Source organism: Procambarus clarkii, chromosome 29, assembly GCF_040958095.1.
Source record: "Procambarus clarkii isolate CNS0578487 chromosome 29, FALCON_Pclarkii_2.0, whole genome shotgun sequence".
Taxonomy (NCBI): Eukaryota; Metazoa; Arthropoda; class Malacostraca; order Decapoda; family Cambaridae; genus Procambarus; species Procambarus clarkii.
In genome coordinates this window covers 7,213,381-7,346,108 of record NC_091178.1, presented here as the reverse complement: position 1 = coordinate 7,346,108, position 132,728 = coordinate 7,213,381, and the positions used below count along the sequence as shown (strand labels likewise).

Here is a 132,728-nt window from a genome sequence, read left to right as displayed (position 1 = left end):
GACAAAGTATGGTTTTAGACGGGGAAGTCAGGAAGTTTTTGTTCTATGAAGAACATGTATTCTATGTTCTTCATAGAACATAGAACTCACTCTGGCAAGCCTGAGTGAGTTCTATGACAAGATACGGCAGTAAGGTTGCATTTTCCTAGATCAGTTCCTATAGACCATCGACGCCGTCTCTCTCAAAAGGCTGGAACACAACTTTGTAAAGCAGTGGAGGAAACTGTGCTCACCTATTTGTGCTAGCGGGGGTTGAGCTCTGGTTCTTTGGTCCCGCCTCTCAACTGTCTGGGATGGGTACCAGGAGTACTTCAGAGAGAGAGGAAGTGTCGGGCTGGAGGGATCTACGACATGAGGCATGGATGAGGAACTAAGACATGAGGCATGGATGAGGAACTACGACATGAGGCATGGATGAGGAACTACGACATGAGGCATGGATGAGGAACTAAGACATGAGGCATGGATGAGGAACTAAGACATGAGGCATGGATGAGGATCTACGACATGAGGCATGGATGAGGAACTACGACATGAGGCATGGATGAGGAACTAAGACATGAGGCATGGATGAGGAACTAAGACATGAGGCATGGATGAGGATCTACGACATGAGGCATGGATGAGGAACTACGACATGAGGTTCAAGCACTTGAGCTTGAACCATTGTTGCTTAATAATATATACTGTACTAGGAGGTGTACCCGGTAGTGCCCGGGACAGTCTCACACCATTCCCCATTTCACCCTTCTTTCCCCCTCCCCTCTCCCCCATATACCCCGCTCTTCATTCCCCTTCCCCACTTTCACTCCTCTTCCATCCCATCTTCCCTCCACCTTAAATCCCTATCTCCCACGAACATGGGCGGGTAAACGGCGGGAGAACCACCGCCGTTTCATTTCCGACTTCGTGAAAGTCGCACCGGAGGCTTCCGTTACAACAATATATCTTAAAACATTACATTTAAACCTACCCCGGCGAACCTATGTCCACCCTGTACCACTTGATTGACAGTTGGGAGGCGGGACCGAAGAGCCAAAGCTCAATCCCCGCAAGCACAACTAGGTGAGTACATACACCAACAACCACAGCACCGCGCATACACGCGCACACACACGCACACACGCACACACGCATGCACACACACACGCGCACACACACACGCGCACACGCACACACACACACACGAACACACACACACACACACACACACACGCACATTAACTTCCGTTAACGTCACACAACCACATGCCGTCACACCCTCTATCTTGTTGCTGTGTCTCAGCCTCGTCTGAGAGACAGCACCAGCAGAGAGAGGCTGTGTGAGGCAGCACCAGCAGAGAGAGGCTGTGAGAGGCAGCACCAGCAGAGAGAGGCTGTGAGAGGCAGCACCAGCAGAGAGAGGCTGTGAGAGGCAGCACCAGCAGAGAGAGGCTGTGAGAGGCAGCACCAGCAGAGAGAGGCTGTGAGAGGCAGCACCAGCAGAGAGAGGCTGTGAGAGGCAGCACCAGCAGAGAGAGGCTGTGAGAGGCAGCACCAGCAGAGAGAGGCTGTGAGAGGCAGCAACAGCAGAGAGAGGCTGTGAGAGGCAGCACCAGCAGAGAGAGGCTGTGAGAGGCAGCACCAGCAGAGAGAGGCTGTGAGAGGCAGCACCAGCAGAGAGAGGCTGTGAGAGGCAGCACCAGCAGAGAGAGGCTGTGAGAGGCAGCAACAGCAGAGAGAGGCTGTGAGAGGCAGCACCAGCAGAGAGAGGCTGTGAGAGGCAGCACCAGCAGAGAGAGGCTGTGAGAGGCAGCAACAGCAGAGAGGCTGTGAGAGGCAGCAACAGCAGAGAGGCTGTGAGAGGCAGCACCCTGGTCAATAGCTCTTAACACAGGTTTTAAAGTCGGGAGCTGAGGTTTGAGGCCTTGTGTGTGTGTGTGTGTGTGTGTGTGTGTGTGTGTGTGTGTGTGTGTGTGTGTGTGTGTGTGTGTGTGTGTGTGTGTGTGTGTGTACTCACCTAGTTGTGCTTGCGGGGGTTGGGCTCTGGCTCTTTGGTCCCGCCTCTCAACCGTCAATCAACAACAGGCTGTGAGAGGCAGCCTGCCTGTGTGTGTGTGTGTGTGTGCGCGCGCGCGCGCGCCCAGGTACGACATGGGTTGCAAAGGAGGAAGGGGGGGGGGGACCTTAAATTGTAAACATACACAACTCAAAATATAACTTTTGTACACGACGCTGTCAAGGTGTCCCACCACACACACAGTGTCAAGGTGTCCCACCACACACACAGTGTCAAAGTGTCCCACCACACACACAGTGTCAAGGTGTCCCACCACACACACAGTGTCAAGGTGTCCCACCACACACACAGTGTCAAGGTGTCCCACCACACACACAGTGTCAAAGTGTCCCACCACACACACAGTGTCAAGGTGTCCCACCACACACACAGTGTCAAGGTGTCCCACCACACACACAGTGTCAAGGTGTCCCACCACACACACAGTGTCAAGGTGTCCCACCACACACACAGTGTCAAGGTGTCCCACCACACACACAGTGTCAAGGTGTCCCACCACACACACAGTGTCAAGGTGTCCCACCACACACACACAGTGTCAAGGTGTCCCACCACACACACACAGTGTCAAGGTGTCCCACCACACACACACAGTGTCAAGGTGTCCCACCACACACACACAGTGTCAAGGTGTCCCACCACACACACACACACACAGTGTCAAGGTGTCCCACCACACACACACAGTGTCAAGGTGTCCCACCACACACACACACACAGTGTCAAGGTGTCCCACCACACACACACAGTGTCAAGGTGTCCCACCACACACACACAAGTGTCAAGGTGTCCCACCACACACACACAAGTGTCAAGGTGTCCCACCACACACACACAAGTGTCAAGGTGTCCCACCACACACACACAAGTGTCAAGGTGTCCCACCACACACACACAAGTGTCAAGGTGTCCCACCACACACACACAAGTGTCAAGGTGTCCCACCACACACACACAAGTGTCAAGGTGTCCCACCACACACACACAAGTGTCAAGGTGTCCCACCACACACACACAAGTGTCAAGGTGTCCCACCACACACACACAAGTGTCAAGGTGTCCCACCACACACACACAAGTGTCAAGGTGTCCCACCACACACACACAAGTGTCAAGGTGTCCCACCACACACACACAAGTGTCAAGGTGTCCCACCACACACACACAAGTGTCAAGGTGTCCCACCACACACACACAAGTGTCAAGGTGTCCCACCACACACACACAAGTGTCGAGGTGTCCCACCACACACACACAAGTGTCGAGGTGTCCCACCACACACACACAAGTGTCGAGGTGTCCCACCACACACAAGTGTCGAGGTGTCCCACCACACACACACAAGTGTCGAGGTGTCCCACCACACACACACAAGTGTCGAGGTGTCCCACCACACACACACAGTGTCGAGGTGTCCCACCACACACACACAGTGTCAAGGTGTCCCACCACACACACACACAGTGTCAAGGTGTCCCACCACACACACACAGTGTCAAGGTGTCCCACCACACACACACAAGTGCCAAGGTGTCCCACCACACACACACAAGTGTCGAGGTGTCCCACCACACACACACAAGTGTCGAGGTGTCCCACCACACACACACAAGTGTCGAGGTGTCCCACCACACACACACAAGTGTCGAGGTGTCCCACCACACACACAAGTGTCGAGGTGTCCCACCACACACACACAAGTGTCAAGGTGTCCCACCACACACACACAGTGTCAAGGTGTCCCACCACACACACACAAGTGTCAAGGTGTCCCACCACACACACACAAGTGTCAAGGTGTCCCACCACACACACACAAGTGTCAAGCAGTCCCACCACACACACACAAGTGTCAAGCAGTCCCACCACACACACACAAGTGTCAAGCAGTCCCACCACACACACACAAGTGTCAAGCAGTCCCACCACACACACACAAGTGTCAAGGTGTCCCACCACACACACACAAGTGTCAAGCAGTCCCACCACACACACACAAGTGTCAAGCAGTCCCACCACACACACACAAGTGTCAAGGTGTCCCACCACACACACACACAAGTGTCAAGGTGTCCCACCACACACACACAAGTGTCAAGGTGTCCCACCACACACACACAAGTGTCGAGGTGTCCCACCACACACACACACAAGTGTCAAGGTGTCCCACCACACACACACAAGTGTCAAGGTGTCCCACCACACACACACAGTGTCAAGGTGTCCCACCACACACACACACAAGTGTCAAGGTGTCCCACCACACACACACAGTGCCAAGGTGTCCCACCACACACAAGTGTCGAGGTGTCCCACCACACACACAGTGTCAAGGTGTCCCACCACACACAAGTGTCAAGGTGTCCCACCACACACAAGTGTCGAGGTGTCCCACCACACACACAGTGTCAAGGTGTCCCACCACACACACACACAAGTGTCAAGGTGTCACAAGGCACCAACTGGAGGTCACACAACAAAACATAACCCCTCACCCCTACAAGTAACTTGGTAGAACTTAAAGTTACTTATAAGAGTTACTAAGAACAATCAAAGCATCACTGGGTAACTAAGATAAGAAGGTCACTTACCACAAGTGTGGTCGAGGCTCAGGACATGTCTTAAGTAACCTCTCACGGATCTCAAGTCACTTAACACACTGATAAGTTCACTTAGGTTCCACACGATGACACTAATCAAGCTACCACTTATATGGACATTTCAAAAGGATTTATTTTAATTCATTACTTTTATTAATTGTCCTTATGTATAATTTCAATTATTTTATATTTTATATTATATATATATATATATATATTATATATATATATATATATATATATATATATATATATATATATATATATATATAAAATGGGAGAGAGAAAATGCGTTTTTGAGTGAGAGATAGAGTGCATGTGTGAGTGAGAGATAGAGACCGTGATAGAATGAGAGATAGAGAGCGTATGAGAGTGCGTGAGGGAGTGATAGTGTGCGTGAGTGAGAGAAAGATACAGACATATAGAAGGAGAGGGAGAGAGAGGGAGAAGGGGAGAGAGAGGGAGAAGGAGAGAGAGGAGGGACGTACACTCAACACAGCTGGTGGAAGCACACTGACGGCCACACCAACTCGTGTCCAAACACCCCCCCCCCCCAAAGAGGAGGGGCCAACCCCCACCCCAGGGGAGGGGCCAACCCCCCACCCCAGGGGAGGGGCCAACCCCCCACCCCAGGGGAGGGGCAAACCCCCCCCCCCCTCAACACCCCCAAAAACTCTCCCCACAACAATCCTTCCTCTCCTGATCTCACTTTCTCTTCTATATATTTATGTCAGCTTTCCTCCTCCACTCTACCTGTCCCTGATTCACAGTGGCGGCGGCTCCTCCCACAGTGGTGGTGGCGGCTCCTCACACAGTGGTGGTGGTAGCGGCTCCTCACACAGTGGTGGTGGTGGCGGCTCCTCACACAGTGGTGGTGGTAGCGGCTCCTCCCACAGTGGTGGTGGTGGCGGCTCCTCCCACAGTGGTGGTGGTGGCGGCTCCTCCCACAGTGGTGGTGGTGGTGGCGGCTCCTCACACAGTGGTGGTGGCTCCTCACACAGTGGTGGTGGTGGCTCCTCACACAGTGGTGGTGGTGGCGGCTCCTCACACAGTGGTGGTGGTGGCGGCTCCTCACACAGTGGTGGTGGTGGCGGCTCCTCACACAGTGGTGGTGGTGGCGGCTCCTCACACAGTGGTGGTGGTGGCGGCTCCTCACACAGTGGTGGTGGTGGCGGCTCCTCACACAGTGGTGGTGGTGGCGGCTCCTCACACAGTGGTGGTGGTGGCGGCTCCTCACACAGTGGTGGTGGTGGTGGTGGTGGCTCCTCACACAGTGGTGGTGGTGGTGGCTCCTCACACAGTGGTGGTGGTGGCGGCTCCTCACACAGTGGTGGTGGTGGCGGCTCCTCACACAGTGTTGGTGGTGGTGGTGGTGGCTCCTCACACAGTGTTGGTGGTGGTGGGGGCTCCTCACACAGTGTTGGTGGTGGTGGTGGCTCCTCACACAGTGTTGGTGGTGGTGGTGGCTCCTCACACAGTGTTGGTGGTGGTGGTGGCTCCTCACACAGTGTTGGTGATGGTGGTGGCTCCTCACACAGTGTTGGTGGTGGCTCCTCACACAGTGTTGGTGGTGGTGGTGGTGGCTCCTCACACAGTGTTGGTGGTGGTGGCTCCTCACACAGTGTTGGTGGTGGTGGTGGTGGCTCCTCACACAGTGTTGGTGGTGGCTCCTCACACAGTGTTGGTGGTGGCTCCTCACACAGTGTTGGTGGTGGCTCCTCACACAGTGTTGGTGGTGGCTCCTCACACAGTGTTGGTGGTGGCTCCTCACACAGTGTTAGCGGCGTCTCCCTCTCCGTCGTTTATCGAGTGACCTCATAACGTCACACATTTCCTGCCTCTCATTTATTCCCATTTGTATTGTGTCCTCTTCCATCCTTCCTTCCCCTCCTCTCTCTCTCTCTCTCTCTCTCTCTCTCTCGCGCGCGCGCTCTAAGTCATCAGTGTTGATGTCATTACTCATCAGTAATCACCGTCTTGTGGAGAGGGACATGAATATGGTGTTATGACTCCCTGACCATTGTTAATTATCAGCGAGGGCCAGGCTGGTCCAGCCCAGCCGAGAGTGACCTCTGGCCTAGAGAGTGTAGTGCCACTAACACTGCTTCAGGCTCCTCCAGGCATCAGCTGGTCTGTTCTTCATTCTAAAAATGACTAGAAAATATATTAACCACAGTGTCTGGTCTAGAGCACTGCAAGAGAGCAATAACTTGCAGGGCTGGGTGCTGGTGCCTCTTGTGTGTCGTCCCCTCAGTGTTGGTACCGTCGACCAGTGTGGCTGGGAGTGTGTACTCCACATGGAGGTCGTCGCTGCCCTCCCGTCACTTGGTCGTGCACGACTCGTGTATCAGGCGAGTGCTCGCGGCACAGCACAGTACCAAGGCCCAGCGCTCTCACTCCATGACGTCACAAGAGGCAAGCCAGATACCACTTACACTCCTCCACTTATCCAGCCTCTGCCTCAAACTTTCTCTCAAGTTTACATCTATGATATTACTTTGTAACTTCTTCTATGGAAGCGCACCCCTACTTGCGCAACTATGGCCGCCTGTTTTGTTTCTATATCAAAACTTTTGCCTCGGTCATCAAGTTCCTCGACTGCCACACCACTGCCTCGCCCTCGCATAGATCCTAATCTCTATGGCACAATTATTTTTTGTCTTACCCGGCCAAGTATGCGGTTAAGCTGTAAGATAAGGGGAAGGTGGGCGGGTGACCAGTGCACCTTGGCCCACCACCAAGGCCGGGCACACTACCATGCACTACATAAACACTACAGTGTTATGAGGACCCAACTTCCCCTCACAGAGTGAGGACTGGTACTAGGGACGGCTCTACAAAGACTCACAGTAACGCACACACTCTCACAGGTAATTGTGGACCACTGCTAACGTCGCCCCAATATTACAGGGAATGGGAACAGACAAGCTCCACTAAATTACAGACCGGCACTAAATTACAGGCCACTGAGAAGTACTCGGTGCACAAGGTTGCAGACATGATGACCGAGAACACTGGAGCACCTGTAAAGAGGCAAACTTTGTAACCAGAGAGCAACTTGGATTTAAAAAGGGAAAGTCGTGCCTGAAAAACTTGATCGATTTCTGTGACAAGGTTACTGAAAGGCGAAAGGAAAATGCAGGCCGGATAGACAGTATTTCCCGGATTATATAAAGGCTTGAGACTGTTCTTCATGATAAGGTGGTGTTGAAGATGGAGCAGCAGGCTGGGATAACGGCAAGGACAATGACCTGGATATTGGAGGATGTAAGTGAACACAACAGCCACTAGGAGGCCATGACCTGGAGGAATGTAACAAGTGAAGGCCACCCAGGCGTGCTACCAGTGTTCTTACTAGATATGACCCTGCCCGAGGTAGTGAGCTCGTACATGTCTATGTCTGCACACACCACAATGTTAACAAGCATATAAGAACAGAAGATTGCAGAAAGTTACAAAAAAACTTAACATACCCCAGGAGTGGGCAAACAAATGGCTGCTAAAACTTAATCGCCAAAAAGTGCAAGGTAATGCAGATGAGAATTGGAGACATCCTCACCATAAGAGGAAGTAAACTACAGAAATCTGAAGGAGAAGCATATTTGGGAGTGGATATAATTCCATTACTAACACCAGAGGCACAGACGGGGTAAGATCGGCAGCTATAGAACGCTGCCAAACATTACATCATATTTTAGAAACCCGAATCAGAACTTGAAAGGCAATCTACGCAACATTTGTAGGTTAATGCTGCAATATGCAACACCAGCGTGGACTCCTTCAATTTTGGTGCTTCACAAAGTGCGGAGTCCAGAGGTTTGCAACAAGATCAGTGCCAGAGCTAAGTGAGCCGAAGGAATCTAAGGAAATTCACGTACCCTGTACGGATGGTCAACACGTGCAATGTACAGAAAGAGGAAGTTGTGGAAGCCACCTCCATCCTCAACTTTAAGGATAAATTCGTAAACAAATTCGAGCGTCAAATAAATTACAAAGCAAACGTGTACAACAAGGCTAGAAGGCGGGGCATAACACCTAGAGACACTCCCCCGTAGTCACTGAAAGCAGTGCTAGACACACGCACACACACACTTATAAAATACTTTGATATAAACCAGATATGAAGTTTGACAAGAGAGCGCAGGTGTAGACACCTGCAACGCAGGTACGACACAAACCAAATCCTTATGCAATATAAACACCTTTTAATGGAAGACTAGCTCCTGGGACGGGACCGCGGAGCTGAGGTTCAACCCCAGCAACACACACAGGCGAGCCCACACACACACACACACACACGCCAATGTTGACATGAAGGCCAAGAGCACACACACTTCTCGGTGCTGGTCGATTATGTTCACATACATTCCTGCCACAAGGACGCATTCCCGCCGTAAACCCCGACACCTTCCAGGGCTCCGGCCTCGACCCTCCGTGGTTCACCACAGTGTAAACTTGGGTACAACACTGAGCACCAGTGTTACTATGCTTGTCGTCGCAGGTATACTGAGCGGCCACAGATACATTCACGCCGTGTCGTCGTCCACACGTTGTGCCACCTGTAGCTGGCCGTGGACGGTGCCACCTGTAGCTGGCCGTGGACGGGGCCACCTGTAGCTGGCCGTGGACGGTGCCACCTGTAGCTGGCCGTGGACGGTGCCACCTGTAGCTGGCCGTGGACGGTGCCACCTGTAGCTGGCCGTGGACGGTGCCACCTGTAGCTGGCCGTGGACGGTGCCACCTGTAGCTGGCCGTGGACGGTGCCACCTGTAGCTGGCCGTGGACGGTGCCACCTGTAGCTGGCCGTGGACGGTGCCACCTGTAGCTGGCCGTGGACGGTGCCACCTGTAGCTGGCCGTGGACGGTGCCACCTGTAGCTGGCCGTGGACGGTGCCACCTGTAGCTGGCCGTGGACGGTGCCACCTGTAGCTGGCCGTGGACGGTGCCACCTGTAGCTGGCCGTGGACGGTGCCACCTGTAGCTGGCCGTGGACGGTGCCACCTGTAGCTGGCCGTGGACGGTGCCACCTGTAGCTGGCCGTGGACGGTGCCACCTGTAGCTGGCCGTGGACGGTGCCACCTGTAGCTGGCCGTGGACGGTGCCACCTGTAGCTGGCCGTGGACGGTGCCACCTGTAGCTGGCCGTGGACGGGGCCACCTGTAGCTGGCCGTGGACGGGGCCACCTGTAGCTGGCCGTGGACGGGGCCACCTGTAGCTGGCCGTGGACGGGGCCACCTGTAGCTGGCCGTGGACGGGGCCACCTGTAGCTGGCCGTGGACGGTGCCACCTGTAGCTGGCCGTGGACGGTGCCACCTGTAGCTGGCCGTGGACGGTATTGACCCAAATGAGGTAGAGACAGTAGAAGGAACGTGCGTCAGGGTAGTTAACAAGGTGGAATGCATTAGGAAGTGATGTGGTGGAGGCTGACTCCATACACAGTTTCAAATAAAGATATGATAGAGCCCAGTAGGCTCAGGAATCTGTACACCAGTTGAGAGGCGGGGCCAAACAACCGAAACTCAGCCCCCCCCCCCAAGCACAGTTAGGCGAGTACACACATGTTACGGTCACTATGGACCAGTAACCTAGTTCTTGATGGATGAACCTTGTCTGTAGTATCCGACCCCAAGTCTGTAGTACACTTTCAAGATTTGGCTATATAATGCAATGAATAAATAAAGGGGAGGATGAACAAAACACTATTCCCTTCACCACTGTATTTACCCTCACCGTTAAAATATATTTAAATAGAATATTTATACACTTTTTTACAGTAGTAAGGTCCCTTTCACACAGGACACCAAAAGTGCACACATTCAGTGTTCGTCAACTCCAGTGGTTTCTCCACTCAGTACCTTGTCCACTCGTATTGGGAAACACTGGCGAGTTCACCTTATACGTGGGCCAGGCCACTGACACAGTGTCACGTGGTGCCTATACCCCACTATCGCTCTCCAACCACTTGCTGGCAGAGAACTTCAGCCATACATTGATCAGGGTCACAAACCAACGCATACAGGGGTAGCTAACCCCTGGCAGAAGCCTCTAGCGACCGGCTAGCAGCACTTCACAACTGGCACCTCACTGTCGTTCGTTACTCTCCTAAGCAATTCCCGGGTACGCCGATCGTTACCAACACTACGTTATATAGCAGCTAACACTGCGTAGATTGACGGCAGCTTACTCGGTCTTCTTCCAAGACCAGGCGGAGAGAGTACGTTGACTGTCCTCTTCAGTACAACTGCCTCCACACATCACCTCTATGGACATGAAATGTCATCAGTTAACAGGATGGTACACTGGGGAAACCAGGAGGTAACACTTACTGGGGAGTTGACATTATGCTCCATAGTACAATCTAGGTGGCGCTGATCTTGATATACCCACCACCAGAGGTCATCTACGTCGACCTCTCTTGTTAACTGAGGCAGGAATTGATCGCTGCCACGCCACCACCAATAGATGGCGTTGTCCACGTAGCGTCCAATACCAGGGGGAGTTTGAGTGCAGACTCATAGATGGCGCTGGAATTGCCATGCCCCACACAGACGACGGTGCCGATACCGTAACACACACACACACACACACATTTTGTACTAGTAAAGAAGGCAACAAACAAATAAAAGTTCTCCTAAGCCTACTAGAGTACATATATGTACTAATTTAGGCCGAGGCTGTTGTGCCCCGGACGGAAGACTGACAGAAGCTTGTTAATAATCAAGCCACTGTCCACGATCGTCCCAGTGGTGGACAGATGCCAACAGTTATGCTGGTACTGATATCTTCAACACCTGTACTAACGACACATCTAAATGACCTGATTACATCATTTTGCCCTTGTTAATTAAGTCTCGTAGCTCATGTGACTCAGCTTGGTTCACCGCGCTGTACAGTGACCACCACGGCCACTGTACAAGTCACCGCCTCACGTCTGCTTCACTGACAGTACGTTCGTCATCGTGTAGTTATGACACATCACGTGACTATGACGTCATGCCTCGACAGTTTAAAAAAACAACGAATTTCTGGAAACCCAAGTTACAGCGCCGCTCCTGTGCCAGGTAAGTCCACCACGGGCTCACCATAGCCTGTGCTACTTGCCCCGCTCCTGTGCCAGGTACCACGGGCTCACCATAGCCCGTGCTACTTGCCCCGCTCCTGTGCCAGGTACCACGGGCTCACCATAGCCCGTGCTACTTGCCCCGCTCCTGTGCCAGGTAAGTCCACCACGGGCTCACCATAGCCCGTGCTACTTGCCCCGTTCCTGTGCCAGGTACCACGGGCTCACCATAGCCCGTGCTACTTGCAACATATAGTTCCCCAGTAGCGGAATGTTAACCAACAAACAAGAGGCAACTGAACGAGGTGATAATGAACGAGGTGATTACCCTCAACAAAGCCGCCATGACACGATGCGACCGGAAGGTAAAAACGAGGGAGGAGTGATTAAGAGCAGGGTAAAAAACGGGTCGCGGGTCAATGGCGGGATTCGAGCGGGTATTGTCAAAGGTGCGGCAGTTGGCGGCCTATTGTGCAAATGTGAAAGGTAATTGTTATTACAGAGGTCAAAGGTTTATGTAATAGCAAAAATATGTGTATGTACACCAGCACGCACGCGCGCGCTCGTATGTACACCATACGAGGACACCCGCCACAGGGTGACGGGGCGAGGACACCACCACACACACTGACGGGACGAGGACACCACCACACACTGACGGGACGAGGACACCACCACACACACTGACGGGACGAGGACACCACCACACACTGACGGGGACGAGGACACCACCACACACTGACGGGACGAGGACACCACCACACACACTGACGGGACGAGGACACCACCACACACTGACGGGACGAGGACACCACCACACACTGACGGGACGAGGACACCACCACACACTGACGGGACGAGGACACCACCACACACACTGACGGGACGAGGACACCACCACACACACTGACGGGGCGAGGACACCACCACACACACTGACGGGACGAGGACACCACCACACACTGACGGGACGAGGACACCACCACACACACTGACGGGACGAGGACACCACCACACACTGACGGGGACGAGGACACCACCACACACACTGACGGGACGAGGACACCACCACACACACTGACGGGACGAGGACACCACCACACACACTGACGGGACGAGGACACCACCACACACACTGACGGGACGAGGACACCACCACCACACACTGACGGGGCGAGGACATCCTCCCCATTTAAGATATAAACTCTAAAGCAAGTGTCGAGAAGAAGGGGAAGAGGAGAAGATTTTAAGAAAGACTAAACATGACCAATAAAATGGAAATTAAGAAATATTTACATAAAAAAAAAAAGCATAACAGCGAAACGATTCAACCTTTCAACAGTGACCCTAAATACAAAGCCTTTGTCAACAACAAAGGCATATCACTTAATATATAAACAACACGAATAAACAACATGTGACAAGTAATTAAGTGAGAAACAAGTGAGTAACGCTGGACATACTGATGAACAACAGTAAAAGTACCATAGGTGTTGCTTACCTGAGAGAGTCAGTAATTATCAAGAGAACACCTGAGACACAGTCAAGAAGGGAACCCACAACTGGCCTGCCAGGTGTGTGGTGACTGGCTAGGGGGGGGGGGAGGGGTCTGTTTCTACCTCCCCCTGGTGGGAGACACAGGCAGTACCTAGGTAGGTGTCCTGCCTCACCTCACCTAGGTAGGTGTCCTGTCTTACCTCACCTAGGTAGGTGTCCTGCCTCACCTCACCTAGGTAGGTGTCCTGTCTTACCTCACCTAGGTAGGTGTCCTGCCTCACCTCACCTAGATAGGTGTCCTGCCTCACCTCACCTAGGTAGGTGTCCGGTCTCACCTCACCTAGGTAGGTGTCCTGCCTCACCTCACCTAGGTAGGTGTCCAGCCTCACCTCACCTAGGTAGGAGCCCTTTACATGTGACCTCGCTGCTCCTTCACGTCTCACATTCTTAACATAATTCTGACTCTAGTTTACATCTGGAATACCATCATAGTCCGCAGTTTACATTCGTAGAGTACACCACTACCTAGAGCCTAAAATGCGGCAGCAGGGACAACCGGTTCGCTCAACCAGTGGGTCTTATTTTGCACGATAATGCGCTTACAGGTCATTCACGATATCTATGGAACGGCTAGATGGGTTAGGTGGGAGGATTGGGTGTGTGGGTTGCTGGTTAGGTTAAGACTGTGTATTTTGTAGGTTATGGCGCAACAACAGAACGGGTTATCTTGAGATGATTTCGGGGCTTTTAGTACCCCCGGGGCCCGGTCCTCGACCAGGCCTCCACCCCCAGGAAGCAGCCCGTGACAGCTGACTAACACCCAGGTACACCGGGTTGGCGGAGATGCTATGTATACCACAACTAGTCTACACTGAGGCCGCAGGGACGACACAGCAAGGAAACAAAACACAAACAATTAGATTCTTTAGAGACGTGAGTTAAATGAGAATTAAGACGGTGGCGTCGACCAGCCCAGCAGGCGACCGTCCGCAAGGTGGAATTACCAGGAGTTTGGCACCCTGGCCTGCCTCGCCTGCCACACCTACCACACCTGCCTCACCTGCCCTATGAGTGTGAAGGTGTGCCAGCCGGGGACCACCAGCCAGAGTGTGGCCTCCTGCAGGCACGACGTCCCCGGCGCCGCCGTCTTGGTGTTGTACGGTATGTGCTACACCGGGCACTGTGGACCATTGGTACTCCCCGGGTACTGGTACCTGTGAGTACCACCCCAGGGTGCTGCTACCCCTCAGTTCTGGTGCCCTGGGGGGGGGGGGGTTGCGTCTTCCACACACACCTGGACTTTCCCACACACCTGTCACACACCTGAACACTGCCACACACCTGAACACTGCCACACACCTGACCACTGCCACACACCTGACCACTGCCACACACCTGGACTCTCCCACACATCTGACCATACACACACCTAAACACCCCCACATTTCCCTACAATGAACGATGTTGTAACGTTCAACATTTTATGATCCACTCGTAATATTTTCCTCAATAGAGCAAAACCCCCTCCACCCCCCCCCCCAACACCCTCCCCTCCCCCCACCCCAACCACACACCGTCCCCCCATCCCCCCCCCCCACAAAGGCCCCCCCCAGCCCCAAAACCCTGGCCCCCCCCCCCACCACCAGCCCCGGCCCTCACCCCACCTCTAAACCAAAAGCCCCCCCCTCACTTCCGCTCCCCCCCCCCCACACACACCTGCCCCCTAGGCACTCATAACTGACTTGGAAATCAATTGAATAATTCACACACTCTATTCACCCTTTGTGGAGAGGAGGAAGAGGCGCTCTCTCTCTCATGGTGTGTGTGTGTGTGTGTGTGTGTGTGTGTGTGTGTGTGTGTGTGTGTGTGTGTGTGTGTGTGTGTGTGTGTGTGTGTGTGTGTGTGTGTGTGTGTGTGTGTGTGTGTGTGTGTGTGTGTGTGTGTGTGTGTGTGTGTGTGTGTGTGTGTGTGTGTGTGCGTGCTGGAGGGCCCACCTTATATAATCTTCCCTGTCAACTCCCCTTAGTATTTTCTACAAGGTCATCATGTCTCCCATAACTATTTTCTTTCCAGTGACGTAAGGTTTAATTTTAATAGTCTTTCCTTGTAGCTCATACCCTTCAGCTCGAGTACCAGTCTAGTGCCATACCTTTGAACTTACTGCAACTTAGTCTTGTGTTTGACTAGATGCGGACTCCATGCCAGAGCTGCATACTCCAGGATTCGTCTGACATATGTAGTATACAAGGTTCTGAATAATTTCTTACACAAGTTTCTAAAGATATTTCTTATGTTGGCCAACCTGGCATATGCCGCTGATGATATCCTCTTGATGTGGGGCTTCATGGGGACAGTTCTGGCGTGATATGAACTCCTAGATCCTTCTCACTCCCTGATTCTTGAAAGATTTAATCTCCCAAATGGTACCTTGTGTCTGGCCTCCTGCTCCCTACACCTACTTTCATTACTTTACACTTGCTTGAATTTAACTCAAGTAGCCATTTGTTGAATCATTCCTTCAGTTTGTCCAGGTCATCTTGTAGCCTCATACTGTCCTCCTCTGTCTTACTCTTTCTCATAACTTTAGAAAGCATTGAGGGGAATGACTCTATACCCTCTGGAAAATCATTTACGGATGTCCGAAACAGAATAGGTCCGAGTACAGAACCCTGTGGGACTCCGCTGATGACTTCACGCCTTCCTGAGACCTCACCCCTCACAGTAACTCTGTTTCTTATTGCTTAGGTACTCCCTTATCCACTGGAGCATCCTACCAGTTACTCCTGCCTGTTTCTCCAGCTTATGCACCAGCCTCTTATTGGGGGTTTAGTGGGTGCAGGTGGGGTGAGTAGAGGTGCAGGTGGGGTGAGGGAAGGGTGCTAGTGGGATGAGGGGTATTTTTTTCCATGGACAGGGTTAGAGATGTGTTAAACATATAGTTCAAGGGTTTATTGAACAATCAACCACAGAAGGTGATTCGGTGCTTTTAAAATGCTAAGCTAACCTACATACGTAAATACATAGATACACAGATTTACGTATGCTCTTCGTAAATGGTGTTCCCCCTCCCATACGTAGGAAGGGGTGTATGTGGGACGAGGAAGGATGCAGGAGGGATGAGGAGGACTATAATAAGGGAGTATGAGGGATGTAGGGGGGGGGGAATGAGGGAGAGGGGAGGAGGGGAGCAACATGGGGTGGAGGAGGGGGAGCAACATGGGGTGGAGGTGGGGAGCAACATGGGGTGGAGGTGGGGAGCAACATGGGGTGGAGGTGGGGAGCAACATGGGGTGGAGGTGGGGAGCAACATGGGGTGGAGGTGGGGAGCAACATGGGGGATGGAAGAGGGGCCCCCAGTATAAGCCAGCAAGAAGGCTGCCAGTAATCGATCCTGTATCGACGAGGGGACCTGAGGTGACCTTGAACCTGCCCCCCCCCCCTCCCCCCTACCAGCAGGAGCACCACCAGATAAGAATGTGTAGAAACAGGAGCAACAGCAGAAAGAGGAGAGTGAGAGATGCAAGAGAGATAACAAAGGCAGGCAAGAGCAACAGGTGTATTGTGCAAAGCAGGAGGTGGAGGGGCAGATGGAGGTGGAGGAACAGGAGGACCACGTGAAGGAAGACCTGGAGGTGGAGGTTTAAGAAGAACAGGAGGTGAAGGTGGAAGAACAATAGATAGGAGGAAGTGTATTCGATAAAGGAGAGGAGTACAACGGAGGCTGAAGGAGTTTAACAGGAAGACTGGAAGGAGAAGAGTACACAGGAGGAACCATGTATCTGAAGCCAGGGAGCCCGGTGCGTGTGAGATTGGATCTTTCCATTGGCAACAAATTCTAACGTGTCTGCGGGTACCCTAGATAGTTTTAGAGTCAAAACTGACCACTCAGAGAGAGCGGGCTCAATTTGAATGCGCCAATCAGAGCACTTCAGATTTAAGCTCATCCAATGAGAGGTCGCCTCGGGGAGTAAGGAAGGTCGGTCGACACGGCGAGATGTACTACTGACGGGCGGGAGGACCAGGATGGACGCGGCGAAACATCTCCGACTGCTGAAGGAGTTCTTCAGTTACCAATTTAGAGATCACTGCATGAGTGGAAGTGTCGCAAGAGCGGCCAGGGGAGTGCCGGCGTGAGGTTAGTGCTTCCAACACTGGTTGTGGAGACCTTGAGGTCATCACAGTGAACACGCCGCAACATGGAGCATCATGGGGCGGGTCAGTAGGTCCCCGTGCACCGTAGTGGTAAAGCCCTCGTCTGGCGCGTCGCGACCACTTTGGCCTGGGTTCGTATCCTGGCCGGGGAGGATTGACCGGGCGACAATCCTTAACTGTAGCCTCTGTTCACTCAGCAGTGAATGGGTACCTGGTTGTTAAACGAATTGTTCGGGGTCGTATTCCGGGGAAAATTAGGATTAGGGAGCTGTCTAAAACTTTATGTGTGCATGTGGCTGTACAAGACTGTAACAACTCTTGTGTATATAAATAAATAAAAAGTAGTTCAACCTAGGGGGACCGCGATATCAGCCTAACGTGTGTATATATATATATATATATATATATATATATATATATATATATATATATATATATATATATATATATATATATATATATATATATATATAGATATATATACATAAAATATATATAAACATAGGCGAATTATTATTATTAGAAGGTGGTATGGGCTCTGTAAGTGTAGATGTTTGATGATTAAATGATACATTGTTGCAAATGTTAGTGAGCAGCAGTACCAGCACCACCAGGGCCCTCATGTAGGGCGCCTGGCACCCTGGTCACGGTCACCATCAGTGCCAGCTGCTGCCAGTGATGGAGCGGGGAGGGAGGTGGTCTCCCTCACACTGCTGCCAGTGATGGAGCGGGGAGGGAGGTGGTCTCCCTCACACTGCTGCCAGTGATGGAGCGGGGAGGGAGGTGGTCTCCCTCACACTGCTGCCAGTGATGGAGCGGGGAGGGAGGCGGTCTCCCTCACGCTTCCATCACGTCACCACGTCATTCAGCCCCCTCCCTCCCGCTCCCGGGGTCCACCACCTTGATAAACACAATTTTAACCATTAACATGACCTAAACTGGACCAAAAGTGCCTATTATTGGTCAATACAGGCTGCCTCGTATGGACCAATAGGAGCTGCCACTTACAGACCAATAGGTATATCTGTTTCTTATGAAGTTATAATAATTTCCCACAGTCAGGGTTACAATACTTGTTACAATTATCGAGGTTGTCATGGGGCCATCTAGTGATTTTCCACTGGATGCAATCAGGTGAGCAGAGGCATCAGGTGAAATAAAAAGTTGCCAAAGGGTTCTATCTTACCACGGGATTTGAACCCGGGTCCTTTGGTGTGTGACCGACCTCTCCTGAGCCCTGAGCCGCAAGACTGTTGTGGTGTCACTAACATAAGTTTACTTCCGTGTTGGGATTAAGGCCTCGTGTCCTCTGGGGCAGCCATTAAGGTGGTGGCGCGACCTGACTCACACACACGTAAGTGTATTCACGACTTTAGCGCCGCGGGGTTCATTGTTGTTGTTGACCAGACCACACACTAGAAGGTGAAGGGACGACGACGTTTCGGTCTGTCCTGGACCATTCTCAAGTCGATTGATTGTTGCTTCATTGTTGTTGTTGTTTAAGATTCGCTACTTGCAGCAAAAAGTTCCAAGTAGCACGAGCTATGGTGAGCCCGTAAACTGTCTCTTAGACGGGGTTCAGTTCCTGGACCCGTTATGTGCCTCGCTAACCCTTTCCACCACCGCTATTCTTAGCTATTTGTATCTGAATTTACCTGAGAGCCTGTATCTCCAGTGTCCTCGAACGGTACAATAAGGTCACGACCTCTCAAAGGTCTCCTTATTATTCCTGGAGATATTTTTTTATGTGAATATTAAGCTGGAGTACTGTCCTGACATTTACGGCTTCGGCAGGTAGGCGGTTCCGTAGATTTATTAACCAATGGGTGAAAAAGCATCCGTTTTACATTGTGGCTGATTGAGCTTGAAACTGTTCCTCCCCGTGTGGGTGACACGTCTCTTTAAAAGAAATGGTCTTCGGACACACCTCTCGGTAAATATAACCCTGATTGTGTGTGTAACTTGCCATGCCTAGGCTTCTACCGCCCATTTCTTATCCTAACTGGGTTCACACTGCTAAAATATTTATGTACACTATTACAGTGTTGCCAGCCAGAGGCTTAGGGCCCGCGTAGGAATATCCCTGAAATAAACAGTACCGCAGTCATGCATAACATTTCTGACCTTCACCGAGACATACTCACCCACGTGATGACCGACAGTGAATGTCTTACTGATGACACCGGGTACAATCTTACCTAACAAGGTTTATATTAGCTTATAACTATATTTGACTGTATTATTTTAGTCAAACAATAATAGCCCCTGGCAGAGCTCTGATGTTATATCCGTCGACGACGCTACGTCACAGAATGACGGCACTCGACCTCAATACTCTGAAGTCAAATCAGAGTCTTTGCTTGTCTGAAGTCCCAGAGGCCGGGTCGACCCAATTCTTGACCAGCGGCAGTGTCTTTGTAAAGCAGGAGTACTGTGACACTCCTGTTTCACAAAGACGGGGAGAGAGACTGACCCGGGCAGCGCCGGGTACCCCGTCTGGTGAGTGACTGACAAGAAGGTCAGAGGTCTCTGCTCCCCAACACCAAGTTACTGCTCTGTTGCAGTATTCTGTGTGAGATACTGTCGAATAAAATCGGCTCAAATCTGGAGGAGTAATGTCGATTATTTGTGGCGTTCTTCATGTGCCACCGATTTTGTCAAGCAGCATTCCTACTACGACATTCATATTCGTCTTGACAAGAGGAGGCAGACACATATGCCTGTACACACAGAGATCACACTAACGTGATGCATCAAATGAACAAATCCACAAGGGCCGTGACGAGGATTCGAACCTGAGTCCGGGAGCATCCCAGACACTGCCTTAATCGACTGAGCTACGACAGGGTTAACTCTTTTTCAACTCTTTTTAACCCTGTCGTAGCTCAGTCGATTAAGGCAGTGTCTGGGATGCTCCCGGACGCAGGTTCGAATCCTCGCCACGGCCCTTGTGGATTTGTCCATATGCCCGTAAATCAGACCATGTCAAATGTTTGTCACACATACGCCGAATTTCGGGGAGAAGCAACCTATATACGCATATTCTGGGTACCTACCCAGGTCGACGGGTTAACTCCATAAACCGGTCGACCAGGGTTTCGGTCGACGGTCGACCTCCACCCTCGCCACCCAGGAGGAGGCGAGGGTGGAGGTCCAGCTGCACCCTCCCACCATGATCAAAGGGTCGATGAAATACCTGTGCTATATCTCTCACAGGTGGCGCGGGGTATTGGGTGCTGGCAGGCTGCTTGCTATCTTATTTCAATACTCACATCCCATACACACGCCTCTGACACATTTTCTAGTGTTACCATGGCTTCGTATATTTATATCTACAAATCAGAATTGTCTGTCTGTCTGACAGAGGTTGGAGGCAAGACCCTTCAGGATAGCCTCACACAATTGTTAACATTAGTCGCTGTTAGGTTCGTGCCTAACATGATCAGGTCAGTGTTAGCATAAATGGAACGAGTGCTTCTGGGCATAGTCTCAGGCTCCCTCCTGAAGCATCCCATCAAATTTGTCAATATTTTTGTAATTAATCTAAAAATTAATCTTTTAATTTTAATATAAACTATATATAAATACATTATGTATATAATATATATATATTATTTATATAAATAATATATATAATATTATGTATATAAATGGATACCACTTATGATGCAAGTATAAGGACCCATAGCCTCGGAGAAGGGAATAAAGAGCATTCAGAGAAACTGACAGGGGTCAACGAACGCATTTCTTAACGCTAGTCCATAATAAAACTGTAAAATGACTTCGGAGATCTAATTATTTCAAATATTAGTATAACCATCATTTCCCGGACATCTCGTGCGCGACGTCTTGCCGGCCAACAGAGTATTTGTTTACAAGAAACGACAAAAAAGATAACAAATAAACAGAGTTCCCGATGCCTCGGCAGGAAATTAACCTGAATTTGTGTGTTGGCAACAGTTTCTGCCCGAAACGCTGCGCGTACTAGTGGCTTTACAAGAATTTTATTACTATGCTATGTATCTTCACAATCCCAATGTACCTTCTTGTATATAAGGCTCTATATATCTTGTATATATATAGGCTCTGTATAAATAAATAAATAAATAAACAGTGCGTGGCGGCAGGGGAGGGAGATGGGGGACGAGGTGGCGTGTGTGTCTGCCTCAGTTTTCACGGAGCCTCATCCACGCATGGAAAAATTTATATATATATATATATATATATATATATATATATATATATATATATATATATATAAAAGAAGGTACATTGGGTTTATGAGAGTACATAGCAATGATGTTTTTTTACATTCTTGTAAAGTCACTAAGACGCATAGCGTTTCGGGTCCTTAATCTAAACAGATAATTTTAAGTGGGTAATTCGCAGTAAAATTTGAAGAAATGTTAACAGGTACATTGTAAGAAATTTTGAAGAAAATTAATTGGTACTTTATAGTAAAATTTGGGGATTATAAACAGGTATATTGTAGCATAATTTGAGGATTATTTTTAGGTACATTGTAGTTAAATTTGCGTTCAATATAACAAATTTTCAAATTCAAATTCAAATTCAAATGTTTATTTAGGTAAAGTACATACATACAAGGGGTGATACAAATATTGATGAAATATCATGAAACAATCATGATATTTTTATCATGAAACAATCATGATATAAGATGAAAGAAGTGATTACAATGGTATAGTGTGTCTTAGGCACATATATTGGGGCAGTTGGTAGCCAAAGATACAGTATATCTCCACACTCCCTCTATACACACACACACAAGAAGCCTGGAGATATTATATAGAGATATATGACAAACTGGCTCTATATAATAACCTGAAGTCATTATATAGAGCTAGCAGGTCATGTGCATGACCTCACTCTATATAATGATCTTGTATAATCTGGCTCAATACATTTCTTCTACCTCCTGGCTCAATATAATCTATTGTACATGACCAGGCTCAATATATTCTATGCGACCAGGCTCAATATAATCTATTACAGTATATATATATATATATATATATATATATATATATATATATATATATATATATATATATATATATATATATATGTGTGTGTATATCACGAAAATAAACACGTGATTAAGAATGTGACAATGTCAGACCACGGAGGAAAAATGAAACAGGAAATTTCCTTAAGTACTTTCGTATATTAAATACATCTTCAGAAGGTGACACTGTCCTCTACACTGACTTTGTCATATATATATATATATATATATATATATATATATATATATATATATATATATATATATATATATATATATATATATATATATATATATATATATATATATATATATATATATATGACTTGTTACAATATAATATATTTGATAAAGAAATTTAGTTCTCATTGATCGTAAGTTTTTGTGAGAGCCGAGACAACAATCCCGGCTGATCACGTCACACTGAAGAAATTACTGGATATTTGCTTTGGTGTTGGGCTAATTAAAGTCTATATTAACCTCTGAAGGATTATTAAAAAAAGTTCTTGAGGCGCAGTGGTAGCATTTGTTTGTTGTTTTTACATTCAGCTACCCGGAACAAAAAGTTGCAAGTAGCACGGGCTATGGTGAGCCCGTAGTAGACTTACCTGCCGCAGGAGCGGGGCTGTAAGGGAGTAGTAGCACATTCTACCCCCATGTCTTCGAAGCGATTTCGTCAGAGTTCGAACCCTATCCGGAGTATATATTGACTAGAGGCTAATCCTTGACTTTCACCCAGTAGTAATTGAAAACCTGGTTGTAAACCAATTGGCGGATAGTGCTCTAGGGGAAAACTAGTAGAGTAAGGCTTAGAGTAAGCTGTGGGAAAATAAAAACTCTAAGCCTTCTAACAAAAGTCAGAAGTCCTCTACACTAGTGCCCACCTGAGGGGGGGAAGGCGCCCTCAGTAACTGTCTGGTCACAAGCATACTTTAGTCCTGAACAAAACTATGGGTAAACTATGGGGTTCAGTGCCTGAAACTATTATGTATCTCTGTAACCCTTTCTACGGCCGCCAACGGGATGGGTATTGGGTGCATAATAAATGACTAAACTAAAATATACACCGAGAAGCGTCCATCTCCGCTCATGTGGGATGTATCCCCATTGATAAGGGGTGTTGGGGGAGAGGGAAGAAGAGGAAGGGGAAAAATGGGGGAAGAGGGGAGGAGAAGGGGTAGACGGGGAGGACGAGGAATAATGAGGGGGCAAGGGAAAAAAGAGTGAAAAGGGGAGAGTGAAAGATTGGAGTAAAGGAAAGGGAAGGGGAGGAGACCACCACCGGTTTCACAAATCAGATCTTTGAATATGTTAGATATTAAGTCACTGAACATCCTCTCGTGTGTACGCTATATATTTAAAACTCTGAATTGTAACGTCATTCCTGACCTTAAAACCTTCCTAGAAGGTTGTAACAGAACCCATGAGCACCACACCAGAAACAAATACCTATTTGATATTCCAAGAGTGCTACTTAACCAAACTAGAAATACTCTACAATTCAAGGGACCCAGAATGTGGAATGACCTTCCCAATCATGTCAAAGACTGTACCTCTCTCAACCAGTTTAAGATGAAAACTAAGTACTACCTTATTAACTCCATGTAACCTACCTTACCCCTAAATGTCAACCCATGTCTTACTATTTGTAAACAATGCTGTTTGTTAACCAACTTGTATATTGGCTATTTTCTACCATGTTTCCCCCCCCCCCTTTTTTATCTTTTATTTTTTTGTTTTTTTTAACGCAATTTATACTCTAAGCTCAATTACTATTAAGTTTTAGTCTAAGTGTTTTTTCCCCACCTCACCTTGCCCGAAACGCTATGCGTACTAGTGGCTCTAGGTATTGTATGTACCACCTCTATCTATAAATCCAACATTATGTTTGTAAATCAACTATGTATGTACTTTCCTGAATAAAATTTACTTTACTTACTTACTTTACTTGTTTCAATTAGCCTAGAACCCAGTTCCTTCCAAATATATATATATATATATATATATATATATATATATATATATATATATATATATATATATATATATATATATATATATATATATATATATATATATATATATATATATATATATATATATATATATATATACAAAAAAAGATACAATAGGTTGTGTAAGTACAGTTTTCTGATTTACTGGTACATTCCCGAAACGCTTTGCGTAATAGTGGCTTTAGGCATTGTATGTACTAGCTATACCTATAAGTTAAACAATCCTTGTAAATATTTATTGTATGTATGTACCTTACCTAAATAAAATTGTATTGTATTGTATTGTATTGTATTGTATTCTTGCAGACACAATACGACTTCAAGAAATAGTGTTGTTACTCCTCCCGAAGAACACGTTTTCTCTAATATACAACTTTTAGTAGCTGAGACTGTATTATTTTATAATATTCCTGACTTTACCTGAATGGCCACCCATATCTTTAGTGACCTTGATGGGACAGGAAGCCGGCTACTTGTCAAAGGTCCCCCACTGTTCCTGAGGATTTTTTCCAATTGCATTTTGAGTTGAAGTAATGTACGTCTTGGCATTTGTCACCTGCAAGGGAACAGTAGGCATTTGTGTTAATTGCAAGGGAACAATTAGGTATTTATTTATGTCAGTTGCAAGGGAACGGTAGCCATTTATGTAAATTGCAAGGTAATAATTGCTATTTATGTAATTTGCCAGGGAACGGTAATCATATCATACGTATCGAGGTATTTATATTTCTCATCCATGCGGGCATTCAACCTGCAGTTACTAGCCAACAGATCCAACGGTGTTTAACCCATTTGCAAAGTGACGGAGAATTATAATGGTAATTATGCTAATTAATATAATTATGAATCCGGTAAGTGAACAAGTGAAAAAAAAAAGGTGATGACCAGACCACACACTAGAAGGTGAAGGGACGACGACGTTTCGGTCCGTCCTGGACCATTCTCAAGTCGATTGTGAGAATCGACTTGAGAATGGTCCAGGACGGACCGAAATGTCGTCGTCCCTTCACCTCTAGTGTGTGGTCTGGTCAACATACTGTAGCCAGGTTATCGTGACTCTTCGCCTGCAGAAGATGAAGAAAAAACGTTTCTATAGTCCAACCACTTGAGCTGGAGGGTAGAGCGACAGTCTCGCTTCAAGCAAGTCGGTGTTCAATCCCCGACCGTCCAAGTAGTTGGGCACCATTCCTTCCCCTCGTCCCATCCCAAATCCTTATCCTGATCCCTTCATATAAGTGCTATACAGTCGTAATGACTTGGCACTTTCTACTGATAGTTTTACTGATAGTAGTTCTACTGATAGACCCTTCTACTGAGAGTAGACCGTAGAACGGTAGACCGTTCTACTGATAGACCCTTCCCTTCGGTCCGTTCTGGGTCATTATCATGTCTTGTGATAAAAGAGAGGAAGGACAGACAGATTAATTATTAGCCAAGAGAGTGAAATGAAAGTTGAGGAGCAGTGAGGGAGTCAAACGCTTTGCTAGACTTGGGGTTTTATTTATCAAATAATTACAGTACAGTTACATGCTGCAATAATACCAAGCCACAAAATATACAGTTTAAGCACTTTTTATTTACTATAACGATAAGCAAACGGCATATCAAATAAAGATAAACCAATAAGAAAATAAGAGAGTACATTACAAGGACCTGTACACACATGAGTCACAGCTGATCTGCCACTCACTAAAAATCTTACTCTCTGTACCTATTTTTATTTTCAAATTACTACTTTTTACACCGAAAATATGCCAATTACTGAAACGGCGATGGGTCATATTTTGCCCAAACACCCCTGCAGTTTTCAAAATATCTGAAATGTCGGAACTTTGACTCCTGAGTGTGATTTTTGAGCCGAATTCTGACTCTCTGCACCTATTTTCATTTTCAAATTACTACTTTTTACACCGAAAATATGCCAATTACTGAAAACGGCGATGGGTCATATTTTGCCCAAACCCCCCCTGCAGTTTTCAAAATATCTGAAATGTCGGAACTTTGACTCCTGAGTGTGATTTTTGAGCCGAATTCTGACTCTCTGCACCTATTTTCATTTTCAAATTACGACTTTTTATACCGAAAATATGCCAATTACTGAAAACGGCGATGGGTCATATTTTGCCCAAACCCTTCCCCTGCAGTTTTCAAAATATCTGAAATGTTGGAAATTTGACTCCTGAGCAGGATTTTTGAGCCGAATTATGACTCAGGGTTACCAGATTCAAATTGCTAAAAGTAGCGAGCTGAAGGTCTAAAAGTAGCGAATTTGTAATAGGAGTAGCCCAATTTTTTGTTTAGTGACTGATACGGGTTTCAAAGTAATCTATTATGATATATAGAGTACATTAAACGATTTTAATTGTTTTATTAAGATTATCTCTGCATATATATATATATTTAACCAATATGATAATAGGAAAACTTACCAATATTTACTGTTTGAAGCTTAATGGGTGTGAAGTCCTTCCACGTCTTTACAGTTGAAGATTACCAAGATCTTGATCTGCATCCACAACCTCGTTCTTGTATATTGCAGACTCATATTTAAGCATTGACATGAGTGGTTCAAATGACGAGCAACAAGTTACATTTTCTTCAAGATATGTTTTGATCCTCAAGACTGATGTCAAAAGCTCAAGTCCCATTCCCATTCAAGATTTCTCAGTTTAGTTTTCACAGACGTTACTCTCGAAAATATCCGTTCAACCAGGGCATTACTGATCGGCAAGCTGTATATTTTCAACGCAAACTCAGCGAGGTCAATCAGTATGGGATCGCCAGCAGTGTTCTTGACAGTTATTGTCTTAGTCTAAAATGACGATTCAGATGTCGGAATTTGTCCCTTACAAATGTTGGACTAGTCAATGGTTAACAGTAGGCGCCACTGACTTTCAATTTCACTAAGCTTAGATTGGTCAGCTAATACTAACGGAAGTTCCGAAAATGGTGGCCATGTAAGCTAAGGCATATGATAGGTAACAGATTTTTCACCTTTTTTTAAAGTTTCAACATTACTTAGAATACGAGAAAGAAGCTATTTACAAGCTTTCATTAAAAAATTATCGCATCTTTCTTGAACATTTTGAAACTTTTCCTGGGTTGTAAAATTGTTTTGTCTGTTAGTGGCCAGAAGTGTTGAAAATTCGTAACCAAAGTCAACTTTCTCCAGGGGCAGATACATAGAAATGTAGTTCAAATTAACATGAAGCTTTGCATGATGAGGACGAAAGATTCTTCTGAGTATTCCAAGAGTGAAATTTTCTAAGACAGTGTGAAGGCTATACTGATCTGCTTCATCTTTTGATAAAGTCAATTCATCCTTTCAAAGTCATTTAGGATTGGTTTGAGATATGTGAAATATAGCTTATTGAAAATTGAAAATAGTTGCCTTGCAACATATTTATCACAAGAGGAAAAAGCTAATTGGTAATGAGTTGTTAGAGAACCCCACTGATCAAACGGCCGCTTTACACTACCGCTCCTTGCCAACCATCGTCTTCCTGACGAAGGTATTAACTGTAAGGGATCTTTCCCATCATTTATCAATCTGTAAATTTCTAGATAACTTTCTCCCCTTAATGAAGATCTGTGGAACCAGCTGTAGCTTTTGGGATGAAGTATTATTAACAATTAAGGTTGGGAAATCTATGGCCCCTGGGGAGGATTACCTTGCCTTGCGGTTACTTTTTCTTTCAAAGGTTCCTAGGATCAACGTCCCCAGGGGCCGGTCTCTGACCAGGGCTCTCCTGCGGTAAGTGATCTAGTCAATCAGGCTGTTAGACTCGGCTGTGATTTGTACAGATTATATTATTAAAGCATAAATAATCATCATTGAGTTTCTTAATATTAGTAGCCCAAAGTAGCCCAACTTGCGTTTAAACTAGCCAAAAAAATCGCAAGTAGCGAAATTAAAAATTTGGGAGCGTGGGGCTCTCAAAAGTTGCCCAATTCGCTACTTGTAGCCCAATCTGGCAACCCTGCACTAAACAATAACAGTCAAGCGAGCACCCAACAGGTACAACAATAACTCCAGTCAGGTACGATAGATACAACACTTTTTACTACAAGAAGGTACGAATAAGATGATAGTAAGAATACTTTTCATCTTATTATTAGAAAAGGATGAAGGTATAAGAACAAAAGGAAAGTAAGAATACTTTACTCTTATTCTAAGAAGGTAAGAAACGTCGTCGATTCTTTATTTTGTTATGTGTGTTCACCTAGTTGTGCTTGCGGGAGGGGAGGGGGGAATGAGCTTTGGCTCTTTGATCCTGCCTCTCAATTGTCAATCAACTTGTGTGGTTTGGTCATCAAACTGTTTATTATCTATCATTGCAACACTTATGTTATGCGAGGCTGACTCACGTAAAAGTAACGATAAACTCCAGAATGAAACCGAAATTTCCGAGGGCCATATATCATCCGGCGCCTGAAAGACCATGATTATTGAGGTCATCAACTCCTTCTTAGATATCGTTACGGATGGAATTTTCGGTGAACCTGTGACTTATTTTGTATATAAAGTGAGCTAGTTTCGTGCCTGCCCCGAGGAATAACGTGTCATCACGTAACTGTTCGTATTAGTGCCACGAGCAGGTGACGAGGGCGCACCCAGACCCACCGCCCTCTGTCACCTGCCACGGAGGTATAATCTATTTATTCTTCTGAATGTGAGAGAGTGACAGATAAATAATTATATAAAGGGAGAGGGTCCCGGTTGTACAGTCGGGTTCGTTTTCGACTTACAATCAAGAATCCCGGTCGGGACAGTTAAATAGTTGGGCGCATTTCCTATCACCTAATGGTCTGTTCAGCTAGTAATACCTAGGTACCCAGGAGTTAGTTAGCTTGTTGAGGGGTTACATCCTGGGGGGTGTGGGTCAGTAATTTGACCCTGGGGGGGGGGAACCTTGTTATCAGCCTAACATATACACTGGCTGCCTGTCCCTCAACACAATGAAATATTTTATTATAAAGGAAAGAGAGAGAGAGAGAGAGAGAGAGAGAGAGAGAGAGAGAGAGAGAGAGAGAGAGAGAGAGAGAGAGAGAGAGAGAGAGAGAGAGAGAGAGAGAGAGAGAGAGAGAGAGAGAGAGAGAGAGAGAGAGAGAGAGAGGGGAAGAGAGAGAGAGAGAGAGAGGGGGGAAGAGTGTGCGTGACTAGACTCGATCTGAGGGGATAAAAACTGGGCCGAATATAGGTGACTCATGTGACACCAGGCTCTCCCCTCACCCTCATATATCACACACTATCTAGCCTCCTCCCCGTTCCCTACCCTCATCCAGCACACCATATCTACACCCCCCCCCACCCCACCCTACACACACTATACATCAGCCCCCACCAGCCCCGCCCCCACACAAGGCGCCCTGTGTTTCAATCTAATGTTATCGGTGATTATCTCGCACCATTAGATGTGTGTCGGAGGAGCAGGACGGGGGGGGGGGTCATTGACCTCATTACTCTCTCACATAAGAGGCAGTCATTCCCTCCAGGAGCACTGCACGCACGCACGCACGCACGCACGCACGCACACACACACACACACACACACACACACACACACACACACACACACACACACACACACACACACACACACACACACACACACACACACACACACACACACACACATCCTGTAACTACACTTAGGTAATTACCGGGGGCCGGCCGGCCGAGCGGACAGCACGCTGGACACGTAATCCTGTGGTCCCGGGTTCGATCCCGGACGCCGGCGAGAACCAATGGGCAGAGTTTTTTCTCACCCTATGCTCCTGTTACCTAGCAGTAAATAGGTACCTGGGAGTTAGTCAACTGTCACGGGCTGCTTCTTGGGGTGTGTGTATGTGGTGTGGGGAAAAAAAAGTAGTTAGTAAAACAGTTGATTGACAGTTGAGAGGCGGGCCGAAAGAGCAGAGCTCAACCCCCACAAGCACTACAGGTGAATACATGCCCAAGCGGTGAGGCGTGTACGAGGGTGGGCAGGGTACGTCAAGAGTGTACCGTACAGGAGGGTGGGCAGGGTACGTCCAGAGTGTACCGTGCAGGAGGGTGGGCAGGGTACGTCAAGAGTGTACCGTACAGGAGGGTGGGCAGGGTACGTCAAGAGTGTACCGTACAGGAGGGTGGGCAGGGTACGTCCAGAGTGTACCGTACAGGAGGGTGGGCAGGGTACGTCAAGAGTGTACCGTACAGGAGGGTGGGCAGGGTACGTCAAGAGTGTACCGTACAGGAGGGTGGGCAGAAATTGAAATTGAAATTAAAATAAGTTTATTGAGGTAAAATACACACAAAGGGATGTGATAGCTCAAGCTATTCTCACCCCGTTCAGTACATCGTGTTAATACATACATATAAACACATCACAAACAATAAACATATTACCAAACATTCTGAGAGATAAACATCTACATTTCCTAAGGGTGGGCAGGGCACGTCAAGAGTGTGGCGTGCACGAAGGCAAGCTACGGGACTGCGAGCAGCTGCCAGATTGGGCTACAAGTAGCGAATTGGGCTACTTTTGAGATCCCCGCGCTCCCAAATTTTTAATTTAGCTACTTGCGACTTTTTGGGCTAGTTTAAAAGCAAATTGGGCTACTTTGGGCTATTAATATTAAGAAACTCAATGATGATTATTTAGGCTTTTATAATATAATGTGTAAAAATCTCAGCCGCGTCCAACAGCCTGATTGACTAGATCACTTATCACAGGAGCCCTGGTCAGAGACCGGCCCCCTGGGGACATTGATCCTAGGAACCTTCGAAAGAAAACGTAACCGCAAGGCAAGGTAATTCTCCTCAGGGGCCAGAGATTTCCCAATCTTAATTGTCATTAATACTTAATCCCAAAAGCTACACCTGGTTCCACAGATCTTCATTAAGGAAAGAAAGTTATCTAAAAAATTTCAGATTGATAAATGATGGAAAAGATCCCCTACAGTTAATACCTTCGTCAGGAAGACGATGGTTGGCAAGGAACAATAGTGTAAAGCAGCTGTTAGATCAGTGGGATTCTCTAACAACTCACTACCAAATAGCTTTTTCCTCTTGTGATAAATATGTTGCAAGGCAACTATTTTCAGTGTACTCTGATCCCCCCAATAAGCTATATTTCACATGTCTCAAACCAATCCTAAATGATTTTGAAAGGATGAATTGACTTATCAAAAAGATGAAGTAGATCAGTGTAGCCTTCACACTGTCTTAAAAAACTACACTCTTGGAATACTCAGAAGAATCGTTCCTCCTCATCATGCAAAGCTTCATGTTAATTTGGACTACAATTCCACATATCTGCCCTTTCTTTCAACTTCAGAAAGTCAACTTTCTGCACGGAGAAAATTGACTTTGGTTATGAATTTTCAACACTTCAGGCCACTAACAGAGAAAACGATTTCATAACCCAGGAAAAGTTTCAAAATATTCAAGAAAAATGCCATAATTTTTTAGTGAAAGCTTGCAAATAGCTTCTTTCTCGTATTCTAAGTAATGCTGAAACTTTAAAAAAAGGTGAAAAATCTGTCGCCCAGCATATGCCTTAGCCACACATGGCCACCATTTTCAGAACTTCCATTAGTACTAGCTGACCAATCTAAGCTTAGTGACATTAAAAGTCAGTGGCGCCTACTGTTAACCATTGATTGGTCCAATATTTTTGAGGGATACATTTCAATATCCGGATCGTTATTTTGGCAATAACTGTCAAAAACGCTGCTGGAGAGCCCATACCGATTGACCTCGATGAGTTTGCATTGAAAATATACAGCTTACCAATCAGTAATGCCCTGGTTGAAAGGGAGAATAACATCTGTGAAAACCAAACTGAGAAATCGAATTTTTGACATCAATCTTGAGAATCAAAACCTATCTTGAAGAAAACGGAACTTGTTGCTCGTCATTTGAGCCACTCATGTCAATGCTTAAATATGAGTCTGCAATATATAAGAACGAGCTTGTGGCTGCAGATCAAGAAGAACTTCTTGATAATCTTCAACTGTGAAGACATGGAAGGACGCCACACCCATTATGCTTCATTCAGTAAATGTTGGTAAGGTATCCTATTATCATATTTTTTTAAAATATATATATACAGACATAATATTAATAAAACAGTTAAAATCGTTTAATGTACTCTATATATCAAAATAGATTACTTTGAAAACCGCATCAGTCACTAAACAAAAAATTGGGCTACTCCTATTACAAATTCGCTACATTTAGACCGTCAGCTCGCTACTTTTAGCAACTTGGCTCTGGCATCCCTGCAGCGGACGACACTGGCTGGAGTGTGTAAACAATGATGGCTGCGGACGGTGGTGCGAGCGGCTCCTGCCAGCCCATCCTCCCGACCCTCTTCCACATGCTGGACGACAACACCTCCCACTTCAAGGACGACGACTCTGAGTACGGCCAGCGGCTGCACAGTGGCTTCGTGCTGCTGAAGGAGAACATGGAGAAGGTGCTGTATCTGAGCGAGGCGGTGAGGAAGGAGGCGCACTTGTACGACTTCGACCAGCACACTCCAGGCAACGGCTTCAGGAGCTTCAACAGCATCGTGCAACAAGCCATCCTCAGCGTCTTCGACCTCTGCAAGCAGATCTGCACAAACAGGGATTCTTTGCTCTTTAGGAAAGGACATTTTGTTAGGTAAATATTAAGGATGGGATTGAACGCTGAGTGCAGTTAGCGATACTGGCCAATGGCATGCAGTGCAGTGTGTTAATGAACCTCATAAACAGTACATTACCTGCAGAACTTTACCTCATAAACATTACATTACCTCAAAACATTACATTACCTGCAGAACATTACCATATAAACATTACAATACCTCATAAACATTACATTACCTGCAGAACATTACCTCATAAACATTACCTGCAGAACATTACCTCATAAACATTATATTACCTGCAGAACATTACCTCATAAACATTACCTGCAGAACATTACCTCATAAACATATTACCTGCAGAACATTACCTCATAAACATTATATTACCTGCAGAACATTACCTCATAAACATATTACCTGCAGAACATTACCTCCTAAGCATTACATTACCTACAGAACATTACCTCATAAACATTACATTACCCGCAGAACATTACCTCAAAGATTACATTACCCGCAGAACATTACCTCATAAAGAATACATTACCTGAAGAACATTACCTGCAGAACATTACCTCATAAACATTATATTACTTGCAGAACATTACCTCATAAACATTACCTGCAGAACATTACCTCATAAACATTACCTGCAGAACATTACCTCATAAACATTATCTGCAGAACATTACCTCATAAACATTACATTACCTGCAGAACATTACCTCAAAGATTACATTACCTGCAGAACATTACCTCATAAAGAATACATTACCTGCAGAACATTACCTCATAAACATTATATTACCTGCAGAACATTACCTCATAAACATTACCTGCAGAACATTACCTCATAAACATTACCTGCAGAACATTACCTCATAAACATTATATTACTTGCAGAACATTACCTCATAAACATTACCTGCAGAACATTACCTCATAAACATTACCTGCAGAACATTACCTCATAAACATTACCTGCAGAACATTACCTCATAAACATTATCTGCAGAACATTACCTCATAAACATTACATTACCTGCAGAACATTACCTCATAAACATTATCTGCAGAACATTACCTCATAAACATTACATTACCTGCAGAACATTACCTCATAAAGAATACATTACCTGCAGAACATTACCTGCAGAACATTACCTCATAAACATTATATTACCTGCAGAACATTACCTCATAAACATTACCTGCAGAACATTACCTCATAAACATTACCTGCAGAACATTACCTCCTAAACATTATATTACCTGCAGAAAATGACCTCTTAAACATTACATTACCTGCAGAACATTACCTCATAAACATTACATTACCTGCAGAACATTACTTCATAAACATTATATTACCTGCAGAACAGTACCTCATAAACATTAGCTGCAGAACATTACCTCATAAACATTATATTACCTGCAGAACATTACCTCATAAACATTACATTACCTGCAGAACATTACCTCATAAACATTATATTACCTGCAGAACATTACTTCATAAACATTATATTACCTGCAGAACAGTACCTCATAAACATTAGCTGCAGAACATTACCTCATAAACATTATATTACCTGCAGAACATTACCTCATAAACATTACATTACCTGCAGAACATTACTTCATAAACATTATATTACCTGCAGAACAGTACCTCATAAACATTAGCTGCAGAACATTACCTCATAAACATTATATTACCTGCAGAACATTACCTCATAAACATTACATTACCTGCAGAACATTACCTCATAAACATTATATTACCTGCAGAACATATCTTCATAAACATTATATTACCTGCAGAACAGTACCTCATAAACATTAGCTGCAGAACATTACCTCATAAACATTATATTACCTGCAGAACATTACCTCATAAACATTACATTACCTGCAGAACATTACTTCATAAACATTATATTACCTGCAGAACAGTACCTCATAAACATTAGCTGCAGAACATTACCTCATAAACATTATATTACCTGCAGAACATTACCTCATAAACATTACCTGCAGAACATTACCTCATAAACATTATATTACCTGCAGAACATTATCTCATAAACATTACCTGCAGAACATTACCTCATAAACATATTACCTGCAGAACATTACCTCATAAACAGTATATTACCTGCAGAACATTACCTCATAAACATTACCTGCAGAACATTACCTCATAAACATTACCTGCAGAACATTACCTCATAAAGATTACCTCATAAACATTACCTGCAGAACATTACCTCATAAACATTATATTACCTGCAGAACATTACATGATAAACATTACCTGCAGAACATTACCTCATAAACATTATATTACCTGCAGAACATTACCTCATAAACATTACATTACCTGCAGAACATTACCTCATAAACATTATATTACCTGCAGAACAATACCTCATAAACATTACCTGCAGAACATTACCTCATAAACATTATTTTACCTGCAGAACATTACCTCATAAACATTACCTGCAGAACATTACCTCATAAACATTATATTACCTGCAGAACATTACCTCATAAACATTACCTGCAGAACATTACCTCATAAACATTATATTACCTGCAGAACATTACCTCATAAACATTACCTGCAGAACATTACCTCATAAACATTATATTACCTACAGAACATTACCTCATAAACATTACATTACCTGCAGAACATTACCTCAAAGATTACATTACCCGCAGAACATTACCTCATAAAGAATACATTACCTGAAGAACATTACCTCATAAACATTATATTACTTGCAGAACATTACCTCATAAACATTACCTGCAGAACATTACCTCATAAACATTACCTGCAGAACATTACCTCATAAACATTACCTGCAGAACATTACCTCATAAACATTACCTGCAGAACATTACCTCAAACATTACCTGCAGAACATTACCTGCAGAACATTACCTCATAAATATTATATTACCTGCAGAACATTACCTCATAAAGATTACATTACCTGCAGAACATTACCTCTTAAAGATTACATTACCTGCAGAACATTACCTGCAGAACATTACCTCATAAAGATTACATTACCTGCAGAACATTACCTCATAAAGATTACATTACCTCATAAACATTATATTACCTGCAGAACATTACCTCATAAAGATTTCATTACCTGCAGAACATTACCTCTTAAAGATTACATTACCTGCAGAACATTACCTCATAAAGATTACATTACCTGCAGAACATTACCTCATAAAGATTACATTACCTGCAGAACATTACCTCATAAAGATTACATTACCTGCAGAACATTACCTCATAAAGATTACATTACCTGCAGAACATTACATTACCTGCAGAACATTACATTACCTGCAGAACATTACCTCATAAAGATTACATTACCTGCAGAACATTACCTCATAAAGATTACATTACCTGCAGAACATTACCTCATAAAAATTAAATTACCTGCAGAACATTACCTCATAAACATTACATTGCCTGCAGAACATTACCTCATAAACTCTGCATTTGCCCCAGGAAAACGGTAACTGCTTCCTAATTTTGACCAAAAGCATCATATCATTTCCACACTATTCAGACACCCATTGTACTGAATATGCAATTTAGTATACAGTACAGTACTGTATTACTGGATATTCTTAACACACTAATTAATTAACCTAATTTATCCTAACATATATGGTATAAAATTAGCTCTGGATGATTACAAGTTAGTGATTCTTGTGTTTGGAACATTGATCACTGGTTACCTTGCGATGATTTTGGGGCTTAACGTTCCCGCGGCCCGGTAATCGACCAGGCCTCCTAGTCGACACCTGGTGGATGTATGCATTTTATAATACAGAAATGTTGATCTTTCTATTTATGTCTGTGATGCATTATTGGATACATGGACGTAATTAAAACACTGTGTTAGTTGCTGAAGAGGCAGGACTGTTTGGAGGCTGCCTCTTTGAGTATTTCCTGGGGTACTGTACTTGCTAGGATTGTTGCTGGATAGGTTATAGGAGTTCTCTGATGCTTTTTTTTCTTTCTATTTGGAAATTAGCAAAAGATATCCGGACAGCCCTTTTTTTTCTGATAAGCTCCATTTTTTTAAATTTATTTCTCTCTTGGTAAAACACTCAGACTGCCCATGTCTTGCTATGTAATTACTGTAATGTTGAACTCTTAACGATGCTCTTTGATTAAGCCCTCAGATAATGAGTCCTTATGCTTAACATCAAGAAGCTGACAGGTATGTTTCCAACTACATGGTCTTCAATCCAAGCTTCAAACAGTGAATGTCTGACTTTCATAACTTTTGCAGCACTTAATGGTGTCACACACCATTAAAACCCTGGTTTGTGTCTCGGAGAGGCTGCAGGATCCAGTAAATTCAGTAGAACTCCGGTTTCAACTATTTTGACCATGTCGTAGTTCAGTCGATAAAGGCAGCGTCTGGGATGATCTCGGACATAGATTCGAATCCTCGTCACGGCCCTTGTGGATTTGTTCATTTAATGGTGTCACACACTAAGCACTTACTCTTATACTGTCAGCAGTCTTAATAATTGTGTTCAGTCATAGGTGCTGAAGCATCAAACATATTTAACATTTTCATTTTCACGTATAAACTGATGGTTTTCCTGGCTTTGGTTTTGGTTTTGAGGCACCACTATTATTTGATGGATGCATTCCGCTCATTTTGGTGTGGGGTTCTTCTACTTTAAACATGGAATTAGTATATATGACAAGTCAGTATATTTGCAATGGAGACATAAAATTAAGGGACAATGCAGAAGGTATGCTGAGCCTTGTGGATCCCATTGTTAAGAGAGCAAACAAAATTAGTTTTATAATTTTTTCAAATTAACACATTTCTGTTGAGGAAACTCTGGACATAAATTGAATTTAAGGGATGTAAATTAAAAAAAATGGTTGCAAAATATCATTGCATGTTAATTGAAATGAGTTAAATTGAAGGATGTATAAGCCTTCATAAAACCATGAAATTGTCATGCTGAAGTAAAATGGTAACCAGTTTAAATTAATAATTAATCTTACAAACTTTGTTGAGGAAAATATGGCATGGTTGAAACCTCATATAACATTTAATTTAAACAGCCTGAAATAATAAAGTGGCTCTTCTGAACACAAAGTTTTACTGTGTCTTTTAACTGCATTAGTCTAAACCTGCAGAAGTTTTATTGATATGCCTAGAAAACCTTCTTGATGTAGGTGTCAAAATAAATTTGTATGATCTCTATGTCTTGGATATCATCATTTGCAAATTAATATTGGTGTTAGAACACAAACTTTAAATTATACTTTTCTGTTTATTACTTTAGGGAAGTTGAAGCATGGGGGCAGACCTTAGCATCATTGGCTGTACTTCTGGAGTACATTGATAGCATGTTGTTGCCACGGTGTGAAGATGGTAACCTTCTTTCTGGCACAAATAGCTCTCCCAATGAGTTGATGAGTATGCTGAACTCTGTACCTCAGTATTCTTTCTATGGCCGCTGTCTGGGCTTCCACGTGAGTATTAGTTAGGTCTCTAATGATACACTTTAGATGCAGCTATGTTTTTTTTGGCAACAAAATTAACACTGTGCAAAACAAATATTTAAGCATTTTCTTTTGAAGTGAATGAATTTTACCTCAACAATTGTGTTTTCTGATGTGCCAATGCTTCATCTTCTATCTTAATTGTTCAGATGTCATAATACTTCATAAAAAAATATCATCAAATAATCTCACTAATCATTATTTATGTAAATTATGCTCTTCACACAAACATTAGTAATCTCTTGTTTATCAGATATACTGTATTTTATTCATATACTGTACTCAAGAACATTCATTGGCATTTTTGATGTTCTTGAACATTCAAGAATATTTATTCATATACTCAAGAACTAAATCAATGTTTTAAGTCTAAAAATAGTTTTACAAGTAAAAAAAAAATACCCATTACTGTAACAGTATAATTTTGTTAACATATTGAACCACCTATTGTACTGTCAATGGCTTCACATGCAAATTATAATTCACTCAGAATTCATTAAGTACGTGTATATATTATTCAAGTTTTTTTTATTCATATAATATCAGTCATTTGCACACATTTACATTTAAAAACTTATGGCTGTAAATAATTGCACTATGAGAATATTTATAAACTTGTGAACTCAAAAGGGCCTCACCCTGCACTGTTTAACCAATTTGTGTATCTGTACTGAAGAACATTCATTGCTAAATATTTTGATGCTGAAATCAATGTTTTAATTCTAATAAAAGGTTTACAAATCAATTGAGGTCTGTATATATATTTTTTAACATTGCCAAGTGAGCAGTCATAGACGTGGTTTTCTTTGGACAAGAAAATGATCCCACCCCTGGAATGCAAAAGTATTAAAAGTAAAACATTCTCCTTGTTTGTCCTCTTGTTGATCTGGCATAATCACATAGGAAAGCAGAACCAGGGCTGACCAGTGAGAGCAAGCAAACAAACCCTGTTAAATGGGCAAAGCCAGACTGGTGAAACTAATCAGCTGAAGCTGATTAGTTTCACCAGGGAAAGACAGGGAAAGGCAAGCAGCATCAACCAAGATGGAATCAGGAAGGATGGAATGAATGAGCAAACACTTAATAGAACCAAATCAGAACCATAGGAGAGCCCGATAAGGGAGCAGACAGGACCCAAACACCTTTTATTCCAAAAGCAATCCTATCCATGGCATGATGAACTGACAGTTATGCAGACAACAGGAGTCACAGTAGTAGCCCCAGGGTGGGCACAAGAACCCCAACACTGAGGGAAGCAGTTCACAGCTGATCAGAGACTTAACACCTTAAATGGAAATAATACCAAGCACCTTTCTTCTCTGACAGTACAACCACAAAAACGAGGTAATATTTTCAGAGCCCAGCCCTGAAACTGAAACCTGGCTTCAAGACTCTTGTTCTTGGCATTCTGCTCCAACACCCTGTTAACCACAGATTAGAATGGGTGAAGGCATGCCTGTTACCAAATAACAAATGATCTCTCACAAAAAATGTTATTTAGTGATAAAAGGTGAGATACACATATTAACAAAGCCACAAATGAATACAATGGTAATGTGGTGACAAAACTACAGTAACTCCAAAATGCATGTGCAGCACTAAGCACCTTGACCTAAAACAAAACCCAAGGTACTGCTATATTCTGGATTAAATGAATGCAAGAAAAACCAAGCTGCAACACTGCTGAACGATCACAACAAAAAATGCCCGTTGACAAATGCTCGATGAACACACAATAGGTTGTGTATACTGTAGATGCACATGTGGCATCCACTGAAAAGCACAGGGCAACTAAGCATGAGACTGTCTCAGGATGGATACTAATTAAACAAATGGGTACCTTACTGACCAGGAAACTTGGTTTACGAAGGTCTAGAAAGAAAAGAAGTGGGTGTTTCTGTCGACAGTGCTAATACTGTAGTTGCATCTGATGGCTGGTTGAGACAGCAGTCAGGTATCCAACTAGCAGTTTAGTAGAACAATACTTGACACTCTTTGAAGCCAAATAGTTTGGAGAAGGTATTTTGAGTAGATAATTGAATCTTCTGACGGTTATTCCTGGTCAGATGGAGAATTCTCCGGTGTTTCCCTTTCCCAATTAAAATTCTGGCAGGGGAGGTTTGAAAGAACCCTGCACTGCATCAGAGATGAGGTCACTCTGGTCTGGTTGGAATCTGGGTATGTCCTAGTTAATATCAGACATTGCTTAAGGGACTGAATGAGTAGTTTATGTCCAGAAATATATTCTAAGTTAATTTGGTAAAGTGTAAACTGTGGGTCTCATTGTTTGGTGTGAAAATTAAAAATCACGATGTTTACTGGAGTTTTGTAGTCAACTTCACATAATATTAGTTGATGATTATACTGTATGTTAAAGGCCCACACATACATATTTTTTAACCATATATTATCTGAAATTAAAATAAGTTTTAATATTACAGTACTATCCATCCCTGCGGAAGACTCTGAAGTATCTGAATATATGTCTTAGTGCATTCAGTGAAGTTTACTATGCAGACGGCAACAGTTTTATGCAGCGGACTAAAAACACGGTTATGTCAAGTAAGTGAGAGAGGCTCAAAAGGACTATATAAAAGGCTTTTATACTATGGTTAGTACAAGTCTTTGTATAGACAGAGGGCTGTTCAAAATCTGGATCATATTGTTCTAAAATCAATCAGAATTTGCTAATAATCTTAATATTCTAATGCTGTACAGTTGAATCCCTTTTTTTTTTTGCTATTTATCATTAAATGTTAAAAGATTTTTCTTATAGCAAGTATACATGTTTTGCATGTCCCAGGCAGGACAGAAATGGTTGGGCATGTTTCCTTTCACCTAATGCCTTTCTTTACCTAGCAGTAAATAGGTACATGGGAGTTAGTCAATTGTTGTTGGGTTATAAGTAAGCCAATTTTAAGAGCTGTTCTTTTACAAATAAAATTTTCCTCTTTAGGCAGCAAGTATGTTGTTGATGCTGAGCTTCGATCTCGTAGAATTGTTGATGTGGTTCAATACTCTTCAGTAGAGTTCATTAAAGCATTTTGGTCTGTGGCAGAGACAGGTAAAGTATAAGCAAGAGGTGCACTCTTGAATTGTTTGTCATAAGTAGCTTTTAACAATAACATTTGCTTTTATCTTTTTCATAACACTTGTTTTGCCTGTAAAGCTGTTCATTAGAAACAATGCAGTAGAGTGAATGGGTTTTGTAGTATTCCATATTTGTATTTTTAATATCATTTTTCTGATTCATGTAATATCCTTTAATTGCTCGGCAGTCCTCTTATACGATACACGCCTCCTAAGTGTCAGAAACTTGCTAGAATTTGAGGAATTAATCCATATTTGTATATAATTTTTTTTTCCAGATTTTATGACACAGTTGCCAGGTATTGTGGGTCCAAGTCTGGCCGTGCAGCAAGTAGTGATAGTGCCATGTGAAGAGCAACAGGTTATGAAAATGGATGGCACTGCTACTGTTGTTGTCCCGCCTCCACATTCCCACATTGAGGGGCAACCCATCACATGCCACTTACTCTCGGCCCAACTGCGTGAAGGAATGGTAGGCAGGAAGGTAGGGTAGAAAAAAACTTAGGTAGGCATGGGAGCATCACAACTGTTTGGCTTCAGAAACACCTGCAAAACCCATGGTAACAAAATTTTAAATCTGATATCTGCTCTCAAAGATTTAATACATTTTATTTGCTGAAATTCTTGGAATGTATATTTGCTAAAGATTTATCTGGCTTATTTTACAGTAGCAAGTTTTTTTCAAATACAGTACTGTAGTTACATTTATATCAATCTTGAGTAATGAACATGAAAAAAGGAATGTCACAATACCAGACGGGAAAGAAAAAGTAATAGGAAATCTTAGTTGTGGGATAGCAAAGAAAGCTTGTTTTAGATGTGATGAATTGTTTGAAGATATTGGTAGTTAATGCTAGCAGTTTTTATAGTACCAAATTTGGTTTCCCTTATTATTTTTCATATCTTTCTGTATGCATCATTACAAATTCTATCCTAGGGATGAAAATGGTTTGTTTGCAACTCCTGTGGGAAGGGGGTCAACATAAATACTTGTATAATAATCTGGTCATATGGAATATATGATGGCATACCCTGAGCTATAATAGAACTTTGTCATTTTCCACCCCATCACAGGGTTGCTCCCATGGAAAATAAGTATGAGATACACTGGCCGGAACAGTAATCTCGAAGTGTGCAGTGTTGATGTTTTATTGTTCTTTGTATAATTAAGCAACCAATATTAAAATGTAAAAACCGGTAAGAATATTTTACATTCTAACCAAAGTTAGAATGTAAAACTGGCTAATCTCATATATTTGGAGAAGAACAAAATGACCATGGGAGGTTATTAGCCTGAAAAGGCTGTTCAGTGAAAGTTGAGTAGAGTATATACCACTAAAATAATTATTATGAATTAAAAGTACTGTACATATTAGTGAAAAAGGGAACTATTCTGGTAGCTTGTGCTGCATACATTCTAGCTTTTCCTAATGTTCCACTGCAGCCCATCCTCTAAACAAAGACCCAAAGTCCATTCCATGCACCTGCCAAACCCCCTGGTTATGAATGAAAAACGGTTTACACACGACTCACAACTGATGATGTTCGAACACTTCCAGAACAAGTGCTTCGCTGACGACTTTTGTTAGAACAATGCTGTAAATGCTTCACCCACATACTATAAATAATCGCCAACAGAACCTTAACACCTAACCGAACCTAACCAGAGACTAAATATGCACAATATGCTAATATATAATAATATTAATTTATATTTGAGAAAAGTTCTATTTTGAATGAACAGCATGTTAAAAATTGATGAATGCGTCTTTGGGGTCGACCGGTGGATGGAATGGACTTGGTCTGAGGACGGGTTGTCTACTGTAACTATAATAGTCTAATATAACATTGGCTCAATAATCATTTCCGTCTTTGTAACGTGTTTCTACAGATTCCCCTGAAATAATTTATTCTTACCACCTTCTTTCCACCGAGGTAATTACATTTATTATTCCATATTTTTTTGTTTAATTTTTTCACCCTTAGCTTCATGTTTTCAAAAGCTGTTGTAATAAATTGTTTTGGTCTTACCGTTTGGTACTTTATAACTAAACTAATCTGTGGCCAGGCTTTCTCTACAGCTTGTTGTGATAATTGTTGACACTAATACCTTACCAATAATTTCTTGAAGGCCAGCATTCACTACTAATCTAACTCACTGCACTTGAATAAGCCTTACTAATGCTTGTACAGTATATATAATTTATGAATAATTGACTAATAAATATGTTATCTTGACAAAATATGATGCTTTTTATGATAACGAAATAAGAAATTTGATTGAAGTAAATTTTTTATTGAGAATTTTTTTAGTTTTGGTTTCATATATATTTTTACATTGATAGTTGCAAAATATTAGCAAAAATTGATTTCCATTCCTGATATGACATGCAAATTAAACATGAAAGGTATTAATTGACCAGTCCTGTACAGTATTGCTTGTGTGAAATATCAGAATGATAAGTTTTAATTTATTGGCCAAATTTGTTTACACTTGTTTTTTAAAGGATTTCATTTTGTTTAGCCTGGAGAGCGAGAAAGCAAGAATTCGTCAATACTGGCTCCTTCAGATGGCTTGCTCATCCACTGTCACGGTGGAGGCTTTGTTACCCAGTCCACCAAGGCACAAGAAGTGAGTAGATCTCTTCTTATTATACACTATCCACGCTTCAGCTCATCAACACCTATAAGAAAAAAAAACTTTGGAGGTTATAAAATGATTTGACACTAAAAATGATTAAAGAGATTGTTTTTAGACAGGAAAATTTGTTAGAAGATTCATCAATAAAAATGTCTATTTTTGCTCCAAATTACTCCATTCCATTCACCTGGGCTGGGTTTTTAAAACACAAATTACTGTTTGTTTTCTGGGGAGGGGGTCCCTTCGGCTCCCCGGAACTATCCGGCCTGATATGAATGTATTAGACCCTGGCATCGGTCAATGCGCATGGAGTTCTAGGCCTACTGGAGACCACGAGCCAGAACCTGGCCCTCTGAAAGAGGCACGAGGAGCAATGGCCTATAGAAATCCCCGTGTGGTTGAAAGCATTCTGTCTGCCATCGAGACATAGATAGCTTCCACGGAGACCCGGGGAGCCTCTGGGTCTCGCCCAGCAAATGGCATTTCATTACTTTCAATGCAGTTTTTTTTAAAACACTGACATAACAATCAACTCTCCAACTGTGTCACTGACACAATAGTCCACCCACCAACTGTGTCACTGACACAACAGTCCACCCACTAACTGTGTCGCTGACATAACAGTCCACCCACCAACTGTGTCACTGACATAACAGTCCACCCACCAACTGTGTCACTGACATAACAGTCCACCCACCAACTGTGTCACTGACATAACAGTCCACCCATCAACTGTGTCACTGACATAACAGTCCATCCACCAACTGTGTTGCTGACATAACAATCCATCCACCAACTGTGCCACTGACACAACAGTCCACCCGCCAACTGTGTCACTGACATAACAGTCCACCCACCAACTGTGTCACTTAAGCATTGATCTTGTTTCCATGTATTAGTTGTAGGTAAGACTCCTAACCATTACACACTACGTTTTTACTGACTTGATCAGTTTGGTTAGCGATCGTTAACTGGCCTCTTTCACAGGCTGTAGATATAATAAAAAATTTAAAATCAAAGTGTTATTCTGTAAATGAAAATGCATTTACTTGTATTTAATAATTGAGTTTTTTTTAAAGTTCTGGGTCATTTTCTTATAATTTAATTTTATTTGTTGCAGAAATGGTAATCTCTACACACCCACTCGTGTAAACAAAAGGTGTTCCTAAAGTCTGACCTCTCTTTGTTCTGGACAGGTATTTCTCCGGGAGTGGGCATCCAATATTGGTGTTCCAATTCTGTCAATTGACTACTCCTTGGCACCGGAAGCCCCTTATCCACGTCCTTTGGAAGAAGTCTTGACTGTTTACTGCTGGGTGTTAAACAACCTGAAGGTGTTGGGAACTACTGGAACCAAAATTGTTATGACAGGTAGTGTAACCAAATTCAATTTTTTTTAATTCAGAGCTCATGTTTTTCCACCAATATCCGATGAAAAATACGAGGTGAAGTTAGGTAGTTAATGTAGATTCTTTAAAATATTACTCTGTTCACTAAATTATTTGATTAGCTTTAATAAAAAAAAAATGCAATATTATTTAGATATTGTACCAGGTGAATGGTACCTGGTATATTTTGTTTTTGCTGCCACTTAAATGTCAGCTGTGACTCATTGTACAGCTAACATGTACAAGACCCTGATACACTGTCCAGTTATCTGACTCACCCAAGTGTGCCAGAAATGTCATTTTATCATATTCTTTCATCGTCTTATTAATTCTTGATGGTTTCTATACAGTATGTACAATGTCATCATCATTACCTAGCAAGTTCATATATCATAATTTCTCACCACATTGTTACTATCTTCTTGAGGTTATCTTGAGATGATTTCGGGGCTTTTTAGTGTCCCCGCGGCCCGGTCCTCGACCAGGCCTCCACCCCCAGGAAGCAGCCCGTGACAGCTGACTAACACCCAGGTACCTATTTTACTGCTAGGTAACAGGGGCATAGGGTGAAAGAAACTCTGCCCATTGTTTCTCGCCGGCGCCTGGGATCGAACCCAGGACCACAGGATCACAAGTCCAGCGTGCTATCCGCTCGGCCGACCAGCTCCCTATAAGTACTATACTCTACTTTTTGTTTTGCTCTACCATTTCATCTATTTATTTCATCCTATAGTTGGAGAAATAATTGTGCTTCATCAGATATAAAATTCTATGCATCTGTCAAGTGTAATAAGAAAAAAGGCACATACATGATAAATACTAAATAATAATAATAATAATTATAATGTATTTCTTTTATTTGAGCCTGCAACTTTTCTAACTTTGTTTTGTTGTGTGTTCGATTCTGCTCAATACCATATTATTGTATTGCCCAGATGTGCATCTCTTTAATAAAAGTTAACTGAGGCTAGATTTTGTCTGTTATTGATAGGTAACATTGCTATGATATTTGTATATAGTTGTTCTCATACATATTAAGAAGGTATTCTGGTGGTGCAGAGGTAATTATATTTTAAACTGAACACTGACACTGATCTGTCAGTGTTGAGTTTAAATCAACACTGACAGATCATTGTTAGTTTCAAACATGGGATGACTACATTTTGTAACCAGCTTGTCATAAATCGTTTAAAGAATTACCAGCTATATATCTTGCCAAATGGGCAAGTGGCACAGTAGGGTGACCTGTGGTGAGGTTGCCAGTGCAGTCAGCTCATATCTGATCGGTCCCAGGTTTAAGTTTCCGTCAGGACGAGATGTTGCTGTGTCTGTTCATTTAAAAGTAAAATAGGAACCTGGGAGTTAGGCACTTATTATGGGTTGCATCCTAGAGAAGGTCTGTTATTGGACTAGGGCAGTGGTTCCCAACTGGGGGTCCATGAAACTAATTGTATATATTGGATTGTACTTTAACATACTAAGAACCACGTATGAATGTGTTGAACTGAATGTCTCCTGTTATCATTTACATGCTGTTTTAACAGAGGAAAACACTGCAGGGTTTGTAAACAAATGAATGTGGATTTGTTGCAGCAGTGTGTACTGTAAATTTTGTTAGCTTGATCTGTTTTGTTGTAGGAAGATCCACAGGTGAGAATGGGGTTGTAGGGGTCCACAGGTGGGATCTTTGTTTTATGGGTCCACAGGTGAGAACGTGGTTGTAGGGGTCCACACGTGGGATCTTTGTTGTATGGGGTCCACAGGTGAGAATGTGGTTGTAGGGGTCCACAGGTGGGATCTTTCTTGTATGGGGTCCACAGGTGAGAATGTGGTTGTAGGGGGTCCTCAGGTGGGATCTTTGTTATATGGGTCCAAAAGTGAGAACGTGGCTGTAGGGGTCCACAGGTGGGATCTTTGTTTTATGGGTCTGCAGGTGAGAACGTGGTTGTAGGGGTCCACAGGTGAGAATGTGTTTGTAAGGATCTACAGATGAAAGCATGATTGGACAAGGAGGAATGAGACATAAAATATTGGGAACCACTGGCTCTAGGGTAAGCTTGATAAGCCTAACAGGTTTCCTGTCACCCAACAATGGAAAACATGTACTTGTCCTTTCCTTAAGTCTGTGGCTGTGCAATAAAAGTCATAAGTGAGTGAATAAAAATAGAAGGGAAGAAATAGATGATACTGTATATAGGCACAAGTAAAGGGGGAAGAGTCATATATAAAAGGAATTCCGTACCTGGTATAGAATTTAAAGCAAAGACAGTGTAGAAGATAGAAAACAATCAATGTTTTCATGATTATGTACCCAAGGGTATCACTCACCACTGGTAAACGGAACACCTGCATGGTTATCCTGAGTTGAACTGTGTTTCTACCTTCAAATTAATGTACTCGCCTTCAGTTACGTAAACACTTGTTGGTAATTAAGTTTTTAGAAGCCATTCCACAAGAATATCCTTAAAAGTATTTTGTAAAATAAATTAGTGCAAACAGTTATATTTATTCAGCTCAAAACACTATGTACTCACTTGTTAGAATTGTGTGTGACCTCCTTTATGATCTCTCATAACTGTATTACTGTCTACAGGTGACAGTGCCGGAGGTAATTTGATTGCAGGACTTACAGTCAAGTGCCTGGAGCTTGGAATACGTCCTGCAGATGGTTTGTTCTTTGCCTACACACCTTTTGTCTTTGAGCTTGTTCCGTCACCTGCAAGACTCTTGGCTGTCATGGACCCTATGCTGCCTCTTGGCTTTGCTTTAAGGTGTCTGAAAGGTACGAATTTCATAGGAAGTGGCAGTTTTATGCATATGTTCAACTTTGGTATAATTAATATCTATAGATAAAATGCCTACAGTAATGCCTTCATGTAAATATGTGAATTTCACTAAACTTGTTATGCTTTTCTTAATGATGGACACTTCTGGCAACAGCATATGCAGGTATTTCAAGTGGAATAACGTCTCGAGTGACATCACCAGGAGATGTAACGCTGCCAACCTTCACCTCTCAAGCATCAAAGACTTCCACAAATTCAGAACTCATAGAAGGCCCAGCAAATGATGCTTCAGCAAATGATGCTCCCGCTTCACTTAATGTTCCACAGACAAAGTCAGGAGTGTCAGATACTCAGAGTGATACAGAATCATTTGTTGAAGTCTCAGAAAGTGATGTCAAAGAAGCAGAGACATTAGTCAAAAGTCCCTCTTTTCTCTCAGACCCAGGATCTGACACCCTTACTACAGTCTCACTTACATCTGAGGCTTCCAAACTAGAAGATACATCCACAAAAAATAGTAATGGAAATGGGAGCAACAAACCAGAAGAGAAAGAGGAACGCTCTAGAAGATATGTAACAGAATTTTTAGAAAAATATGTTCTTGATTCTCGAACAGATAAACAGGTGAGTTACATATTGTGGTGCAGTGATATAAAATAGCATTTTTGGAACAGTGGTCCACAGTACTAGTTCACAGTTACTGTTATTAGAATTTTGACTTAAAGTTTCTGGTCGGTGCTTAATTTGTGGTATGTTGTATATTGGCAAGTGCTGGAAGACTATTTTCAAAGTCTATTTTTATGCAGATCTTTAAGCATATTATGGGATATTTTTCTTTATATAATGTGTTAACAGTTTAAATGCATACTGCATAGGCTACTCCACCTTGCTTGAGAATCTTAGAGAGTATTCATTTAAAACTGCTCATACATAACTTCATGTCATTTACTGCCTGCATTCTTGTGATGTTTATTGCTCCAGTTAACATATTTGTGTGTTATACAAGGGTCGAAGGGTTCCAATACTTCGAACTGGAAGCGACGAGAGTGAACAGGAAGATGAAAATGTTCTATTTGAGGCTCCTAGTATGGGTGCTGGTATCACTGCTAAACTTGGCCGAGCCAAAGATGCAGTAGTTAGTGGCATTTCAGCAGGACTGACATCATTTGGACTGAGAAGAAAGGAAAGTGTCTCATCACCAACATCCCCTGTGAAGCCACTGCCTACAGCAGTCAAAAGGTCAGTGAGTGAAGTGTAGATGCATGTTGTCTTTGGGTGGAGGATGGACATGAGACACGGGTCAGGATTTGGATATTGGAACAGTTCAATTAATGTGAAATAAAATTTTGTACAAGAATTAAGTGAGATATACATAACATTAATTAGTGAGTGTATGATAAGAAATATTAAGAGGTAATAAGCCATAGTGACTATGAAAACTGTTGTGACAGTTGGAGGCGCTACTATCTGTAACAGGTGATGCCGAATGGTTTGAGAACAGTGACTGATTGTTACAGTTAGTAAACTTGGTAAACAATAACAGTAGTGCTAATTTACATGGGGTTATATTTGTGCACAAAAATAGGGAAACACAGGAGTGATGGGGAAGGTGCTCCAGTGGATAAAGGAGCATTCTGCAACAGACGACAAACACACTGTGAAAGGCGAGACCTCATTGTGGCGAGATGTTACCAGTGGTGTCCACAAGGGTCAGTACTGGGGCTGAGCCTATGTCTAATCTAGGTAAATGACCTACCAGAAGGGATAAATTCCTTTCTCTCAATTTCTGCTGATGCAAAAATTATGAGAAAGACAAATATGAGGGAAGACTGCAAAAGACAACAGGAAAACCTGGACAAAATGAAAGTATGGTCCCTCAAGTTGCTTCTAGAGTTCAACTCAAGCCAGTAAAAAGTAATGAAGCTGGGCACAGGGAAAGACCAGACACAAGATATCAAACGAGAGAAGAAATCCTCCTGGAATCTGACAGAAAAAGAGACTTGAGTTGATATGACACCAAACCTGTCACCAGAAGCCCATATCAAAGGAATATATTCAGCCACATATGGAAAGTTGGTAATATACAAGCTGCTTTCTGGAATCTTAAAAAAAAAAAAATCAGGATTTTGTATATCATGTCGGACTAGTTACGAAATTTGTGGCACTAGGATTGAGTCCTTATCTCATTCAATACCAAACAAAGCTGAAGAAAGTTCTGAGGTATTCCTCCAGACTTAGTCATCAGAGCTGAGAGGTCTGAGTTAAACAGGAAAGACTAAAGGAGTTCAACCTCATGTCACTGGAGGATAGAAGAAATAGGGTAGACATCATTAACATACAAAATACTCAGGAGAACAGACAGGACAGACAAGACAAACTATTTAGCATGGGTAGTACACAAAGGGAAGATAGATGGAAAATCTATCACATTCTCTCTTGAACATCGTGAGAGGCCAGCCAGGTATGCCCTTACGTATAGTGGGAGTGTTAAAAAGCCTTGTGCCTTTGGTGTTAATAGATTTCTCTCTCTGCATGCCTATTGCACCTCTGCTTTTCAGTGGGGCTATTTTGCATATCCTGCAATGCCTCCTGGTCTTGTGTGATGTTATTTCCATGTGAAGAGTTGGAACCTGTCAATCTGATATTTTCCAAGAATAAATTATTGTGTATCTCTCCCACCTGCTCTCTAGAGAATACAAATATACAAATTTTAATCGGTTCCAATAATTTTGAGTGGAGGTAAACACCATACTCAGCTTTAAATATAGATATAACCAAGGCCAATATGTTCTTGAACCTATTAGACCCAAGAACTGGGGCTCTCATCCCTTGCGATGCAAATACAACTAGGCGAGTTGGTGTAGATTTACTGGCAACCTTTTGTTACACCATCTTGTGAGATCTTTAAGGAATAAATGGCATGCATGTAAATATGGAAAAATGGGGACTTTGGTGTTATGAGTGACATAGTAAGGAATTTGTGAATGCTTAAAAAATTAAAATTTGTATTAAAGTACAGTATGCTAAAATGTTTATTTCACCATACTCAGCTTTGCTTCACTTGAGTAACTAGGATCACGCAATACTGTTGTTTTTTCAGAGATTAGGCAGTAAAATCAATGTAAAGGAAAGAGTAATTTTAACTACTGTATTTTGTTACTGATAATCAAATGGTTTTTAAATTCCAGATCATCTCTAGGTCAAATTCTAATGGGCAGGTCTCCGTCACGGAGGAACAGTCGATGTAGTCTGATGGAGGAATTCAGCGGAGTGGAAATAATAAATGATCATTATCTGAATCCTCTTAGTGCTCCTAAAGACATTCTCGCCAAATTTCCTGCTTCTGCCATTCTCGTGAGTCTGTCAATGTCTTATTAATTCCTTAGCTGTATTACATTTTAATAATTTAAAGAATGAATGCTTGATATTTCTCATGTGTTATTTGGGGCTGTGCAATGTTAGGATAGAAATGTATGATAGTGCTTCAGTGTATGCATTATTAATCCTTAATTATAGGAGGAATTAAATTATCAGTAGTAAATATTTCGTTCTTTTCTTGCAAGCCTACGCAGCACCTGTCTTCCACTGTTGCTCTTCTTTTTTATTATGCTGTACTGTACTACTCTTCATAATATTGAGCAGATTAATATTTACTATTATCCATCCCATGGCAAGGCTGTGGAGTTTTTGGCCTTCATATTCAATCTTAAACCTTGGCGGACATTTGAGGCCTCATGACGCTTCATTTTTAATTAATTGTGATTTGTTCAACATGTGTGATATGAGGGATTTTTCTGCCATAATTTTAATATAAATTGAGACATAATGAGCATAAACATCTTTACACGTGTATCAACAGTTTCAATACTATTATGTCCATATATACATACATACTGTCTACATACTGTATACATACATACTGTCCATATATACATACTTTATATTTACATTTTGTAGGGACCACATGCACCATCACTATTTTGTGTTTGTTGATGAACTATAATTTAGTAAGCATGATTGCCACTTGCCTTCATGTAGGTTATAAAGGAATGATACATCCTGTAGGTTGTATAATTCCTGAGCTAAATCACTAATTAGGTATTCCCTTATTAATTGTAGCACCTCATTGTAGCTATTCTCTACCCTGTTTCAGACTGTAGAATATGACTTCTGCTTGGATGATGATGTTACCATGGCCAAGACATTAAAGTCCCTGGGTGTACCAGTCACTATTGATATTTTGAGCAGTCTTCCCCATGGATTTCTCAATCTGTCATTAGTGTCACAAGAGGCTCACTCTGGGTGTAAGAAGTCCATTTCACGCATAAAACAACTGCTTGGTATAGAAGAAAGGGAAGAAAATGCAAAGGGGTGATACCAAGAGTTAAGTCATGCTCATTCTCAGAATTTGCAGTTGGTATGTGCTTTTGAAGAGTATGTGACAACGCATAATCAAAGTCAGGTATTTTTAATTTATATAATGCGAGACCCATATGAGTAAAAATTAGCAGCTTGCAATTTTGTGCCAATGCTTTAATGCAACCATTTAATGAGTTTTTATATTTTAGTATTTTTACTTTTTAAGGGATTAAGATTTATATACTTTTGAATAGATACATTTATATGTATGTTTCAAAGCTTTTGAGACAAAATAGAATTTGTATACCAGTAATTACTGAAGCATAAACACTTGTGGAGACTTAATTCTCAGCTCTTTAGCTGTAGTGAGTTTATATTGAGTATAGTATTAATGCTGCTCTAAGAAATAATGTAATCACGAACACATGTTATGAATGCAATATTGTCCGCACTTCTGAATCATTACATTTTGAGTTTGCATTTGAGGCTTTTATAGCAAGTTGATTATACAAGGTCTTAAATGTAAGAATTTTGTAACTGCCTAATTCAGCATCAAACCTCATTGCATTGTTGATGTCAGTTTTTTACAAGTACAGTACTCTCTTTTTATTATATTTATCATAGCATCAATACTAGACTAAAATGTTTGGAAAGAACTGGAATGTTACTTGCTTGACTAAGCTGTAAACTAATGCAACAACTCTCTCTCTCATCAACTGCAAATAATGTACCTCTATTTTCTTTCGAAATAGTTTCCCATGTCATTGGATGTTACAAGAGGTATTAATTATGCACCAATCTCCATGTGCTGGTGCTGAAATGTTCTAACACAAGTACAATTCAGTATGAGCAAAACATTAACGGAGGTGCACCACAGTCATGCTCAGCTCGACCCAAGGAAGTGTGAGGAGCTGATCACAAGATTATTAACTTGCCTTGTTTCTTGTCTGGCTTCATATAGTTAATTCATTCAATGATAAGAGATGAGTATACAGCTCAGTTATTTATATTATCACTTAATGTTGTATCATTGCAATAGGGTGATCCAGAACTGTCCACTTTCATTAGTTAGTATCTAATGATCATACAATAAAAAAGGTTTATTGACAGAACCACATTACATGGCTTAATATGCAAGGCCTGGCTTGTCTAACAAGCAGTGATTTTTGTTATTTTCAAATATTTCTTTCCAAATTGTTTTATTCAGGTGAATATTATTATGCTATGTTAAGAACATGAAAGGCTGATTTGTTATGTTAGGTTTGATCAAATTTCTATGTTCTTTCAAGTCAAATTAAAAACAAATCCAATAATATATAATGTAAAGGAAAATTTTATGATAAATTTTTTGTTTAAAAATATGACATTTCAGGAAAATTCAGCTTGTTAGGCAATGTTAGGTACAACATATATATTTTATTACAAACATAACAGTGCTGTAGACTATTACAGGTGAAGGATGTGATTTGTACTCAGTGATGGAGCCAGTATTGGGGAGCTACTGAGGGGCCCTCTCGGCAATCTGACTTGAGGCCCTCAGTAGCTCTCCATCCCCCACCTGGTGAATAGGAAGCCACTCAGTAGCTCTCCATCCCCCACCTGGTGAATAGGAAGCCACTCAGTAGCTCTCCATCCCTCACCCGGTGAATAGGAAGCCACTCAGTAGCTCTCCATCCCCCACCCGGTGAATAGGAAGCCACTCAGTAGCTCCCCCCAACCCCCACCCAGTGAATGGGGAGCCCCTCAGTAGCTTCCCATCCCCCAACTGGTGAATGGGATGGTTGGCAAACAAGACCCATGGTTGCATGTATCTAGGTGGGGGATTTTATAATGATAAAAGTTTTTTGCGTGGTTTCATCAGAGTTACAAGTTTCTTTAAGCAGTTACTTGTTTTGGAGCATTTGTGGGTTTCTGTTGAGTCCGTTGGTTGATTCTGTGGTGATTTCTGATTGCCAGGCTTCCCTCGACCCGAGTGGGCCAGTTACTGGTCGTGGTACCTGGTAGGCACTCACGGGTCATAAGCTACTAGGTTTGGGTACTTACTAGTACTAGGCTAGTACAGTACTAGGCTTGGGTACTTAAAGGCTGTAAGAGTGATTAGCTATTGAGTGGTCTACTAGAAAACAGGTGTTTCACTAAATTCAGTGTTGGGTTTTTGAATATAATTTTATGGTCTGTTGTGCTTTAGTGAACTGCTAGGGGGAAGCCAATTGGCATTTACATTTCCTAACATTACCATTAATGTTACTTTCATTAATCATTCATTCATTGTGATTGTTACATTTCTGTTTGCTGTTTTCACCTAGATCTGTGACATGATCTAACTAGTCATTAGAATGTAATTTGTCTTGTTATGTATCATCTTTAATAGTGTTTATGATTGTTAATGTTAATTCTAATGTTGAAATGCAGTTATCACAGGCAAGAAAGAATCTCCCATTATAACAGTGAGCAAGTACAGAAGTCAGAAGACGTCTAATTCTTCAAGTCCAGTAAGCATTTATATGTATATATTGCTGTTGCACAAAGAGTCATATTCTCAACAGTGCTGTTAGTCATCTTGGATTTTGTTGACAGATTTAATTATGTTCTCATATAGTTTATGTCTATGTGCTCTTGTTTGACTGTGCAGTCAGACAACAAATATGTACACATTTGCTTTTGCCAATATCAATGACCAGAAATGGTGCATATGTAACATAATGTTATGAATTGATGAGTACATTTTTTTTTTTTATTTGGTCATCAGTTATCACATTTGGTAGCTTTTAGGAAGTGGTAGCTGAGGCATCCAAAATATTGTACGAAACACGTGAGATGTCTGTTGTTAGTAAGACAAAGATACACCAATAGAAGAATGAATCATTTGTAAATGTAAAAAAGAAAATAGTGTGTGATATTGGATGAGTGGACTGAATTAGGTGATATGAAGTATGTGTATCTATTGTATATGGTCTGGCACTGACCATAGACTAGTATGCAATAGCTAGAAGATAGAACAGGAACCTTTTTCTATTTTAAAGTTTCTCTTTGGTTGATAGAGTTTTATTAAATGTTGTTGCTCTGTCTTGAGATGATGTTTTGTTTCATTATGGTTGTAGCAGTCTACATTGTTGGTTGATTATAAAGTTTATATGCAAAATATTTTATTAGTGCCTAATGTTTGGCTCCAGTGCAGTTGGTTAATAATAATTACCTCAGAGGAGAATAATGTGTTTAAGCTCAGGTTTATTAATGTATTGTGTGAAAATTGTTGGTTAAGTAGTCCATTCTACCACTCGAGAACAAGAACAGCATCCCCCTTTTCTTAGGGGAGATGTCATCTATGGTGCCAAGGCCTCTTCTCATGGGCACTTAATGCAACAGAATCTTGCACTTTACTCTTGGATCTGCATTGTCTTGCTAACAGTTATGCACAGTCTTGTAGAATGTCCGGATTTTTAGGATAATGATGAATCTTCTTTCCCCAATATTTCTTTGAGGTACATATTTTTTGACAAAACCATTGGTGAATCTGATACCTTTGACATTACTCCCTATATATATGTATATTTTTGCTCTTACACCAGTATTGGAATCTGAATGATATCTAACTATTTCTGAATATTGTGTGACAGTGCTAAATAGTCTTCCAGGCTTGGCACCTTATTTTGATAATTTATAATTGCATGCATATGTGATGAGGCTATCATGTACTAGTGGCCTGTGGATATCAAATGTAATTTCATCTCTACCGATAATGTTTGAATGACATTCCCAGAGAGATTCACATCAAAGAAATGGGTTACAAAACACTTCCTTGAGCTATGTCAGAAAGAGCTTTACGTACAATATATACAAGCAAAAAAAAAAATACATAAAAGTAGCATCCAGATTGAACACTCGAGTCGTGAACTAGTCAGAACTCGTGTGGCATCAAAAATGACCCCAGCATCTTGATACACTCAAACTACGGAACACATCATTTTTGTTTTTGTTTTTTATTCCTTTTCTGTGTATGTAAATGTATCATTCCCTTAATGCAAATCTTGTTGCATAATTTTTATATATTCTTTCACACAACTTTGATGGTGCAGTTTTGATGATAACCACATGCTGAGGATTTATAATTTAAATCTGAACTATAACTAGGTGTGCTAAACAGGGATAATCTGCAGGTATTTTTTGTTGTAGAGTGTGCAAGGTAAAGCCCATTGTTGATCATTTATATATATATACCAGCACCTAAGTCTTTTGTACAAGGATTTTTTATGTGGCTGTATGGTGTCATGTTTTAAAATTGTTTGGGTTATTAAATATATTTGTTGAAGGCATGTAACTGAATCTCTTTTATATATATGTATATATGTATGTATGTATGTATGTATGTATGTATGTATGTGCTGGACTTATTTACAATAATGGTAGTACAGTATGTATGCAATATCTTGGAGGCATTTTGTTATCATTAATTTATTTTTGTATTGGATAATACATAACATTTTCTGATTAGAGAAGTTCTTTAGTAAATGTTATAATGATACCTTTAATAAATATTACGTCAATAAAAGTTATCGAGGTAAGACATTAATTATATAAATCATTGATGACAACTATTACTTTATTCCTGTGTTACAGTCTTTGTTGTATGTGTAGGAATTGTAGCGTGACTGTTGCTTGAGTGGTTACTGTAGTCCGTTACAAGGTAGGACTTGTATAGCTCTGTGTGTGTGTGTGTGTGTGTGTGTGTGTGTGTGTGTGTGTGTGTGTGTGTGTGTGTGTGTGTGTGTGTGTGTGTGTTAAGCTGTGCCATACTCATTGTCAACATTGTATTGTGAATTCTCGACAAATCGTTTTAGTTAAATCTTCTTTCAAGTAATTGAAGAAAAGTTCCCTTTGCAGAACGTACACTTCCATTTTATACACAGCAGGCTTGCTTGGTAGGAAAAAGAGAATAAATGTACAAATAACGTGCATATACCAGCTAAACATATTTATGAGAAAAGCTTTTTTTGTTATTGCAGTGTTAGAATACACATAATGATCCTAATTTGACTTGGGGCACACTTTGTTCAACACTTCATGGATGAACTGTCGTGTCTGGTTATGTTTTTGGTCTGGAATCCTTCATGAAACAATCCTGTAATTAATTCTGGTAAATTAGATGCATTAGCAACTTATAAATGCTGAACAATATGAGACAGTATCCAGACAGTATATTAGTACAGTATCCACCCACATAAATAATGTGGGTGGATACATTAAAAATAATAATAAATTCCCTTATTGTTTGTTGCCAGTACTTGAGCCTGAACAGTACCTATCCTCATTAAATAAAAACTATTCATACATTACTGTAAATATAATTTAATAATAAATCATTATACTGGGGGACAGGCAGCCAGCAAATGTATATATTAGGCTTGTCAAAGTCTCCCCTCCCTAACGTCAAAATTACTGACACCCCCAAGCATGTAACCCCACAAGAAGTTGACTAACTCCTGGGTACCTATATACTGCTAGGTGTACAGGGGCATTAGACGATAGGAAAAATACCCAACCATGTCTGTCTCACCCGGGATTCAATACTATTGTTACTTTGGTGCAATGCTGTAATAATAAGGAATAAGCAGCCCCATTGTTATATATATACTGTGCTGCATTATAAATGGCTGAAAAACAGTTGAAAAACACTAGTACCTGTATACAAAATCATAATTTCTGACTTCACAAGAGTCACTGGGTGTTGCATTTGGAGATAGAGGGGCAAAGAAGCCATCCCTGAACTGTTTATGACAATAACAAAAAGGGGGCCTGGTCGAGGACCGAACTACAGGGACGCTAAGCCCAGAAATCATCTCAAGCTAACCTCAAGATAGATCACCTACCACCCATGTGTCATCCTGAAGAGATGAGTGACTAGCCCTAAATATCTGGCCTCCAACCACAGACAGTCAGACATTCTCTATTATAGATATGGGTGAACAGTATAGTTAACCCACTATTGCTTACAGAGCAATGAGAGATGAGGTCCATGCTTTATGTTCAACGCAGAAAGTGTTGTTTCATTATTATTGTGGTGATGAATGTTGAATGTTTATTCCATTTGTTTGTTTGTATTCAGTATTATTTCTGTGCATAGTTATTGTCACATAAATCATGAAATTACAGCACTGACATTGTAATACCTTTGATTGTAGTACTGTGCTAACATAGTCCCACCTTAGTTGTACTGTACTGACATCCACTTACCTTTGATTGTAGGTGGATGGCTAAAACACAATTGCTGGAAAAAATACACTTAAATTGCATGCTAGTCACAATGTCAAATATTTATGATTAGTATTGTTATCTTTCAAGTAAGATGCCTGCTTTATTTTATTTACACATAGTTTTTTTTTTTACAATTCAACATAAAATAATAAGTACATGAGATTTCATTATGTGTGTTTAAGTTACGAGCTAAGTAGTTACACCATAATTAAGTATTATATCCTGTTTTCAACTGATACTCAGCATATTATTAAAAATGAAGAGACTGGTTATTTTACACAATGCATGTTGTGCATCAGTTACCTTGGACTCCTGAACTACAATGGTTCAGGAGGCCAATGGGTGTGGCAGTTAACTTGACCTCATGAACCACAAAGCAGGGAGGTGTCGGTTAACTTGGTCTCGTGAGCCCCAAAACAGGGAGGTGTCGGTTAACTTGGCATCATGAACAACAAAGCAGGGAGGTGTCAGTTAATTTGGCCTCATGAACCACAATGCAAGTGGTGCATCAGTTATCTTGGCCTCATTAGCTATTAACCTTGGTCTTTACTTTAGTTCATTATATTTAAACTTACATATTTTATATAATATATTCAATACCCTTGTGCAGGCGATGAGTCACAATAACGTGGTTAAAGTATGTTGACCAGACCACACTAGAAGGTGAAGGGACGACGACGTTTCGGTCCGTCCTGGACCATTCTCAAGTCGATTGAGAATACCATTCAATACCCTTTATCTACATTTACAATTTAAACTATATAATATGGCTTTCTAGTTTCTCAGCCTTTTTTATGGATTTTATTTCATAAAAATGTGTGCGTGTTTATAGGTTCACATTTTGGAACCAAAGCCATGTGTGTGTATGAGCATGTAAACATTCAGACAGCCACCCTGTGTGTGTTTATGGGCACACATTGTGAAATCGGCATCTCTCAAATCATCATCAGTAGTTCCTGTGTAACAATATCCCATAGAAAGCCCAAGTCTAGCTAACACCTTCTGCCAATTGGAAATAGGGTAATGTATATTAATTTTTCAAAAATAACCATTTCAAATGTGTCTTTTATTTTAAGGCCATTCGGTACTTTGTGGACTTGGGTCAATTATGGGATAGAAATTTGCCTCTTATTGCCTAAAATATCTTGCGTCATTCTGCCGAACAGCTCATATTATACCGAGGTTTGCAAAATAACCATGCTTTCTGATTCCCACCAATTCTCGTAGATGAAATATCACTAGGTATACTCCTTTAAGGAAATAAATTTATTCAATGCAACTAAGTTTGTTTCTGCTCTCACATCAGCATTTTAAGTACTGTACCTCGCTTTTACCTGTAACTTCAATAATGCTATACAGTACTGTATAGTCATATTGGCTTAATGCTTTCTTTTGATAATTACTTAGACCTGCCTGTATAGAAAGTAGCCAGGATTGAAATAAATGTTATGACTAACTACATTCCAGATTTTATTTTTAAGTATACAGTATATGTATGTTATATGTATATATGCATGTATACAGTCCTTGCAACAAACATTTATAATGGCAGCACATAGGTCACAAATGGTTTTAACTCACAAATTTGGGTTTTAGCCATGATGTACCCTTCAGTTTTTTTATGAAATTAATAAATTGCAGAATATTTTAAGTTGATTTTTTAGCCTAAGCAACCTTCATGGTACTGTATACTGTTTCGTTTAATATTCAATTGTAATGATTTAAAATTGTGCAAGGGTTGTGAAAGGTTAAAATTTTATGCATTGGAGTAATTTACTGATATTTAATATTTATGTTATCTCAGACTTGGTGTTATCTTCAGGTATCAATTGGTATGATAATACAAAGTGGTACAGTAAATGATTACATGACACTTATTATATTTGCGTGCATAATGTACTGATCTGCTTGCATTTGAACTATACCTAATATGTAGTGTGCCACATTGATTAATAACTAATAAAAATAAATACTAACTTATGCAGCACTGATCAAATACTTATGAACATTTATAACTACATATTCAGTAATATCAATTATCATCGGTGTGATTTCGTCAGCAGGCTTTCTTCCAAGTGTAAACCTTGACTCAGGAGTTCCTCGGCAGGTGTTGCAGGACTTGTGGTGGTTGACCTTGGGAACCAGCGAGGTCAGTGATTCAGCTCTGCTTGTCTGTGGGTTTAAACAAATCAGTTTATGCAGCTAGAATAAGAGACAAAACCTTGCATGTCTTAATAGGGGGGTAAGTGCTTAAGAGTTTGAGGTAGAGAGGTTTTCTCATGTATGGAAGTATATAGAAGGCAAGGATGGACAAAGGTGTGCTCACATCTGACTAAAATGGGAATATGGACAAGTGGGGCCATGAGGGGAGCCTTCCTCGGTCAGCAGTGTGGGGGAGGACTTGTGTACTCTGTTTGGTATGTAAACAAATACTATTTACAATTCATGATGCTCTGTTGATTATTGCATTCAGGGACACCTTGCCTATTCTTTAATCATCAAATCGTCAAGTTTTTTATGTAAAGGAGATACAGTATTTATATTTTACATGAAGATACTGTTGATTTGTGCTTTAGGTTGTGTCCTTAACACTGTGTTGTTCTTGCAGTTAGTGGTCGATCTCCTTTACATTGCCTTTATTTTTAATTGGAATTTTCATTATATTGTTCACGTTTGTATTATTTTGTTATTCTCATTTGTTCTACTGTACTAAATTTTGCCACAGCTTTTGAGTTAACAGAAATGTAAATATTTTCTCTTGTGAGCACCTGTTGCCTTGTACACTCACTGTCCCCTTCTCCTCCTCCCTCTCTTCCTCTTTATATATCTTCTCTCTCACTCTCATAGAACATAATAAATAAATGAAACTGCAGAAATCCTATTGGCCCGTACAAAGCAGCTCCATACAAACCAAAGGATAGTTCCTCTAGACTGGAAATATGCAAATGTCACACATTTTTTAAAAAAGGCAAAAAGAGCTTAGCAGAAAACTACCATGCGATCAGCTTGACAACACGTCTGTAAGCTCACGGAGAGAATTCTAAGGGAAGGAGTAATTCACCATCTCACAGCGAACAATCTTGAAAAATCGATGCAACTTGAGTTAAAAAATCATCCAGCCTTACGAACCTGCTCGCATTTTTGGAAATGGTAACCGGCTCTCAAAGGACCTCCGGTGGATGTAATATACATGGATTTTGCTAAAGCTTTAGGTACGGCATCACATGAAAGACTAGCAAGGAAATTACAGGCACATGGAATGAATGGTAGAATACTAGAATGGAGAAAACAAAGGGGTCATGCTAAATAGAAAAAAATACGACTGGAGAAATGGGGTTTCACAGTGGTTTATTTTGGGACCGAACTTTTGTGTCATATACATCAACAACATGGATGAGAATATTACAAATTACATCATAAAATTTCGTAGATGACACTAAGATTTACGGTAAAGTGGGAAGTGAAAATTATATTGAGGCCTTACAAAAGAGAACTACATACTACATACAACTCCACAAATGGTCAGAAGACTGGCAAATGCTTTTTAATATCTAAAAATGCGAGATCTTGCATGTGGGGCATAACAACCTACGTCATAACTACCAAATTAAGAGCATTACCTTGCAGCAGACTGATGAAGAAAATAACCTTGGAGTCAGACTCCATCACTCTGAAAGTTGCACAACAAGTGGGAGCGGCAGTAAAAAAAAAAAAGCCGATTCAAATCCTAGGAATAAAGCGTACTGTTGACTTTAAGAAAAAGATGGTAGTTATTCAACTGTATAAATCTCTGGTGCAATTAATCCAATAATCACTTGGATTATTGTATCCAAGCATAGAAACCTCATCTTCAGAAAGACATTGCTTCTTAGAAAGTTATTCTCCTAAATTATTTATTTTATTATACACTAGGATTTATCTCTGCCCTGCTGTATGTACTTCATAATCACTTAACCTTTCTTTTTTGTTTTTATCATTTCTTGTTAGTTTGACAAATTGCCGTTGTTCTGGATAGACGTCACCATTTGAACTTGAACTTGAACCATTCTTAATACGTCTGTTTTTTCCAATAAGGATCCTTAGTCCTCTTTTTGTTAGCGTTTTCTTCATATTATTTCCTTTTCATGTTTGCTGTCAGTGTTACTATTTCCACCATCCGCATGTTCTCCCCCTCTCGTCTCTCACTTTCTCCAGGGCTGTCTTTTCTTTCTTTGTTGTCCTCTGTTGCGCCTCCTTCATCCTTGTTATCACATCCTCCCTTGTTCTCCCTCACCAACGATTTTCGTTCTTTCTGCTTCCTGTATTCTATTGTCGCCATAATCTTTCTCTTTTTTACCTTCTGATGCCTCCCTCCATCTTTCTCCATCCCCTTTCCTTCTCTCACCTTACTCCCTTTCTATCCCTCCACTCCTCTCCTCGCTCGAGCGTGACATGTAAGACACCTGACTGGCCTTGAGGTTCACCCCGAAGGAAACAAAAGTCACTTGTGTGTACATAGGCTGTCTCGAGGGATTTTTAATGGAGAGTCCGGGGGGAAGCGGAGGGAAGAGAAGGGGTGCTTCGAAATCTGAGGGACAGGAGGCCGGAGGAAGGTGATAGGGGTTCAGGGGCAGCAATGGAGGTGTCTGCCTTTATTAAAGGGAATTAAGGGAAGATTTACAATGGATGAGGAACAGTATTGAGATGCCTTATCCAGGATGGCAGCCCATTACGTCCGGGTCAGGACATGGAGTCGGTACTGACCCAAGACTATAGGAATGAGGTCTAATCATCAGATCAGCACATCAGCTCAGGAAATCCCATCTGCCAATGACCCGGGGTCGTGAGCGTCACTCCCGACGCCCCAGCACCTCTCAAACCTACAGTCAGACAAGCATAAAGATCAGATAATCTACAAAAAATTGGTCACTAAATCGGATATTGTGGCACTGATGGGAACAAGGTTGTATATAAGAACAGGTAAATGGATAAGAATGTGTAAATGATGCAGATCTCACACATGGGATTAGAGGTCCCTCCCAAGGTCGAATTGCTGATCTTCCTCAGGATCCAACTCAGTAGTTGACTAACTCCCGGGTACTTAGAATTACTGCTAGGTAAACAGAGCCATTAGGTGAAAGGAAACGTGCTCAACCATTTCTGTCCTGTTCGGGAATCGGGCATACAATTTGCTATTAACTCTTGACTGATTAAGGAACTGCAGAGGGATAATTACAACACTAAAACTGAAAACTAAAATTGTAATAATTGGATCATTTAAATTTCTTGGATCTAAATTGGATAGAACTCAAGGCTAGTATATTAAATGTGAATGATTATCAACTTTAGCAGACTACCCTAGAATTTTTAATTTTCGTACAGAAAAATATAAAACATCTTTCTCAATGCATGTCAGGAACGCAGGAGCAAATTTAAATGTTATTGTGGTCCACATGCTCTTAGGAAGTTGAAATAAGTAAAATAAACATAATTAGTTATCGACTACAAATTCCTAACTGGCTACTGAAACCTTTAACCTCAGTTCTTTGGTTCAAGTTCAAGTACTGTACGTTTATTGAGTACTCATACCCAATAATCCCGTGAATGACTGCACCCCTTAGTCATACTAAAAAATCCTATGAATGACTTTGCACCTCGTAATCATACTAAAAAAAATCCCACGAATGACTTTGTACCTCGTAGTCAGACCCAAAAATCACGTGAATGACTGCACATATGCCCAGTCTTATCAACACGACAGAAAGGTAGGTTTATCGAACGATGAACGTGCAATCAAACATAGTGTTCCTCATTAGTCTTCTTTATGCCATTCATCAGAACGCAAGTTGTAAAGTTTCATACCTCGCTTGTGTTTTGGCCTCACTACTGTGACGCGATCACTTGACGGAAAGAGAAGCTGTCACACATTGTCTGCGAGTAGTTCATTTGGGCATCGGTCAATGCCCAAATTTTCAATGATGAATTTTTCATCGATTATCGTTAAATCAACTGTTATTATAAACTCTTAACGAGTCTAAATGTATACTTATATACTCCCGTATCTGTACTTTGCTTTATTTAATTAAAAACTCCAATTCTTTCGATGACGGAATTTTGCCTTGAGTGACCATGCAGACTTTGTTTTGCAAAGTCACTCAAAACCTTGTTTTGAGTGGCCCATCTCTGACGATGACTGCTGTAACTTGCGAGACACGTCAAGCGCCTATGACGATGGCTGCTGTATTCTGAAATGTACATGCGTCGATGAGAATGGTTGCTGTATCTTGAGAAGTACAGTCGCCTCTTACGAGGACTGATGCATCCTGAGAGGTACATTCGCCTCTGACGACTACTGGAACCTGAAAGGTACAGTTGCGTGAAAGGTACTGACAATAGTTGTACAACCAGCCTCATCTACACTCTTGATGATCAATGTGCTCTGCTGCCTTCATGCGTTTCCTCTCTGATGTGTTTCACTCGGTATCCATTTACGTCTCGCAATGAATAAATCATGGCACCAGATTTTCTTCCAGTATACACGACGCATCCGCCATGATGTTATACATCGTCATAATAACAGTGCACGTTATGGATACTTCAACACAACTCAACGGGTACGCGCAGCAGGGATGACAAGTCGGGCGAGGTCCCACTCACTTACACAAACAAGCCATCAGGGCGGGTGTGGTCCAACCGGATTTTGCAGATTTTTTAGGTCCTCTGGTGTGGGGAACACACTGATGTTGGTGTTCTTCAGGTGTGGGAAAACGCCGGTGTTGGTGTTCCTCAGGTGTGGAGGAGACGCCGGTGTTGGTGTTCTTCAGATGGGGGGGAGACGCTGGTGTTGGTGTTCCTCAGGTGTGGGGGAGACGTCGGTGTTCCATACTGGTGTCTTGGTCAGGCTCCGCTGCTGGGCCAATGTTACTCGGGAATGTTATCTCCTGCCAAATTCTGTTTCAATAGGCTCCTTTAAAAAATAATCCCACAATATTTATAAATCTAACCTATAAATATGAGCCAATAGCCCAAGCAGACTAATCAAACCTTGCCGGGAATTCCAAGAGCTTGCAGTGTTGGAAGGTCTAGCGGCACCGGGTGTCCTCACACTCCGTCTCCTCCTTCACTCTCCAGTGGATGCACGCTCCTTGTAAATCATTGGAGCACCAGTATCCTCTCCCCAACAATTATGCAAATCATCATTCACAGACGTCATTAACCTTGACCTGTGGCTTGCCATCATCTCCAGGCTACACACCGAGCCTTCTGCCACTACGAAAGCCCTCTAGTCACGCCTTTCCTCTTCTAAGCAACATAGTACCTGGTTTTTGAGGTGGAATATTTGATATTAATAGAGACGTTTACTAGCACATTCCCATTGTGCAGTAAGCTAATTGCATTCTCAATTATTTGGTCGCTATGTTCTCGAAATTACCTTCTTGCAAGACTAGTAGATTCAGAACGTAACGGGGCACACAGTTATATGCTGTTATTGTAAATTCAAGAGAATAGGATCAAGTAATCAAACGCTCTAATTATCAAAGCATTTTGCACTTCGAAAAGCTGTTGTAAATTAGTGAGGCGTGGTTATGGACGGCCGCCCTGGTTGTTCGAACTTGAGTCCCAAGCCTCAGCCTTCCAAGAAGTGTTGTGCCTTATCATGCAGTCACGAACCTGGCTGCCCCCTCATTCTTTTGTCTTGCACAAATTTATACCAAGCAACCGGTCAACCAGGATGTAAACAAAAGGACCAGCCCTTGAGGATATTAAGGTCCGTGGAGGTAGAGCGGGAACACCAGTTAGTGTGGAGCAGCCTTCCTGTACGCAGTCAGGGCGGGATACCTCTTGCTGCTGTCCACCTGAACCAACCTGCACCCGCCTGAAAATACTTGCGTCTTGTACCGTGAGTTAACTTCAGGTGATTCCGTTGTTAATTAATAAACTGGAAATGCAACAGATACTGCACTGACATTAAATTGAGCTCATTATTGAGTTTTTAATTGCTTGAATTATTTAACTTCAACGAATAAAAACAATATTGATGTAACTTTATATCTAATATATGGAGTACAGACTTTGTGAGCTTATATGTCAAGTATATGGTTCTTATACACGATAATACACGGAGAATACAGTTCTTATTCTTAATAAAACATAAAGTATACGATTCTTATACACGAAAACACATGAAGTACGATCCTGACCCACTGTGTAAGTCTATAGGAATTATGTATAGATTCCGGACCTTTAAAGTACAATAATATTTTAAAGGAATTCCCAATATTAATATATATTATCCATTGCAAAAGAAGTTAGTGTTAAAGGCGGTGTCCCAGGACATGAATGGTTCCAGCACGGCTAGGTCTCTTGATCTGCCACAACATACAAAATACAAAGTGCTAACCTAACCAGAAACGTACGAACCCAAGCAACCCACCTAACCTAACCATAGAAAACGTGAATTTTTGTAGTACTGTAGTTGATAGGAAACACCTGAAGCTCCGGACTCAGGCTACACTATTGTAAACAGCCATGCAATGCTGTATTATAACTACAGCTAATCATGGTAAAATTTTGACTGTTCTTTTACTGTTGTAGTGATTTCGATGCTGTAACGCTAATACCCAACAGTCCCAAGTTCGACTCTCTGGGAGACGGTACAGCCTTAGTTACACCGAATGTATCTATTTATGCACAAGGAAAATGAGCGTACAAAACCTGATGCGTATTGATGAAATATACGTATATTTATCAAGTATATTTACTTGAGATATAATGCCCGCTATCCTCGACCAAACGGCATTATATTTAAATTTTCTTAGGTAAACTCGTACATTATTTGCTAGCCATACGACTGTTCAATTTATTTTTCCTTGCACCACTAGTGCAACTGGTTCACAAATATTCAGTCCCTGTTATACGAGTAGGAAAATTGTCCGTGATGGAAACCTAGGTCACAGGAAAATAGCATTTGTCTTGCAGCGGTTGACCTCAAGTAAGTAATTATCAAGAGAAGGCACCAAGCCGGGGTTGACCTCAAACTGTGATTTACTGCCTTCCTTGACAGAATTGAAGTAGGTTCATGCCTTTTCCTATTGCATTTTTCTCGTCGCCAAAGGCGTCAGAAACTTGACAATGAAACAGTCACGTACGAAATTCATTTGATTGGTTTCTAATGTTTGTTGTTCTTCAGGGCAACCATGCGTGGATATGGCGTGTTGGTGCTGCTGATGGGGACGCTGGTGGGAGCCTTGAAGGACCCTGGTATAGGCGACACACTCTCCCCCGCCATCAGTGGTACAGATCTTGGCCATGAGAGGAGCAAGAGACACTTGGTGGATGTCTTGGAGCACAAGTTACGACATAAGCGAGATCCTGGCAGCCCTCATGGATATGGCTTCTCCTTCAGAACTGGAGGTTGCAGCACGTGTGGAGGAGGCGGCTTCCAAGGAGGAGGAGGAGGAGGGGGAGGAAGCAATGGGGGAGCAGGCTATGGATACGGAGGTAGTGGGGGAGGCGGCCATGGATGGAGAGCTGGTGGTTCAGGAGCAGATTTCATAAACACATTAGGCGGATTTGTAGCAGGTGGTCTTGGTGGAGGTGGTTTTGGTGGAGGTCTTGGTGGAGGTGGTGGTGGTGGATGCGGTGGAGGAGGAGGAGGGTGTTCCGGTGGAGGTGGTGGAGGAATAGGTGGTGGTGGTGGCGGATGTGGTGGAGGAGGGTGTTCCGGCGGAGGAGGACCTGGAAGCAGCGGTTATGGAGGTTCTGGATCAAGAGCGTCCAGCAGCAGCAGTTCATGGAGTAATGCCGGAGCATATGGCAGTGCCGGAGCGAGCAGTAGCAGCAGTGCATCGTCAGCAGCCAGCGGGGGCTCCTACGGCGGCTGTGGGTCAGGCTGCAGAGGTCGACGGTCAGTGGCGGGAAGAACCAGAAGGGAAGTCAAGAAGTTTGGCAGCGGTTCTGCTAGTGGATCGTTTTCCTTCAGCGCGTCTGGAGGATCTGGATCAGCCAGTGGTTCTGAAAGTGCTTCTGGGTCACACTCGGGCTCCGGGTCTGGATCCTTTAGTGGTTCGGGAGCCTTCGGTGGTTCTGGAGGAGGATCAGGAAGTGGTTCTGGATCCTTCAGTGGTTCTGGAGGAGGATCAGGAAGTGGTTCTGGATCTATCAGCGGTTCGTGGGGTGGATCTGGCCACGGAACAGGTGGTGGATCAGGTCACGGAACAGGTGGAGGATCAGGTGGTGGATCTGGGCATGGAACAGGTGGTGGATCAGGTCATGGAATAGGTGGAGGGTCAGGAGGTGGATCTGGGCATGGAACAGGTGGTGGATCGAGTCATGGAATAGGTGGTGGGTCAGGTGGCGGATCTGGCCATGGAACAGGTGGTGGATCTGGGCATGGAACAGGTGGTGGATCAGGTCATGGAACAGGTGGAGGGTCAGGAGGTGGATCTGGGCATGGAACAGGTGGTGGATCAGGTCATGGAATAGGTGGTGGGTCAGGTGGCGGATCTGGCCATGGAACAGGTGGTGGATCTGGCCATGGAACAGGTGGAGGATCTGGCCATGGAACAGGTGGTGGATCTGGCCATGGAACAGGTGGAGGATCTGGCCATGGAACAGGTGGTGGATCTGGCCATGGAACAGGTGGTGGATCAGGTCACGGAACAGGTGGTGGATCTGGCCATGGAACAGGTGGTGGATCTGGCCATGGAACAGGTGGTGGATCTGGCCATGGAACAGGTGGTGGATCTGGCCATGGAACAGGTGGTGGATCTGGCCATGGAACAGGTGGTGGATCTGGGCATGGAATAGGTGGTGGATCTAGCCACGGAACAGGTGGTGGATCGGGTGGCGGATTCGGTGGTGGATCGGGTGGCGGATTCGGTGGTGGATCGGGTGGCGGATTCGGTGGTGGATCGGGTGGCGGATTCGGTGGTGGATCGGGTGGCGGATTCGGTGGTGGATCGGGTGGCGGATTCGGTGGTGGATCGGGTGGCGGATTCGGTGGTGGATCGGGTGGCGGATTCGGCGGTGGATCGGGTGGTGGATCAGGAAGCGGGTTAGGTGGGTCGGTGGGCGGGGGCGGCGGGGGTGGCGGCGGCTGGTCTGGAGGCGGCGGGCAACAGGCCGGAGGCAGCGGGGGCGGCTACGGGGGCGGCGACGGCTCCTGGGCTACAGGCGAGGCCTACACTGGCGGACAGTCAGGGGTGAAGGGTGTGAGGGTGGGTGTCAAAGGTGACGGCCGGAAAAGTGTTAGCGTGGCTGTGAAGAGCAGTGATCAGGTGTAGCCTCAAGCTCGGTTCACACTGATTCAGTATGGTGCTCTTGTGTTTCACACTGCTTCACTGTAATGCTCTTATCTATCTATGTAATGCTCTTGTCTTTCTATGTAAGGATCTTGTCTCTGAGTAATGCTCTTGTCTTTCTATGTAATGCTCTTGTCTTTCTATGTGATTCAGTGTAGTTCTCTAGTAGGGGAAACATCATGACTTGCTTTTAAAATATTGATTTACAAACTAGGAAGTATTGTATAGTTTAATATGTACAAATACCCCGGGGACAGCCAGGTATCAACAGTTACAAATATGTGGTAATAATTAATTATAAGTCTTTCTTATTAATTACATTAATTATAAGTCTAATTAATATTAATAATAAATAAGTAATTATATTAATTATAAGTAAGGTGGAATTATAAGTCTTTCCTTATGACACAATGAGCTACTGAGAGACAGAATACTTGGGAGCTACAAGCATTTTGCCCCAAGAGTGTAACACTTATATGTTGTGTTTACTATATTAACCTACAATGTTAAATGTGATTCTTGTATTGTGATTTGTGGAGTTGTACTCACTGGATTTGTGCGCCCCTTGAGGGACTTGAAGTAGAGGAGGATAGAGATAGCCTAAGCTACTCTAGCCCCTTGAGATGTATTTTGTTGTCTCAATAAATGTACTTGTACTTGAATTGAACGTGAGTTGCTGAATATTGGATCCCGATTGGTGTCTTGTAGCAAGTGAAACACCTTGGTGACCTGAGTGAAACACATTGGTGCCCTGAGTGGAACACGATTGGTGCCCTGAGTGGAACATTGGTGCCCTAAGTGGAACAACATTGGTGCCCTGAGAGAATCACCATGTATACAGCCAGTGGCAGGTACCACAGGGCGTGGGGTGCTCCACAACACTCTGCCCCTCAGCAAGTGAACTAGTGTGCTGTGACTGCACACAGTCCGCCCCACTACACCCAGACAATAAAGCACTCATCCAGTGACTCGTCTACTGGCCCCAGTACCATTCTGTTTCTCTCTTCACCAGTTTTGTATGAAACAAGGGGGTTTCTTATGAAATGGGCTATTCACATTGATTTTAAATATCCTAGATTCCTTTACTTATGTGAATTTATATACTAGATAAGTAAAAGAGTAATTTCAGCAGCAAATTTAACGTCTTGAGTTTACAAATGTAGCAATAATTATGTAAAAGTAAATAAATGAAAATTGATGACTAGGCTTTTAATCTTATTGACTTTTCAAGTGTAAAGTAAATGTTCTAGTTTAATTAGTAGCCATGTTAATTTTCATACTGCATATTAAAAATGCCTGCAACATAATTTGCATATGTAAATTATGTTGTGGGTCTATGTAAATTTACTTAGAATCAAATTAACATAGAGAATTAATGTAATCTAGCTGGTAATATTTTAATTGGCATATAAGTTCCAAGGGCGTTTGGTGTTGGTTTAGTGATATGCACATATAATTAACATAATTTAAGCGTTATATAGTAACTAATTGTGCGTGAAGGCTGTGCCTTTGTTAAACCTATATCTAACTATCACTGAGGTAAAGCCATGTTTCAGTGTTCCAGACACCATTGGTGCCATTTTTTTTTTTTTTTTTTAGGGATATTCCTGCGCGGGCCCTAAGCCTCTGGCTGACCCACTAAGTGTTGCTTGTTTCTGTTTTACTTGGACGGAGTATGAGTATTTATGACTCGTATGGTCGCTTCAGTAAGATTTTGCCATATGTGTTTAACAATTTCTTCTGCTCTGTTGAATCTAAGTTGAAATCTTAATGGGTTTGTAACTGTGCACTGTGTTAGATAATGTTCCAGTGGTCTGTCGGGCATTTCTCCAGTGTTGACATTTCCTCTCATCTTCCGGAACCTGTAAGCCAATGATTGTAGGAGGCTCCATACACTTGAGGCCATGTTTATTTGAGAGCTGTATTCTCGGTATTCAAGTAAATTCGACATTTAACATTCAAAAGTTTGATGGCCCTCCATTGATCCAGAGGAAAGATAGTAGACCCGCTAGACAACTAATAGCTAGTTAGGCAGCAATCACCTCACCCTATTCTTCGGCGCTCTCTACGATTATGGAGGGCTTAAAGGGGAGGTGAACCCACACTTATAAATGTCTATATTTCTGCATGTAAGCTTTGTATACCCGTGTCTTTAATATAAAGACACATTTAGAAGTCCTCGTGGTGTAGTGGTTAAGACTCGCCTAACGTTTGTCCTGGGTTCGTATCCTGGCCGGGGAGGATTTACTGGGCGTCAATCCTTAACTGTAGCCTCTGTTTAACTCAACAGTAAAATGGTCGGTTTATAAACGATTTGGCGGTGTCGTATTCCGGGGCATAGGATTAAGGGCTTGCTCGAAACGCTATGCGTGCTAGTGGCTGTACAAGAATGTAACAACTCTTATATATATATAAATAAATAAATAAAAAGTAAAGTGTGTACAAGTATTTCTGAAGATGTCACATTGCTGCTGAAGCGTCGGACACTAAAATGGAAAGATTAAGTGATTATTAGTTTCTTCGCCCTCTAGATGGTACGTAGAATGAAAAATATACATAAGAAAATTAACAATAGCCACTCTGCTGCTGTGTTTAAATGCATGTATATTAGAGAAATGACACTTATGTTCCCCAAAATTATACTAATACACACACACACACATATAGGCCGAGAAGTGCGTTCTGGCTACTAGGTATATATATATATATATATATATATATATATATATATATATATATATATATATATATATATATATATATATATATATATATATATATATAAAGTTGCAGAAGAAATGAAGTCTTTATACAGTAAGTGTGATCTTGAGTCCATCACAGAAATACAGGCAATGTAATTACAAATACTTACATATGATCATAAAACCCAATATACTCGGTCACGTAATTACGTTTATGGTTTATTATCTTATATAGTTATAAAATTTTAGCAGAAGTGTATATATATATATATTCTTTATGCTTAGGTCTCCCAAGGTTGAATTACTGACTTCCAGGATGCAAGACGGGGTGAGAATAGCTCGAGCTACCTCATCCCTCTGTGTATATTTATAACTCAATAAACGTATTTGAATTTTGAATCCCCAGGATGTAACCATAACAGTTGGTTAACTCCCGGGTACCTATTTACTGCTAGGTGAACAGAAACATTTGATGAAGGCAAACGTGCCCAACCATTTTTGTCCCGCCAACGGACGGAACCCGGGGTTGTGAGTAGAGAACGCAGCCATTGTATTACACATTTATTTTATCTAGTGAGTAATTATCAAAAGAAGGCACCAAGTCGGGAGGATTATGTAGCCCCAATTATTTGGTGTAAAAGATATATAAATGTCTTCACAATGATCATTAGGTGCTTCTTTGTTTAGCCTTTACATTTTTTAGAAGTAACCAACATCTGGGAATCATTCAACAATTTAGGGGCTTTGTATGGCATTGTTAGCAGTAAATAGGTACCCGGGAGTTAGACAACTGTTGTGGGTTACATCTGTTATACTCAAATTCAGTAATTAGCCTAGCGGTACAAGCATGGCAGCCTTCATATTATCAACAGTCGTTAATCAATATAGTTTCACCAGTCTCGTAAATGCAGTAGCTCTCTTTGGCTCCGATTTATAAACGCCCTTCAAAACATATTCTCAATAATTTCGTTATTAAAACATATATTCGACTTTTAAACAAAACAGTATATAAAAATTCCATTTTCTTACTAAACATTTTTTGCTGCATATGGAGGCCGGCTCCCAGGTGATGACGTGCTGTTGGCGAGTGCGCAAGTCAGGCCGCGTCCCTGGCCTCTGCAGTCCTGGGAATCCTCGTTACCATCCTGAAATATATTTGCTGCCTCATCATTGCCTTCCTGAATAAATAGTCAATGCCCCCAGACAGGCGCTAATCAAACAAAGGCGGGGGTCCTGCTGCGATATTAAAAGCGCGGAAGAGCGTGGAGGGAACAGTCGCTGTGGAGCTCAGGCCCAGCGAGGGTAATATTGCCTTCTCCCCGGCGTACACTGTGAGTACTCTGCTACTTACCTCACTAATGTACTGAGGTTTTACGAAGGTTATTTATACGAGTTCCTTCATGGCAAAAGATCTCTATTAGAGTCAATATTGCCGATATGACGAAGGTAAACTCGTAATATTGTAGCATATAAAAGCTGCATGTTTGTAAAAGAGACAAAATACCTACGTTGTTGATGGCCCCGCTACCCTGTCCGTTCTCCATTTGCCACTCCGTAAAAAATGCAGCTGTTTTTGCCTAATCAGAAACGTACAAACCAAAGCAACTCGCCTAACCTAGCAAAAGGTTTTTGCTTATAGAAGTAAAGTTTAATAACGAGCAGTCCAAATTGATCTAATTCCTGGCTTGAAGAGGACTTCATTCCTATAAATAATTTACAACAAGCTTTATGCTTATTTCTGTATATATGTATTTTTGCAAGTAGAAAAAGCTATCTGAAAGGGATTTTGGTCTATACATGGCCCGGCAGTGGGGATGTTACTGTATAGTCTATACTAACCTCTGTGATGTAAATGTATTCTTTATCTTAGCTGTTTGTACAGTGTGACCACATTGTGTGTGCAAGTGTTGGGCTGTACTGTACCCTATCATAACGTAGGTTCACACTCCATGTAAGATATTCTTACCTGGGTTTCCCTCATGACACCCATTTATATAACAATTGAACAACCTGCAGTTAACTGTAGGAGGTTACGAGTGTTCTACTTTTGCCTGTTGATAATGTGTTCGGTTAGGCTATTGCTTGAAGTGACCTGCACTACCACCTACCCATTTCAACCCAGCTGGTCTGGCACATCCTGCAGGAACTTGTCCAGTTGCCTCTAGAAAACCTTCACTTTTGTACCAGTAATATTTCGTATATTTGGCAAGAGGAGATTGAAGAGCAATGCGTTCCGAATCTTTAATTATTTTTGACGAAAGGAGCGTCGAAATCCGTCTGTTTTGTGCAAAAGGAATATTTATCTAATTGTCCCATATTACTCTATTTAGTCATTTTTCTTGAGGTAGGGACTTATAGAGGAACTAAATAAAGGAAAGACATTTTGTGAAGTTTGAAGAATACACACAGACCAGTCACATCTCTGCGTTGTAGAGTATGGATGTGGTATTGAGTTAGATACATCAAGTTTATTTCATAATAGCTACAATGAAGGTCCTGTCTTGAATTTTTTATAACAACTTTAGATAAGGCTGTGCATGGTGGTGCATGGGGTTCAACCACTGCAAACTACCTTAAGTCCATCATCGCCCAGCAAAAATCTGCTATCAGAACAATAACAAACTCTGCTTTCAGACAACATTCAGCCCCCCTGTTTAAATGCCTAAATATGCTAAACATAAACTAACTCCAAACATTCTCTTGTGCCAACTACATTTACAAAACCCTGTTCTTATATGCGAACCCTACTCTGAAAATCGTCCTGGACAGATGTAATAGGACCCATAATCACCAAACCAGAAATAAATATCTCTGATGTCCCCAGAGTCAAACGTAATCTGTGTAAACACTATACAAATAAAGGGACCTAGTATATGGAACTCACTCCCTAACGAATTGAAAAGCTGTCCAACTTTTGCCTTATTCAAAAACAAACCAAAAAGTTCATAATTTCATCTTCATAGTTTCCTACCTAGTGCTTTAAACTCGCACTGTATCTAGTGCTACCCAATCCCCCAATATATGCACCTAAGCCATATAACTTTATCACTGTAATCATTGATATCATCTGATATCATGGTTGTTATATTGAGGGCACATTCTATTGCATTATTCCTTGAAATGATCCTCAAATTGTGCTACAATGACTCAATTGATAACCCTCAAATTTTACCCTAATGTACCTTGTAATCTTTGTCATTATAGTGTAGTCATTATTGTGTCTTAATCTAATCTTTGTTTATTGTGTCAAAATTTCTTACAATGTACCTGTAAACATTATTTGTCAATTTTGCTTTAAATTATCTACTTAAAATTATCTGATAGATTAAGGACCAGCCCGAAACGCTATGGTTGCTAGTGGCTTTACAAGAATGTAAAATCATCATTGCTATGTACTCTCTTAACCCCCCAATATACCTTCTTGTATATAAATAAATAAATAAATAAGTAATTATGACAAAGTGGTAAGCTAACATTGCTATACAGTACTACTATTGACCGACAGCACGACGTTGATATGTCTCACTGTTGTTGATATGAGGTATATATAATAATATACTCTATACTATTAAAGAGGTATACCAATAATCAAAGGAATATATATTATAGCAACCATATGTGACTTAAAGTACAAATTCGATATTAATTATGAAGTAATTACGTGTATTATCAGTTTAAATGTCGCACAAGACTTTAATTTTTTTCGTATTTTAAGCCTTTTTAAATATTTGCTAATGTAGGTAATGTACTTTCTTTCGAAAGACGTTCCTTATTAAATTGTAAAGTAAGAATGTTTCAGGTCTTGTCAGGGGCTTCTGATGAGTTGCCATAAAGAAGTATAACAATATTCGCACACAAATGGCATTTATGACCGTCCATTATTAGCAGACCAATAAGAGTTATCATAATTAATCTGATTCCAGAGGAGAACATGCAGGGGAGCGCGATGTTCCTGTTGGTGGCGTGGACGATGGCCCAGGTCCTCACCGTTCCTGGCATCGTCAACACTGCTCAAGCTCTGGGTGTCGGTGTGAGGGCCAGCGGTGTGGTCAGCGGCGGGACACACACGGCAGACTACTCCAAAGAGTACACCGATGACTCCAGAGAAGACGATGGCACGGTAGCTCACTATGTGAGTTCCGCCAAAAGAGGAGGTATTGGCCACGGAGGTCATGCCTATCGCGCAGGGCGGTCAGCGTCGCCCTTGGACTGGAACAGCGGGAGACTTGCTAGAGAGGCCAATAAGAAGCCGTGCCCGCTGTGCGGACTCGCTCAACAAGTCTCTGGAAGCGGTTCTGCCAGTGGATCCTTCTCTTTCAGCGGATCTGGATCCGGGTCTGGATCAGCCAGTGGATCCTTTAGTGGATCTAAAGGAACCGGTGGATCAGGAAGTGCCTCTGGGTCAATTAGTGGATCTAAAGGAGGCAGTGGATCAGGAAGTGCCTCCGGATCCTTTAGTGGATCAAAAGGAAGTGGTGGATCAGGAAGTGCCTCTGGGTCCTTCAGTGGATCTAAAGGAAACGGTGGATCGGGAAGTGCCTCCGGGTCCATTAGTGGATCTAAAGGAACCGGTGGATCAGGAAGTGCCTCAGGGTCCTTCAGTGGTTCTTGGGGTGGATCAGCATCTGGAGGCGGTGGATCAGGTGGTGGGGCTGGTTCGGGAGGTGGATTTGGTGGAGGAGCAGGTACAGGAGGTGGATCAGGCTCAGGAGGAGGATTTGGAGGAGGAGCAGGTTCAGGAGGCGGATCAGGTTCAGGAGGTGGATCAGGCTCAGGTGGTGGATTTGGTGGAGGAGCAGGTACAGGAGGTGGATTTGGAGGAGGAGCAGGTTCAGGCGGCGGATCAGGTTCAGGAGGTGGATCAGGCTCAGGAGGTGGATTTGGAGGAGGAGCAGGTTCAGGCGGCGGATCAGGTTCAGGAGGTGGATCAGGCTCAGGTGGTGGATTTGGTGGAGGAGCAGGTACAGGAGGTGGATCAGGCTCAGGTGGCGGATTTGGTGGAGGAGCAGGTACAGGAGGTGGATCAGGCTCAGGAGGTGGATCAGGTTCAGGTGGTGGATTTGGTGGAGGAGCAGGTTCAGGTGGTGGATCAGGTTCAGCAGGTGGATCAGGTTCCGCAGGTGGATTTTGGGGTGGATCAAGTTCAGGCGGTGGATCAGGTTCAGGCGGTGGATCAGGTACAGGAGGTGGATCAGGCTCAGGTGGTGGATTTGGTGGGGGAGCAGGTACAGGAGGTGGATCAGGCTCAGGGGGTGGATCAGGCTCAGGTGGTGGATTTGGTGGGGGAGCAGGTACGGGTACAGGTGGTGGATCAGGTTCCGCAGGTGGATTTTGGGGTGGATCAAGTTCAGGCGGTGGATCAGGTACAGGAGGTGGATCAGGCTCAGGTGGTGGATTTGGTGGAGGAGCAGGTACAGGTGGTGGATCAGGTTCAGGTGGAGGAGCAGGAGCAGGAGGTGGATCAGGTTCAGGTGGCGGATTTGGCGGTGGATCAGGATCAGGCGGCGGATCAGGATCAGGCGGTGGATCAGGTTCAGGCGGCGGATTTGGTGGTGGATCAGGATCAGGCGGTGGATCAGGTTCAGGCGGCGGATTTGGCGGTGGATCAGGTTCAGGCGGCGGATTTGGCGGTGGATCAGGTTCAGGCGGTGGATTTGGCGGTGGATCGGGATCAGGCGGCGGACGTGGCGGTGGATCGGGATCAGGCGGCGGATTTGGCGGTGGATCAGGATCAGGCGGCGGATTTGGCGGTGGGTCAGGTTCAGGCGGCGGATTTGGCGGTGGATCAGGTTCAGGCGGCGGATTTGGCGGTGGATCAGGTTCAGGCGTCGGATTTGGCGGTGGATCAGGATCAGGCGGCGGATTTGGCGGTGGATCAGGTTCAGGCGGCGGATTTGGTGGTGGATCAGGATCAGGCGGCGGATTTGGCGGTGGATCAGGATCAGGCGGCGGACTTGGAGGTGGAGCAGGTGGCGGTGGTGGAGCAGGTGGCGGTGGAGGATCAGGTTCCGGAGGTGGATTCGGTGCTGGTGGAGGTGGGAGCAGCGGTGGTGGTGGAGGGAGGCATGGTGGTGGAGGAGGGGGCGGCTGCCTCACCAACAAGCCCGGAGTGAGGTGCACCGGCTCTGGAGGCTTCCAGACGGGAGGCGCCGGGGGCGGCTACGGCGGCGCTGACGGCACCTCCTGGGCTTCTGGTGGGGCCTACACCGGCGACTCCTCCGGGGTCAAGGGGATCAGAGTGGACGTCAAGAGCCCGTGAAGTCAGGAATTCGTAATGTAAGGAGCCCATGACGTCAGGAACTCGTAATGTAAGGAGCCCATGATGTCAGGAACACGTGACGTCAAGAGCCCGTGACGTCAGGAACCCGTGACGTCAGGAACGTCGACACCTTCACACCCAGTGTTTCTCACAATGTGTCTTCATGATTGTATCCATTTTAAACTCTTGGGAATAAAAATGAATCCTCAAAATGACTTCAAATTGAACCTTTATACGGATTATCAGGTCCGGTGTTGGACTTAGGGCTATGAACAGCAAGGGTTGTTATGGCCACACCTGGTTAGGTGACCTACTTGCATATTTTCTGTATTTATAAAAGAAGATTTCTATCTGCTTGTCTGTCCAAGCTTGGAGGCCAGGGACCAGATTCATGAAGCAGTTACTCAAGCACTTACGAACCTGTACATCTTTCCTCAATCTTTGACGGCTTTGGTTACATTTATTAAACAGTTTACAAGCATGAAAACTTTCCAATCAACTGTTGTTATTGTTATAAACAGCCTCATGGTGCTTCGGAGCGCATTAACTGTTTAATAATTGTAAACAAAGCCGCCAAAGATTGAGAATAGATGTACAGGTTCGTAAGTGCTTGAGTAACTGCTTCGTGAATCTGGCCCCTGACGCTTAGAGCTAGCCTCACCTAACTTTGCAGGATGGTTGATTGATGATGGTTGGCGGCCATCTTCCCCTCTAACTGGACACGACTCCCAGTACAACCACAATGAAGTTTGAAATTGTGTTTTTTTATGTTTTTTAGCTGTTCATAAAATTGTGTTCTGATGGCAGATTTCGCTCAAAAATAACACTCAATGATAATATTTTAAATATCCATCGTAGTTTTCAAACTGCGTGTCAATTTGGGCAAAATATTAAAAATCTCCGTTTTCTCTTATGGTAAAATTTCCTTATAAAAATGACTAAGTTTAAAACTCCAGAAACAGTATTGCAATCACCCTCAATTACGCTCAAAAATAGCACTCAAGTATAACATTTCAAATATCCATCGTATTTTTCAAATTGCGTGTCAATTTGGGTAAAATTGGGACCAACACACACCGCTCACCTGCAACGTTCTCTTGCTTGGGGAAGTAAGATGCGTTTGTGGGGGTGAGGGAGGGGGAATTTTGTGGGGAGGAGGGGGGGGGAGATGGGTGTGTGTACTCACCTAATTGTGCTTGCGGGGGTTGAGCTCTGGCTCTTTGGTCCCGCCTCTCAACTGTCAATCAACTGATGTACAGATTCCGTAGCCTACTGGGCTCTATCATATCTACATTTGAAACTGTGTATGGAGTCAGCCTCCACCACATCACTGCCTACTGCATTCCTCTGACACTGAAAAAGTTCTTTCTAACGTTCCTGTGGCTCATTTGGGTGTTCAGTTTCCACCTGTGTCCCCTTGTTTGCGTACCACCCGTGTTAAACAGTTTATCTTTATCTACCCTGTCAATTCCTCTGAGAATTTTGTAGGTATTGATCATGTCTCCTCTTACTCTGCTGTCTTCTAGTGTCGTGAGGTGCATTTCTCGCAGCCTTTCTTCATAACTCATGCCTCTTAGTTCTGGGACTAGCCTAGTGGCATATCTAAACTTTTTCAAGCTTCGCCTTGTGTTTGACAAGGTACGGGCTCCATGCAGGGGCCACATACTCCAGGATTAATCTTACATGTGTGGTATACAAGGTTCTGAATGATTCCTTACACAGGTTCCTGAAGACAGTTCTGATGTTAGCCAGCCTCGCATACGCCGCAGATGTTATTCTTTTGATGTGGGCTTCAGGAGACAGGGTTGGTGTGATATCAACTCCTAGATCCTTCTCTCTGTCCGTTACATGAAGGACTTCATCTCCCATTCTGTATCCTGTGCCTGGCCTCCTGTTTCCACTGCCTAGTTTCATTACCTTACAGTTACTCGGGTTGAACTTTAGTAGTCATTTGTTGGACCATTCATGCAGTCTGTGTAGGTCATCTTGTAGTCTCATACTGTCTTCCTCCGTCTTAATCCTCCTCATAATTTTTGCATCATCAGCAAACAATGAGAGGAATGATTCTATACCATCTTGAAGATCATTTACATATATAAGAAACATTTTAGGTCCAAGGACTGAACCCTGCGGGACTTCACTGGTGACGTCTCGCCAATCTGAGACCTCACCCCGCACAGTGTCTCGCTGTCTTCTGTTACTTAGGTACTCTCTTATCCAATGAAGTACCTTCCCTTGGGGGGGGGGGGCAGAAGGAGGAGCGGGATGTGTGTGTGTGTGTGTGTGTGTGTGAGGAGAGGGGGAGGGGGGTGTGTGAAGTGAGGAGAGGAGGGGTATGTGTGCGTAGAGGAAAGAGGGATGTCTGTATGAGTGAGGAGGGTATATGCTGGAGTGTGAGAGGGGGAGTGTGTGCGTAGGATGGGAAAAGGGGGGGATGTATGTGTGTTGGGGGAGAGGGAGGGGTTTCTGTGGAAGAGGAGGATATATGTGGGAAAAGGAGGGGAATATGTATGGGGCAGGAAGGAAGGAATGTGTGTGTGGGATGTAGGGGGATATGTGTATGGGGGAAGAATGAATTGTGTGGGTGGAGGAGGGAGGGAGATGTGTGTGGGGGGGACGGAGAATCATGAGTGTGTATTTTGGAAGGGAGAAAGATGTGTGTGGGGGGGAGGTCTTTTGGGGAGGGGAGGGCTGGGGTGGGGGGAGAGTTTCTAAGAACACCGAAGGACATGTTGACAGAGTGGTGGTGTGGACACAGTCGGGGATACAGAGAAACATTACTCAGCAATCGAGGCCCTACACCCGGCTCCATCACACGGGTTCCTTAATACCTACTACACCTGCGGGCTGATATACCGCTCTCATAAACTGAGCTGCTCCGCTCTACACCTTAAAGCTGGCTGCAAGTGTAGAGCAGGTGTAGGTGGTGTCGGCGGGTGGTCATGGAGGGCGGGCGTCAGCTGGCTGCTGCGCGGGAGATCCCTCAGCTGTGCCGTGTACCTCAACCGTCATGGACACGCCAGTGGTGTGTGCATGACGTCACAATGTAGGACACGCCAGTGGTGTGTGCATGACGTCACAATGTAGGACACGCCAGTGGTGTGTCCATGACGTCACAATGTAGGCCACGCCAGTGGTGTGCATGACGTCACAATGTAGGACACGCCAGTGGTGTGCATGACGTCACAATGTAGGACACGCCAGTGGTGTGTCAATGACGTCACAATGTAGGACACGCCAGTGGTGTGCTATTCCATAATACTGTAATGTGTAACGTTTCTGTATTATTGCGAAAAGGTCGTGAAACTCTATGGACTCAGTAGCCACCATTTCATATCCACCGACCATTGGGGCCAACTCCCCTTAGACGGGGCAATGGGGCCCACCCCGACCTGCCTATGACAGTCCCCTATCACCCTGAAGGGTTTAAGAAGACTAGCCCCAAGCGTCTGAACTTCAGCTTTGGAATGACAGACATTCTGTTTTATAAGTATAGCCGGTAATTAATTAATTATGATGCCAGACACTAAATTCTCTTTAACTTGATGGGATTCTTTAAAGCCCAGACAATACCACATCTACTGTCATATATAACCTACACTGTGTTTCACAAGAACGAATATCCGAATGGTTTCTATTGAGTTACGTAAAGCGTGAGACACTGTTCACCGTTATAACTCCCTGAAACTACACCTCTGGAGTTAGTATCAGTCTATCACTTTCATTCAATCTCAACTTAGTGCTGGCATTACTGCCACGCATACAAGTCACGTCGTACACAAGATGATTCGTCATAGGATTACGAAGCCTACCTAACGTAACGTAACCTAACCTAACCGGTTCCAACCGAGCTTAACGCAGTCTATCTTCTTCAGGTTATCTTGAGATAACTTCGGGGCTTAGTGTCCCCGCGGCCCGGTCCTCGATCAGGCCTCCTTTTTGTTACACACCCCCAGGAAGCAGCCCGTAGCGGCTGTCTAACTCCCAGGTACCTATTTACTACTAGGTGAGCAAGTACATCAGGGTAAAAGAAACTCTGCCCATTTGTTTCCGCCTCCACTGGGGATCGAACCCGGAACCTCAGGACTGCGAATCTAAAGCGCTGTCCACTCAGCTGTCAGGGCCCCAGGGCTAAATTAAGCCAGTACATCCTAACCTAACGATATGGATTTTGATGAGAAAGCGAGATTTGTGGAGCCATGTTGTGTAGGAGCTGCCCACACCTCAATGTCACTACTGCCTCAGCCACACTGATCAAACACGGCCGCTCCTCATGGCGGCCATGGCTCCGCTCTCTTAACTGTTCCCTTTGTCGGAGATACTTTGTTAGGCCTATCAAAGCTCCCCCAGGCCAAGACTGACTCTCCCCACGATGCAATCCACAAAAACTGATAAATTTATGGGTTTAGGGGCCTGGCGGCTGAGTGGACAGCGCTCAGGGTTCGTAGTCTTAAGGTTCCGGGTTCGATCCCCGGCGGAGGCGGAAACAAACGGGAAGAGTTTCCTTCACCCTGATGCACCTGTTACCTAGCAATAAATAGGTACCCAAGAGTTAGACAGCTGCTACGGGCTGCTTCCTGGGGAAGTGTAACAAAAAGGTGGCCTGGTCGAGAACCGGACCGCGGGGACACTAAGCCCCGAAATCATCTCAAGATAACATCAAGATAACCTATCTATTACTAGATGAGCAGGTGCATCAGGTGTAAGGAAATGTGCCCAAACGTCTCGCCTTACCTAGAAAACGAACTTGTGTCCATTCGGTACATACTGATGACTAACTCTAACACTGTAAATGACATAAACTTACAGTGAACTAACACAAATACTCACGGATACCAAGTAAAAAACAAAAAAACAAATACAAGAAAGATCTTCTGCGTATTAATTGCGAATTACATAAATAAAAAATTAAATTGACACACTTCCATTTAACACAGACCTAAAAAACTTATTAAATTCAATAAATTTCCTCAAAGATACTTTCACTATTAATATCACTGAACCACTATGTAATAGTTAGCGCTGTCGTTTCACAACCAATTGAATCCGAGTTCTTTTCTCAAGCAGGCAAATCGCTTGGGCTTATTTCCTAACCCACATTCTATGAGGTCCAGGAGACTCCAGGAGGTCTTCACAATAGAGCAAGGAGACGCCCCTGTACTAAGAGAGGAGGCGTCAAACCAAGCATCCTTGGAGGAATTTGAGCTCACCAGTGATGAGGTCAAAAGGAAGCATAAACAGGAGAGTACAACTAGGTTAGTACATGATGTATGTGTTCACCTAGCAGTGAACAGGTCCCCCGGGAGTTAGCTGACTTCCTGTTCTAGACAAGGGAACCATAAATTGTCTTGTGCACCTAACATCTACAAGACTAAACTATTTCTAATCCTGGCTTCTGACAATTTCCTGAACACTGCAAGGTACCATCTCAGTTTCATATTATAAAGTGCAAAATTAGATTAAAGCCATGAGAAGGATATTGGTAAGTACCCAATAAAACTAACCTAACGAGACCTAACTAGGCCTATTCTAACCTCACTTCATACTGAGTATTCCATAAACAGCTAAAGAACTCTTAGAAACGTGCTGGAACTCTATATATAGATCTGAATCTTTATTACAACAAACACTTACATTTAGCTCTGTACTACAGTAATCCACTGAAAATTTTTACTAGAGCAGAACCCTTAAACTGTTCAAGAACCTGAGGTTCACATATCACATGGGATCACATATCCATGAAACTTTCGCAAAGAATCTGAATCTATGTTCATTGACACTACCAGAGACTCAAGGACTGCCAGTTTCCAGGTTTCATCGTCTCCAAATGAATATGTTGACTTATTATGAGCAATCACAAGCATGTGGTATGAGTGTCTGGTTACTAACGTGCGTGTGGACGAGAAGACTAGAATGACAATGGATAACGGTAAAAAGAGATTCAGATTTCATACCGCTTGACATCCCGGTTCCAACTGTTGCCTAAGTAACAACACTATTGCCTATAACTGTTGCCTAAGTATGCAACAGTTTTCAACTGTTGCATACTTAGGCAACAGTTGAAAACATGTACCAAAGAGGCATCTTTTTGAGCTTTGATGGCCTCATGTATAAACAAGTAGATGGCGTCGCCAAGGGTTACCCCTCTCTGTTTTACAAGGCTCCTAACAATCGACATACAACAAAGCTTTATCAAATATCATATTGTTTCTATCCTCAACCAGACCATTACAAGCGATATCCTGATCATCAACACTAAAATAATCGACAGACAACGACAATATAAGATTAGATATAGCCGAAGCACTACATATCAAACACTCTCATCCATCTGTTAACAGCCAGCTTACAATTAGGAACACCACACATTCCTCAAGACCAATACTGAACATGCACCTCACACACTACTTACTCCCAAGCCAACATCGACTGTGTAACACAATGCGTGTAATGTAAAACCTACTAATATGTATCCACTTTCTTTTTGCTTCACGTCACGAGGTCTTGATTAACAGTGTTGCTACAGTTGAGTGATATGTCACTAATAGTTATGATAATATCTTTGTCAGGTTGTTTCACGGTCCTACGGTTTTGACTCGAGCTCAGAATCATGTTGTGGAATGCCAATTAATGAGATAATTGCACTCTTATAAAGTATACCGCATGATTAATGAATATTTCTTTTCCTTACATTGAGGAAGTAAGATATACTTGTTCAGGCTCAAGGAATCACAGGTAAGTACACATTTCCAAGAACTTCCTCAATGTAATTTCCTTTCATTGAGGAAGTAAGATATACTTGTTCAGGCTCAAGGAATCACAGGTAAATTTACATTTCCAAGAACCCACGAGTGACCATTGTCACCAGCCTGCCGGTGACTTCTCCATACACAGTGTCCGTGGCTATTGGAGGAGTTAACACTGTCACTTGATTAAATATTGGCAACGTGACGTCAAAAGGTCAACATTGACCAAGTCTACGTGCGCAGTTTTTATGTAAAGTCCCTTTTCCCAATACAGGACATTGGTAAGGGATGAGGTCAAGGATACGATTGGAAATTATAAATAAAGAGGCGAGATAAAAATGGAAATTTTATTGTGTATGCCTACATCTTAACGGAACATATAAGGCTTATACAGGGATATTTAATGAATTAGAATGGATAAGGTAAACACAAGAGAAGAGAGGCTTAACCCTCGTGGGTTCAGCAAGCATAGCAAGCCTCAGGTCATGGATGTAAACAAAGGTGGCGCTGCCTAGTATTTAACGAGGAGACTGGAGACGCACTGACAGTGCTGTGTGAGTCCTCACCAGCATCACATAACCTCTCTTCCAGTCTCCAGTTAACACAGTCGTGTGAGTTACTCATATCGTTAAAGTTGCATAAGTAATACCCACATGCATAACAAACAAGCAGCAACGGTTTCAAGCTCAACAAGCTACAATGTAGGACATAAAACAGATGACTTTTCTCCCATACAGTGATAAAGCAATGGAACCGCCTAGCCGCCGAACCCGTAAATGACAAAACAGTGTTATTTGGATCTTAAGTTACAACAGTAAAACTGAAGCTGTAATAAGTTTATTGTGTGTATTTATACCTCAGAAACTCATTTCAATTTCACTGCTGCAACTTTAGATACAAATAAATAAAACCATTAGGACAAATTGGGGGGGGGGGTACCTTTGACAAGCCGCCGGCTTCGTGTCCTCGTCGAGGCACTAGACAGTGGCCTTCAGTTCAATTTAGGTAATATTGCTAGCTCCTAGCCTTGAAGGTTGGGTCAGGATCATTGGTCTCTTGTGATCGTCACTTCATAATACTGTTATATACCTCCCACCGTGCCTTGCCATCGTCTCATTATAACGCCTTCCTTAAATATACCTCCCAGCGTGCCGGTCTATCCTCTCATCATAACGCTTTCATTATATATCTACTGCCATTCTACCCAAATAACGGATCGCTTAAACTTACAGACTTTGTTTACATTATTACGTCATGAAAATCGCGCACATCTTGCTACCTTCCAATGACTAGGAAGAAAACAAAAATAAAATTAAAAAATGAAATTAATAAATACTTTTAGATGTTCAAGAACTATAAGTAGAATTTACATATAGTACTGTATGTATAAAGTTAAGACTTCAACATTTATCTATACTAGCTACGCGTGGTAGCCGGTCACAGCATCATTTAAATACATCCTCTACAATTTTCAAGCAAGTCAGAGCAAACTTTTTAGGAGAATATTTAGTGGTGCTACAACTAGTGATCTCCAGTGGTGCCATAACTAGTGATCTCCAGTGGTGCCACAATTAGTGATCTCCAGTGGTGCCAACACTAGTGATATCCAGTGGTGCCACAACTAGTGATCTCCAGTGGTGCCATAACTAGTGATCTCCAGTGGTGCCATAACTAGTGATCTCCAGTGGTGCCACGACTAGTGATCTCCAGTGGTGCCACAACTAGTGATCTCCAGTGGTGCCATGACTAGTGATCTCCAGTGGTACCACAACTAGTGATCTCCAGTGGTGCCACGACTAGTGATCTCCAGTGGTGCCACAACTAGTGATCTCCAGTGGTGCCATGACTAGTGATCTCCAGTGGTGCCATAACTAGTGATCTCCAGTGGTGCCATGACTAGTGATCTCCAGTGGTGTCATAACTAGTGATCTCCAGTGGTGCCATAACTAGTGATCTCCAGTGGTGCCACAACTAGTGATCTCCAGTGGTGCCATAACTAGTGATCTCCAGTGGTGCCACGACTAGTGATCTCCAGTGGTGCCACAACTAGTGATCTCCAGTGGTGCCACAACTAGTGATCTCCAGTGGTGTCATAACTAGTGATCTCCAGTGGTCCCATAACTAGTGATCTCCAGTGGTGCCACAACTAGTGATCTCCAGTGGTGCCATAACTAGTGATCTCCAGTGGTGCCACGACTAGTGATCTCCAGTAGTGCCACAACTAGTGATCTCCAGTGGTGCCACAACTAGTGATCTCCAGTGGTGCCATAACTAGTGATCTCCGGTGGTGCCAAGGAAATATTACCCCGATAAAAAGATTTACCAGTACTTCATGCGTCAAGTTGTCATAAAATATATGCCTTTAATCACTGCAAAATGAAATTAATGCAGTAGAGTGATGAAATTTTTAACATTGTGAAATCGTTCGGGAAAATAAAGCAGCTTTATTTTTACTTAAAATGTACGTAAGTTACCATCTCTAGTGGCCTCGACAAGGACTGGAAGCCAGCGGCATGTCGTGCTTCCCTCCTCACTTCTCCCGATTTTATCCAGTTAGATTTTGAACTGCAGCAGTGTTTTTTGTATTTACGGCTTTGACGGGTAGGCAGTTCCATGGGCTCATAACCCTATGGGTGAAAAACATTGTAGCTTGTTGAGCTTGAAACCGTTGCTCCTTGTATGTACTGCATTTGTCCTTTTAAGGAAGTGTTCTGGATAAATATTCTTCAAATTGTTCAGTTTGTATCAATGATGCATTTGCTGCTATACATATATTTTCAGATATTTTCAACAAATTTTGAATTCCTTGCAGGCTCTGGGCGACTATGAGGACTTTGTTGTCGACGCGGCCGCTGCTGCTGCTGCTCATGGTGGCTGGCGCTGCCTCTTCCCTTGCACAGCAATATGGCGATGGTGACCCAGGCATCATCACCTACTCTACCGGAGGCGCGGGTGGTGGCTTCGTAGGACCAAATAATGGAGGAGGCTTTGGAAGCGATGAATTTGATAACGACGAAAGTGAAAGCTTGGAAAGCGGAAATGAAAACGGCGGAGGTATCGATAGCCTAGGCCACGGAGGCGTAAAATCACCCGGTGAATTCCTCACATCTCACCGTGATGCAAGGAGCTTCAAGCCAAATGTTGAACTTGGCGCTGCTTCTATCAACGTACGAACCGTTCGAGACCTCTTTGGTCGAAGGGGTTCATCTTCGAACAAACCAGGAATTGATGGTTCTTTCGGTGGAGGTGGTTCAAGTTCTAACAAACCCGGAATTGATACTTCATTCAGTGGAGGTGGATCGAGTTCCAATAAACCAGGAATTGATACATCATTCAGTGGAGGTGGATCGAGTTCCAATAAACCAGGAATTCATCTTTCATTGGGTAGAGGTCGTCGTTCAAACTCGAACAAGCCAGGAATAGATAGTTCATTCAGAGGTGGTGGCTCATCTTCAAACAAACCAGGAATTGATACTTCATTCAGTGGAGGTGGTTCAAGTTCTAACAAACCAGGAGTTGATACTTCATTCAGTGGAGGTGGCTCGAGCTCCAACAAACCACACTTTGGAGGATCATCATCCTCAAACAAACCAGGGATCCATGGCTCATTTGGAAGAGGCCGTCGTTCGAATTCAAACAAACCAGGAGTCGATGATTCGTTCAGTGGAGGTGGTTCAAGTTCTAACAAACCTGGAGTTGATGGTTCATTCGGTGGAGATAGTTCATTCTCTAACAAACCAGGAATCGATGGTTCATTCGGTGGAGGTGGTTCAAGTTCTAACAAACCAGGAGTTGATGGTTCATTCGGAGGAGATAGTTCATTCTCTAACAAACCAGGAATCGATGGTTCATTCGGTGGAGGTGGTTCAAGTTCTAACAAACCAGGAGTTGATGGTTCATTCGGAGGAGATAGTTCATTCTCTAACAAACCAGGAATCGATGGTTCATTCAGTGGAGGTGATTCATCCTCCAACAAACCTGGGGTTGGTGGTTCATTGGGTTCTCATGGTGTTACTTCTGACAGACGGGTTTCAAGAGCAGCTTCCAAATCTGGTTTGTGTAGTGTATGTGGAGATAGGCATCATACTGGAGGAAGTGGAGAATCTGGAGAACAGATTGGAGGCAGTGGAGGAGGTTTTGGAGGTGGTAGCCAATCCGGAGAACAGACTGGGGGTAGCGGAGGAGGCTTTGGAGGTGGAAGTCCATCTGGAGGACAGACAGGGGGTAGTGGCGGAGGCTTTGGAGGTGGTAGCCAATCTGGAGAACAGACTGGGGGTAGTGAAGGAGGCTTTGGAGGTGGTAGCCAATCTGGAGGACAGACAGGGGGTAGCGGAGGAGGCTTTGGAGGTGGAAGTCAATCTGGAGAACAGACTGGGGGTAGCGGAGCAGGCTTTGGAGGCGGTAGCCAATCTGGAGGACAGACAGGGGGTAGTGGAGGAGGCTTTGGAGGTGGTGGCCAATCTGGAGAACAGACGGGGGGTAGTGGAGGAGGCTTTGGAGGCGGAAGCCAATCTGGAGGACAGACGGGGGGTAGTGGTGGAGGCTTTGGAGGTGGAAGCCAATCTGGAGGACAGACGGGGGGTAGTGGTGGAGGCTTTGGAGGCGGTAGTCAATCTGGAGGACAGACAGGGGGTAGTGGAGGAGGCTTTGGAGGTGGTGGCCAATCTGGAGAACAGACGGGGGGTAGTGGTGGAGGCTTTGGAGGCGGTAGCCAATCTGGAGGACAGATTGGAGGTAGTGGAGGAGGGCATGGAGGTGGAGATTTTTCTGAAGAACAAACTGAACATCTTGACACTTCTTTGTCCGCGTCACGAACCACTCGAGACCTCTTTCGTTTAAGGGGTTCATCTTCGAATAAACCAGGAGTTGATGGTTCATTCAGTGGAGGTGGTTCAAGTTCTAACAAACCAGGAGTTGATACTTCATTCAGTGGAGGTGGCTCGAGCTCCAACAAACCACACTTTGGAGGATCATCATCCTCGAACAAACCAGGGATCCATGGCTCATTTGGAAGAGGCCGTCGTTCGAGTTCAAACAAACCAGGAGTCGATGGTTCGTCCAGTGGAGGTGGTTCAAGTTCTAACAAACCTGGAATCGATGGTTCATTTGGAGGAGATAGTTCATTCTCAAACAAACCAGGAATCGATGGTTCATTCGGAGGAGATAGTTCATTCTCAAACAAACCAGGAATCGATGGTTCATTCAGTGGAGGTGGTTCAAGTTCTAACAAACCAGGAATCGATGGTTCATTCGGTGGAGATAGTTCATTCTCAAACAAACCAGGAATCGATGGTTCATTCAGTGGAGGTGGTTCAAGTTCTAACAAACCAGGAATCGATGGTTCATTCGGTGGAGATAGTTCATTCTCTAACAAACCAGGAATCGATGGTTCATTCAGTGGAGGTGATTCATCCTCCAACAAACCTGGGGTTGGTGGTTCATTGGGTTCTCATGGTGTTACTTCTGACAGACGGGTTTCAAGAGCAGCTTCCAAATTTGGTTTGTGTGATTTATGTGGAGCTGGGCATCATACTGGAGGTGGTGGAGGAGGCTTTGGAGGTGGTGGTGGATTTGGAGGGGGCGGCGGAGGTAATCATAATGGAGGTGGTGGTGGATTTGGAGGGGGCGGTGGAGGTAACCATAATGGAGGTGGTGGCGGCGGAGGTTTTGGAGGTGGTGGTGGTGGTGGAGGAGGCGGCGGAGGAGGAGGAGGAGGAGGTGGTGGTGGTGGTGGTGGTAGGCCGTCCACCACCACCAACTCCCCTCCCCCAACAATACCCTCCGTCACCCCAGTGTACCGCTAGCTCCAACATATCACTCGCCACCACCACCGTTTATACTGACCTTTAGCAGCTTTTACACCTGCATGTGTTATGTAATGTGTTGACTGGTGTCATGTGTTCATTGGTGGTTCAAAAAGATACTTTGGCAGAAGTTACAAATATTGTTTACTACTATTATCTTTCTAAATTATAATTGATTATTACAGGTGTACATGAGCTTATATATTTATATTTCCCTATATATTTTATACATAAACAAGTAACACCGGCATAGATATGCGTTTTGTACAATAAAAATTTGCTCAGTTTTAGTCTTTTATTCCCGTTAGATAATCTCTCACACACCAGTATATATTAGTATATACAACAACCTATGTCAGACTAGAACTGGTGTATGCACCGCCGGCAAGGAACCCAGACTTTGTGAAACGGAAAAAGAAAATGAGAAAGTTGAAAGCCGCCGCCAGATTGATAGCGGTAATACTGGAAGCTGAGGCTACAAGGACAGGCAAGAGAAGGCTGTGACCACTGCAGGAAACACCAGCCACAGTAGACATAACAAATACCTATCATACAAGATAATAAGGTGCAAATAAAAAGTGAGGGATGTAATGTTTTAAGTAAAGATAAGTAGAATGAGAGGTTAATTTTAAAATTGGATGCGCATGTTCGCTGCAGGGATATAATAAAGTGTATATTTCACTGTATTTTTGTTTTTATTAACACGCAAATGGCCCAACCACTTGGACTGGATGGTAGAGCGACGGTCTCGCTTCATGCAGGTCGGCGTTTAATCCCCGACCGTCCAAGTAACTGGGCACCATTCCTCCCCCCCCCGTCCCATCCCAAATCCTTATCCTGATCCCTTCCAAGTGCTATATAGTCATAATGGCTTGACGTTTTCTCCTGATAGTTCCCTTCCCCTAACAAGCTAATGTTCACGGTACTGTACGATACCCTAATCTATATAAGAGGTTACGGAGTTTTAGACAAGAACTATCTTAATTGGTTCAGCTAATATCCCCCATCTCGTAATATACTTTGTTATATACTGGATGTGAGTAGACTGTTAACATGCACTCCAGGTTTATGATAACCACTATGAGTTTATCTCAATAATTATTAATTAATTTTATTTTTGTTGTAATGATGATTATAATAACAATTACAACAATTATTATTACTATTGTGGTGCAAATAAAATTAATTAATAATTATTACTCTTCCTTCTGCTGGGTCTTGAGGGAAGCCGGCCTCGGGTAAAAGGAAGCTGTGACGATCTCTTGTCTGGAACCCGTAGGTGAGGGACTCGGAAGTTCACCTCCTGGGGCTCTTGGGGCCCAAGCTCTCCTTGGGGTCGTTCTTGCCCTTTCTGGGGTGGTTCTTCTCCGGCCCCGACTACGGCGGTCTCCGGGTTTAGGGTCCCCGTGCCTTCTTTTTACCAACTTCGAGGTATCCTACGGAGCTGGAGCCCCTAGGGCAGTTCGTTGTTGCCTTTAACCTCGTTCTGACAGTTCCTGCGACGGCGCTGGAATCAATCGTATTGGCGTTTGCCTTTCCATTGGAGACTTTCAGCGCCATGGAGAGGGGGTACCTACTGCTTGGGTGACAGCTTCTCCCCCCGTATCAACCTACCCTGGCTTTGCGCCATGGAAACGCCACTCCAGACCGACAACCAGCGCAACTCCACAGTCTCCTGAGACTGATGGATGCCTACTACTATGAGTTCATCTCCTAATGTGAAAAAGTAAATGAAATGGTTTCAAAGGTATCACATGCCATTTGGTCTAACATCATTGATAATTAGATATTCTATATAATGATAATGAGTGTGCTTTAGTTCATTTTCATAGTTTACATCTTAAGTTTTCAAGGTTGGGAGATAAATTGTGTGCCATAAGTAATATTCCAATCTAATTTTGGTAATTACTACATCAGTCACACTGTCTGATTACCACAGATATAAACTACTTGGCTTGGCTTAAAGACTGTTGTGGTTCAGTTCTTGAAACACTTGTGCTATATATATATATATATATATATAAATATATATATATATATATATATATATATATATATATATATGTATATATATATATATATATATATATATATATATATATATATATATATATATATATATATATATATATATATATATATATATATATATATATGGAGGGGATCTAAACATTCCCTCTAATGCGTTATGCGTGGTTTCCTCCGAGGCTATGGGGCCCCTTCTTCCAGCTAGAGGTGGTACTCCCTTTCTATATTTTATATATATATATATATATATATATATATATATATATATATATATATATATATATATATATACATATATATATATATATATATATATATATATATATATATATATATATATATATATATATATATATATATGTCGTACCTAATAGCCAGAACGCACTTCTCAGCCTACTATTCAAGGCCCGATTTGCCTAATAAGCCAAGTTTTCATGAATTAATGTTTTTTCGTCTACCTAACCTACCTAACCTAACCTAACCTAGCTTTTTTTGGCTACCTAACCTAACCTTACCTATAAATATAGGTTAGGTTAGGTTAGGTAGGGTTGGTTAGGTTCGGTCATATATCTACGTTAATTTTAACTCCAATAAAAAGAAATTGACCTCATACATAGAGAAAAGGGTTGCTTTATCATTTCATAAGAAAAAAATTATAGTAAATATATTAATTCAGGAAAACTTGGCTTATTAGGCAAATCGGGCCTTGAATAGTAGGCTGAGAAGTGAGTTCTGGCTACTAGGTACGACATATATATATATATATATATATATATATATATATATATATATATATATATGTCGTACCTAGTAGCCAGAACGCACTTCTCAGCCTACTATGCAAGGCCCGATTTGCCTAATAAGCCAAGTTTTCATGAATTAATGTTTTTTCGACTACCTAACCTACCTAACCTAACCTAACCTAACTTTTTCGGCTACCTAACCTAACCGAACCTATAAAGATAGGTTAGGTTAGGTTAGGTAGGGCTGGTTAGGTTCGGTCATATATCTACGTTAATTTTAACTCCAATAAAAAAAACTTGACCTCATACATATTGAAATGGGTAGCTTTATCATTTCATAAGAAAAAAATTAGAGAAAATATATTAATTCAGGAAAACTTGGCTTATTAGGCAAATCGGGCCTTCCATAGTAGGCCGAAAAGTGCGTTCCGGCTATTAGGTACGACATATATATATATATATATATATATATATATATATATATATATGTCGTACCTAGTAGCCAGAACTCACTTCTCAGCCTACTATGCAAGGCTAAATTTGCCTAATAAGCCAAGTTTTCATGAATTAATGTTTTTTCGACTACCTAACCTACCTAACCTAACCTAACCTAACTTTTTTGGCTACCTAACCTAACCTAACCTATAAAGATAGGTTAGGTTAGGTTAGGTAGGGTTGGTTAGGTTCGGTCATATATCTACGTTAATTTTGACTCCAATAAAAAAAAATTGACCTCATACATAATGAAATGGGTAACTTTATCATTTCATAAGAAAAAAATTAGAGAAAATATATTAATTCAGTAAAACTTGGCTTATTAGGCAAATCGGGCCTTGCATAGTAGGCTGAGAAGTGCGTTCTGGCTACTAGGTACGACATATATATATATATATATATATATATATATATATATATATATATATATATATAAAACTGTAACTAGCCTAATGAGAGTAAGCCAGGGTCTCCATGCCCCTTGGCAGTACTATAACCACTCTGCCACAGTTAGTTAGTTTAGTTTAGTTCATTTATTATGCACCCCATACCCATCTTGTGGGCGGTAGTGGAAAGGGTTACAGAGGCACATAATGGGCTCAGGGACTGAACCCCACAATTCATTTAGCTAAGCAAGTTACAATCTTGATGAGCTAGTTACAAAATTCAATATAAGTCGTCACATCAACAATGGGTTCGTCGAGATCGACCTCAAGTACAGGTTCTAAATTAAGCAACTGACATATGTGGAGAGCTAGTGTCAAAATTTATGTTTGTCCTTCACACCGCCCCTGCCACAGACTGTACAAAATATTGGGAAGTCGCCAAACTTTTAACCCCCAATACCCGACAGCACTCGTGACTTTACAAGGCACAGTTCAAATCATATCAACATGCTAGGGCCGCATGAGCATCAATTGTGCGTCAAGCTTGAATGGTCCCCAGGCCAACATACATAAAGAAACTCTTGAACACACAACGTGTAAGGAAGTTGGTTATAGTAATTAAGATAGTGTGTAGAGCGGGAGGGAATTATCAGGGGAAAGCGCCAAGCCATTACGACTCTATCAGTTGGAAGGGGTCAGGATAAGGATTTGGGATGGGACGAGGGGAAGGAATGGTGCCCAACCACTTGGACGGTCGGGGATTGAACGCCGACCTGCATGAAACGAGACCGTTGCTCTACCGTCCAGCCCAAGTGGTGATAGTGCGTAAAGCTGAACATTGTTACAGTAATGAACATAGTAAGTAATGATCGAAGATCGTTACACTGATAAAGCTAACTGTAGGTAGTAACTAAGAGTGATTGTAACCTATCCACCGCTGCCCACTGGATGGGGGGCGGTGTGCAGGACAAACAGATCAATTGTGACACTAGTTCTCCACATATGTCAGTTGCTTAATTTAAAAACTGTACTTGTGGTCAATCTCGAACCCATTGTTGATGTGACGACTTATACTGAATTTTGTAACTAGCTCATCAAGATTGTAACTTGCTTAGCTAAATGAATTGTGGGATTCAGTCCCTGAGCCAAATATGTGCCTCTGTAACCCTTTCCACTACCCCCACAAGATGGGTATGGGGTGCATAATAAATGAAATAAACTAAGTGATGAAGACATATGCAGTGAAGATGTGGCGTCCGTCATCCGATTATTAAAGTTATTTGAATCTAAATATTATTAACAAAAACCGTAATACTGTACCATATAGAAGGGAGTAATTACTGCACGCGAATGACTTCCTGCTGCAGGGCGGCGCCCGGGAGGTGAATCACGCCTCAGGCATTTCATACTCTACGCTAACCTATCACCTCTAAGTTATAACATTCTTTTGCATTATAGCATTATCTACTTTTCATATTATGTAATATGAAAACAAATTAACTGATTGTGGTAATAATAAACACATTAGCAATTAATTTCAATTTCTTCTCGATTCAATTTCAATATGTATCTGAGCTTCTCTGCTTTGATTCCTGTGCAGAACGAAGACGTTTGGGCAACGTTTCCTTTTACCTAATGCTTCTGCAGTAGAAAATAGATACCCGAGAGTTAAGCAAGGGTTGCAGGTTCAAGCGTTTCCTCTGGGAAAGCACACAGGTGTTGGCCCAGGTGGGGGGGGGGGGGGGAAGTCTTGATAAACCAATATCAAGGCCTACCAATATCAATAACACACACAGCTAGGAGAAACCACTTATGTAGGGCGTACCATTTACCTGAGGGCCACCAACACAATAGTGGCCTCGACGCGGACATAAAGCCACAGGTTACCACAGATTTTCCCATTTGTCCTAATTGTATTTTCAAACTGGATCTACCAGGTAAATCTAGGTAAAATTCAACATAATTTGACATTTACGGCTTCAGCGGGTAGGCGGTTTCATAGGTTTATACCCTTGTGGGTGAAAAAGGATTCTCCTATTTTCAGTCCAAATGAACTAAACTAACTGTTTTCAGTCCTACATATTTGCTTATGTCCTTAATGTTTGTATATGTCCTTAATACTACAGTTACTGCATTATATTTCACTTTATTAAGTATTACACTTACATTTATAATTCTTTATAAATTAAAAAATATGCATTTATATTTTTATTAACAAGCTTAGGTATAGACAGCAATGTGCTGTTACCCTATTCTATATGAAAGATTACACAGTGTAGAATAAAAACTAACTATACGTTCATCTAATAATCCCATCTCACAGGATGGTTAGTCATACCTGTACAGTAAATAGTCAGAATAAGCACACTTATGGTTGTCATAAATGTGTAAAGAGTAACTTCGAGCACACTAAGTGCAAAGTTCCCGTAATATAATCTTATCACTATACACTGCAGATATTACACAAAACGAGCTAAACTATAAAATTATTTCTATTAGAAAACTGGAAGCCGCCCACCGCAGCGGCCCACAAGTCCCCGTGTGAGGGAACAAGTGAACAGCAACCCTCCTCCACTCTATTTAACTAATTAATGCACATGCTGGAGGCAAATATTGCGGGAACTTTACAAGATGTTAATATTGTGAGAGTGGAGTGTGAGAGGAGGGAGGCTGTGAGAGGTGGGTGTGTGAAGGAAGAAGTTAGCAGCGGAGTGTGTTATGGAGGTGACGGTACAAGAGGACGACCCGGCCACTACCACTTATCCACCCAACAAGGGCTCTGAGGCCGCCCAGGAAGACCCAGTCTCCCTCAGACATGAGCTACTCCTTCATGAAATAGAGGCTATCGATGAGTACTGGGGCCCCACCTTCAGGTAAGGTTGAGAGGGGGGCGTGACAGCCAGGGAGCCTGATATCAACAGGTGACATGTCAGGTGTACTTCCTTCTCAAGGATATTGTAAACAGATCAGGGATAGCCAGCCTTGTATACCTCTACACACGGCAGTTTCAACACCTGCTTCATAGTGTAGGTAATTGCATTATAGAATAGCTAGGTGGGCAGCTCCTGTTTATTCCTAACCCAAACTTGCCTTAACCTAACCTAATAAAACGTGCCGAATAAAGTGTAACTAGTAATAACTAAGAAGATAAGTTGGATATGGGACCACATGTGTTTAGGACCACATATGTGCCAAGGCACTAAGTGAATACAGTATCAACTTAGCGTAAGTGAAGTAAAAATTCCAGTTCAGGAGTGTACTTTTGAATAACAGGTATTTTGTCAAGGTCTTTGGGAGTGAGAAAAGTGAGAGCGTGCCAGAAGGGTAACATATTTATAGAATGTTAGAGAATGAAATATAATAAAGAATAGAATGAGGAAAAAAGGTATACTCATTATTACTAAGGAAGAAGTTAGCTAACAAATTGATAGCCCAAAGCTAAGCAAATCCTTAAGTCCTCAACATGTATTTTTTAGGGCTATAAAAGACCGTAAGAGAAAGCTTAGCCAACTTTTGTCGAGCATATTCATTATATCACTAGAGTTGGGGAACATTTTCAAAATAAATACAGTACATCGTACCCAAGATGGTTCGGCACTGGATTTTAAAATGACAATACTGTACATCTTAATATAAATTATACAGCTTTTACAATTGGAAAACGAGCTTTTGTCAAATCGCCTGTGTTTTTTTCCTTCCTTTGTTTATTATTTGAATTTGTTTTAACCGTTACATCCTGAAGAATGCATACTCCTCCCTAACTATGTGAAGCCAGAATTAAATTGGTCACAAATCAGTTACAACTCTCAAAACTTGGGGACTGAATTTTTTTGGACTGATTTTTTCACAGATTTCAAACTCTATTTTCCTTGTTCTTTAGGTTGTTTTGATGATTAGGGACCAGATTAGGGCCTTTTTACTTATATAAAGTATACCCTAAATATATTCCCTAAATTATTATAATTATCCCTATATATTTTTTTTTTTTTGGGGGGGGAGGTTATTTTTTCTTGACTTCATTTCTACACACATTGACCTACAACTTTCACATACTTGAGTATGAATGCCAAACAATGTTTATTACAACATACAAGTAAATTCATGAATTGGAACTGCCTTATTTATTGTCGATAACTTGAACTTCAATTATATCTATAACTAGAATTTCAACGTGCATTCTGGTAAGTTGGTATCCAAAAATCTAGTTTCTGATCAATTCTCACCATTTTTACATATAGTGTGCACAGCTGTCTGTTCTACAATCCTTATAGAATTGATTTTTCATAAACTCTAAACGTTTGGGGTTATACATTTTTGTTGTCTAACTGTGCATATTTCAAATACCATATTGACAATTTTTTTTACAGTAAACTATACTGAAAACCTATATTCTAAATATATTAAAATGAAGATCATATGCTATTCTGAGAGCATAATAACACCAAATGAACAGTTGGTGGTATTTTTATATTTTTGCAGCCGATTTCAAAATCTGAAGTTTTCAATATTAAATTTTATAATTATTTTTTATTTTCTTTTTTCCAAGTTACAGTGGTAGCCTTTAGACAAAATTGGAGCATTTGCCTAGTAGATTATGCACAAAACATTTGAAAGTTTCAGAAAATGTTAAAAACTGAGTTCACTGTCACACATCATATGACATTTTGTGCAGTTTAAGGGTTAATGGGCGAGGTAAAGGTAGCATAGTGTGTCACTGTACATTGGTGATGTTTTCAATTGATCTGAAAATGGAAGTCCATATAAATGACCCTTGGGTGGGTGTGGCACTGATCTCCAAAATTATTAATTGTTACCCATAATGCACCTTTATAGGTGTGTGTTACTGTGGTTTTTGTACAGCTTAAGAATCAATATCCTCCAGAAAATGAAAATCAATTTATAATAAAATGTAACCCCTATACCTTTGAAAATAAATGAACGAGATTTTCATGTTCATGGTAAACAAAATACTGTAGATTATTTATTGTATTTTGTACTGTACTAGGTCATGTAGTTCAGTGGTCTATGTTCTCGACTTGGGGAGCTTGAGCTCGATCCCTGGTTGGTACAGAAACGGTTGGGAACAGTTCCTTTTACCTGATTTGTGTGTTCATTTAGCAGTAAATAGGTACCCAGGTGTTGGGCAAATGTTATGGGTTGCATCCCAGGAAGGTCAGTAGTTTGACCTAGGGAGACCTTGATAAAAACCAACATACAGGCTTCTTGTCCCAGATATTGGGAATTATTTTTAAATTATTATATTTTAACATTTTATTTTGGTATATTTAAAGTTCTTGAAATTTTTGTGATTTCATCCAAGCCAGCAGTGCAGGTACAGCAGGTGCTAGTTTTCTGGAAGGCCTTCTCTCATTGGCTTCCCAAGCTACCTAGGTTCGAAGTCTAATAAATCCTACCAGGCTCTCTTTATTTTGTTAAGTCATAAGCACCTATTGGAGACCAGATACAGGATCTGGTCCACTCATTAAATGCAAAGCGAGTGTGGGGATACTAGATAAACCAAGCCAAGATGAAAACAACCAGAAAGGTAGTATGTCCTAAACAAGCAACTGCATTATAATTTGCTTCATGTGCATGTTTTTTCTAGTCTAGCTTGTGTCTGACCTAAGTCTTGTTTGTCTTGACTTTCTGTGGCGAGAGTTGCCTGACCTGCAACCTGTTTTTGATACCTCACCTGCAACTTGTCCTTTAGTGCCTGACCTGCTGTAACAAGTAGAACAGAGAACAGTAATACGATCACTACTGAACGCTTAAACAACTGAATACTGGATGGGAACAGAGGGGCACATGTCCCTATAAAAATAAACACTATGAAGACCAAAGTTTGACTTAAGGTGTGAAGTTGATGAGCAGGGGCAAAATGAGGTGTGGACAAAACTGCTCGTGTAACAGTGACCTTGTGTCACCTTGAATGGGGGAGGAAAAGGAAATCAAGCCAGTCAAGAAGGTGTGAGTGTGTGTGTGTGTGTATAATAATATTAAATAAATAAATAAATAAATAAATAAAGATAGGGAGAGGGAATGAAGAAGGAAGAGCATAGTGAGTGTGTTATCTGTGGTCTCCTGAGTGACCTGGTTAGAGGTGATTACTCGTGCCAACTCACTGTAAGTGCACTTACCCCTTGTTCAGAGATGTTCCCAATTGCCTAAAAGTTTATATTTAGGATCCATGTACATTTTTCTACTTCGATTGCTGATAATTAAATTAGAACCCAAAGTTCAAGTATTAATCTTCACTCTTTCATTCTGTGGCAATTTCTGTCAATAATGATTAATAGATATTAATAAAATCTCTTTGATAAACTAAATTTTAATAAAAGTAAATACTGTACTGTACATTCATTCCCCTCCACAGTAAGCAAGAACAGAACCGGGTGTTACAGTATTGCTCTTTAGTGCCAGACCTGTGACCTGTCCTTTAGTGCCAGACCTGTGACCTGTCCTTTAGTGCCAGACCTGTGACCTGTCCTTTAGTGCCAGACCTGTGACCTGTCCTTTAGTGCCAGACCTGTGACCTGTCCTTTAGTGCCAGACCTGTGACCTGTCCTTTAGTGCCAGACCTGTGACCTGTCCTTTAGTGCCAGACCTGTGACCTGTCCTTTAGTGCCAGACCTGTGACCTGTCCTTTAGTGCCAGACCTGTGACCTGTCCTTTAGTGCCAGACCTGTGACCTGTCCTTTAGTGCCAGACCTGTGACCTGTCCTTTAGTGCCAGACCTGTGACCTGTCCTTTAGTGCCAGACCTGTGACCTGTCCTTTAGTGCCAGACCTGTGACCTGTCCTTTAGTGCCAGACCTGTGACCTGTCCTTTAGTGCCAGACCTGTGACCTGTCCTTTAGTGCCAGACCTGTGACCTGTCCTTTAGTGCCAGACCTGTGACCTGTCGTTTAGTGCCAGACCTGTGACCTGTCCTTTAGTGCTAGACCTGTGACCTGTCCTTTAGTGCCAGACCTGTGACCTGTCCTTTAGTGCCAGACCTGCGGCCTGCCCTTCAGTGCCTGTGTATAACCAAAATGTAAAAGGCCATCTTGACAGTGACTACCTATTGAATAAAAGCTATACAGTAATGTGGTTAAATGGCACAAATGTATATGACCTGGAATGTACTGAGCTTGACCTGCACCTTAATCATTAAACTGTATTTACAAACCAAAATTTTGCAAAACTAGCTATCTTCTTTAGTGCATGTATAGGTAAAAAATATGAAATATACTATACAGTATAGCAAATGTATAATTTAACACTGACATATACATTACCCCTACACTGTAGTAGACTAATTTCTACATTTTTAATATTTCCATAGCACATTGATATAGATGAATTTTTTGGCAACTTATAATTGTATGGTGGTTCTGCGTACTGATTTAAAATGTGAACTGAAATTTCACTACAAATTAGGTTGGAGTAACATTGTCACAGAATTTGGTTACTATTCATCTAGGATTCTGGACCTAGCATGGGATTTTTTTTTGTATGGGTGTATCTACACTGGGATGCTTGCGGTTTGTAACTCATTCTTTTGAATGAATTTACTTGCAAAAGCTTGTGCATGCCATGCTATAGGCACAATGACCGATGCATCTACCATCTTGTAGATGTGCTTTCTGACCTTGAAATCTCAACATGGTCAGAATGAATTTTCCCATAGTATTGGGAAAGTCTCAACTCTCATCAGTTAACTAGTTCAACATTCTTTGGCAGGCATTTATAACGAGATACATGTTTAACCTGACCTCGCCTTCACTTTCACTTCAAGATAAGCAGCAACTGCATCGCTTCTGGAAGACTTGGGACCACTGCCCCATGACTGCAACCAGGATAGTATCCTCCAGCACTGAAGAATCAACTAGATAGATTATGTTCATCTTGATTTTGAAGAGACAAATTGTTCATCTCAAGACTTCACTAGTTTTTCCATCTCATTTTAGTGGGTTTATTGGCATTTGGATGGCTTTTTCCTGATGATGATGATTCCTCCTCCCCAACAGACATTGGTATATCAACTCTGACACAAGTTTCTCCCCAGGACACCAGCTACTTCCCCCTGATCAGTATTTCTTGACACCAGTTTTTCTCCCATCTAGCAGGTTGGTCCCCAGTACAACTTCGTAACCACCAGCATTTCTCTATCGGGCACCAGTTTCTCTTTGGGCACCAGATTCTCTCTGGGCACCAGATTCTCTCTGGGCACCAGTTTCTCTTAGGGCATCAGTTCACATTCCCTTCACTCTTTATTCCTAGCAATGATTAATTTAAAGTTTCAATGTGGGCCTTATGGCCTCTTGGTGCTCTCTCTAATGTGTGTGTGTGTGTTCCAAAGTTGTTTTTAATCAGTCAAGCAACTTTGAAACATGTACAGACTAGACACACCTTGGAGCACACACATTAAAGTCCCCACAGACCCTGGGGACATGGCCCCATATTGAGAACCATTGCTTTAAATGGCACTACAGTTGCTTATCTTCCTTGAATTAATTTCTCTACTATTTTCTTCTCTTCTGGTGCATTCATTTTTTATTGATTCCTACCTATGATACTCATTTCTTTCCCTCTGATGTTTATTATCTCCTGGTTCTGCTATATTACTTCCTGGCACTGCTATATTACTTCCTAGCACTGCTATATTATCTCCTGGCACTGCTATATTACTTCCTGGCACTGCTATATTATCTCCTAGCACTGCTATATTACATCCCAACCTACAAAATTTATAGGACTTATAGTTTCAGTGGACGGAATGTACAAAATATGGATTACGTTAATCCTAAAAAGTTAGTTTTGGAATACTAAAGAGCAAACCAAACTGTGGAACAGAATAAACCTAAACAACCTGCAAAGATCTAAATAAGCAATGCTGAGCCTGACTTGCAATCTTAGGCCCAATTTAGTACAGTACATCATGTACTATACTAGGCCTAGGTAAAGTTAAATGTGATTGGTCCCATCTCTTGGGCCTTCTACAAAATGAATACTGTAAAATGGTACAAAATGTGACTCTTTGGGTGCAACAGTTCATATTTTGTACTGTACTTCCACCCTTAGTAACTATAGGTACTTTTTGTACAACAGGTTGCAATATTATCTCCTGGTCAGTACAGTCAGTTCACAGTTGAAAGGTCCCCTGTTTAATTTTCAATAGAGACTTTTCCTTATACCTGATGTCTCTGTTCAACTAGCAGTATATAGGAACCCAGGAGTTAGGCAACTGTTGTGGATTGCATTCTGGGAAAGGTCAGTAGATGGCCTGGGGGGAGGGGGGGTGCTTTCATAAGTATGCTGGCTTCTTGCCCCAATGAGATCATCTTTAGCACTTTAATTATCTAATCTTGGCACTCCTTAATTATCTCACTCTGGCACTTGTTTATTATACTGCATTGTTTAATTATCTTGGCACTGATTATCTCATCCTGACACTGTTTTTTACTTCATCTTGACATTATCTCATTTTGGCACTGCTTAATTATGCCATCTTGGCACTGCTTATCTAATTTTTACACTGCTTATCTCATCATTACATAGCTTGATTATTGGCACTGCTTGATTACCCCATCATGGCACTGCTTGACTGTCTAAACCTGACACTGCTTATTATATATTGCAATATTATAATATATAATATTATATAATATATAATTATATATTAGCATTACATGATTATCCCCTCTTGGCACTGATTATTATATCTTGGCATTACATGATTATCTCATCCTAGCACTGTCTCATATTGGCACTTTTTTTATTGTTTCCTCTTCACACTTTTTTAACATTGGCGCTGTTTGATTTGTTACAGTTAATCAAGGTGTACCAAGGTCAAATTGGTACACCTTGATTATCTTGCATTGGCACTGCTTTTTCCCATTGGCCCTGCTAGGTTCTCTCTCATTGACACTACTGTACTTGGTTATCATATGGCACTGCTTGAGTCTCTCGTCGTGGCACTGGAAAATTCCTCCCTTGGCCCCTCTGTTTGTGATCCCTCCCCACCCCCCATCCCTGCTTGAGGGGAGTGAGCGTTAAGGAATGCTTGTGAAGTGCATGAAGATGCCCGCACTCCAGTCTGCTGTGTAGGCCTAGCCACGCTCCATTCTGCTGTGTAGGCCTAGCCACGCTCCAGTCTGCTGTGTAGGCCTAGCCACGCTCCAGTCTGCTGTGTAGGCCTAGCCACGCTCCATTCTGCTGTGTAGGCCTAGCCACGCTCCATTCTGCTGTGTAGGCCTAGCCACGCTCCAGTCTGCTGTGTAGGCCTATCAACATGTCAATCATCTTGGTTAATGCAGCTTCACTTGGCAGTAATAGCGCGTCGACATTATTTTCTTATCAAACATACTAATAAACATATTCATGGACACCATAATAGTTTAGTGGGAATACTTGCTTAGTATATAAGTTTGTTGAGGTAGACCACATCGCGCACACTGTTGTAATTTTAAGTACAGCATTAAAAAAAATCGCACGCGCAAAGATTAAGATGAATGTAATAACCTAGTTTGACATATACGCCTGTAGTCAAACGAGGCCTATGTAGCAAATTGGTAGCCTACTGTTAAATGTGGTACAGTAGGTCCTCACCTTGAAGGTGTGAGGACATGGTTGAGATAAGTGTTGTAGGGCGGCTGTGTGAGGCTGCAGGAGTGACATACTGTGGTTAGTGGAGGATATATCGACCCCAGCCGCGTCTCCACCGCCCCGTGACACCACACTTATCACACACACACAGCCAACCTTCTCCTCCACTTGGCACTTTAAAGTGATGCGGTGTCAGTGTTATAACGGGTGTTGAGGTGGGCGTGTTAGGGGCGTGTGAGGGATCAGAGGGTGCACATGCCGCCACTCTCCATGGTGTCGTCTGCAGCTTCCCGCCCTCATGCAGACCACACTCACTATTTGAAAATACTTCATAGTTTTTCCCTCAATACGTGCTAATTGCTATGCCATTCATGGTAGGAGGAGCTCTTATGAACACTGCAGACTTCCGCCGCAGACCTTAAGACCACGACAGCCTAGCGTCTGTGAGGACATCTAATAAAATCTTTGATATTGGGACGTAGTGTGGGTGGGTGAGGTGATGAGGGTGAGGTGGTAGTGCGAGGAAGGTGGTCGCTGATAGCGTGAGGGAGGAGGACCTAGCATGATGGAGGAGGACCCCCACACGGTCACCCACCTGCTTAACGAGCTGGAGGGACCAGACACCAGCCGCGTCGCGCTCGTCATCAGGTGCTAACTCCCCACCAGTATACTCTCCTTCCACTTGCCACTCCCACTAGCCTAGTCGAGAAAGTCGGACACCATTACTATACAATTCTAGCGTTTGAGGTTAATTTTTGGATATGATTGGGAGATTTGGAGTGGACAAGTTTGTACAGGTCAACCCCAAAGGGTTCAAACCTGACCAGCTGATGAACCTTAATGTGGCAAGGGGGGGGGGGTTACTCTAGACATTACTAGACTAGTATATTGAAAACTATTTAAAATTCAAAATGCTAGCTTGTATGGAGTCCAGTAATGTTTCTAGAGCACTTCATGGTAAATGACCACCACAAAGCATGCTGTACTTTTGAGGTCTTTTAGAGAAAAAACTTAAAACACTTCATATAGGGTGTTGTAGGCTAACATGCAGGGCAGAGAGAGGGGCCAAGTCAACCTCCCTGTGCTCTCATATTTATTACTGTAATTTATGCAACTCATTCAGTCAAAGCAAGACTTAATTTTGATGGAGAAATGAAGGATTGAAGAATTTTTTTATAGTAATAATATTTATTATAAAATATATGTTGTATAATGTTAGCCTGTCTTGTTATTTTGGTTTTGTTTACATGGCCACTAAGTAAACATAGGAGTTTGATGCAAGGAAGTGGGTAATGTAATGTACTTCGTACAATGTGTAGTTATCACCCCATATGTAATAAACATTAATATGGAAATGCCATATACTGTATTTTACTTATATATGTGCAAAAAGGTACAATAGGTTGTGAGAATACACTTGGTAATTAAGTACTAAATTCTAGCAAAGCCATTAATACGCAGTTCAGTTTGAGTAAGTTTTAAAAGCTCGTGCAGGATTTCAGTGAATTTTAAATTACAGTTTGGAAGTCAATCTCGAAAAACAAAAATAGATGTACTAGTGACAGGTATATACAGTAATGACAGAATTTGGATTCAAATAATTATTACCCATGTACAAATATATAAAACAATGTATGTTCAATGTTGGAGGCCTGATGCTTACAGTTAGCCTCCTGCAACTTTGTATGGTGAATTGTGATTATATGGTGTCATAAGGGGGGGGAGGGGATTGAGGTTTACCCCCTATGCCTCTCTTAAGTAGGATTAACACCTATTGCAGTTACTAGCGATGCCTATAAATTCTGAAATGGGGCTTTGGTTTTCCAAAGACTTTCACAATTTTCTGTCATTCACTACACACAATGTAATCTCAATATCATTACAACATTGTGTTTGTAACAATAGTAAGAATAACAGGGATGGGAGGTTATAGAGGGAGGAGGGAGAAGAGACCTAGTTATTGTGAGGTACCCCATCTATTATTATTAATATAAAGTAGTGGTGATCAGAAATTTATTATTAATGTAATTGTATTTTTAGATTGTAAAGTACTAGGTGAGTTAGTAGCACAAGGTGGGATTACAGTGGTAATGAAATTAGGTACAGTACTTCATCTAATCCTTACAGTACTATAATAATACAGTACTTCATTATTAATTTTTTAATAAAGTGCAGTACAGTTAAACAGTTTTTACTACAATAATTAGAAAGGGAGTTCCATATATTGGGGTCTCTATTTGCATGGCAGGTTTGCATAGAGTCTGGCTATGGTAATATCAGAGAGATATTTATTTCTGAGGTTCATGGGTTCTATTACATCCATCTGGGAAGACTTTCAAAATGGGATTAAAATTGAGGAATATGGCATTGTAAGTAAATTGCACAAGAGAATGTATGGATTAATTCAAAATCATTTTTTGGGAGACTGGAAGTTTGTTTAGGGATTTAAGCAAGAAGCTGTCTTGTCTGAAGGCAGAATTTGTTATAGTTCTGATAGCTGATTTTTTGCTAGGTGATGATGAGCTTGAAGTAGTTTGCAGTGGTTGAATTCCATGCATAAACGTAGTTTTCTGATTTGTTGTGCAAATGCCATACTGTACAATAAAGGCAAAATCAATTGATGAATGAATGAATGAAAACAATATATGTATTGTACTGTACATAGTGAAAGCCTGACACTGCAGCAATAGGTTGAAGTACAGTATACAGTAGTATATATTTTCAGAGTGACCACAAAAACATGACAATTCTAACATTCTTGGTACCTGTACACTCAAAATTGAAAGTGTCATGTAATTTGAGACCCCTAACACATAGAAGTCAGAAAATGAAAACAGTGATCCTCAAACTGAATAAAAAAATAAAAGGTTGTTGACAGAGTGAGAGGCCTAACTGTAATAATACTAGTAGTTGTACATGCACCTCACCACACACAGGGGGGGCCTCGTAGCCTGGTGGATAGCGCGCAGGACTCGTAATTCTGTGGCGCGGGTTCGATTCCCGCACGAGGCAGAAACAAATAGGCAAAGTTTCTTTCACCCTAAGTGCCCCTGTTACCTAGCAGTAAATAGGTACCTGGGAGTTAGTCAGCTGTCACGGGCTGCTTCCTGGGGGGGGGGTGTGTGTGTGTGTGGTGTGGGGAAAAAAAAAAAAAAAAAAGTTAAACAGTTGATTGACAATTGAGAGGCGGGCCGAAAGAGCAAAGCTCAACCCCCGCAAAAACACAACTAGTAAACACACACAATCCCAGGGCCAGGATTCATCAAGCATTTACACAACCAAGCATTTAGTTTTATGCATATACAGCAGTATAGTGTAAGTTGATTATATAGCTACCAAGGTAGTGTAGTAATTCCTAGCTGAATGTTTTAGCCACTATTATTAGACACAAAAGTTAATTATATTAGTATGGAGAAAAATGCCTGTGGTGATTCAATCCCTGTAATTCTCTATATCCAACCTAACCACAGTACATATTGGATTCCCATAGTTGAAACAGGAAACTGCCTGTTATTTATTGGTGGTGGGGTTTAACCCTTACTCTGCTCCAATTGCTATCTAAAAAAATTTCCATTTTATTTATTTACTTTTTTAATTATGCACACTTCGATGCCAACAAAATAGAACATGAAACAAGGAATATAAATTGGATAAGATTAGATTCAGGAAAACCTGGGCAAATATTGGTTTGTAAATAGTTGTAAATTTATGGAACAAATTACTGGATAACATAATGGACATAGGATCACTGGATTGTTTAAAATGGGGTGAAATGGATGCTGTACTGTATATGAATGAGTTTTGGTTGATATAGATAGCTGTCTTAAATAGGCCAAAAGGTCTTCTGCAATTTCATTTATTCTAATGTTATTGTGTGTACAATTTTTAAGATGCAGTGGACTCAATTTGAAAAAGAGGGAGTGAATGAGGGGATGTATGAAACAATTGACAACTGATAGGAAGCACTCTCTACCTTGTCCTGTGAAGCAATGGGACATTGCTGTACAGTAGATGATTTACCAGCAGTATGCTGATGCAGATCTTTTTCCTTTGAGCAAATGCCACCTCACCCGATGTACGTGGTACACAGGAATAAAGATGGTGTATAATTCTCAAAATATGAACCACTGTTTTCCTCAGGAATTTTGTTTCAGCACTGGCACTTCTTGCAGCTCTGATACCTCACCGCAAGGGTTTGTGGCTCCTCCCTTACTGTGAACATCCTGTTGAGATAGTGTACTGTATTTGATACACAGGGTAACCACACATTTATTGTTATTAATGAAAGCTCTATATCTACTTTTTGAATTATGAATGAAGTACTGTACTGTACTTCTGTTGTTTTTGAGCCTTGTATATATATTTTTTTTTATGTTCAGTACATGCTGTACTTTTATTTTGATTTACTTACTTTACTTTTTCTTTTCTATCATAAATGTTATTATCTTGATTTAATTTGGAATGACTTGATTTAATTTGGCTTGTAAATAACATGCCAATTTTGCCATTTGGCTTTATTTATTTAGTTTGGAATCTTTAGGTGTAAGTCTTAATTTGAAATACCATGGCATGTTTCCTTTAAATTTAGATTTTTCTTAACCATTTGAAAATAAGAATATTGGGCTGCATATATACTTTATATACATACAAGTTTCATGTGAAATGTTCAATATTATTTAGTTGAGTATAAAAGGTGATGGTACATCATTAAGAAACTGAAGCCTCTGTAAGTCAGTAGAGGATGTTGGTATCATAGTTATACATCCTGAGGGAGCAGGTTTGCTCAATGTGTGCGAGAGAGAGAGAGAGAGAGAGAGAGAGAGAGAGAGAGAGAGAGAGAGAGAGAATCTAGCAACAACCACCATCATACCATTTATAATTAATTCTCTGAATAAGACGGTTGTGGTGTTTTGAATGAACAGTAATTAAATTGAACATGCACTGCACAGTATAACATACAAAGTTTCCAGTAAGGCAAAATCTAGTGGTTGAAAGGTGAATAGCAACTCCCATTGATAAGGAGATTGAAAATGATGTTCCCAGGTGTTGTAGACCCAACTGCATATTACTTCACATGGTAAGGGTTTATTTTTCCATCATTCAGCTTTTAATTGAATTTAAAGATTGGGATTACAGTACTGTAGTTTTAAAAACTATGTCTCTTCAATCATGGATTATGCTAAGGCACAGTGAATGATGTTATTCTTAAAACAATTCTATTGAGCCACATCTGTGCAGCAACAAACTTTACTACATAATTTCAACTGATGCGATCTAGTGATGAACTTTCTGAATAGAATTTGCTAGCTACTAAGTTGTCAAAGTATAATTGAAAATTCAAACTGACACCAAATCTGTTTTCTTTCATGAAGGTTTAAAGCATTTTTAAAGGATTGAAAGTGCTTGTATAGTTTTTGTTATGGTATATACTGTAGTACAGTATATTGTAGATATGAAGTGCTCTTGTTATAAAAGTTTCTCATTATATAGGGTAACAGTGCTATTGTAACCCATTCCTGTGATTTGGCAACTGTATAGCCACATTGACTTCGTTCTTTTTCCTAATAATTAACATTCTTTACCTGGCAAAGCAGCACACTTAACAGAAGTATGGCCAAAACCCCCATTGAACTGATTCTAGTCATTATTTTTGTCTGAGTGTTTCATATGAAATATGTTCCTGAACTTTAATTTGGGTCCATATCTGCCTATAACACAGTAATCCCGATTCAGCAGGTGACCTGACTTGAGACACTGGATCACCGGATTTACTTCTGAACCCGAATTAAAATTCAGGTTATTGAGACCTTTGTTGAACAAAACCAGAATAAATTCAAATGTGTTAATTTTGTTAACTTTGTCAGTAAAACAATTAGCTAACTCAAATGGGGTTGACCCTATATAGTTCAGATTACCAATCGTTCGCAGTGGAGAGTTGATATGGTGATACTGTTACATTATCTGGAGGAATTCATTATATGTCTGTTAAGATTTAAGAAATTACTCTGTATTGGAGTAAAGATATGAAGTGCTCTTTTTGTGAGAACCTGCTCAGTATACTGAGTACAGAAGAGAAGCACTACTATTGTGTGAGCTGCTCAGTATACTGGAGTACAGAGGAGAAGCACTACCATTGTGAGAGCTGCTTGGTATACTGAGTATAGGAGAGAAGCACTACCATTGTGAGAGCTGCTCAGTATACTGAGTATAAGAGAGAAGCACTACCATTGTGTGAGCTGCATAGTATACTGAGTACAGAGGAGAAGCACTACCATTGTGAGAGCTGCTTGGTATACTGAGTACAGGAGAGAAGCACTACCATTGTGTGAGCTGCTTGGTATACTGAGTATAGGAGAGAAGCACTACCATTGTGAGAGCTGCTTGGTATACTGAGTACAGAAGAGAAGCACTACTATTGTGAAAGTTGCTCAGTATACTGAGTATAGGAGAGAAGCACTACCATTGTGAGAGCTGCTCAGTATACTGGAATGCACTTTATTCTAGTTTCAAGTTAAAATTATGTACAATTATTGCCTCCACACATTCTTTACCTACATACCGTATTCATTCATTGTGACAAGACATTGCAAATGCTCACTTCTGACATATACAAGTATGTACATGGTATGCAATTATGGTAAATATCTACATATGTAGAACATGTATTAATAGGACCTTGAATTATTTTTGTGTAATATTGGTGTGCAGTGTAGTCACAAGTGCACCCAGGAATGGTACTAAAGCACCAGTTATCAAGTCCTGCACTTCTCAGCTAGTCCAGTACTAACTGTTGCCACCTAAGGTTTCATGACAATTATGGCGAGCTAGATTATATAAATGTAAGTACAGTACTGTATTGCTTTGAGGAGGTTTCCAATTACCTGTGCAGTATTTTGTCCATATATAACAGTAATAGTTTAGTTATAAAATTTGACAGGAAGGTTTTGAAGGTACAGTATTAATGTAAGGGCATTGTTTACATTGTATAATGTGTGGCAACATTTACCAGTACACACACACACACACACACACACCCACTATAGGTTCCCTATGATACACTCGGTCATATAACACCCAACACTGCTGCTTTGGTGTTAGTTTTCAGGGGCTGAGGGGGTGTGCCGGGCACAGGCTTGTGGAAAATTTAAATAAATGTAGTGTTGTGCTTTTGCTTAGTTTCATAGTTTTGGGGTTTGGAAAAATTCTATAGTGACTAAATATAACAGGATTGACATCACTTTAGTGTGTAGCATTGTTGACATTGACTTGTGACACACAATCATGGAAACTGAAGTGGAGGGGCAGTGTGAACTGGACCATTTTGAGAGGATCTTCACCACCTCGACACTCTATCAGGAAATAATGTGTGTCCTAACTTTCTTTTCATTGCTCAGTGATTATTTAATTTTAAATTGTTAAATACGATAAGAATTGTGATAGAAATGAACTGTGACTTGTCATAAGGCTGTTATTTTTAGGCCTAGATGTTATTTAAAAATTTCTTAACTATAGCACAAAACACTGTATATATGATTAATATAATCTAAAGAAGATTACAGTATTATTGTATTTGGATAAGGTTCATATTTTGTGTCCTAGATTTTCTTGTATTCTGCTATTTCAGCAAGACAAATGCAGCCACACATGAAAGTGGAATAGGGGGTGGATGGTGATAATGTTGTTCATGATTAATCATAACATTTATTAATCATTCATCATTATTATTGACCAACTTTAACTATTGGTGTAAGAGGAACATGTACAGTACTCCACACATATACATAGTCTAACACCAGTAATAGTTTTCAAGGTTGTTAATTAATACGTATGTAATTGTTTGAGATGTTGAAAAATAATGTATTTAATCTTATTAATTTTGAGGAAAACACAAAACAACTACTGTAGTCTTTTAATTCATGAACAAAAATTATAACTATGAATGGTAAAGGCTACTAAGTGTAAAGTCTGCAGTCCTTCAAAATTAAATGCTGTATGAGGCGGCCTGACAGCTGAGTGGACAGCGCTTCAGGTTCGTAGTCCTGAGGTTCCAGGTTCGATTCCCGGTGGAGGCAGAAACAAATGGGCAGAGTTTCTTTTACCCTGGTGCGCCTGTTACCTAGCAGTAAATAAGTACCTGGGAGTTAGCCAGTTGGTACGGGCTGCCTCCTAGGGGTGTAACAAAAAGGAGGCCTGGTCGAGGACTGGGCCGCGGGGACGTCAAGCCCCAAAATCACCTCAAGATAACCTCAAGATGAGGCTTGGGAAAATCAAAATCTGCTTCAGAAAATTCTACTCTTATAAGTTTCCATTCAATTAAGCAGTGTACTCCCATGGTAACTTATTTTTGTCTGCTATTACTTGAGAAAGCTTATATTGTGTTAGCTTGAAACTAGCACTACTTACAGCACATATTAGCATGAAACTAAGGTTTCTTGTTATTAAAGCGTTTAATATAATGTCAGATATTTTTGTAATAATTGGTTTTGATTGGATAATACCTTATTGTGCCTTACCTTAACTTATTGACTTGAAACCTTAAACACTTAGGTTTATCATAACCATAATGAGTTATGGGTACATGAATAAGGGGACACAGGTGGAAACTGAGTACCCAAATGAGCCACAGGGATGTTAGAAAGAACTTTTTCAGTGTCAGAGTAGTTAACAGATGGAATGCATTAGGCAGTGATGTTGTGGAGGCAGACTTGATACACAGTTTTAAATGTAAATATGATAGTGCCCAGTAGGCTCAGGAATCTATGCACCAGTTGATTGACAGTTGAGAGGCGGGACCAAAGAGCCAGAGCTCAACCCCCGCTAGCACAACTAGGTAAGTACGTATGTATACTGTATTCATAACACTGAGCATCCTTGCACATGTATGATTGAACCCTTCCTTGTGCTCCAATGAATGAACAGTAATTTCATGTTATGTTGAACTTGACTATATGATGAGGTGGAGAGGTTTGAGTCACTTGTTGTGCTACTGTCTTCCTGGCTAGGTGTAAGCTGATTGGGTAATGTTAATGGGCATGTAAAGGTTTAGAAAACATTCGTCTTTCTCAAGGCGTTTTATTTGGTGTCACGAGTTCTTCATGAACAAGTTGGATTGTCATACTCTTGTAGTACAACATGTGATGGACTGTATCTTCTGTTTAGTGTTAGTAAGGGTCACATTTCTTATGTCTTTCAGGTCTGTTTTCTCTGTCTTATGATTCGTTGAAAAGAAGTTCCTGTAGTAGTTTTATAAATGGGACAGGTCCTGATTTCTTGTCTTCATTAGTGGTAGTATGGCAGTTCAGCTTCCATTAGAGTACTGGTATCAATTGTTAACAATAATCTGCTTCACTCTGTTGAAATCCTCAGCTACTTGTGTAAGGCTTGCATACATGAGGATGGCAAACCTGACCAAGGAATCCATTATAAATATACACGGTATATGTAAGGTAAATCATGGAGTATGCAGCTCCAGCTTGGAATCAACATCTTGTAAAGCACAAGAATTGAAAAGATCCAAGATTTACGATGAGAGATACTAGAGATAAAGAAATGAGTTATGAGGACAGGCTATGTGAACAAAAACTAATAACATTTGAAGAGAGGAGGACAAGAGGTGATAGGTCAGTCACATGTATTGCTTGCCCCTTATGACAGATCTGGATGTATGGGCAAGTGTGCTTACCTAATTGTGCTTATGGGGAGTAAATCCAGCTCTGGCACTACCTCATAGCTGCAGTATCTGGTACAATAATACCTCCTTAGGTTCTAGCAATTGGTCATACTTGCTCAAACTATGAATTATGCTTAATGGGTGCATATGGAGCATATTCTTTTAAAAATGATTGCTGTTGGCACAACTATGCTGTGTGTTCTGGGTTCAGTGCGTCCCCTATCCTCTATGGTCTGATGCTGGTGGTATTTAGCATTTGCTTCAAACAGGTCATTGGTTGCTTTTTGTGACCAGTAATATACCACCTGCCACATGCCCGTGTCAACCACCGTACAACTGCAACATTTACTGAAGATCATTCCTCAATTTGCACAATAAAATAACAATTTATGTTTGCAAATTATGTGGTAAGAAGGGTAGAATAACTTAATAAAAAGTAGGCATATATGCAGAATCATAAAAACAATTTTTTTATATCAAATAAAAGAAACTGCCAGAACATAGGTTTAAATTTTTAATGGCGAATTAGGCTCAAGTCGAACATGCCAGATCAACTGGCTTGTGTATATATGATCCCGCAAGCCACTGCCATGAAAACCCTTACTGAAACTAGCCATAGGTGAACTACAAATAGAGGAGTGTGGGATTATTTAAAAGTTGGGATACATGAAGGAGATTTCATTTATCATTGGTTTGTGGTGGTACTGTAACCACCTTAGCTTATTTAAATGTTATTTTAATTAGTTCTTTTTTTTCACAGGACCATATACGATGGAGATGAACATGGCAAATTCATGGAAAGGTTGGATACAAGAATCCGAAACCATGACAGGGATATTGAACGCATGTGTAACCACCACTATCAGGGCTTTATTGACTCAATTCGGGAGCTTCTGCAAGTCAGATCTCAGGCACACAAACTCAAGGTAATTCTTGTTCATAAGTGTGATTGCTGTTTTGCTAATTAATGATTTATGTTATGCTAGGTATGTTTCATAAATGTTACTTGAAGAATCACACTGTATGTAAGCAAAGAAGAAGGAAAAAAATAAGATTCTAGACGCCTAACTCGCCCATGAAAAGAAAGGAAAGTGTGGTGATATTTTGGTTCGTCACTTTCCTTTCTTTCATATACAATATGTGGGGTCGAGTGTCTAGTTTTCAGCCATGTTATTGTGAGTTACATTATGTAAATAATTGTTCAAACTTTATTAGCTCTTTTTTGTGAATATTTTTGTTCCTTCATTTTCAATTATCAAAATCAACAAGGATAGTCCATCTAATGTGTACTTGTACTTAATCTTAAACTTTACACTCGATTTCATTAAATGTAACTTTCTGGTCAGCGATGTCAGTTACCAGTGGAAGCTGTTGGTGGCTTCCTTGGTGTCAACAATGTGTACTTACTGCTAAGGCAGCATATATAGTTTGCAGCAAATGTTTTATGTGATATCGTTGAATAATATAACAACTTTAAGTGTTGAATATTATTGACAGAAATGCATGTGATTACAGTGATTTGTCTTGTAAGGAACAAAGCAAAGTATCATCATTGATAATACTAAATTTGCCAGCGATGTCTAATACTTCAACACTTCACTAATATTCGCGTATTCTTTCCTTAAATTTTACTTCAGACGGAAGTTGTAAGAATAGATGACGAAGCCCAAGAATCTGCAAAAAAACTCCTTGCTAAAAGTGAAGAGTTGATAAAAACAAGAAAGGTTCAATCCAACATTTGTGCAGCTATTGATGCTCTCACATTATGTTTGCCAGTGTTGACCACTTACTCCAAACTACAAAAACAGATGCAGGAAAAAAGGTATGCTCATGACTCTTATTTACATTTCTGCTTCCAATTTGGGGAGGGTCCCCTCGGTAGCTTTCTGTAGCCAAGCACCGGCTGAGTCATGCACAAGGCCTCAGAGACCACCCGTGTTTACTGGGAGCCACGACTAGAATCTGGCTCTCTGAGGCGAGGGAAGCTTGGAGGGTCAGAGATCAACTCAAAACTGAGAAAACCTCAAATCAGAAAACATAAGCACAAGAAAACAAGCAATTGCTTGAAGAAAATTAGGTATTTATTGACAGCCCAGTGTTCCAGCCATCTTACCCCCTCACTCATGAGCTGCTCAAATCCCTACACCCAACAGGCAAGTAGGGAACAGGGTTATGAAGGGAAACAGCTGAGGGCCCTCCAAAAAAAAAAAGAAAGAAAGAGCCTTTCATTACATTCACCACTTGATTTCTGGAATCATTAGCTTCATAAACTAGTTTACAATAGTAAGGCTGTCATGGCTCTTCCATGGAAGATGATGGGAGAAGATAATAGCTTGGAGCTCATGGACACCTCAGACATCGCATGAGGTTAACACTCGGGTTGACCTCCTAAAACAATTACGGGCTATTCATGTCCGTGCCACCTCTTGGGTGGCTTAATCTTCATCAATCAATCAATCTTGAAACAAGTCCCGAGGCCAAACATGCGCTTAGCTTGGGAAGCCACCGAGGGCCCACCAGAAAAGGGCATTTCATTAGTCATCGCTTGATTTTATTATCTGGTGTGTGTTTTTACTTTCCTGCCTTATAAGGTCTTTGAAGAATCTGCTCTTGAAGTTAATATGGCTAGAAGTAGCTTCTACAACTTGTTTCAACATTTTGAATTCAATTTGTTGACCACCTATACAGGGTACATCTGTTATCTTTCATTTCTTGGAATAATTTTGCCTTTTCATCTTCTATCTGTGTCGTGTTCTTTTTTTCTCTCAATTTAAAGACGCTGTACTTTTCCATATTGTCTATTCCCCCCCTAATATTTTGTATGCCATGATCATACAGTTTGACCCTTCAGTTTGCCATGTCTCCCTGTAGTAGTAATAGATTTTCCTTAGTGTGTTCTTATAATTTAGTCATCTTTATTCAAGCATTTACTTCTCTTACTGCACATATCTGCACTTTTTCCAGGTCAGTTTTGCACTTCATGTAGTGCAGATTTCATGCCAGTGCTGCACTCTTGACATGGAATCTGCACAGCCAGTGGTCTTGCACTGGCTGTGTGTAAGGTGCTGGAATTACAAGAACTATTACATTTAACAAGTTTTGGTACTGTTATTAATAATAAATATTTTGTCTTAAGGCTTTAATATTGTAGTTGATATTGGTGATTTGTCACTTATTTTTGACCAAATGTTGTAATAAATCTAAGCCAAATAACGATAGGTACAGTATCATTGTATAAAGAACTGACAAGCATCTAGAACTGATGACAACCCTATTGATGTGCATCCACATGTTCTATCTAGAACACCTGTTTGATGTGCATCCATCCATTGGAACTACTGTATTTAAAATGAATACAAGGCTCTGATGCTTATCCATAAAGCTTGTGTAGAAAACTGTTTAGCATTGATATATATTCACAGGTACTATCCGGCTCTGAAGACCCTGGAACAGCTTGAGCATACATATTTGCCTCGGGTAGCTAGTTACAGATTTGCTCAGCAGATGCGTGATAACATCCCGAGGGTGCGAGAAGATATCAAGCACGCATCCATGTCCGATATCAAAGATTTCCTGGAAGCCATTAGAAGGCGAGTTTTTATGTCATGGGACAAATTGATCTTAATGACTTTACAATAATTAATACTTAACTGAGGATACATGAAAACTGTGAATGTAGAGAGACAAACTATTATTTTGTTAGGAAGATGGCTGGAAAAAAGATTGCAGTATGTGGAATGTTATAAGTGCAGTGGGGGAGTGTCAGGGTGTTGGGTGAAACCAAAATGTAATATATGAAGTCTTGGCAATGAAAAGATTATATTACTTGTAAATCTTTTATTTCAGTTGTTTAATATGCGTCTCTGTTAACTTGTCAACAGGGTGTCAACAAGAATTGGTCAGGTGGCCATGAAACACGCAGCGCTACAATACAACATGGATCCTAAACTTGCGGTGACTAGGAATGAGAGGCATGCACCCTTGCCTCCCAATCCATTTACAGGTTTGCTTCTTTGAAGGTTTTATGTGGAAGACAATTTTTAGTTTTCCTACTATGGCAACCCCACACAAGCTGGGCTTCTCTAATGATTGCTTGATAAGCCAGGTTATTTCTGCTTATAACTAGAGTATCATAAGCCAACTGAATGACATCCTATGCATGAACCCATTGAGTTTTAGCTATTAGATTGACTAGTGTGGCCTTTGATTTTGACACTCTATAGTATATTACGTATACTGTACTACAGCATATTCGTAATGGTTTTCTTTGACACCAGCTATTTCTTCTAATGTTGTATTTGTCTACAAGAAATAAAAAATGCATTTCGAGGGGTGTTTTGTTTTTGATAGGTATTTAATAAAGTGAATTTGTGTGAGATTTAATTCTTAATTTTTTTGTCTTTTTAATATATTGGACCTGAGTGTTTAATTTCATTTATTGATCTGAGGGAGATTGGCTATGTAAGGTAAAATATTACTGAGTGTGCATTGTGGCAAATAATTACTTGTTGTGGATAAAAATATGCTGAGGGTCCTTCAGTCTTACATTATACAAAGTTTTATTAGTGTATTCCCATAATAGTTCTTGCTATTTCCACTACTGGAAGATTTAAAATAAGCAGAATTTTGGGGGTATCTGAAATACAGTATTTAAGTATTTTTCCATGTGAAGCAAAGATCCCTGTGTGCATATTTTCTCAGAAGTGTATCTTGCATGCATATTTAGGGTTGCCTGTGTTTTGAGTTAATCACTCACTCATCATCATTTTTATATCTAAACATCACATTTATATCTGTTGCCTACAAGGCTTTGTTGAAAGTTCAGCTCCTCCCCCAAAACTGTTTTCATATCCAATATTATAATATACTTGCTTTGTAAATTATTTGTAGCATTTGGTAACATTGATACAGTATCATCTTATAAATGTCTTGGGTACACTAGCCAAGATATTTATAAGATGATAACTGGTATGCTAGATAATTTGCACATTGATATGTGCAAGTATTCCATTTGAAATGTCAATGAAGTTCTGTATCCTGATTATATCAAGGTTGAAATTGTATTGATGTAAACTGCTGTATTGTAAGGATAATATGCTGATTCAGAGTCATGAATGTGGTAGATAAATATATTATTCATATACATTGTTTCTAATTTTAAGTTGTGAATTGGGTTTTGCAAGACTCATTGGTAAACATTGTAAGCAAAACGACACATTAATCTGCTAATACAGTGGCACCTCGACTTACGATTGCCCCAACTTAGATAATTTCGAGTTACGATATAAATTTGATCGGAAAATGCGACTCGACTTATGATAATGTCGTTAACTAACGATATTCGTTGATACACATTCGGGTCGACCGAGCGCATGGTTCACGGTCGCGCTGGCCGACCTGCCTCAGTTTACTAGAGGCGCCGGCTTAGTGACGATCCCGCTTATAAGAAATTCAATTTTTTTTCTTGATTTTTTGCTTTTTGAACATAAAACTGATTATTATATATCATGCCATGGGTCCCAAGAAAGTCAGTGGTAAGGTTCAACATATGAAAATATGTGAGGATGACCATAGAGGCAGCCGAGCAAATTTCTTCACGAAAGGAGGAGGCAGAACAGAATGTCCCTTCCTCAACAATTAGGAAGTGGTGTAGACTGTGGGAAGAAATGCAAATTTTTGTTGAAATGACTCGCCCAGAGTAAGCTGTAGTAGGCCGTTTCCTTAACCTTTTCAATGACACTGTGATGCATCACTACAGACAAATGTTAAAACGAAGGGAAAAACAAGTGTCGCTAGACAAATTTTTAGTGAGACAGACAAGCAGTGAACCACAACCGGGTCCTAATGGTATGCAGGCAAAATGTAGGAGAGAGTGTACCCCAAAGAAATCATCACTGCCTGATGTGATAATGGAAGGGGACTTCCCTTCCGAACAGTAATACACTCCTCCTTCCCCCTCCTCACCATCTTCCATACTCCATCAAAAGTCCTCCATAAAGGTAAGATAAACACATATACTGTATTGTAGCTAGAGAAAAAAATTGTATTTAGTATAAAATGTATTTTTAAATTAATATTTTTGGGGGTGTGGAAAGGATTAATTCAATTCCTTTTATTTCTTATGTTAAAAATCGCTTCGACTTACGATACGTCTCTGGGAACGGATTACCATCGTAAATCGAGGCCTCACTGTAATAGAAATGAGTGCATAATTGTTTATGATTACCTTGGCATAATTACTGTATTTCATAAACTGCAAAGTTGATATTAAATTGTATGTTTTAGGTGAAACATATGAAGCAGAGTCTGAAGCCCAGAGCGATGAAGAGGAGGAACTGTGTGCTCAGGACCTGATCAACTTTGCTCCAGTATACAGATGTCTTCATATATACACTGTGTTGGGTGCTAGAGAACAGTTTGAAACTTACTATCGTCAGCAGCGCAGAGAGCAAGCCAGACTGGCTTTGCAGCCTCCAACAAATATGGTGAGAAATAAATGTAATATCTTGATAGCAAAACAGAAGTATAGTAATGTAATTTATATCATATATCATGTAATTTATATCAAAATATCATAGCACTCATGTTTTCTGCTCATGTCCTAACGAGCAGAAAACATAATAGCTATGATATTTTGTTAAGAGCAAATAGCAAATTAGTAATTCTTTCTTCATTGGTAAATTAGAAAGCAGGTGATGGATTCATTTGGCATTAAGCTGTAGTGATAATGTAATCAACAAGAATCTTAGGGCAAGTTGAAGCTATTTAAAATGTTTTGGAGAAATTTAACAAACATCTCACAAGTTGTAGTGATTGTGGGCTGAAAATTGCTGTTGCGTATGTATGTTGTATTAAAAGTAGTAATTTATAATCTGGCATTAGCAAAAATGGTGTAAATTATGGGATTTTTCTTTAGCTGTTTGTAGATTTATTCATTCTGAGTGAAGTAACAGTACAAGTACAGTCCAGTCGTATTTATTAGAGCATTAAAACTCCATATGCTCTGTACAGTGTTGTGTGTGTGTGTGTGTGGTGGAAGTCTTTGTGCATGTGATCTGATAATGGCAGGAAGCTTTTAACAGAGGTGTGCACTGCCAACACACACACCATTCCTTATCCTCTAAAGCTCGGTGTGTTGTTTCAGCTTACATTCCCTTCATTTGGTACTTCTAGTAGCATCCCATAAACAGCTGAGTAGTGTATCCAGCAGGTGCGTGTGTGAAGAATCCAGCTGGAGTAGTGTGCCTCCCCACTTGATAAATTAAAATATATAGTCCCTTCATGCTGTAAATTATTTTTGTTCTTTCATAAATACATCATAGTTCTTTCCACTTGTGTGCTTAACAGTGGATGATAAAAAGTGTATTATTGCAAATAAAAAACAAAACAAAAAACTAAATTTGCCAAAAATGTAATAAATTTGGTTTATTATGCACAAAGTCTTGAAATTTCTCTTGCTAGCTTGTCTCTGGAAACATGGGAATTTGCAGAAGCCACAGCAGCTATCTATTGGATGTATTTCATTTTGCATATAGGTAATAATTGTTAGCGGTGCATTTTAGTTTTTATTTCAGAGATTTGTAATAGATATTAGTGATTGAAGAACATGTGCACTTGAGTATGGGAGGCTTAATCTAAAATGTTTAGTGAGAGTGTAATCATTAAATGTTGCAATCATTAAAGTAAAGCAAACTATAAATATTAGCAAAGATCTTCCACAGGTGACTTTGTTGATGTTCTTGACAGTTTAGATCAAATTTAGTTCTCTATTAATATTTTAATACGAGCCTAAAAGTAATGTCATTGTATTTGGCAGCACGAGAACCTGGAAGGTTACCGACAGTATCTGTACGGAGTGGTTGGGTTCTTTGTGATAGAGGATCATGTACTGAACACTGGCAATGGTTTGGTCACTAGGCCATACCTGGATGAGGTCTGGGACATGGCCTCCGGTAAGGTACGTACCATTGAGAGAGCATCAACTTCAGTAAAAACACATCCCCTGACATTCCTGCTACAGTATATAAAATACCTCAATAATTCATTATAATATGCAATTTGACTTTTATTTTCTTGATTATGTACATGAAGATATATTTTGATACTGTCCTAACTTGACAATTATGACCTCTTATCTTCATATAGATTATTTAAATTATAAGTTAATTTTCATTAATCTTTTCAATATTAATGATTTTGCATTAAAATTGCAATAATAAACTAAGTTTAAATTTTTTAATATGTATGTTCTTGATATATTTGTTCATTTTGTTTCAGGTTGTAAATAATATTCGCAACCATTCTTCATACTGCACTGACACTTTCCTTATGTTAAACATCAAGAATCTTATTATGCTCTTTGCCCATACTTTGCAGGTAAGAAATCAATGTTTGGGCTTGTACACATTTGTAGTTTGACTCATATTTGTGTGTGTATGTGTATATACTGTAACTAGTTGTGTTTGAAGGAATTAAACATCTTATTAGTTTCATAAAAAATTTTTTATTGAGTTCTCTATTCATGATATATGGTTTTCTTATAAGGTTCATTAGTCTCATTGTGTACCTTTTAGGGCTTCAATTAGAATTTTTTGAGGAAGTTGTATTACAGTACTCATCTACATCACAATCCTGTGTCAGGTAACCCACTGCTAAAGTCAGGTCAGTTATCAAGGACAGCCATCTTTTATGTTTAGGTCTTTATAAGGGACCTCCCCCATTCCCTAATAATCTGCATCGAAACACGTTTATGTGAATAGCAAAGCATTTGTGAAATTTTGGGAGAACAAGAGGATAGGATGTTAATGTTGGCGTGGGCATGAGATAGGTATGTGTAATGTCACCATGCCACTTTAATATCTATATGGATGAGTTAAGTTAGGAAGTAATGGCAAGGACAGATGGATTGAGAGTGGAATTGCCTGAGAATCATTTAACAAAGGGGTCTACATGGGTGAGGGGCATCATGTAACAGAGGCAGATAATCAGGGTAGAGTAGATCATTACATGAAGTGAAGTGAAGGACTTTGGGATGGGGTTTTCAAGATTATGAAAGTGTAAAAGTTTTGTGTAGTGATGAAGCCTCCTGAAGACATTTATGCTGTGACAGCCTCCTGATTGACAGCTACTGGGAAGGAGATGGGACAATACACATAATATATAAAACACTGTAGATAAATATATTTTTTCTTATGGGTATCCTTTGCAGAACTATGGGTATACTGTGAATCCTCTGCATGAACTACTGCTGGAGGTGAAGGATCATTATAACGAGGTCTTGATGCAGAAGTGGGTACAGGTATGAAGTTTATATTTTTGATGGTGGAATAGGGTTTCGATTGGTAACATCTTCAAAATAAGTAACAAAAAATTTCCTATTTTATTTTTGACACCATTTCTTTCCATGGTGTATCTTTCAGTACAATACAATCTCGATTCAACAAACTATATGTGACCAACCCCAATTCAGTACAGTAAGGTATTTGTTGGAACCGAAGATGCCTCCAGGATGCATTTCCTACACCCTATGGGTAAATTTCACTTGGCAAAATTTTCGTTTCAACTTGTAATATATAACACAACTATCAAATGAATGCGCAAAATTTAACTACACCTAACTTATTTCTTGCATCTCTAGCTTCAAAACTCATATTCTGACGGTAGCAGGGCCATACCTAAGTGAAAAAACCTTTTTCACTCCAAATTAAAACAAACCATAGAATTTGGTTTTAAATATCTTCAGTAGCTTCCACAAGGCTCCAGCTATTGTTTGCAATGTTGAGTCAAAAATCATCAAAAATGTGATTGGAGCCATATTAAGATATTTACAATTCATAACCTAGTTTTTCCCATGCTCTAGGCTGATTTCACGGAGCAAAATCATAATTTCCTCCTGTCATACGAAGGGCAACAACCAAGATAACCTGTCTGTAAAAAGATTAAACCACATCTAACATATTTCCCATGCCCCAGCTTCAAAATTTCATTTTCAACTGAAAAAAGAACGATATTTTAATCGAAAAAATCTCTGCAACCAGAAATAAAAAAGAACCATAGAAGTTGGTTTTAAATATGCTCAGTGGCTTTCCCAAGGGCCCCGACTATTTCTTGTAATATTTGCTCCACCTGTAAACTCGGTCCCAGCATCCTAAGCAAATCCATACATAACCTACTTCAACGAACACGTGTTCATCAAATCGGGCGAGTAAATCTGGCATGGTGTGTGTGTATTCCGACCAGAGATTCACCAAATCAAGATTTGTTGAATTGAGGTTCCACTGTATTTATGAAGTTCAGAAAGAAGCTGTACATAGTATTATGTATAGTTACCTCATTGGTGCTTTTCATTTAATAACTTTAAAATTCCATATTTGCTCAGAACAATTGTTTTTAATTGTTCTGAGCAAATAATTTAATTGTTCTACTCTACCTCGCAGCTTCATTAGTATTGTCACCTTGCCTGTGCATAAAAACAAAACTATAAAAAAAATATTTAGTTTTATAGAATGAATGATACATTTGCATGAAAAAGGTAGAGAAAAAATAGCTTATTTTCTAGCTGTAATAGTAGATGAGTGAAGGAGTTAATGAATGCCATCACTAGATACCCAGTTTGTGGACTTGTGTGTAGGAGTGAGAGGCCTCAAACAATCAAGTTGGATGGTTATGTTTGTGGCTTCACTTATTTGTTTTCATTGTGTATTTTTTGTGTTAAATAATTTGATTTATGTTCACATAATTGATAGAACAAATATGTAAGACTGAATATAGGCCTACAATATAATATGTACACCATTATATTACACAAAGCTATTCCTGGCACAGCTCATAAAATGTGTCTTACAACCTTTGCTGTGATTTGATGATGATTGCAGGCCACTAGTACACAATAACCTCATTGCACAGTAAGTAATTCAAAATTGTAACAGAATTTGTTATTGGGTTTTAGTTAACTCCATTACATCCATTCAGAAGTAGTATAACCATATTTATGTACTGTAATTTGTATAAAACTGGGCGATTATAACAAAAATGAGCAAATGGGAATAACGGCATTGACCTAGAGACTAACATACAGTACTATGTTAACTGAACTTTTAAGTGTTAAAAAACCTGTTTTCCAATTGTTGTTTCTGGTGACACGAGCCAATGGAAGCTTTTCGTTTTGTATATAAACATCTCTGGTATACATGCATTTCAAAAGTTGTTTGTTTATATTAATGTTTTGAGAAAATCAGTAGGAGCAATGAGGAAGATTCAAACATATGTGGTGAATACTCCCAGGTCATGCTCTAAACCAAAATGTTTTGCTCTAGGAATAAATGTTTTGCTATTACTGATTATCTGCTCATATAAACAACTTTATTTCAGGTGTTTAGAGATATCTTTGAAAAGGACAATTACCATCCAATACAAGTGGAGACACCGGAAGAATATAATAATATCATTGAGGTTTTCCCATACCATGACAAAGCGCTTGAGCAAGCGTCTTTCCCAAAACGTTTCCCTTTTAGTTTAATGGTTCCTAAAGTATATAGGGAGGTCAAAATTTATATTGGTGCCTGCCTGGAGTTTTCAGAAGATTTAAATTTAAGGTAAGTAATTGAATACAATGGTGTTATTATATTTATTCTAATAAGGAAATATAAGAGTAAATTTATTACATTTGCCTAATAGTTTCGTCCCTCCCCCAAAATTTGAACGAAGGTGTAATAATTTTTAATTATTGCACCTTTGTTCGTTTCTAAGGTAGCAGCAGCTCTACTCTTTGACACTGGGGCATCAGTAACACATTTCTTCTTCTTGTCAGCCATTATTAAGGGTTATTCTTATTGACCAAACCATACACTAGAAAGTGAAGGTACTACGATGTTTCAGTCCATCCTGGACCATTCTCAAGTTGATTGTGAGAATGGATTGTGAGAATTTGTACCACAATCGACTTGAGAATGGTCCTGGACGGACCAAAACGTCATCGTCTCTTCAGTTTCTAGTGTGTGTGGTTTGGTCAAGATATTTCAGCCACGTTATTGTGACTCCTCGTCTGCAAGGGTTATCCTTGAGAAAATGCACAGAAATCACTGGTCTTCACTCAGCCTGAGAGTAGCTGCTGACCGAACAGCTTCAGTTGGCCACAGTGTGTGATACCCACAAGGACGTACAGACATTAAAGTACTGTCTAAGCTCGCTTATCCAGACTTTATGGGAAGGACCCCTTATCGGATAAGTAGAACTCCTACAGGGAAAGTCCAAAAATGACCATACAGTATTTGCAGTTTTTTTGTACCACAAGCAACATAATTTGGATTTCCACACATATGTACTATAAATCAAAAGTATAATTTAAAAGAGAAACCAGCTTATCTTGTAGTTTGTCGTCTTGTTTGATACTGTAGCTCTTAAAATGTGTAATTCTGGAAAATTTACACAACCTAACCTCTGGTTATCTAGATTTCTGTGCGGATATGGCGAAGTTTTGCCAGAAAATTATCCAGATACGATTTTGGCCAGATAACCCAAATATCTGGTTAAGTGGAATCTGGATAAGTAAGTACATATTTGTACTTACTGCACTGTTCATAATATCAAGAACTTGGTTCTTAATATTGTGACGCGGTGCCACTGTTTGCAAAACAGAGGACTTGCATCTAAGGATTGGAATGAGGAGCACTGTTTGATATGCTGATTATTTTATTCTTAAAATTGGGGACTAGGGCTTTGTTTTTAACATAAATATTTGGTTCTCAAGATAAAACCATGTATCATGTTTGATTAGATGTTCATAAGTTAGAGGTTTTTTAGCTTGGGATCTCATGTATACCACATGTTTGTATCTTTCACATTATCGAAATATATATAGTTACTTTATTTAGTAAATTGCTAACGATATTGGTTTGCTAATACTTTAAAGTACCTGCAAATACATTGTTTTAATGTGGGTATTAATAAGTTGAATAAATGTAAACAACTTATTATATGTTTTATGCTATTCAGTCAAACAGAAAAAGAGGATATGGTTCGAAAGTCGACCAACCTGCTCTTGACTCGTACCTTAAGTGGCTGCCTGGCAACTTTGATCAAAAGACCTGGCTTGCGTCTGCTGCAACTAATCCAGATCACGATCAACACACTTCATCTGGAGCATGCTAATGTTCTCTTAGAACACTATGTTGCCAAGATAACAGGGTAAGTTGATAGTTACCATAGTAAGTTGATAGTAAGTTATCTTCAACCACATTGTTGTGACTCATCATCTGATAGTTGATAGATAGTGATGAAAGTCTTAGTATTAAAGTAATACCCTTAATATTATTTAATACTGTGTTCTATAAATGAACACCAGTTGAGGTCTTGTTAAGTTTGTAAATGCTGATAGTTTCCAAAAGGTCATTTAAGTCAGTTTGCGGCGTGAAAATTTGGAAATGCCAAATGGAACACCAAACACTATGGTGGAAACACCATAGGCTAGTATTAGAACTTATATTTTAGCACAGGTTTGTGAAACAGATAGTCATCTATAATCTAATGCTGAATTGTGTCCTTTTAAGTTGAAATTCCTGCATGATGTTAGGTACAGGAAGTGGTGGCAGGAGTGATGTTAGGTACAGGAAGTGGTGGCAGGAGTGATGTCAGGTACAGGAAGTGGTGGCAGGAGTGATGTCAGGTACAGGAAGTGGTGGCAGGAGCAACATTTGGTATCAAGTAGGTAGTGGTAGGAAGAGTGATGTTAGGTATCAGGAAGATAAGAGACCAGGAGACCATATCTTACCAAGTATCATGATATAATATAACTGATGGGAAGCATTTACTGTATAAGGATAACTAAACCCTGAAACAGTTCAGTAGATGTCATAATCAGTCTTTGTGTCCAGTGGAATAAAATGTTCCAAATAGCTTATGTCATTTACCTGGAGAAGGTTCCTAAACTTCTACTTCACGAGCCCGGCCTGGGGCCAAGCTCGACCTGTGATATCTTGGTCCAACAAGCCATGTTGACCTGGGTTATGAAGTTCATTATTCTCCATAAAACTGGAGATTTGATTCCTGATCACTTTTTTTTTTAAACTTTTCTTATGTGTGATGCTAGTGTGACTGGTGTATCATTTTTGGCCAAAGCTTTATTACCTCCCTTATGCAGTGGAGCTATATCTGCTGATTTAAGTGCTGCTGGTACCTCATCTGTATCCAATTTTTTCTCTACATTACACCGAGTGCTTGTGGTACTGGCACTTTACATTTTTTTATGAATGTTGAATTCCACCCGAGGACGAGTGCATGGGCATGTTGTAAATTTTTCTTTCAAAGTCTACTGTGTTTGCATTAATATCAGTTATATTGTTAGGGGTTTAGATATAGTTTATGAAAAAGCTGTTTGGATCTTCCACTTTTGTGTTGTTTATTGGGATGCTAAACAGAGTCTCATACTGGTCTTTTAGGATTGCACTAATTTCTTTGTCTATGTATATCTTCTTGGGTGTGTTTGGAAGTTTGGCCCCTAAGAGATATATATATTGTGATTGAATCATATCTTAAGTTGGTAAATTTGTATCACTCAGGAGCATAGAAGACAGCAGTAAACCAGGTGTCGGGAGACTACAAGGCAAAGCTATGTTCAAGGACATAAGAGGAGAAGCAGAGGAGCAAATATACATAGCTCTCAAACATAAGATAGATGAATTCTTGGACCTGGCATCTTACGACTGGATGCTAGCAGAACCACAAGGCACCTCGTCATCTTATGTCACTGATTTAATAGCCTTCCTTAATTCAACATTTACTGCCTTTACTAATTTACCGGTAAGTTGGAACATGTTTTGTAGAATTGTATCTAATTGTTATGTAAAATATATATGATCAAAGGTAGCAAAGGGTCTCAGTAGTACAGTTTGGTCCAATCTTGACCATCAGTCTGGAATCCTGGGTTTGAATCCCAGGTGGGACAAAACTGGTTAGGCACGTTTCCTTTTACGTAATGCCACTGTTCATCTAGCAGTAAATAGGTACCCAGAAGTTAGTCAGCTGTGGTGGGGTTGTATCTTGGAGAAGGTCAGCAGTTCGACCATGGGGGGGGGACCTTGCATGCATGGCATGAATACATACATACACACATACATACATACATAAATACATACATACACACACATACACACATATACATACACACACCACTCGCTCGCTCGCTCTGCCTTTCCCCAACAAAATTAATTAAATTGTATAAACTGTTTTCTATGTATATTGAAGGTTCAGCTAGTGTCAGTATAATCCTTTACACAGTCATTTATGAAGCTGTGCGTGTGTGCATATCTATGCATGTATCTAAACTCCTGCTGTGGAGCTTAATATGCTTGATACTTGTGCCAGAAACCAATTGTTCAATTTGTTATTATCTGGCTCTGTGAGAAATGCTAACGGAATTTCAATCTGATTATCAGGAAGTGCAATTTATTGAGACTCGTAGAGAAAGAAAAGGAGTTACATTGTAATAATGGTTGGCTTTTCAAGGGCGTGGGCTCCAAAAGGTGATACAGTATTGGTATTTATATTTTTTCATTGTTAATTTTTGTGGTAAAGAGATTGTGGTGTAAGAGGGGATTATATTCAGGTGGATCTTATGTGTGGGGTGCTTATTTTCAGGTGAGAGTGGCACAGACTGCTTGTATGTCGGCTTGTCAACATGTAGCAAAGTCTCTGATGGCAATGCTGTTAAGTGAAGATGTCAAACAGATGTCACTTGCTGCACTAGAGCAAGTCAACCTTGATGTCATCCAATGTGAACGTACGTCAAGTAATAGCTTTTATAACGCAGTAAGGAATTTTAAGCTTCCCTTTTTATGGCAATTCCTGCAGGATATATATAGAAACAGTTCATTAACCATATTTGTAAATATATTTATAGCTTACAAATTTTGCTTCAGAATTTGCAGCTTTTGAACCAGTGGAAGGTTTTGAGGAGGGTGCCCTTCTTATGTGCTTCTCTGACTTGCGGCAGCTCCTTGACCTCTTCATGACAGAGGACTGGTCTACATATTTACATGATTATGGATCAGAAAACTCCAAGTATCTTCGAGTCAATCCCCATAATGCTATAATTATTGTTGAAAAGTAAGTAAAATGGACAAGAATTGGTAAATGATGGTGTCAAACAATTGCAGACGATGCGTCACAATAATGTGGCTGAATATATGATGACCAAACTACACATTACAAGATGAAGAGACGATGACATTTCAGTCCGTCCTGGCCTATTATCAAGATCTCAATCGACTTTATAATGGTCCAGGACGGATTGAAATGTTGTCCTCTCTTCATCTTCTGGTGTGTGGTTTGGTCATCATGTCAAACAGTTGTAGCCCCCCTCATTATGCAGTTGTAAGAATGAATCCTTGTGAAATTTTACAGTTTTCACATGTATGATCAATGAGATAATGACAATTTCTTGATACATAATTAAATGCTTAAATTATTATTCTTGTTATATAATTATTAATGGGTGACTGAAGATCCAGGAACAAGAGCAATGATAAAGGTGAGCATGATGCATGATGTAGTGTGGATGGATGCTGGGGGACACATGCAAGATGTAGTGTGGATGGATGCTGGGAGACACATGCAAGATGTAGTGTGAATGGATGCTGGGGGACACATGCAAGATGTAGTGTGGATGGATGCTGGGGGACACATGCATGATGTAGTGTGGATGGATGCTGGGAGACACATGCAAGATGTAGTGTGAATGGATGCTGGGAGACACATTCAAAGTGTAGTGTGGATGGATGCTATGAGACACATTCAAGATGTAGTGTGGATGGATGCTGTGAGACACATGCATGATGTAGTGTGGATGGATGCAGGGAGACACATGCAAGATAATATGACACATGTAATATGGGATGGATGCTGT

The 132,728-nt window shown here is 41.4% G+C and overlaps 4 protein-coding genes and 3 long non-coding RNA genes across 11 annotated transcripts in view; 4 read left to right on the top strand and 3 right to left on the bottom strand.

Annotated features, from left to right (window-relative positions):
- LOC138369787 (uncharacterized) overlaps positions 1-5,179 on the bottom strand; it is a 61,765-nt gene extending 56,586 nt beyond the window's left edge. The window contains exons 1-2 of the long non-coding RNA XR_011229950.1: positions 5,148-5,179; positions 4,651-4,766 (exon numbers count right to left, since the gene is read on the bottom strand). This is a non-coding gene — a long non-coding RNA (uncharacterized lncRNA). The remainder of the gene's footprint in view (positions 1-4,650; positions 4,767-5,147) is intronic.
- A 27,494-nt stretch (positions 5,180-32,673) lies between these two features.
- LOC123764980 (hormone-sensitive lipase) lies at positions 32,674-60,774 on the top strand. 2 transcript variants are annotated; one of them, XM_045753284.2, is made up of 12 exons: positions 32,674-33,062; positions 38,392-38,581; positions 41,053-41,173; positions 41,568-41,675; positions 41,980-42,185; positions 44,226-44,333; positions 45,539-45,713; positions 48,324-48,512; positions 48,671-49,140; positions 49,523-49,755; positions 51,705-51,870; positions 52,670-60,774. In XM_045753284.2, exons 1-12 carry the CDS (start codon positions 32,713-32,715, stop codon positions 52,889-52,891), a joined length of 2,538 nt encoding a protein of 845 aa, XP_045609240.2. In that variant the 5' UTR covers positions 32,674-32,712; the 3' UTR covers positions 52,892-60,774. The 2 variants fall into 2 exon arrangements, with proteins under 2 accessions (XP_045609240.2, XP_045609241.2); XM_045753285.2 differs by having other exon boundaries at positions 32,675-33,062; positions 41,980-42,173.
- On the bottom strand, positions 60,585-64,044 carry LOC138369783 (uncharacterized). The gene is made up of 2 exons (XR_011229949.1): positions 62,748-64,044; positions 60,585-61,299 (listed from the first exon to the last, which is right to left on the bottom strand). It is a non-coding gene; the product is annotated as an uncharacterized lncRNA (long non-coding RNA).
- A 2,846-nt stretch (positions 64,045-66,890) lies between these two features.
- LOC138369572 (fibroin heavy chain-like) lies at positions 66,891-79,582 on the top strand. The gene is made up of 3 exons (XM_069332993.1): positions 66,891-67,006; positions 68,297-70,338; positions 77,035-79,582. Exons 2-3 carry the CDS (start codon positions 68,304-68,306, stop codon positions 79,368-79,370), a joined length of 4,371 nt encoding a protein of 1,456 aa, XP_069189094.1. The 5' UTR covers positions 66,891-67,006; positions 68,297-68,303; the 3' UTR covers positions 79,371-79,582.
- A 7,045-nt stretch (positions 79,583-86,627) lies between these two features.
- Positions 86,628-92,206, top strand: LOC138369781 (uncharacterized transmembrane protein DDB_G0289901-like). The gene is made up of 2 exons (XM_069333387.1): positions 86,628-86,727; positions 88,929-92,206. The coding sequence occupies exon 2, from the start codon at positions 88,942-88,944 to the stop codon at positions 91,918-91,920; it is 2,979 nt and encodes a 992-aa protein (XP_069189488.1). The 5' UTR covers positions 86,628-86,727; positions 88,929-88,941; the 3' UTR covers positions 91,921-92,206.
- A 5,872-nt stretch (positions 92,207-98,078) lies between these two features.
- LOC138369782 (exocyst complex component 6B-like) overlaps positions 98,079-132,728 on the top strand; it is a 36,754-nt gene continuing 2,104 nt past the window's right edge. The window contains exons 1-14 of one of the 4 annotated variants that reach the window (XR_011229948.1): positions 98,079-98,445; positions 116,589-116,754; positions 117,466-117,650; positions 119,251-119,418; positions 119,710-119,831; positions 122,114-122,313; positions 123,645-123,785; positions 124,106-124,204; positions 125,037-125,126; positions 127,199-127,422; positions 128,822-129,013; positions 130,384-130,624; positions 131,462-131,632; positions 131,743-131,929. Coding sequence is in view for 3 of the 4 variants with exons in the window: in XM_069333388.1 (XP_069189489.1) it covers positions 98,291-98,445; positions 116,589-116,754; positions 117,466-117,650; positions 119,251-119,418; positions 119,710-119,831; positions 122,114-122,313; positions 123,645-123,785; positions 124,106-124,204; positions 125,037-125,126; positions 127,199-127,422; positions 128,822-129,013; positions 130,384-130,624; positions 131,462-131,603; positions 131,743-131,929 (2,312 nt within the window). In the remaining variant the exon portion in view is untranslated. Of the gene's footprint in view, positions 98,446-106,436; positions 106,807-110,973; positions 111,236-116,588; positions 116,755-117,465; positions 117,651-119,250; positions 119,419-119,709; positions 119,832-122,113; positions 122,314-123,644; positions 123,786-124,105; positions 124,205-125,036; positions 125,127-127,198; positions 127,423-128,821; positions 129,014-130,383; positions 130,625-131,461; positions 131,633-131,742; positions 131,930-132,728 lie in introns of those variants that run through there. The other 3 variants (XM_069333388.1, XM_069333389.1, XM_069333390.1) reach the window with 3 other exon arrangements.
- LOC123764983 (uncharacterized) lies at positions 102,361-110,368 on the bottom strand. Its single transcript, XR_006773662.2, has 3 exons — positions 110,132-110,368; positions 106,754-106,857; positions 102,361-105,836 (listed from the first exon to the last, which is right to left on the bottom strand). It is a non-coding gene; the product is annotated as an uncharacterized lncRNA (long non-coding RNA).

Excerpts from the sequence above, each read along its gene's own strand:
- LOC123764980 (XM_045753284.2), top strand. The coding sequence starts at position 32,713 with ATGATGGCTGCGGACGGTGGTGCGAGCGGCTCCTGCCAGCCCATCCTC. Across the intron at positions 41,174-41,567 it reads TAAAAACACGGTTATGTCAA|GCAGCAAGTATGTTGTTGAT; the intron begins GTAAGTGAGAGA and ends TTTCCTCTTTAG. Across the intron at positions 49,141-49,522 it reads ATTCTCGAACAGATAAACAG|GGTCGAAGGGTTCCAATACT; the intron begins GTGAGTTACATA and ends GTGTTATACAAG.
- LOC138369572 (XM_069332993.1), top strand. The coding sequence starts at position 68,304 with ATGCGTGGATATGGCGTGTTGGTGCTGCTGATGGGGACGCTGGTGGGA. Across the intron at positions 70,339-77,034 it reads TGTGAGGGTGGGTGTCAAAG|AGGAGAACATGCAGGGGAGC; the intron begins GTGACGGCCGGA and ends ATCTGATTCCAG.
- LOC138369781 (XM_069333387.1), top strand. The coding sequence starts at position 88,942 with ATGAGGACTTTGTTGTCGACGCGGCCGCTGCTGCTGCTGCTCATGGTG.